Raw genomic sequence first — 124,371 nt, 5'->3', positions numbered from 1 at the left:
CATCCCAAGGGCATGTCAGGCGGTGATATAGCACTCCTCAATGTAAAACCAATCTGTTCTGCTGCCACCTCCATTTCTTTCTCTCAAGATTGAGAGCATCACATTTATCTTGGTCTTTCTCTTCCACCACAGTAAGAGCAACAGGACCAACGTCCAGATCCTTCATCTACATTCTTCGCAATGCCTTAGGGGAAAAACTGACATCCTGTAAAACTTACTGGACAGAACAATCCCACCATTCTTGTTTCCTGAGAGTTCTCTTCACCCTTTTTCCATCCATAAACTAGACCACACCTCTTCAGGTTTAATGAGGATAAAATCATGCTGCTGATCTTTTCCTTTGGGTTCATTCCATACAGGCAATCTGGATAGTTCATCCATATGTCCATTCACTTTTTCTGATTTGTAACAGATTTCAAAATCTAATTCAGTGAGTTGTGCCAGCCATGGATGTTCCATAACATGCAAATCTGCTGAGTCTAACTACTTGAGGGGATTGTGAGCTGTCTTCATAGTAAACTTTTTACACATCAGATACTCCTTGAATTTCTCCATAGCAGCCCACTTTAAAGCCAGGAATTCCAGCTTGAATGTGCTGTAATTATGGAATCACCTACTAGTGTATGCTTTCACTTGTTCCACTCCCTCCTGTACCTGCTCAGTATGGCTTCTAAGCCACAGAAACTAGCATCAGCAGTCAGTATAAATGGCAGCTTGAAATCTGGATATGCTGGAGTAGTCATCAGTCTCCTTTTCAACTCTTCAAACGCTCATTGGCACTCTGGTGTCCACTCAAAAGTCACTACCCTAGCCCCTCATTTGAGCTTCCCCACTAGCTAATTCAAAGGATAGAAGATCTTCACAAACCCAGGAACAAATCTTCAGTAGTAGCTTATAAAACCAAGCATTCTCTTGACTTCAGCTAGACTTTGTGGTCTGGGCCAATTTTCCAGTGCCCTGGTCTTCTCTGGATTAACAGCAGTTCCCTGAGCAGACATCACATGTCCTGGAAATTTTAACTTCAGAAATGAGCAATTGACATTTACTAGGTTTCAACTTTTAGTCCATGTTTTGCTAGCTTGACCAGAACCAAGTCTAATTACTCTAAGTGTTCATTATAATTCTGTGAGAACATGAGTATGTCATCTAAATGAATTAGGAGACTCTCAAACATCTAATCCCCTAATACTGTCTCCATCAACCTTGGGAAGGTGGCTGGAGCATTGCGTAACCCATAGGGCATGCAAATACACTCAAATAGTCCAAATGGGGTAGTCATGGCTGTTTTCCAATATCTTCAGGCCCCATAGCTACCTGGAAATATCCAGCCGTTAGATCAAGAGAGGAGAACAGTGTCTCAACCTGGTGCAGCTAGCAATTCTTCTATCCTTGGCAATGGATAGGCATCATTCTTTGTCACTATGTTAAATTTCCTGTAATCAGAGCAGAACCATATGGACTCATTTTATTTTCTGATGATCACCAGAGGAGAAGCCCAAGGACTGCAGTTTTCTCTGAGAATTCCTTGAGACACCAAATATTGCATGTGGTTCTTGAATTCCTTGTACACATGGGGAGAAACTCTTCTATTTCTCTGCTTTATGGGTTCTGTAGCTCCAGTGGGTATACAAAGCACCACTACTTCAGTATGCTCCAGATCACTATCGGATTTGGAAAACATATCTTTGTTTCTGGAGTAGCTCTCTCAGCTGCTGTTTCTGAACAGGATGCAACATTTCCCAGTCTACTTTCACAGAAACAATTTCCGGCTTCTACTCTTGTGGTAGTGAGTCTTTCTCTCTTTTCCTGAGCCTCCTGAACCCTCACTACACTATTTCTTGTTCAATCTCCAAGATTTCTGGAGGCGCTATCCTGAATGGTCATACTATCTCAGCCACTCAGGTCCAGGGTGATAACTAGGTCACCCGGACACTGATATTCAACATTCGGACTGGTGACACTCTTTCCTAACATTTGGCTACACATGAGCTATGACAACCCCTGCTGGTAAGCTTGTCATCATAGGTGGAGTGACTAAAACTTGGCATGAGGATATCCACTGTAGACAACAACGATCTTGGACCTGACACTCACTTGGAATTGTGACACTTTTATTCCCAGCTACTTGTACATATTCAATCCTGCCTGGCAGTTGAATCTTCTGACACTGAGCATTTACTTTTGCCCAGCTGCATGACACTCTCTCCTTGTGGTACAGTCCTCCTGAAAGCTGCAGTAGGGTCCAAAGAGTCTATATAAATCCTTCAGGATGTTCATGCCCAGGGTCATGGGAACTCCAGTCCCTCCATCTAAGCCTCAAATAATCATCCCAGACAATAAAAACACCCTTCTAAGGCAATACGTGCACTAAGCACTATTATCTGCCTCCAAATCTCCAATCACCAGAACATCTAATCCATTAGCTGTTGTCAACTTTACCCAGCCCAGCTGGTATCTCCCATGGCATGATGTCTTGCAAGGTTCTTATAAAAGTAACTTGCCATCACGGTGGTGACTTTAGGCTCCGTGTCAAGTAAACACCATGTCTTCAGCCTTCCAATCTCCACTTCCACAGTGAGGTTGGCTCCAAAAGCTTTGGTGCCTTCATTTCCTCTATCTGCAGACTGGCCATAGTTCTAACCATCTGTAAGCCCACTCTAGGTGAAGTAGTGGGGGTCTTGTCCCCTTTTTGAGAGTCTCTTCTGCCCTCCCTTGAGTTTTGAACTTCAACTCTGTCTCTCAAGAGAGTAAATTCTTCCTCGATCCTTTCAGTTACATGGACATTCTCTCCAGACGTGACCAGACTCATGGCGTCCATGGCAAACCAGTTTGCCCTGGCTAACTCTTAATGAAGATCTCCTGCAGTTTTCTGCCCCTCAGAATGCACTGTTGTCTCAGTGAAAGATTTGGTTGATGCACTACTCTAAACCATTCTTGTTGATCACCAACTCTTTGTACTGCTTCATTCAAACTCTCCAAGACAGTGGTGGTATTCTCCAGATCAGCAATGATTTTTCGGATAGCTCCTTCATTTTGTTTCCCTACAACTACTTTTATTTCCAACTCCTTCAAAAAAAAATTTCATTCTGTGACACTCTGTACCTCGAGGGAACACCCTGCATCCCCATGTTCATCCTTATAATATGATTGTGTGGTATCCAAAGCAAAGTTTGTCATGTCGAGTGTCTTTGGAAGGCTCATGATGCACGGAGCATTGTTATAGTAATGTTATAGGTTGTAATTTCATGTATAAAGTTATGAGGCTGAAAATATGTCCTCATGGCTTAAAACAAGCCCAGAAAAAACTCTCCAGGAGCAGAGGGGCAGTTCACACCTCATCAGGGCATGTATGGGACAAACCCAGCTCAGGCTCACAGGAACAAAGGACACTGGCCTAGGCGGCAACAAAGGATCTGTTGGACTCTAGAGTGAGTCACCCCCCTTCCTTTGGTCAGTTTGGGACTACGATGAGGTAATGCTCACCTGACTCTGAAGGGGTGGGGGGGCAAAGCCAAGAGGGAAGAAAGAACATGATAAAAGGGAGAGACGTTTGCCATGCTCTCTCTCTTCCACCTCCATTTACAGACACTACCACCAAGCAACTAAAGTGCTGATCAAAGGGGAGAGCCTGGCTGAAGGGCAACCAGCCAGCCTGTGGTGAGAAGCATCTAAGTGTGTAAGGGCACTGAAAGTGTTAAAATCAGCTTAGAATGTGTTTTGCTTTTATTTCATTTGACCAAATCTGACTTCTTGTGCTTTGACTTATAAGCACTTAAAATCTATCTTTTGTAGTTAATAAATTTGTTGTTTATTCTACCTGAAGCAGTGCATTTGGTTTGAAGCATTTCAGAGACTCCCCTTGGGATAACAAGCCTGGTATATCTCAATTTCTTTGTTAAATTGATGAACTCCTATAAGCTTGCAGCATCCAGCGAGCATAACTGGACACTGCAAGATGGAGGTTCCTAGGGTTGTGTCTGGGACCAGAAATATTGGCTAGTGTCATTTGGTTGCTCAGTCCAAGCAGTGGCTGGCCAAAAGTGCTCACTCATGTAACTGGGAGCAGCTTACATGCTAGAGGCTGTGTGTGAACAGTCCGGGAGTGGGAGTTCTCACAGCAGAGCAGGGTAAGGCTGGTTCCCAGAGTTGGGGATTGGAGTAACCTAGCAGATCACCGGTCCAGATAAGACTAGAGGAATGTCACACATCCTCCTGAGACCACTCAGTGCCTGCCCTCATCTGGTCAGAAAAAGATGATGTAGGCTGCTCCTTGAATTTCTGCTTCATTTCATGTCTTAACCCATCATCCCTTGTCCTATCACTAGCTACTCCTTCAGGATGGAATCTGGGTCTGTCACTTGGCTCTCCTCTTGATTTTGCATTTTGGAGAGTCTCTCCTGTAGATTGTAGGCAAAATTCCTAACTGTTTCACCCTCTTCTTGCTTCTCTCATAAAATTCTCGGAAGCAAATTTCAGAAGCGCCTTGTTGCCTTACACATTAATCAGCAGTTTGAAAATGTTCTCTGCACTGCTAACCAGCTAGACTTGTTTGTCAGGAGTCTTATTTGTAATCGTGTCTACAATTCCATATTGCAAGTTATCAATCACTCATGGTGAAATATTATTTTATGAATTACAACTGTTTCTCTGAGTTCACAGATTGCCCCAGGACTGCAGATAGCAGTTTTAATCCATCGTTGATGAAAGTCAGCCTATGGCCAGAAAGTCCTTTTAAGCATCAGTGGATGCACCAGATACTCTATCTTGCGCCCTGGCAATAGCCATGCTCATGTGATGGGCAGTGTGGCTCCTTTTGTCGTGCATCCCAAGGGAAGTGCAGATGGCAATGGAAGATCCTCCCTTTAGAGGGTAATAATCTGTTTAGTCAGAGAACTGATGAGTCACTGTATACCCTCAAGGATTCTAAAACCATGTTTAGATCCTTGAGGATTTACCCTCCAGCACACACAAAAATATACATTAGGCAACCAGCATATCATAGAAAAGGGCCTACTACTCCACCCTCTGCCCACCAGCAGCAATACAAACCAGGCTGTAAGTGACAGAAAGTGCAAAGAAGAAGATCTAATGCACTGCCTTCATTCTCCTCTAACAGAGCTCCTCAGTCAAAACAGCCACTGGCATTCAATTACATCAGACAGGTGCTGGAGAGTCTCAACAGGATATACTATCCAATTTCACTTTACTACTCCCTTCAAATCTACCCATCCCATCCCATCCCATCCCTCTTCAGGGACCCCATACACAAGAGGATTTTCATTCAAGAGGTGGAATAGCTTCTATAGCTGGGATTCATAGAACCAGCTATCCTTGGTGCATAGGGAGAGGCTTCTATTCAGGTACTTCCTCCTCTCCAGGAAAAGAGGAGGATGAAGACCTATTATAGACTTCAGGCTACTGAACTCCTACATTTTATGTCTGAGGTTCAGGATGGTCACCTGATCTACCATAATCCCATCACTGGATCAAGGTGGATCACTGCTAAGAGTTATCCTGAGGCTTTTGGGTTTTTGCATTGCCCTTTCCCCCTCACAACCAAAGGCATGCCAGCAGTGGATGGGAACCTGGGAGGCAGTGACCATGAGATGGTCGAGTTCAGGATCCTGACACAGGGAAGAAAGGAGAGCAGCAGAATATGGACCCTGGACTTCAGAAAGGCAGACTTTGACTCCCTCAGGGAACTGATGGGCAGGATCCCCTGGGAGAATAACATGAGGGGGAAAGGAGTCCAGGAGAGCTGTCTTTATTTTAAAGAATCCTTATTGAGGTCACAGGGACAAACCATCCCGATGTGTAGAAAGAATAGTAAATATGGCAGGCAACCAGCTTGGCTTAACAGTGAAATCCTTGCTGATCTTAAACACAAAAAAGAAGCTTACAAGAAGTGGAAGATTGGACAAATGACCAGGGAAGAGTATAAAAATATTGCTCGGGCATGCAGGAGTGAAATCAGGAAGGCCAAATCACACCTGGAGTTGCAGCTAGCAAGAGATGTTAAGAGTAACAAGAAGGGTTTCTTCAGGTATGTTAGCAACAAGAAGAAAGTCAAGGAAAGTGTGGGCCCCTTACTGAATGAGGGAGGCAACCTAGTGACAGAGGATGTAGAAAAAGCTAATGTACTCAATGCTTTTTTTGCCTCTGTCTTCACGAACAAAGTCAGCTCCCAGACTACTGCACTGGGCAGCACAGCATGGGGAGGAGGTGACCAGCCCTCTGTGGAGAAAGAAGTGGTTCGGGACTATTTAGAAAAGCTGGACGAGCACAAGTGCATGGGGCCGGATGCGCTGCATCTGAGCGTGCTAAAGGAGTTGACGGATGTGATTGCAGAGCCATTGGCCATTACCTTTGAAAACTCTTGGCAATTGGGGGAAGTCCCGGACAACTGGAAAAAGGCTAATGTAGTGCCATTCTTTAAAAAAGGGAAGGAGAAGGATCCTGGGAACTACAGGCCAGTCAGCCTCACCTCAGTCCCTGGAAAAATCATGGAGCAGGTCCTCAAGGAATCAATTCTGAAGCACTCAGAGGAGAGGAAAGTGATCAGGAACAGTCAGCATGGATTCACCAAGGGCAAGTCATGCCTGACTAATCTAATTGCCTTCTATGATGAGATAACTGGCTCTGTGGATGAGGGGAAAGCGGTGGACGTGTTGTTCCTTGACTTTAGCAAAGCTTTTAACATGGTCTCCCACAATATTCTTGCCAGCAAGTTAAAGAAGTATGGGCTGGATGAATGGACTATAAGGTGGATAGAAAGTTGGCTAGATTGTCGGGCTCAACGGGTAGTGATCAATGGCTCCATGTCTAGTTGGCAGCCGGTATCAAGTGGAGTGCCCCAAGGGTTGGTCCTGTGGCCGGTTTTGTTCAATATCTTCATAAATGATCTGGAGGATGGTGTGGATTGCACCCTCAGCAAGTTTGCAGATGACACTAAACTGGGAGGTGAGGTAGATATGCTGGAGGGTAGGGATAGGATACGGAGGGCCCTAGACAAATTGGAGGATTGGGCCAAAAGAAATCTGATGAGGTTCAACAAGGACAAGTGCAGAGTTCTGCACTTAAGACGGAAGAATCCCATGCACCGCTACAGACTAGGGACCGAATGGCCTGGCAGCAGTTCTGCAGAAAAGGACCTAGGGGTTACAGTGGACGAAAAGCTGGATGTGAGTTACCAGTGTGCCCTTGTTGCCAAGAAGGCCAATGGCATTTTGGGATGTATATGTAGGGGCATTGCCAGCAGATCGAGGGACGTGATCGTTCCCCTCTATTCGACACTGGTGAGGCCTCATCTGGAGTACTGTGTCCAATTTTGGGCCCCACACTAAAAGAAGGATGTGGAAAAATTGGAGAGAGTCCAGCGGAGGGCAACAAAAATCATTAGGGGTCTGGAATGATTCCTTGTTTACACCAGTTGAGTTCTTGCCTGCTGTCCCTGTTCTTGATCTCAAATTATTTTCATGCAGGCATTCACCCAGCATACAGGAGATCCACCTCCTAAAAAATCTTTATTATCCCTGGCTCCAGCCATGGTACCAGCACCAAATGACTTGAAGGCATTCCTGGAGCTTCTGGCTAGATTCAGATCCTGAATATTGAGACTTCTGTAATCCAAGAAGTATCTCAAATTTTTTGATATTAAGTTCCTCAGCTCCGTATTAATGAGGGAATATTTAGCCTTGCAAAGATGCCTTGGCAAACACATGACACCCTTTCGCCTACAACCAGGAGAGTCAAGAAGAGGTGTCAAGTGCCACACAGGGGACTTGAGCAATTCTCTGTTCACCCCAATCCAAGATCCTTGGTACTGTTTGCAGTGCAAGAGAAGTTAAAATCTGCAAAGAGTATCCCCAAAAATTCAACCTCTTGATAGAACAAGAATGTTGTTCTTCCTCAGTGCAACTTCACATTGCAAGCTGCCAAACCCTCTTTGTGAAGTACAATTTCCTTATGTGGGACAAGGTAACGGCAGGACTCTGGGCAGAAGCTCAAGCACATAGTAAAAGAAGGCTAGTTGATGTCCAAAATATCCTTGTAGGCTGCTATGAGTGCCTCTGACACAGCTGCCAGGTCATAGACGCAACTGTTACAATGCAGAGATCCTTGTGGCTTCAAGATCTGCCATTTCAGGGAATGGAGCAGTTCAGTAAGTAGATAAATGACACTTTATTCCCTCAAGGATCCTAGGGCCGCATTGTGTTCTCTGAGAATATGTACTTCAGTGCCCTATCACAAGCCCTATAGATATCAACCACAGCAGAGACCGAGGACGCTCACCTACTCTCAAACAACCTGACTAACTCTTTGGAAAAAGCATAGGTATGCCAAGAGGCACCTGCCATCCTCCTCACCTGCTTTGAGGTAACAGGTCTGATGGGAGTGTGAAGAGCCACAGGAGCCTTTCCAGAGCTAAATGTCTTCTTCAGAAGCCACCTTGTCCCTTTCCATCAGGCTTGTTCAACCATTACACCTGCAAATGTGTGTTACATATAATCATCCGTGACTACCCTATCCAATTCTCTAATCCTTATTCTCCAAATACTCGCCCCTTTCCCCAGACTTCAGGAGCCCTTCTCACAAGAGCCAACTGAAGTAAGTGGCCACTTTGCTTAGTCTAGGAGCCACAAAGGAGCACAGGGAAGAGGCTCTATTCCTGGTGTTTCCTTATCCTGAAGAAGAGAAGAAAGGTGGTCTCCATCCTATCCTAGACCCGAGAAGATTGAACAAATACATACTCTGTCTCACGTTCAGGATTGTATTGCTTGCCTCCATCATTCAGTCCCTTCAGGTTCAAGATTGATTCATGACTGTCAGCTTACAAGACTTATACTTCCACATAGCCATCCTCCTTCACCTCCATACCAACACTTGGTGCAGGAACAGTGATAGCGATAACCAGGCCCATTGTGTACCCCCTAGTATCATTATTTCTAAGAGTAGGTACATGGGAATTGCCAGCCCTGTTCAGACATCAGACCAGCAAGGCACCTAGTCCAGTCTCCTCTCTCTGACACTGGCCAGTATGAAATGTTGAAAGCCTCTACTGGATGATTATGAAATAACCTGCCTATAGGCAAAGCTTTTTCCATCAGTTAGTGGTTGGTTTGTGCACGGCAGAATGAGGGTTTGTATCCCTTTTTTATCTAATCTCTCGTAACTTTGGATGTTCACATTATTCATATAAAATCTAATTCTTGTTTTAACCCTATAGATTTCTTAGCCCTTGATATCTGGTGTCAGTGAGATCCATAAATTGATTATGCATTAAGAATTTGGGAAAAAAATCCTCAATTTAAAACTTGTTGCCTTTCAACTTAATTGAGTGTCCTCTTGTTCTTGTATTTTATGAGGAGCAGCAAGGAGCACCTGATTTACCTTTTATCATTCCTTTTTCTGTATACTACTATTATGTCCCTTGCTAGTCTATTTTCTAAATAGTCTCAATCTTTTCAGTCCCATTCCTTATGCATCCTAACATTTTATACATTCTCACCTGGAATACTGTGCTCAGTTCTGGTCACCCTGTCTTAAAAAAGATGTAATAGAAATAGAGCCGCTCAAAGATGGGTGATGAAGCCTGGAAAAACACATTATTCCAGGTAAGGATATAGTAGATAATGGCACTTCAATGTTAAAAATATTACGCTTTGTCACATTCCTTATGACAGGTTTCAGAGGTTTCAGGTTTTCTTCTGTTTTCTAAAGCTGTGTTTGCTTTTCTGACCTGCACATTGATTAGAGGTTGTCACTGAGGCTCTCCAGTGTGGTCCATGTCTTCTGCCTTATTACAGTTACTTTAAAATGCCAAAAGGTGTATGAGTTGTTCAAATTATTCCTTCCAATATATATTATGATGCATTTGTCAGCTTTGAATTTCAGCTGCCCATCATATTGCTCATTCACTTAGTTTTGTTAGGTTTCAGAGGAACAGCCGTGTTAGTCTGTATTCGCAAAAAGAAAAGGAGTACTTGTGGCACCTTAGAGACTAACCAATTTATTTGAGCATGAGCTTTCATGAGCTACAGCTCACTTCATCAGATGCATACCGTGGAAACTGCAGCAGACTTTATATATACACAGAGAATATGAAACAATACCTCCTCCCACCCCACTGTCCTGCTGGTAATAGCTTATCTAAAGTGATCAACAGGTGGGCCATTTCCAGCACAAATCCAGGTTTTCTCACCCTCCACCCCCCCACACAAATTCACTCTCCTGCTGGTGCTAGCCCATCCAAAGTGACAACTCTTTACATAATCAAGTCGGGCTATTTCCTGCATAAATCCAGGTTTTCTCACATCCCCCCCACCCCCATACACACACAAACTCACTCTCCTGCTGGTAATAGCTCATCTAAACTGACCACTCTCCAAGTTTAAATCCAAGTTAAACCAGAACATCTGGGGGTTCTGGTTTAACTTGGATTTAAACTTGGAGAGTGGTCAGTTTAGATGAGCTATTACCAGCAGACAAACTCACTCTCCTGCTGGTAATAGCTCATCTAAACTGACCACTCTCCAAGTTTAAATCCAAGTTAAACCAGAACATCTGGGGGTTCTGGTTTAACTTGGATTTAAACTTGGAGAGTGGTCAGTTTAGATGAGCTATTACCAGCAGGAGAGTGAGTTTGTGTGTGTATGGGGGTGGGGGGGATGTGAGAAAACCTGGATTTATGCAGGAAATAGCCCGACTTGATTATGTAAAGAGTTGTCACTTTGGATGGGCTAGCACCAGCAGGAGAGTGAATTTGTGAGGGGGGGTGGAGGGTGAGAAAACCTGGATTTGTGCTGGAAATGGCCCACCTGTTGATCACTTTAGATAAGCTATTACCAGCAGGACAGTGGGGTGGGAGGAGGTATTGTTTCATATTCCCTGTGTATATATAAAGTCTGCTGCAGTTTCCACGGTATGCATCTGATGAAGTGAGCTGTAGCTCACGAAAGCTCATGCTCAAATAAATTGGTTAGTCTCTAAGGTGCCACAAGTACTCCTTTTCTTTTAGTTTTGTTAGGCCCCTTTGAAGTGCCTCAGCTTTTCTGTTCTTTACTAACCTGAGTAATTTTTGTGTCATATGCAAATACTTTCATTTCACTACTCAACCCATCTTCTAGATTAATTAATACGTTAAATAACACTAGTTCTAGTTGCACCCAAGCAGAATACTGTTCCTGAAAAGAGCCCTAGCAACGTCAAGAGAGAGTCCTTTTTTAAGATCCAGTTGCAGGATAGGGGCCCAAATATGGAACCTTGTAGCACACCATTGTGAATCTTCAGTGATGGTCAAAATTGACCATTTAGCCCTACGGGTTTGTCTCTTTCCCAGTTTCCAGTCTGTGGCAGAACTTTATTTCTCACCCCAAAACTTAGTTTTCTTTATCCTTTTAAGAGGTACTTTGTCAAAGACTTTTTGAAAATCCAAATCAATTACACCAACCCATTCTCTTGTATTCACTATCTTGCTGATATGCACACACAATTCTAATACTTTAGTGAGTCATTATTTTTCTTTTCAGAAGCCATTCTGGTTTGTCTCTATCATATCATGTTCATCTAGGTATTTTGTAATACTGCTTTTGTTTGTTTAATCCAATTTGCTAGTGCTGAGGCGTAAGATATTATTTGTCTGTAATGTTCAGGATTACTCCAACTGCCTTTTTTTAAAAATAGGCACAACACTTGGCTATCCTGCAGTTCTGCAGAGTTTAGTGAAATGCGTATTTTTGGTAACAGTAATACTCAATTATTATGTTCCTTCATTACTTTTGGGTGTAACCATATGGGCCTGGTGACTTGTTACTACCCTGGACCCTCGCTAGAACGTGGGATTTGGGATCCATGCGCTGTACCGCGTTAACGCGGGGACTGCGTTAAAATGAATTCCAATTAAAGTAATTACATTTGGGATCCAGGACCGCAACCGGGTTATATGTGAATTCGTGCTATATAGACGTGCGTTCTGGCAAGGGTCTGGTGTATTTAATTTGTCATTCTAGTCCAGGACCTCTTCTTTTGACACCTCAGTCTTGTACTGCGCTCACTATATTATCTAGAAATAGTTGGCCTCCCTCCCAACATCCTCTGTGGTGCAGACTCATTAAAATAAAATGTTTACTATCTCTGCAAAGTCCTGCTCCTCAGCTTTTAACTTTAGCCCTGATATTCCAAAGGACCCATTGATTTTCTGGCGGCTGATGCTTTGAGACGGGGTGGGCAAACTTGTTGGTCCAAGGGCCACATCTGGGTGGGGAAAATGTATGCAGGGTTGGGGCAGGGGGTTGGGGTGCGGGAGGGAGTGCGGGGTGTGGGAGGGGGTGCGGTGTGCAAGAACAGGCTCAGGGCAAGGGATGGGGCAGAGGAGGGATGCGGGGTGTATGAGGGGGCTCAGGGAAGGGGGTTGGGGGTGCAGGAGAGGTATGGAATGCAGGAGGGGGCTTAGGGCAGGGGTGCAGGAGGGATGCGGACTGCAGGAGGGAGCTCAGGGCAGGGGTTGGGGTGCAGGAGGGGTACAGGGTTTGATGGGGGCTCAGGGCAGAGAGTTGGGTTGCAGCAGGGGGCTCGGGGCAGGAGGTTGGGTGCAGGAGGGTGGTTGGGGCAGGGAGTTGGGGTGCGAGGTGCAGGCAGGAGGCTTAGGGAAGGGAGTTGGGGGGGTGGGGTGGCAGTGGCATGCACCGGGGCCAGGGCTGGCTCCCTGCCTGCCTGCCTGCCCGCCCGCCCGCCCGCCCGCCCTGGCCCTACTCTGCGCCACTCAGGAAAGCGGCCGGAACCACGTCCCTTCGCAGCCCCTGGGGAATGGGGGTGGGGGCAGAGGGCTCCACGCGCTGCCCTTCCCACGCCTCCAGGTACCGCCCCCGAAGCTCCCATTGGCCGCGGTTCCCCGTTCCTGGCCAATTGGGGGGGTGGTGCCTGGAGGCAAGGGCAATGCACAGAGCCCTCTGCCCCCGCCCCAGGCTACAGGGACTTGGTGCCGGCCGCTTCTGAGAGCGGCGCAAGGCCTGCAGCACCATGAGGGGCAATCCCACGGGCTGGACCCAAAGCCCTGACAGGCCAGATCCGGCCTGCAGGCCTTAGTTTGCCCACCCTTGCTTTAAGAGGAAACGGGGGAATGCTGCCGTGTTACACAGACTCTCATATTCCACTGGGTGGCAGCAGAGCCTCTGTTCAATCGTTAATTCTCAGTTATTGTGACTTCGTTTCTGCTAGAAGAAGCAGTCCCAGAGTCATACCCCTGCATGAGAAGTATGAATCTGTAAATGCAATTTGTAATGCATTGAGAATTGTGTTGGAATTGCAAGTGATAACTTTTAATTATTTTTTTTTTGGTTGTTCTGTTTTGGTGGGGGAAAGGGTGTTCCTGGTCATGTTTGCAAGCCAAGGGGGCTCTGAAGCAAAATGTGCAATCAGAGTCAGTCTGAAAAGAGCCATCTTAAAGCAAGGTCGGATGAGTTGTGCCATGCTGCATTAGAGAGTTCCCAATTTTCTCTGTCTGTCTGGGGGTTCTTGTGTGGTGGTGGTCTGAATTCTACAAAATGGAAGTGTTACATTGCAACCTTCCAGCAAGAGTATTTGGGGTTTTTTTTATCTAATTTCTCTGTGTGTATTCTGGGAACATAACACAATCCATACATTGGGGGTTAGAGAATATCTAAGATTGCTTCTTTGGTTATATTACATTTACTCAGGCTTTATCAACTTGCTGAAGGGTATGGCTGTCCCTGTAGGACAAGGATATGAAACTCAAGGATTGTTTTCGTTGAAGCTTGTATTACTCATGTGTTTGCAAATCAGTCTCTCCTGGATATAGATTGTTCCAGTGCATGACAGAGCAACTAGACATAGTGGGGCGCCACTGTACAAAAAATGTTGTCATCATCATAATGGAGGTGTACCTGCTGATGACATTTTTGTAACAGGCTGTTAAAAGCTATTACCTCTGTTTTCTGTTTCCTCTTCCCATTCACCTATCAAAGAAATGTTTGCACTTAAATCTACATGTGGCATTAGAACTGGATTATGGTTTGCAGGCAGAGCTATTCTTCACTGCTGAGTCTTATATCCGAATACCTTGCTGATTTGTCTTCTGTGTTTTCTCTTGACAGTGCTTGCCTTTTATTTGCTAGCTAGGGTGCTAATTGTTCTTGCCTTCTTCTCAATCTGAGTCTACTCTACTGGTGGTTTTTATGGACAGTGGGTTGAGCCCCCCTTTAGGGAGGCGAGCCCCTTCCTCCCGCTCCCTCCTCCCCTGCGGCCAGAGCCCTGAGACCCCCTACCCCCTCCGTGGCCGAAGACACGAGACCCGCCCCCAGGCAGAGGAGCCCTGGGCCGGCCGAAGCCGCAAGCCATCCAACCCCCATCTGCCTGGAGGAGCCCCAGGTCAGCCGCGCTTCCTCTCCCCTCCCCAGACTCAAGCCACCCCAGGGAAAAGCGTCTCTTCCCCACGCTTTTGATATGTCCCATGCAGGTTTCGGGGCAGCTGAGGGGGCGGTATTTGCTAATCAGCTTCCTGGGTTGATCAGTAATCTTTCTGGGATCGAGGGAGATTACTGATGAACCCCGGGAAGGTGAATAGCACATACTGCCTTCTCAGATGCCCCAGAACCTGAATGGACAAAATAAATCAAAAACTCTAGCCCCCCAGCCCCGCAACAGGGGGTCTGGCGGTCGCAACAGTGCCTCCCCTGGCCTATTATACCCGCCATCCATATAAAGTAGGTGTCTAGGCTGAACAGCTCCATATATAGATTCTCTTTGTTACTTTCCTTGTGCTCACATTCTTCCATCTTCCTTCATTACAAAGATCTGACAGCTTCAAATAAAAATCTGAACTATAAAAACAAGCTACTTCTGTAGTTTGAAAACTGAGGAATAGGTTTAAAAAAAATCCCTAAATTCTGCTCATTGTCTAGGCCTTGTTTCCTTAATAGTTAGTTAATGTCTGTTTTCAGGCTGTTATTCAAGGGTTTGATCAAAGGTCAGCAAACTATGGCCCGCTGGCCACATCCGGGCCGCAGGACTGTCCTTCCCGGTCCTTGAGCTCCCAGCTGGGGAGGCTAGCCCCCGGCCCCTTCCCTGCTGTATCCCTCCCCCGCAGCAACACCGCCGTGCGGGCAGCACTCTGGGCAGTGGGGCTGCGCGCTCCTGCAGGGCAGCGCAGCAGCGTGTCTGGCTCCGGCCGGGCAGCGCGGCTGCCAGACATGCTGCTCTGAGCTGAATGGTAAGGGGGCCGGGGGGTTGGATAAGGGGCAGGGAGTCCCGAGGGTCAGTTACGGGACAGGGAACAGGGGGCGTTTGGATGGGATGGAGGTTCTGGGGGGCAGTCAAGGAGGGAAACGGGGGGGGGGTGGATAAGCGTGGGAGTCCTGGGGGGCTTGTCAGGAGGCGGGGGTGTAGATAGGGGGCGGGGCAGTCAGGGGACAGGGAGCAGGGGGGGTTCAATGGGGGTGGGGTTCCGGAGGAGTGGTTAGGGGCGGCGGGGTCCTGGGAGGCGGTAGTCAGGGGACAGGGAGCAGGGGGGGTTCGATAGGGGGTAGGGTCCTGGGGGGTGGTTAGGGGCAGGGTTCCGGGAGGGGGCGGTCAGGGGACAAGGAGAAGGGAGGGGGTTTGATGGGTCTATGGTTCTGAGGGGGGCAGTCAGGGGGCAGGAAGTGGGAGGGGTTGGATAGGGCACAGCCTTCCCTACCTGGTCCTCCATACAGTTTTGTAACCCCGATGTGGCCCTTGAGCCAAAAAGTTTACCCACCCTTGGTTTAGATTCACAATACATGTCCAAACCATTGTAGAAGTTCTTCTTATAGGGTGGAATGGGCAGTGTGACCAATGAGACATGTAAACAAAAATAAAAATTTGGAGTGAGATTTTTAGTCTAGTCTTAAGTGGACCTCTGCTTGTAGGGCCAAGCAACATCACTTTTATATATCTAAATGGAACCTGCAAATAACAGAGTGTAAATTAAGTTTGTATTTATTTGCATATGCAAATCATGGGTTTAAAACCAGAGATCAGTCTGAATACCTGGCTTTTTGTGAGTGCAAAAGCACTACTGATTAAACAAGACTAGCTATTTAGCGCACCTAACTGTGAAATATTAATCTGGTCAGAAACTAACTAAAGTCCTGCAGAAAGGACTCCAATACCCAGCAGAATTGCTAAAATACATGCGGTGTAGGGATGACAGGGAGAAAGAGAGGATGAGGTGAATGGAGTGAACAGGGGCAGTAGGGAGAACTCTCCAACAGTTTCCCCCCATCAAAGGGTGACTGGCCCTGTTAACATGGAGCAAGGTCCAGTGCACCTGTGACTAATTACCTGCTGCCCCTAGGGAGTTTCTTGTGTAGGTGGAAACTCTTTATCTTCTTCCCCCTTGCTGTCAGTTTTTCGTGCCAGTGCTGCTATCAGATGTGCCAGCCCTCTGCCTCCACAGGTATCCTCACTAGGGGGGCAGGTTTGCCACTGCAGTAACAGCCCCCTGACTCACTCCCTGAGTGCCTGTGTATGGTCATAGCCCTGGTCCAGCTACTTTGACCCCAGCAACCTGTTATCAAACACCAGCCATACTGGCTTCCAGCAGCCTTGATTACCATTTGCAGTGTGACCTCAGCACACTCCCAGTCCTAGATTTTCTTTCAAAAACCTGTGTTGTGCACTGCCCAGCCCTGTCCTGGGCAGTCCAGATATATTAGGTCCATTGCCCCTCTAAGGGGCTAAACCTACAACAGTCTGCTACCTTAAATGAAGTTACCCAAACAATTTACTATACAGGATTAATTTTAATTTAAGAATAAAACACGTTTATATAATTAGAAAGAGAGAGATTTTAAGTGACTACAGGTATAAGGCTTTAACATCAGAAGTGGTTACAAGACAAATAGAGAGAAAATACTGTCTAAACTTAACAAACTAGATATGGTACAAGGTAAAATTCTTATCACAGGTTTCCAGTAACTTTGCTGACCAAATTCTCAGGCCAGAGTCTGCTCCCAAAGTCCAAATGTTGTTTCTTGTGTCTTCTTTGGTGACAAAGACAGAGATGGATAGGGAGAGAGAACTTGAGGTGTTTTTGCCCCTCACTTTTATAGTTCAGTTACCCTTGGAAATGCATTTTCCTGAGAGTTACCCCCTCATTAAAGTTCATCCAAACAGTAAAGAAGCCAACAAGGTGTCTGGTGGTGGAAGAGGATGCATACTTTTTTTTTCCTCACCTCTGTTTGCTGAAATGCATTTTTTTTCCTTGTCTCCTGTCTTCCCTCTCTTGCTGTCTGAGGACCCTGTTTACAATGTATATGTAAACTGAGATAAATGCTTATTCCTTTGTTTAGCAGCTGCTTCAGCAGTCCTGCTTGAGCCTAATCGGGGCTTGGTGAGTTGGAACATGTGCCACCAACCTCAGTCAGGGGGAATTCATAACTTTACATATAATGTTGCTTTACTCATTTTGTCATGATATTATTGACCAGCAAGTTATTAATTTTCAATTTATACCTCACAAGGCATATTTTATATAAAGATTATTACAGTAGTGTATATAGTCTGAAATACAGGGGTGCATTTGGTCACACTGTCACATCACACAATGAAATGTGCAGGGCGGAAGGGGTTGCTAAACATTGTAATTTTGAATGCCATGACTGCCTATGAAATGGGGGGGTGGCGGGAGTGGCAAGAGCTCTGGATTTACAGTGTGGCTTGATGTAGATAAATGTATTGAGAAAATGTTTGCATGCCACTTCCCAGGTGTCCCTTATCATGTGTTTACCTTTATTATTTGACATACACATTCTAGGATGTGATGCAGGGATAGCAAAGAAATTTCGTAATAAAAACCTTTATTTTTGAACATCATATTATAAAAGCACAATAATCAACCATTGACAGGCAACCATCTGCCATTAGCACACCAAAACACCAGTAATAAACCAACACCAAAACCTTTTACTAAAGCAAAGTGCAGGAAAACCGCAAACAGTTAAACCAGTTCAAAACAACAAACCCCCTTCTGCTGTGTGTCCCTTGCCCCCCTTCCTGTTCTCTTTTTTCTTCCCTCCATGTTTAGCATGGATTTTGTGCTGCTGCAAGAGAGTGGAGCTCTTCATGGGGGTCTGCATGGGAATGGAAGTATGCAGGGGGGAGGGTGTCTGCATGCGGGTGGAAGACTGCACTGGGTAGATTTGCTCTGTCCACCTGCTGTTAAGTCCCAATTGCATTGGCCCCCCAACTATGGAATTATCTAGTGTTCCTGGTCTGCAGCACATGGAATTGTGGAGGGGACTTAGGCCATGGTGTGGGTGCATCAGGAGTCTGTATGCTGGTGGCCATAAGTCTAAATAGAGCCCAGCAGAAAGACCTGTTTGAGAGGCTATCTTCCTCAGCTGATATTCCTGCTCCAGAAATTGCAATGCAAGCATCTCCTCAGGCGCTGAAATTTCCTCTCACTCTCCAGCCTGTCTGCCTTTTCACTTGCCATGATGCCAACTCCCTCTGGTATTGTATCTGCTTGTTTGCCCTCTCCAGAATGTCCATCATAAGTTCATTACAGAAATGCTTGTGCTATCACAGTTTGGAATCCCAGGGACCTACTGGAGTATACCTGCGTTGCTGAGGTGGAAGAGCTCGAAGGGTCTAAAAGCAGACACCAAACAATGCATTATTGCTTTGGTTCTTCACAACAGGCTCAGTGCATCCCCAGGCAAACCTTGTGGAATTGCAATGCCAAAAAATTATACTTTGTAAAAGTGAGCTTCAGTATATTCTGAGAGCAACGCCTCATCTCCCAGAAACTCCATGGACAAAACCCAGTAATCACAGTCAAAAGATTGCACAGACAATGGTAAGTTACAATTTTTTAAAACAAATTGCAGAGCTCCTTGGCCTTTTTTGGGGAATGGGAAGGATAGGAGGCACAATGGCTTACTACATGAGCCTTTTCTATACTTTCAGGCTTTCCACATTTTTGAGGACATTAAAATCTTAGAGGTTCCAGAATGGCAAAGGGAGATTTTGTTGCAAACTGTGGGTGCCGAGCCATCTGGGTATGACACAGAGGTTCTCAAACATATAGTGACAGAGCAGCACGTCTACAAGTGGAGCAGGCTGGTGACCTACAGAGAAGGGCCTGGGAAATATGCTGTTCCCTAAAATTTTACTGTCCCTAAAATTCCTACTACCAACAGGGTCAGAATGGGTCTTGATGAGTTGAGTTGTAGCTGCATCCTTACTGCATTACTAACTCAACCTTCATACCATACACCCCGATGAGCCTACTAGCTGAAGTTTTAAAGCACTGCTTGAGCTCTGCTCATTGGCTGAGCCTTAGTCAGGGGGTGGGGCTATCAAGAAGGCCAGGGTTTTATAAAGCAGTGAGCAAGCGACCACAGACTGCTAACAGGGAGTTTCGAGAGGGAGTTTGGAAGGGGAGTGGGGCGAGGTACACTTGCCATTCTTTAAAACTTTTAAACTAAACTATAATCAAAACTGCTTGATTTAAACAAAAACCCTATCTTTAACCTAGGTAGCTGTAGGAGAAAATGCAGGCAGAAGCCCAGCAGCAGAGTCGGGGCTATCCTGTATATTGCACTCGGTGTAGCATGTATGAGTACCTGCCCCGTGGGGGGGTGGCATATGTGTGCATTTGGTGCAACGAGCTCCTGGCCCTCAGAGACCGTGTATGGGCTTTGGAGACCAGGGTGGCAGAACTGGAGAAGCTAAGGGAGGCAGAGAGGTATGTTGATGAGGCTTTCCAGGACACTGTAGATTTGTCCCACCTCTGGTCAGACAGCCCTTGCACTGTTAAGGAGGATGAAAAGCCCAGAGAAGGAGAGCAGTCAACGGGAACAGAGGGAAACCTTCCCATACTTGGGACCATCCTTCCAGATGATGTTGGGGTATCATCTCGCACTGAGGTTACCTCTCTGGGGGAGGGAACTCCAGTCATTAGGAAAAGACAGATGTTAGTAACGGGAGATTCAATCATTAGAAACATAGCTGGGTTTGTTATGACGGGGAGAACTTTATGGTGACTTGCCTGTCTGGTGTGAAGGTTGCGGTTCTTCTTCGAGTGATTGCTTATGTGTATTCCACAATAGGTGTGCATGCTCACCATGTGCACCGTTGCTGGAAGTTTTTCCCTAGCAGTACCCATAGCGGAGGAGCGCCCCCCGCAACCCCTGGAGTGGCACCTGCCTGGTGTAGTATAAGGGGAGCTGCGCAGTCCCCCCACCCTCAGTTCCTTCTTGCCGTCAGTGAAGGTGCATCGGAACTACTCTGCTCCAGCTTTGCCCAGAACATGCCCATCCCCAGAACTGTTTGTTCGTTCAGTGTTAGTACCTGTAGTTAGTTAGTTGTTTAGTTAGTCAGTGAGCCCGGGCCAGGGCATGCCCCACGCCCCAGGATTTAAGTCATGCAGCTCTTGTAGGCATTCTATGCCAAGAAGTGACCCACACACAGACTGCACTGCTTGGGAGAAACCCATATCAATGAAAGGTGCAAGATTTGCAAGTCATTTAAGCCTTGGACCAAAAGAGAAAGGGACATTAGGCTCTGGGCTATCCTGATGGATTTGGCACTGATCCCGACTCCGGCACGCCACTCCGAACTGGTACCCGGCACCACGGTGTCGGTACGTGGCAACCCTCTGGTGTCATTGACCAGTCAGCACCGCTCCCCATCCATGGGGCACGCCAAGAGGACCAGAAAGACTCCCTCTTCGCAGTGCACTGAGGGAAGTCTGGGACACCGTCTAGGCCCATGTCAGGCAGTCCTTGATTCCCACCAGGCCCCAGGCTTCCGAGTCACGTTGAGCGGAGTAGCCCAGCCCCTTTGGAACAGGCCTGTCCAGATGCCGTCCACGCCTGAAGCCCGCCAAGCGGCCTGGGATGTTATGTCCATGCCGGTGCCCGGAGCACCGCTGATGTCGGTCCCACACTCCAGAGGCAAGCTGTTGCTGGGATCTGTGCAGTCGTCACCGGCCCGGTACCGGCCTCAGTTGAGGGTACGTTCCCGACACTGTTCCCTGCCCAGTGACTGTTCGGGGCAGAGTCCACGTGGATTGCCCTCGATGCCGACCACACTGACTGGCTGGGTTCCGGCCGGCCAGGACTCTCGGCACCTCTTGTCCTCAAGGAGCAAATATTGATGGGACCACAGCAGGCGTCGCCAACGGTCCTCGTCTCGGAGGGGGTACTGCAGTCAGTCATGGCATGGTCGTCGACGCTGTTCCCGCTCGGACTACTGCTCCTAGTCTCTGCCAAGACATCGCAGCTCCGGGCGTTGATTGCCGGCATCTTGCGGTCACGGGTCCGCCCGTTGAGGCCGTTTGCGGAGCAGCTGTTACCGTCGGTACCGGTCCTCCATGTCAAGATCGCGGTCCCGGGGCCGATGTAGATCCTGGCACCACTGCTCCTCCCGGTCCAGAGACAGCAGCAGATCTTACGCCAGCCCGGCCTCCATTCGTAGCCGTCCTTTGATGGGCCAGGCCAGCCAACCCGAACAGCCGGCCCCGCTGGTGCCACAGCAGATGCAGCGGCACCGAGCGTTGTGGCCGGCCCAATGGTACCAGTGAGCACCGTGGCCTCCGGCGCAGCTCCCGGTGGGAGCCTGCTCGGTGGCCGGAGCTTCGGAAACACTGTCAGCCTCCCTCTCCAGACCCCCAAGAAAGGAGTCTATGGGACGTACGTCCTCGGCACCGTGCCCAGAGTCCGACCAGGTGGTGGACCCTCCGGTGCCCGCCGACACCCAGAGCACTGCACCGGCCTCCTCGCCTGCCCAGAGGAGATGATTGTGGCCCTGCCCCCTTCCGCCCCACAGGAGGACTTCAGGGCCCATCAAGAACTCTTAAAGAGGGTGGCAGCAAGCCTCCACCTCCAGGCAGAGGAGGTGGAGGAGCCCTCAGACTCCCTGTTTAATGTGCTGCCCCTGTTGGTATTGGGTAGGGAGGCCTTGCCCCTCCATGAAGGGGTGGCTGAGATTTCAAATGCCCTGTGGCAAACACTGGCCTCGTTGGCTCCCATCTCTAAGAAGGCAGAACACAAGTACTTTGTACCCACTAAGGGGCATGAGTACTCGTATACCCACCTGGCGCCCAACTCCCTGGTGGGCGAGTCGGTCAACTACAGGGAATGGCAGGGTCAGCTGGCCCCAACCCCAAAGAACAAAGACTCTCAGAGACTGGACTCTTTAGGAAGGAAAATTTATTCGTCTTTGAGCTTTCAGTTACGAGTGGCAAACTATCAGGCTCTCCTGGGTCGGTACGAATTCAATCTCTGGGGCTCCCTGCCCAAGTTTGAGGACTCCCTCCAGGAACGCAATAGAAAGGAATTCAAATCGCTAGTGGAGGAAGGGACAGCGGCTAGGGCATCCCTACAGGCAGCCTCGGTTGCTGCGCACAATCCATAGCTCCTGCAGTGTCCATGAGATGGGTGTCATGGCTCCTGCTCTGTGGGCTGTCCAGCTAGGCTCAGTCTTCCATGCAGGATCTCCCATTTGATGGGAAAGCTCTGTTTGGGGCAGAAACAGATACAAGGCTGCATGGCATGAAAGACTCCCGCACGGCCCTACAGACTCTGGGCCACTATGTCCTGGCTCCAGCAAAACCTAAGTTCAAGCTGCAGCAGACTCCCACCCAGGCTGCCCTCCCAAAGTATGAGGGCCGCCTATAAGAAGCAGCGGGACTATAAGAGATGCCCTCAGAGGCATTCTCTGCCTGTTCCCCAACCTGGGTCCTCCAAGGGCAAGCAGGTGGGGAAAAGGCACTTTTGACAGGGTGCTCAGGGGCACCCCGCCAGTCCTCCTCAGGGATCCACTCCCAATAAAGCTCCCCTTCTCCAACTGGTTGTGTGCTTTCCCCATGGAATGGTCGCAGCTAACCTTGGACCGATGGGTCCTCAACACCATCTCCCAGGGTTACACCCTCCAATTTACTTCCTCCCCGCCCAACCAGCCCCCACCTGCATCCCTCTTGGGGGACCCCTCGCATAAAGCTCTGCTCGAGCAGGAGGTGGGGTGGCTCCTAGGTCTAGGAGTGATAGAGGCAGTGCCCGAGGAGTTCATGGGCAAGGGGTATTACTCCCATTATTTCCTTATCCCGAAGGCCTAAGGGGGGCTCAGGCCCATCCTGGACCTGCGAGGTCTGAGCCACTACATAGTGAAACTCAAGTTCCGCATGGTTTCCCTGGCCTCCATCATTCCCTCCCTGGATCCCAGGGACTGGTACACTGCCCTCGATCTACAGGACGCGTACTTCCACATCCACATATTCGAGGGGCACAAGTGCTTCCTCTGTTTCGTGGTGCGACAGAATCCCTAGCAATTCACGGTCCTCCCGTTTGGTCTGTCCACTGCCCCCAGGGTGTTTACAAAATGCATGTCGGTGGTAGCAGCCTACCTCAGATGGCGGAGGGTCCAGATATTTCCCTATCTGGATAATTGGCTTGTAAAGGGCACCTCCTGGTCACAGGTGAGGGATCACATGGCGCTTCTCCTGTCCACGTGCACCGCCTTGGGGCTGTTGGTAAACAACACCAAGTCCACGTTAGTCCCGGTCCAATGCATAGAGTTTATTGGGACGCTCCTGGACGCAGCGTCGGCCAGAGCCTCTCTCCCGCCAGGCAGATGTGTATGGCCTTCCGCTCACACCTGTAGGGCAAGGTAGTCAGGGTCCTCACGGACAACACAGCCTGGATGTTCTATATCAACAGGCAAGGCAGGGCCCAATCCTCTGCCCTCTGCCATGAAGCCCTCAGGCTGTGGGACTTCTGTATAGCCCACGACATCTGCCTGAGGGCCTTCCACCTTCCAGGCGCCCGGAACGAGAGGGCGGATCACTTGAGCAGGGACTTTTCCTCGCTACATGAGTGGTCCCTCCACCCGGAAGTGGCCCACCGGCTCTTCCGAAGGTGGGGAACTCCCCAGGTGGACCTATTTGCGACTCGGCAGAACCGGCCTGGGGAGGGGCTGTATCACCGATGCCTTTATCCTGTCCTGGTCAGGCCAGCTTCTCTACGCGTTTCCCCCGTTCCCTCTAATCTGCAGGGTCCTGGAGAAGATAAAGATGGACAAGGCCCAGGTCCTCCTGATTGCCCAGGCGTGGCCCAGGCAGCACTGGTATGGGACCTCATGGGCCTCGCAGTAGCTCCGGCGTGGCCGTTGCCGCTCCGCCCAGACCTGCTCTCTCAGGACCAGGGCCGCCTCCTTCATCCCAACCTAGTGGCTCTTCACCTCACGGCGTAGCTGCTCAGTGGTTAGGTGGAGAGGAAAGGATGTGCTCAGAACAGGTTCAGCACGTCCTCCTTGAAAGTAGATGGCCCTCCACTCACCGCGCTTATCTGGCGAAGTGGTCCCGGTTTTCTAGGTGGGTGGTGGACCAGGGTGTCTCCCCTGTGGCCACCCCAATCCAGCTTATTCTTGATTACCTCCTCCACCTGAGGGCCCAGGGCCTGGTGCCCTCGTCAGTCATGGTGCACCTGGCAGCCATATTGGCCTTCCATCCGCTGGTGCAAGGGCACATGGTATTTTCCCATGCTATGACTGGCTGGTTCCTTAAGGGTTTGGACTGTCTTTTTCTGTATTCTAGACCCCTGGTCCCGCAGTGGGACCTAAATCTGGTGTTGGCTCATCTCACGGGGCCCCCATTTGAACCACTGGCCACGTGCTCCTGGTCTCGCCTCTCATGGAAGGTGGCCTTCCTGGTTGCAGTCACATCTGCTAGGCGAGTCTCAGAGCTCAGAGCCCTGACCTCTGAGCAGCTGTACATGGTCTTCTATAAGGACAAGTTCCAGCTCTGCCCACACCCCACGTTCCTCCCAAAAGTGGTCTCCGCTTACTACATGGGGCAGGACATTTTTCTACTGGTCCTCTGCCCCAAGCCTCACGCGTCCAGTGAGGAGTGCCATCTGCACACACTCGATGTGCGGCAGGCTCTGGCTTTCTATCTTGAGTGGACCAAGCCATTCAGAAAGTCCTCACAACTGTTCATTGCCTTGGCTGAGCGCGCGAGGGGCCAGCCGATTTCCACTCAGTGGCTTTCCAATTGGATCGCTTCATGCATCCGTCCCTGTTATGAGCTGGCGGGTGTACCCCTGCCACCCATTGTGAGGGCACACCCGACTCGGGCGCATGCCTCGTCGGCTGCCTTCGTGGCCCACGTCCCCATCCAGGACATTTGTAGGGCCGCCACGTGGTCTTCGGTTCACACGTTCACCGTGAACTATGCAGTCGTCCCCCAAACCAGGGATGACTCCGGGTTCGGCAGGGCTGTCCTCCGTCCTGGGAACTTGTGAACTCCTACCCACCTCCAACAGATATAGCTTGGAATCACCTATTGTGGAATACACATGAGCAATCACTCAAAGAAGAAAAGACAGTTACCTTTTCCGTAACTGGTGTTCTTCGAGATGTGTTGCTCATGTCTATTCCACACCCCGTCCTCCTTCCCCTCTGTCGGAGTTGTCCGGCAAGAAGGAACTGAGGGTGGGGGGAGCGTGCAGCTCCCCTTATACTGCATCAGGCAGGCGCCACTCCAGGAGCTGTGGGGGGCGCTCCCCCCCACGGGTACTACTAAGGGAAAAACTTCTAACATCTGTGCACGTGGCGAGCACGCACACCTATTGTGGAATAGACACGAGCAACACATCTCAAAGAACACCAGTTATGGAAAAGGTAACTGTCTTATCTCTTGAGGCATCTAGATAGACTTATGCGTAGTGCTGGGGAGGAGCCGGTGGTCTTGGTACATGTAGGTACTAATGACATAGGGAAGGACAGGAGAGACGTCCTTGAGGCAAAATTTAGGCTGCTAGGAAAAAAACTGAAACCCAGGACCTCTATGGTGGCATTCTCAGAAATGCTACCAGTTCCACGTGCAGGGCCAGGTGGGCAGGCAGCGCTTCAGAGTCTCAATGCGTGGATGAGACAATGGTGTAGGGAGGAGGGGTTTAGATTTATTAGGAACTGGGGAAACTTTTGGGATAGGGGGAGCCTATACAGGAAGGATGGGCTCCACCTAAACCAGAGTGGATCCAGATGGCTGGCATTTAACATTTAAAAAGGTTGCAGAGCAGTTTTTAAACTAAGAGATGGGGGAAAGCCGATTGCTGCAGAGCCACACGTGGATCGGACAGAGACTTCTCTTAGAGGAGAGTCTATTGATAGAGATTCTCTAGGGTTTAGTCAGGAGGAGGGGATGAAAGAGGACAAAGTATGGGCCAGATCAGACGAGAAACATTTACATAAAGAATCTGACACATCAGAAAAGGGCAGACAAATAAACAGTGACAAGATTTTGAAGTGCTTGTACACAAATGCTAGAAGTCTAAATAGTAAGATGGGTGAACTAGAGTGCCTCGTGTTAAAGGAGGATATTGATATAATAGGCATCACAGAAACCTGGTGGAGTGAGGACAATCAATGGGACAGAATCATTCAGGGGTACAAAATATATGAGAATGAGAGAACAGGTCATAGTGCCACTCCCCCCACACACGTGAAAGAAAATGTAGAATCAAATGAAATAAAAATCTTAAATAAATCAACATGTTCCATAGAATCTCTATGGATAGTAATTCCATGCTCTAATAAGAATATAACAGTAGGTATCTATTATTGACCACCTGACCAGGACAGTGATAGTGACGATGAAATGCTAAGGGAGATTAGAGAGGCTATCAAAATAAAAAACTCAATAATAGTGGGGGATTTCAGTTATCCCCATATTGATTGGGTACATGTCACCTCAGGATGAAATGCAGAGACAAAATTTCTCGATACTTTAAATGACTGCTTCTTGGAGCTGCTGGTACAGGAACCCACAAGGGGAGAGGTAACACTTGATCTAGTCAAGCAGTGACAGATAAAAAGGCATCTTTTAAAAAGTGGAAGTCAAATCCTAGTGAGGTAAATAGAAAGGAGCATAAACACTGCCAAATTAACTGTAGAAATGTAATAAGAAAAGCCAAAAAGGAGTTTGAAGAACAGCTAGCCAAAAACTCAAAAGGTAAAACAAAATATTTTTTAAGTACATCAGAAGCAGGAAGCCTGCTAAACAACCAGTGGGACCCCTGGATGATCAAGATACAAAAGGAGCATTTAAAGACAATAAAGTCATTGCAGAGAAACTAAATGAATTCTTTGCTTTAGTCTTCATGGCTGAGGATATTAGGGAGATCTCCAAACCTAAGTCATCTTTTGTAGGTGACAAATCTGAGGAATTGTCACAGATTGAAGTGCAACTAGAGGAGGTCTCGGAATTAATTGAGAAACTTAACAGTAACAAGTCACCAGGACTAGATGGCATTCACCCAAGAGTTCTGAAAGAACTCAAATGTGAAATTGCGGAACTATTAACTATGGTTTGTAACCTGTCCTTTACATTAGCTGCTGTACCTAATGTCTGGAAGATAGCTAATGTAACACCAATATTTAAGAAGGGCTCTAGAGGTGATCCTGTCAATTACAGATCAGTAAGTCTAATGTCAGTACCGGGCAAATTAGTTGAAACAATAGTAAAGAATAAAATTGTCAGACACATAGAAGAACATAAATTGTTGCGCAAAAGTCAACATGGTTTCTGCAAAGGGAGATCATGTCTTACTAATCTATTAGAGTACTTTGAGGGGGTCAACAAACATGTGGGGGATCCAGTGGATACAGCGTACTTAGATTTGCAGAAAGCCTTTGACAAGGTCCCTCACCAAAGGCTCTTATGTAAATTAAGTTGTCGTGGGAAAAGAGGAAAGATCCTTTCATGGATTGAGAACTGGTTAAAAGACAGGGAACAAAGGGTAGGAATAAATGGTTAATTTTCAGAATGGAGAGGGGTAACTAGTGGTGTTCCCAAAGGGCCAGTCCTAGGACCAATCCTATTCAACCTATTCATAAATGATCTGGAGAAAGGGGTAAACAGTGAGGTGGCAAAGTTTGCAGATGATGCTAAACTGCTCAAGATAGTTAAGACCAAAGCAGACTGTGAAGAACTTCAGAAAGATCTCACAAAACTAAGTGGTTGGGCAACAAAATGGCAAATGAAATTTAAAGTGGATAAATGTAAAGTAATGCACATTGGAAAAAATAACCCCAATTATATATACAATATGATGGGGGCTAATTTAGCTACAACTAATCAGGAGAAAGATCTTGGAGTCATCGTGGATAGTACTCTGAAGACGTCCACACAGTATGCAGCGGCAGTCAAAAAAGCAAACGGGATGTCAGGAATCATTAAAAAAGGGATAAAGAATAAGATGGAGAATATCTTATTGCCCTTATATAAATCTATGGTACTCCCACATCTTGAATACTGAGTACAGATGTGGTCCCCTCATCTCAAAAAAGATACACTGGCATTAGAAAAGGTTCAGAAAAGGGCCACTAAAATGATTAGGGGTTTGGAATGGGTCCCATCTGAGGAGAGATTAAAGATGCTAGGACTTTTCAGCTTGGAAAAGAGGATACTAAGGGGGGATATGATAGAGGTATATAAAATCATGAGTGGTGTGGAGAAAGTGAATAAGGAAAAGTTATTTACTTGTTCCCATAATATAAGCACTAGGGGACCAAATGAAATTAGTGGGTAGTAGGTTTAAAACAAATAAAAGGAAGTTCTTCTTCACTCAGTGCACAGTCAACCTGTGGAACTCCTTGCCTGAGGAGGTTGTGAAGGCTAGGACTAAAACAGGGTTTAAAAAAAAACTGTATAAATTCATGGAGGTTAAGTCCATTAATGGCTATTAGTCAGGATGGGTAAGGAATGGTGTCCCTCGCCTCTGTTTGTCAGAGGGTGGAGATGGATGGCAGGAGAGAGATCACTAGATCATTACCTGTTAGGTTCACTCCCTCTGGGGCACCTGGCATTAGCCACTGTTGGTAGACAGGATACTGGGCTGGATGGACCTTTGGTCTGACCCAGTATGGCCTTTCTTATGTTCTTATGAGCTTGAGATTTTTGTATGTAGACAGGAAATAGGTTGGTGCAACACTTGAGTTATACCTTTTACTAATACTGCAATGAAGGGAAGTCCTGATGATCAATAAAATGACTATTTTAGCTCATGATGTAGCCTTAACAGAGTCTTCTGTTTGAATCACATGCCTAGTCATGTGGCTGTAGAATCTTTTTGAGCAGTAGTTAGCAGTGGGGGGGAGGCATGTGTAATTCACTTGAGCCCAACTTTCCTTTGATCAAGGGTATAAATACCTGCCTTCACTAAGAGTCGCTCGGTTCTTTTCTACTAGCTGGAGTGGGTGCAGAACCCAGTACCAGTGCTAGGCATAAGCACACTAAGTAATTGCTTAGGACCCATAGCAGCTCAAGGGGGGCCCCGTATTTGCTTTATTAGTATGTGTTGTGTGTGTGTTGGGGGAGGCCAAAAATATTCCTGCTTAGGGTCACCAATGGGCTAGTACTGCCTCTGGCAGAACCTGTCCATTCTCTTTCTAGCATCAAGAAGACCTTTAAAATAGCTTTTATGTAGTTAGGTAAAGTTGAAAGAGTTTACAATCTAAATAGACAAGATAAAGTTTAGAGGGCAAAACAGACACAGGTGAAGTGACATGACTTGTCCAAGGTCAGAAAGCAGATCAGTGGCAGACCTTGGAATAGAACCCAGGCTACTTAGGGCACTGGTCTGGGCCTTCTTATGGGAGCATGTCGCTTCTTTGCAGCAGAGCTTTAATTAGTCTCAAAGACCTCCTGTTTGGCTATAGATTAGAACTAATGAGCTAGCTGGCTCTAATGTACCTGTTACAATAGGAGCTGGGGGCCAACCGCACACCAATGTCCAGTTGTTAGTTCTAAAACTTCCATGAATCATTCCATTGCACATACCAGCCTCTGGCAGTAGGACCTGTGTTATCCGGTCACTGCTGATTTGCTTGTGTGTACTCTTTTATACATACAGTGCAGCCTACCGCAAACTAATGTTGAAAAAAGCACTGTAGATGGTATGATGTAAGGAAGAACTCCTTGGATTGAGGGATTGGTCACTTTGACAATACAACTCTGTCTGCTGGATACCTAGGCAGATTGGGCATGTTTATGTAAATACTGTCTGGTCCTGAAGCCTTTTCCCCTCCCCAGCTCATCACTAGCTGGTAGGGGAGAGCACATTCAGTCCCTGCTTAAATAATAATGAACATGGATTCAGCAGAGGAAGTGGAGTAACTGTTCAAGGAATGTTTGCTTACAATGTCCAATCAGCTCTTGTAGATGTTCACATATTGGACTGTAAATGAATGAGAGCAGCATCCCTATCTGCTTAAAACCAAAGAAATGCTGTCCTTACATCTTTTAACTGATAGCTGAGATGTTAAAGCAGCAGTGGTTATGGATAAACATGCACCATTCTTCTTATTTAAAACTCCAGAAAGATAACTGAAGCAAGCTCTTTACCAAGCAAACTAAATACCTGAGATATTTATAGATTAAATTTTGAATCAGTTTTCCTGATAGGCAATGCAGGAGCAATGTAGTCCCTGTGGGAATGCAAGCAGCAAACCTGCTGTTGCTATGGAGCTTCTGTCATCACAGTGAAGAGATCCTGTGAGCTCTGCTCATGCTCAGAGTTTTCAGGGAAGGCAGTTACAACCTTAATTCAGACAGAAAATATTTACCGTAAAGTTGAGCAGTGGTGTAGGGGAAACACATCTACCAAGTCTATTCAAATTCTTTTCAGAGGGTAAACTAGCTCCAGAGCCAGAACTTGTAGAGAATTTCTGGCTCTCAGTGCAATAAGGGGACAAGCTGAGAGTGGGTAGAAAATGTTATTCATAGATTCCAAGACCAGAAGAGACCATTGCGATCATCTAGTCTGACCTCCTGTATAGCACAGAACTTCCCCAAACTTAATTCCTAGAGCAGATCTTTTAACAAAACATCCAGTCTTGATTTTAAAAAGGTCAGTGATGGAGAATCCACCACAACCCATGGTAGAAAGTTCCAGTGGTTAATTACTCCCACTATTGAAAAGGTATCCCTTATTTCCAGTCTAAATTTGTCTAGCTTAGCTTCCAGCCATTGGATTGTTATAGCTTTCCATGCTAGACTAAAGAGTCTAATATTATATATTTGTTCCCCATGTAGATACTTATATGTTGTAATCAAGTCATCCCTTAACCCTCTCTTTGTTAAGCTAAATAGATTGAACTTCTTGAACCTATCCATATAAAGCATGTTTTCTCATCCTTTAATCTTTCTCATGGCATTTTTCTGAACCCTCTCCAATTTATCAATGTCCTTGAACTGGGGACATCAGAGCTGGACATAGGATTCTAGCAGCGGTTGCACCAGTGCCAAATATAGAGGTAAAATAACTACTCAAGACTCCCCTGTTTATGCATCCCAGGATAGAGTTAGCGCTTTTGGCGACAGTGTCACACAAGGAGCTCATGTTCAGCTGATTACACCACAACCCCCAAAGTATTATTAATTAGCTGGAGGGGTGAAATAAGCCAAGGACTAATATGAGCAAACACCTGTTTGTATTATGTCAATGTCTGACTGACCAGTTGCAGCCTGCCACTATTGGAGGGGATTGCTAACGGCCAAGGAGCTGCTCAAAAGAAGCTGTAGAGCCGGAACTAATTCAAATTATAGCAGAGGTGAGAAGCTGTTCTATTGAAAGGTTGATTATTCCAAGTGCTCTAAACGCTGCATGCTTACTCAGATTGTCTTGAAATGTGCTATGTGGCATGCCTCATGGGAGTGTGAGGTAGGATTAGTGATCCATATTTGGGGTCTTTGAGCAAGGGGTTCCTGAGATATAGCCCCCTAGAAAAACAGTATTTCTTAAGGTTGACATATTCTACCACTTTGTTTTTGGAGTAACAGCCGTGTTAGTCTGTATTCGCAAAAAGAAAAGGAGTACTTGTGGCACCTTAGAGACTAACCAATTTATTTGAGCATGAGCTTTCGTGAGCTACAGCTCACTTCATCGGATGCATACTGTGGAAAGTGTAGAAGATCTTTTTATATACACACAAAGCGTGAAAAAATACCTCCTCCCACCCCACTCTCCTGCTGGTAATAGCTTATCTAAAGTGATCGCTCTCCTTACAATATGTATGATAATCGAGTTGGGCCATTTCCAGCACAAATCCAGGTTTTCTGACCCACCCCCCCTCCCACACAAACCCACTCTCCTGCTATTACCAGCAGGAGAGTGGGGTGGGAGGAGGTATTGTTTCATGGTCTCTGTGTATATAATGTCTTCTGCAGTTTCCACAGTATGCGTCCGATGAAATGAGCTGTAGCTCACAGAAGCTTATGCTCAAATAAATTGGTTAGTCTCTAAGGTGCCACAAGTACTCCTTTTCTTTCTCCTTACAATGTGTATGATGATCAAGGTGGGCCATTTCCAGCACAAATCCAGGGTTTAACATGAATGTCTGAGGGGGGGAGGGGTAGGAAAAAACAAGGGGAAATAGGTTACCTTGCATAATGACTTAGCCACTCCCAGTCTCTATTCAAGCCTAAGTTAATTGTATCCAATTTGCAAATGAAGTCCAATTCAACAGTTTCTCGCTGGAGTCTGGATTTGAAGTTTTTTTTGTTTTAATATTGCGACCTTTAGGTCTGAGATTGAGTGACCAGAGAGATTGAAATGTGTGTGTGTGGGGGGGGGGGGGTGAGAAAACCTGGATTTGTGCTGGAAATGGCCCAACTTGATTATCATACACATTGTAAGGAGAGTGATCACTTTAGATAAGCTATTACCAACAGGAGAGTGGGGTGGGAGGAGGTATTTTTTCATGCTTTGTGTGTATATAAAAAGATCTTCTACGCTTTCCACAGTATGCATCCAATGAAGTGAGCTGTAGCTCACGAAAGCTTATGCTCAAATAAATTGGTTAGTCTCTAAGGTGCCACAAGTACTCCTTCACTTTGTTTTTGTTTGTGAAGACCTAGGGTTCAAACTATGGCTCTGATTGTGTCCCAAATGATCTGTTGCACAACATCTGTTGCCTAGTTAGTGCATAGCACCCCAAGCCCTTTGGGGAACCAATATTGAAAACATTATTCAAAAAAAGAATTAAGGTCACTGGATGATAGTCACTTGCCAAACAGATTGCAATGCACAGGTGCAAAAAGACTAGCCAGCAGGTTTTTCTCCTGAGCTGGGTGGCTCAAGAGGCTACTCTGTGGCCATTGAATCTGAGGTGTTCCTAGTTCAAAACCTGCCACTTATAGAAATCTGAGAATTAACTATAGGTGTGTTGCTACAAAAAGCCTCTGTCAAGGTGATTGTTATTTTGGACAAATGTAGTCTGAGTACAGCAGATAATTCAGAAGTTGCTCAAACTATTTGAAAAGAAAATAAATTATATGTGAATGCTTTCTGGGAGGGGAGGGAGGAGTACAGAGGAGAGGGGTTTGGGGTTGCAGTGAGGGGAATTTTGGGGCAGGGTATAAATAGATGATAGAGGAGAGAGGTTTGGGGGCTTAGGTTAGATAAGGATGTGGAATAAGGAAGAGCGTGAGGAAGGGTGAATACTTGGAGGTGGAGGCATTAAGTTGGACGGGGGGGCTGTCAAACCCACATTCCTGTATATTTGCTGGAGGGCTGAGACCCTTTGCCTTATGTGAGCTGAAATCTGGGGGTCCTGCCCCTTTGGGGGAAGTGTGAGCACCTCTTCATGACCCTGTGAATATGCGTGCGTGTGTCAGGATCTGGGCTCTGATCCCCATCCCACTGGAGCTGGAAATAGGCACTGAGAATTATCTGCATGCATACCAGCTGCATTCACTCTGATAGGTATAGCTGTATTGAATGGTGAAGGGATTAATGGAGCAGCTTGGAAGGTCTGTTATTGTGATATGAGGAGAGCTGAGTGACCCCGAGCCCCTCTCCCCATGTGTGTGATCAAAGGAAAGTGATGCATGTGTACATAAAGATCCTGTATGCCTCATTTCAGTGATGCGTTCTGAAGGTTGTGTTACTAGTGGTGAACTGGGGAAGGGGGCGCTCTTCTTGCCATGGTGATTGTCAGAAGCAAGGTGGGATATGAGTGGTCTGTGGCCTTAATGATGGACAAGTGAAAGTTTACTGTTTAATGGCATCCTGTGCATAAGGATGAAGGGGGGTTGTAAAATTTAGCAGGTGGAATAGGCTACATGAGTGAGTGTAGGTGAGGTGTAGATCACATGCCCTGTTCCCTGAGGGTTCTGCACTACCTGCAAAGGCAGAATTTAAGTATGTTATGAGCATAGTGTGCATTGTTCAAGAAGGACAGAGTTAAGGTTGCATTGCTCTGCACCTTAAACTTCTAAAGATCAGGAAATACAGAGTTAAATTTGAAATACTAAAACTCGTATGTCCTTGTTTTCAGAAGTTTGGGGTTTGCTCAACTCAGCATTCTGGAAGGGCACAAGATACCACCAGGCAGCCTTAATTATGTGTTAAAGATTTTTTGTCAGTGAATAATGAGTAAAACTCCTGATCTGTGCTAAGCAATTATGAACAGACATGGAGGCAAAAGTTGTTGACTAAATTATTCAATATGAGCTATTCACTTAACTCCAATTTCAGACCCTTCACTCATTATTCCAACCTAAACGAGTCTTCCTCCTTTGAGGTTCACATCCTTCAGCTCCTTGTAGACTGACAGGATGGTGCTTAGCTAAACTGTGCATACTTAGCTCTCATCATCTCGCCTCATAAATCATTCTTTGTTCTTTGCAGTATTTCTTGTACAGAGGCATCCACCAACCAATGCAGCATTGTAGGTGTGGTCTCACCTGAGATTTCCAAAGAGAGGGACTGTCCACTCCCTATTGCATGATGTGAAGGTCTGCATATGCAACTCAAATTCAGTCACCTTTTTTGCTGCCATATCACATTGTAAACTCAGATCTAACTAATTGTTCACTGTTCCTAGCTGCCTTGCCATCACTGTCTTCTAGCATTCTCTCTCCCATTGAATATTATGGTTAGATAATTTTGCCAAGAACTATTAATGTAAACTGTATCTTACTTTTCTATTACTTGACCATATCTTCCTAAGTTCCCTACTGCCCTGATCCTGTGTCCCTGAAGCCAACAGGAGTTTAGTCATTGAGTTCAATGGGAGTAGGATCTGTACCTAGATCCTTCTTGGTTTGTGCCTGTATGCAACAGCATTTGCAACTCATCCCATTTTAGTATCAGCTGTGAATTTAAATCATAGCTCATTAATGAATATATAAAGAAAATCTGGACCTATCTTTGATCCCAGTTGTGTCTCACTATACAAGTCCCTCCTTACAACACTTTACTGTGTTTAATCAGCTGTCATTTATGGGCATTTTTCCACATGACAGTATCATATCCAAGCCATTTAATTAAAATCTTACAAAATTAAAACACTGTATAAAAGGTTTTTCTAAAATGAAATAGTAAATTACTGCATTCTCTTCATCCACAATTTTTAAATCCTTTTAAACTGAGGAATCTTAAAATACATAAAAAGAAAAGGAGTACTTGTGGCACCTTAGAGACTAACCAATTTATTTGAGCATGAGCTTTCGTGAGCTACAGCTCACTTCATCAGATGTTTACCGTGGAAACTGCAGCAGACTTTATATACACACAGAGAATATGAAACAATACCTCCTCCCACCCCACTGTCCTGCTGGTAATAGCTTATCTAAAGTGATCAGCAGATAAGCTATTACCAGCAGGACAGTGGGGTGGGAGGAGGTATTGTTTCATATTCTCTGTGTGTATATAAAGTCTGCTGCAGTTTCCACGGTAAACATCTGATGAAGTGAGCTGTAGCTCACGAAAGCTCATGCTCAAATAAATTGGTTAGTCTCTAAGGTGCCACAAGTACTCCTTTTCTTTTTGCGAATACAGACTAACACGGCTGTTCCTCTGAAACCTGTCATTAAAATACATAGCTACATGTAACAAGAAGGAAACAGTAGAATGATTTTAGAGTTATAACATACAGTCAGCAAACTCCCATGGGGCATTTCTCATATTATCCAGTTTTTAGTTTTAGACCTTCCAGAAATCATTCCATCTCATGCAGCAAGTTCAGCCTCCTTTGTCATTAAAATAAAATTAAAGCACTAACTTTAGCCAATGCCATCTTTTATGAGACAGTATTGCTGGCCCTCTCTTCATGTTCTGATTTTTAACTTGTACTTCAGGGCAGCACCTCGCTTCAAATGAAAGAGCCCCAATGCTCTTTGAATTCCAGTTATCTTAATTCACACACTTTTTTTTTCTTTTTTACAGAAATTATAAAATTGTAGGACTTGTTTGGGAAAATGTATTCTAACGTCCTAGGACTGTTGTTGGAACATAAGAACTGCCATACAGGGTCAGACCAACGAACCATCTAGCCCAGTATCCTGTCTCTGACAGTGGCCCATATCAGAGCTTCAGAGGATGTGAACAGAACAAGCCAGCTGGAGTAATCCACCCTGTCTTCCTCTCCCAGTTGCTGGCATCAGAAGTTTAGGGTCACCGTAAGCATAGGATTGCATCCCTCACCATCTTGGCTAATAGTCATTGATGGACCTATACTTCATGAACTTATCTAGTCCTTTTTTGAGCCCAGCTGTACGTTAGGCCATCACAACATCCTATGGCAATGAGTTCCACAGGTTAATTGTCATTTTGTATAGAAAAAGTACTTCCTCTTGTTTGTATTAAACCAGCTGCCTGTTAAGTTCTTTGGGTGGCCCCTGCTTTTTGTACTGTGGGAAAGGGTAAATAACACTTCTCCGTTCACTTTTACCACAACATTCATGATTTTATAGACCTCTATCGTATCCCACCATAGCTGTCTCTTTTCTCAGCTGAACAGCCCTAACCTGTTGTCTCTCTCCTTGTATGGAAGCTGTTCCATACCTTTGATCATCTTTGTTGCCCTTCTCTGAACCTTTTCTGGTTCCATGGTATCCTTTTTGAGAAAGGATGTCCAGAACTGGACAGAGTATTTAAGCTGGAGGCATACCAGGGATTTATATAGTGGCATGTTATTTTCAGTCTGATTTTTCTATCCCTTTCCTAACATTGTTAGCCTTTTTTGACTGCTGCTGCACATTAGCTTTGCTGGTGCATCCTGTAGCCTTGAGGAGCTTGATTTCTTTTCTTCCTTATTACTATTTATTCCATTATTTTTGCCAGGGACTCACAGATGGTAAGCACCAGGATGACTTATTTCAGTCCCATGGCACTGATGGGTCAGCACCTGTTTTCCTTTGGTATATGGAATTGAGGGGACAGCATCCATTTCCCAGCAGGTTTGAGGGGAAGATATTTAAGGAAATCTGGTATATCCTAATGTTTAAATAGTACTGATTTTGTCTGTTGTGCTGATTGGCTGACTCTGGTTCTCTAGACCCTGCCATGCTGTGGACTATTCTCTGTGTTGTTACTATTGTAATATAACTTCCAATCCTGTGTTGCCAATTACACAGCTCCTGCAACCAGTTCCAAGTACAGCATTTTCATGTTGGGCTTTACTGGTTCATGGCCCTTTGGCACTCTAGGAGCAAGGTTGAAATAACCAGGCTAATAAAAGCTCACTCTTTGTGCTTGGTAATTGCTCTCTCTAACAAATAGAACATACAGCCTAAAGTAAGTCTATAGATTAATTTTTCAGATCACAGAAAAGGAAATAATGAGATTCAGGACTTATATTTAACACTAGTTTTAAAATGTAGTATTTCCTCTTTCTAGTGAGCTGCTTTACATGTTGAGCTGTGAAAGTTCCATTCTTTCCCTTGTTATTGTACTCAAGATAATTATTTTTAGTTTAGTTTGAGAGGTTGGTTAAAGGAAGCCATTTGAGACAGGGAGGAGGACTGAGGTTTTATAGAAATTTCAAGCAGCTCTTCACTGAATCATCAAATCCCAAGAGCACAGAGGCATTCCATAAAAATGTCACACAGACCTTCTGGCATATTAATCAGGAAGCAGCAGCAAGCTCTCACTTTCAGTTAGTTTTCTTTAAAGTTTCTACCCTGCTGAGTGAGTAAAATCCTGTGCAGTATTGTTGTAGCCTTGTCTGTCCCAGGACATTAGAGAGACAAGGTGGGTGAGGTAATCTCTTTTATTGGACCAACTTCTGTTGGAGAGAGAGAGACAAGCTTTTGAGCCATACAGAGCTCTTCTTCAAGTCTGGGAAATGAATACAGGTCTCTGTGTAAGCTCAAAAGCTTGTCTCTCCCTCACCAACAGAAGTTGGTCCAATAAAAAAATATTACCTCACCCACCTTATCTGAGTGAAGTCCTATCATTCAGTAGTGGAAGAGGGTTTTTGTTTGTTTGTTTTTTAATCAGATTAAAATGAGAGTATAATCAAGATTTGGTCTGTTTCAACCCAGGACACACTTGTATTAATTAGATGAAGTGTGTGGACTAGGGTTGCCAGGCATCTGGTTTTCGACTGGAATGCCTAGTCAAAAAGAGACCCTGGTGGCTCTGGTCAGCACCACTGACTGGGCTGCTAAAAGTCCAGTTGGCTGCAGTTGGCTCCGTGTGGCCCCCGGAAGTGGCCGGCATGTCCCTCCGGCTCCTAGGCACAGGGGTTGCCAGGGTGGGCTCTGCGCGCTGCTCCCATCCCGAGCATTGGCTGCGCATTTCCCACTGGCTGCCCCAGTGCCTAAGAGCCAAAGGGACATGCCACCCACTTCTGGGAGCTGCCTGAGTTAAGTGCTGGTTGGATCCTGCACCCCTTCCACACCCCAAACCCCTGCTCCAGCCCTGAGCCCTCTCCCACACTCTGAACTCCTCGGCCATAGCCCAGAGCCCTCTCCTGCACCCCAAACTTCTCATCCCCGGTCCCACCCCAGAGGCCACACTCCCAGCCAGAGCCCTAACACCCCTCCTGCACCCCAACCCCCTGACCCAGCCTGGAACCCCCTCCTGCACCGTGAAGCCCGCATTTCTGGCCCCACCCTGGAGCCCCACACACCCTCCTACTCCCCAACCCCTGCCTCAGCCCAGAGCCCCCTTCTACACTCTGAGCCCCTTTGCCCCCACCTCCCAGCCCGGAGCCCCCTCCTACACTCTGAGCCCCTTATCCCTGGAGCCCTCACCCCCTCCTGCACCCCAACCCCCTGCTCCAGCCTGGAGCCCCTCCCATACTCCAAACCCCTCATCCCAGCCTGGAGCCCGCTCCTGCATCCCAAACTCCTTATCCCCGGCTCCAATCCAGAGCCCACAATCCCAGCCGGAGCCCACACCCCAACCCCCTTCCCCAGCCCAGTGAAAATGAGCGAGTGAGTGAGGGTGCAGGGGGGGGGGGGGGGGATGGAGTGATCAGGGGGCAGGGCCTCGGGAAAGGGGCGGGGCAAGTGTGTTCGGTTTTCTGCAGTCAGAAAGTTGGCAACCCTATGTGGATCCAAAGCACAAGCTGTGTTAACATAACCCAGTCAGTTAAACAAGGTTTGGGGTTGGTATATGGAGACCGTAGCTTGTATGTTTCCCATAGTATAAAGCCATTTAAAATTAATTTTAACCTTTTATTAAAGAAACAAAAAGAAGGAAACACAATTAAAACGTTTCAGATGTGAAGTATTAATTAAGGTTTTCATTTTAACAACATCCCTTGTTCCCTTTCCCTTTAGTTGGAGAGAATTTTTAGAAGGAGGAAAAAAAACCCTTGCTTGACAGTCTCTAAGATGGTATTAAAGATGGCAATAACTGTCCTTTTGTAGGGAAAGAGTAGTTAGTTGGGATGGGCTGAAGCTGTTGTTAAAGTCTGATCCCATTTCCTAAGAAGACAAAACAAGACAAACACATACAAAAGGGGAGAGAAAAGAATAGCAAAGATAGAAGATGCAGTTTCTATCTCTGGTGTTGATTTTCACTTGCGGCCTCATTGCTAGAAAAACACAATCACAACACATGGTCTTATTATCCACTCTGATACCTGGCAAACTTGTACCAGCTTTGGGATGTTTAGCCCCTTCCTTTTAGTTGACTTTTTCTGGTCACAGGCTTACAGCAGTGTGGCAATATATACAGTCTTGGCTGGATAAGCCAGACTTATAAGATAGAAGGAAAAAAGGAAAGGGATAGAAAAGAGAAGAAATAAGGTGGGGAAGGCTATAGGTTGGGATAGGGAGTGTGAGGGGGAACTAAGTCTTGCATCCTAGCTGGTATTCAGAATTTAGCTGGAGCTGATGGAGGTGGCAGTGTCATCTGGATCCCTCTCTCTGGCCTGGTCTGCTCAGGACATCTCTCAAGATTAGGATGAAGGAGGTCCAGAGTCCCAGAATATATTGGGGGTAGCAGTCATGATGGTGAAGCAGTTTTTCCCCCCAAGTGTCCTAGTTGTCAGTCCCCCCCCCCCCCATCTCATTCTTTAAGGACCCTAAAAGGGAGTAATGGGTATGTAGGCACCCTTTACTAGAGGGGCCTCTGAACTTTTCTGGGAGTGTTTCAAGGGAAAAGCCAGTGTGTTGCAATCTATCATTCTTGTCAACTGTTTGAAATGGGCCACCTTGTTTACATTGGCCTCATTAGCACAACAAAAGTGATTTCCACTCCTTCTTGTCAACTATTGAGAATAGCCCATTTCCACCTTAATTGAATTGACTTGTTAGCACTGACCCCCCCCCCACTTGGTAAGGCAACTCCCATCTTTTCATATGCTGTATATTTATACCTGCCTACTGTATGTTCCACTCCATGCATCTGATGAAGTGGGTTTTAGCCCACAAAAGCTTATGCCCAAATAAATTTGTTAGTCTCTAAGGTGCCACAAGGACTCCTCCTTGTTTTTACAGTAGTAATAGCAGCTGCAACCCATCCTCCCTGGGGAACAGGGGTGAAAGTAATATTAAATATTTACCTGTATATATTAAACATGTATTAAACTTACCTGTACTGTACCGTACCCATACCAGACGCCGCTACCTGGATCATAAATCGTATGGGGCCCTTTTAAATTTATGATCCAGGTGTGCCAATAAAAAATATTTTATCCAATCTAAGGACTCTGAATTTTTATTTTCCCAGCCTGCACCTGTCTCCCTGGTTGTGAAAGCAGTGAATAAATGTGGCAGACAGCACCATGCAAAATCCACATCTTATGATAAGACCAAAAACATCTTCCTGTTTGTCCATAAGATCTATTCATCTCCAACACTTCAGTTTAGAATCACAAATTACCAGGCTTTTATGGCAGAATATAACCACACAAATTGTTCTAAGTTTATTACCTTTATTGAGCACCTTCCTGAAGAACAATGCAAGCAATTCCAGTCCGTTATTAATAAGTGTCAGCTACCAGTTAGGTCTTCATTGGAGGCCTCTTTGGACACAACTGACACAGCAGCTTGTTCTATTGCCACAGCAGTGGTCTTGTATCAGACATGCTGGCTCTAGCTTTCTGGGTTCCCAAGAGAGATCCAAAATGCAATCAAGGACCTCCCCTTTGACAGATTAAAACTCTTTGCTGAATCCACTGGTGAATCCTTGCACACCCTGAAAGATTCAAGGGCCACCTTGAGATTCCTTGTGATTTATACACTTGCAAGCCGATGAATATTTTGCAGATCTCAAATGGCACAGAGATCCCATCCTATTCAATTTTCAGGACTGCAAAGACCAACTGAACTGCCTGGAAAATAGCCAGGATTTCAGCAAAAGAGACCACCTACTTCATCTGCCTCTACCACTCAGCCATCTTTGTCATTAAAACAACAATTCTGACAGACTGATTGAGGATCTGGAACAAGTCACATCACCAAGCTGAAACTACACCATTCTACTCTTCTACCCCTTTGGAAACCGTCTTTTCCATTTTCAGTCTGCATGGGAGCAGATTAATTCCAACAAATGGGTGTTGGAGGCTATAAAATCAGGTTACTCCATCCATTTCACCTCCCTCCCCCAACCCACCCCTCTTCCCTGTCCCATTGCAGGGACCCCTCTCACGAGCACTTGCTGAGACAGGCAGTTAACTCCCTTCTGTGCATAGAAGCCATAGAACCAGTTCCAGCTCAGCACAGGGGGGAGGGATTTTGCTCTTTGTGAAAACACAAATTCAGTCTTGTGAGTCCTGCAGCTATAATTTCATTGTTGGGATTGGTTTTGGTCCTTGACCTTCAGGAGATTTTTTTTCACATTGCGATTCATCCTTCTCACAAGAGATTCCTTCAGTTTATGATTGGTCAAGATCATTTCCAGTATCAAGTGCTTTCTTTTGGCCTTTCATCTTCCCTGAGGGTATTCTCAAAGATTGTGGCAATGTTTCCCACCTATCTTCAACAACTGGGAATAATAATTTTTCCATACATAAATAATTGGCTTCTCAAGGGCCAGACTTTCGAGCTTTTCTCTACCATAAAGTCAGCAATGTCCCTGTTCCGCATGCTAAATCTTCAGCTCAACATCAAAAAGTCCATTTTGACCCCAGTGCAAAGGACAGAATTTTTAGGGGCTTCCTCAGAAGCAATAACAGCCAGAGCTTACCATCCCACAGACAGTTCACAACCTAACAAACTTCATTGCAACAATACAAGTCAGCCCACAGACAGTAACAAGAAATTGTCTTCAGCTACTGGGGCCAATAGCAGCTTGTACCTTTTTGAAACAACATGCCTTGTTACCCCTTTGCTGTTTCCATGGGTGGCTCAAGACAGTTTAAAGATGAACAAACACAGCCTGAACAGGCTTGTGTAAGTCCCTCATCAAATATGAAACTCACACAGTTGATGGAAGACTCACAATGTCTGTGCAGATGTTCTATTCATCCAACTTTCCCTACCCACCATCATAATGATGGATGCATCTCTGGTGGGTTGGGGAGCACATTTAGGGACACACATTATTCAGTGCAAATCCAAGTCCAAGAATCATCTTCACATCAACCTCCTGGAGCTGAGGGCAGTCAGAAATGCCTGTACTCACTCTTTTCCATTAATCAGGGACAAATCCATCAACATTATGACCGATAGCCTATATGTTCTACATCAACCAACTTTTGGGGGCAAGATCCCCTTCTCTTTGTGCCAAAGTAATAAACTATGGTACTGGTGTATAGTCAATCACATCCTCAATGTAGCCGCTTGCTTTCCAGGCCTACAAAACACCATGGCCGACAATCTCAGCGGGCATTTCTCCCAGGATTACAAATGGAAGTTGGAGCCTCAATCTCTTTTTTTTGACCTGGGGATTTCCAGAAGTGGATCTCTTTGCTACTATCGCCAACGGGAAGTGCAAACAGTTTTGCTCAAGAGGGGAGTTGGGTCCTCACTCTCTGGCGATGCTCTCCTCATTCTGTGGACAAGGACCCTTCTTTGTGCATTTCCTCCAATGCCTTTGATATTGAAAGTGATAAACAAGATCAAGCAAGACAAAGCCAAGATCATATTGCTCCAGATTGGCCCAGACAAGCTGCTACCCTTCTGTGATTTGCCTTCCTCTTTTATCCGGTGATGAGTCTTCTGTCCATTCCCCATTTTCTACCTACAGATGCAGGTCAGACTCTCCATCCCAACCTGGGAATTCTTTGTCTCAAGGCTTGGTTACTTAAAGATTCATGGAGCTAGACTTCCTTCTGCAGATGTACAACAGGTTATAGAATCATAGAAATGTAAGGCTGGAAGAGACCTTGAGAAATCATCAAGTCCAGCCCTGTAGGTTGAGGCACGACCAAGTAAACCTCAACCATCTCTGACAGGTATATGTCTTACCTGTTCTTAAAAAACCTCCAATCATGATAGGGACCCACAACCTCCTTTGGATGTCTATTACAGAGTTAGAATTTCTTTGCTAATATCTAGCCTAAATTTCCCTTGCTGCAGATTAAACCTGTTACTTCTTGTCCTACCTTCAGTGAACATGGAGAATAATTGATCATCGTCCTGCTTATAACAGCCCTTCACATATTAGATGACTGTTATCAGGTTCCCGCTCAGTCTTCTTTTTTTCAAGACGAAAGATGCCCAGTTTATTTAATCTTTCCTCATAGGTCAGGTTTTCTAAACCTTTTATCATTTTTGTTGCTCTCTTTTGGCATCTTCCCAGTTTGTCCACATCTTTCCTAAATTGTGGTGCCCATAATTAAACACAATGTACTCCAGCTGGGCCCTCACAAGCACTGAGTAGAGTGGGACAGTTACCTCCTGTTCTTAAAAAAACAACCACTCCTGTTAATACATCCCAGAAGTATATTAGCCTCTTTGCAGCACAGACTCCTATTCTGTCTGTGATCCACACTAACCACCCAGATCCTTTTCAGCAGTATTACCACCTAGATAGTTGTTCCCCATTTTGTAGCTGTGCATTTGATTTATTGTTGTTGTTGTTATTATTATTATTAATGTATTATTTTATTAAATAATAGAAAGGGATCTATGCAAAATATTTATCTCCAGAAATAGAATCTCTTCCATCATTGGTATGACCATTGGCATCTTTTGTCCATTCATTCGTTCCTCTCTGCTGTTCTGGACTATATGTTAGAATTAATAGATAATTGTGATTTTTAAAAAAATTCTATCAGAGTTCATTTAGCAGCTGTAATGGCCTTTCATTCCTTAGTTGGGGATTTTCAGTGTTTTCTCATCCCCTGACAGTGAGATATCTTAAGGGTTTAGAAAATCTTTTTCCTTGTATTCAAGTGAAACCCCCATTCAAACCAATGGCTACCAGTTCCCTTCTTAACCTACCTATAGAAACAGCCATTCTGGTGGTTATAACCTCTGCCTGAAGATTCAGGGAAGCAGGGGCTTTAACGACAGATCCTCCTGTCACAGCGTTCTTCAAGGACAAAGTTTTCTTACATCCACTTCCTAAGTTTCTGCCTAAGGTGTCATCTGAATTTCATCTCAACCGGGTCATCCATCTTCCATTTTTCCCCACAAAATGACATAAGATCAGTGAGACTTCTGTTTTCAATAGCTTAGATGTCAGGAAGGTGTTAGCTTTCTATCTAGACAGATCAAGTCATTCCGAAGGTCTGCCAGACTGTCAGTTGCTGACAGGTCCAAGGGATCTGCAGTCTTCGCCCAGAGATTTCCAGATGGATTTCTGGGTATATTTATTTCTTTTTAGGAATCTGACGATTATATAACCCCCTCTTCTAGATTTAGCCCATTCCACAAGGTCTGTCTCTGTCTCTATCTCTATAGTATTACTTAAACATGTTCCCTTTGCTGAAATCTACGAGGCTGCTACTTGTACCTCAATACATACCTTTTTCAAACATGCTTATGGTCCATTCTTCTAGAACAATTTCACCCAGAATAATCTGGACACTTAATTTTCTCCATGTTTCACTTGGTCCAGAAATAACAAGAGTGACTAAATTTTTCAAGGACCCATTGATCAATGTCAGCTGATTGAACCAGTAGCACTGCTGTGAAAAATCATAGTATCAAAAAATCTGTAAATTTCCAGGCCCCTCACCTACCCCTGTGGCATCCTACATATGTACTGCTTCCTCCTACAATCTATCCACCTGTAATCCTCACACCTGTAAACATGCATGCAGATTCTTCCATATACTTACACAGCTGCAACATTCCCACACACTTACATCCCCACAGCACACACACACCTGTAGCTTTCTATCCATTCATACTCCTTCAGGTTCTCCCCATGCTGCACACCTTTAGCATCTCTCACTTTTATGCACAAGTGCGTGTATGCACCTGCAGCTTCTCCCTTTAGACTTACTGATTGCCCTGTACACACTCATACACACCTGCATATTCATCCCTCACCTTCCCCACCCTGATGAATCTGTAGCTGTCTTTGGTCTTCCCAGTGATTTTGTGTGTGTGTGTGTGTGTGTTATATAAATAGATATAGATAGTTGCTTAAGGTATGGCTACACTGGAAACTTCAAAGCGCTGCTGCGGGAACACTCCTGTGGCAGCGCTTTGAAGTGTGAGTGTGGTTGCATGCAAGCACTGGGAGAGAGCTCTCTCAGCACTCCTGGTAATCCACCTCCACGAGTGGATTAGCTCCCAGTGCTCAGAGCCTGTCTACACTAGCACTTTAAAGTGCTCAGACTTGCTGCGCTGGGGGGGGGATTTTTCACCCCCCTGAGCCAGCAAGTTAGAGCGCTATAAAATGTAAGTGTAGACAAGCCCTTAGGTGCTGTTTGAGCATTATAGGCACTCTTGATTTGTGGGTGGGGTTGTTTGATCTACTGGTTGTTAGGTTAGTATTTTTGAGCCTAGGAAGTGAAGATTGTGACACTGTGCCCCATATTTGTCATAGAGATATGCTTATGATATGAATATGGTATAACTAAGATGTATTTTATGCAAGATGGGTCTTGTGAGATATCATTGATTTGCTGAATATGATTATGCTATTTGTATGTGTTTATCATTTCTGTATCTCAAGTTAGGACTACTAACTATGTATCAATTACAAAAGTGTTTGTATCTGAGGAATGCCCACTAGACAGAATGCAGTCAGTCTGGATGGGCCGTTAGGGAGAACAATAGGACTTTGAAGATGCTAATCTCCCACCTTCCTGGGAAGCTACAAACAACCTGTGACTCATGGCTGCTTTGGCACTGCTGGATCATGTGATTACATCACCTGGTACTGGATTCCATGATAGAATACCAGTATTTTTCCGCTGAGAGGTCTGGGGGAGAACCACACTGGCAAACAAAGGGTTCCAGCCATATGTAAAACTTATTTAAAGCAGGGGAGTGATGTAGGGTATGTCTACACTACGAAATTAGATCGATTTTATAGAAGTCAATTTTTAGAATTTGATTTTATACAGTCGATTGCATATGTCCACACTAAGTGCATTAAGTTGGCAGAGTGCGTCCTCACTATTGTGGCTAGCATCGACTTACGGAGCGGTGCACTGTGGGTAGCTATCCCACAGTTCCCGCAGTCTCTGCTGTCCATTGGAAGTCTGGGTTAAGCTCCCGATGCCTAATGGGGCAAATCAATTGTTTCGGGTGGTTTTGGGTACCTGTCATCAGTCACCCCTCCCTCCGTGAAAGTGACTGCAGACAATCGTTTCGCGTCTTTTTTCCTGGGTTACGCGTGCAGATGCCATACCTCGGCAAGCATGGAGCCCACTCAGCTCACTGTCGCTGCTGCTGTTGTGGGCAAGTCTACTGTGGGGGTGCTGTGATCCAAGTAGCCAATGCAATCCTTGACATTCTGTTATCAAGGGTAGTGACTTTGGGAAATGTGCGGGCCTTTTTAGATTTTAGGTGCATCATATTTCTGTCCTTTGTCGCTGGTGAAGAAGTCTTGCAGCTGTACATTCCAGTCTGATTGGCGCTGTAACAACCCATAGCACTTCTGTGGTTGACACATGTAACAGCTCCAAGGCTCTTGCTCTTTTGCCTTGGCCAAGGTACCTTGCCTTACCAGGACCTCCAAGCATTCGACACAGAAGCACCTGCAGCAGCTGACATTGCTACACAGCAGCCGCTCCTGGGTGCCTTCACAGCAGATGGTGCAGTAGGACTGCTAGCCATCCTCGTTGGACATGTAGTTTGGCCAGGGGTTCTGGGAACGTCTTCCCTTCCCGGCTCCTAGCAACCTCCAGGGCATGGTGTATGGCTCCACTGCTTCCACTGCAACTCTGCTCTCCTGCCAGCTGGAGGCTTCTGCCTCAAGCTGCTCTCCCAGCTGGTAGCACTGTGCAGTTGCACCTACCCCAGCCTACCTCTTGCTCTCATGGCTCATGAAGCCTGGACAGTAGTAAGGAGCAGTTCAATTATAGGCTGAGCAAGTGGATAATGGTGGTAGAATGTGCCTTTGGACGTTTAAAAGCTCGCTGGTGCTGTTGGTCAGACCTTAGTGCAACCAACATTCCCATTGCTATTGCTGCTTGCTGTGTGCTCCATAATATCTGAGAGAGTAAGGGGGAGACGTTTATGGCGGGGTGGGAGGTTGAGGCAAATTGCCTGGCGTCCGATTTTGAGCAGCCAGATACCAGGGCAATTAGAAGAGCACAGCAAGGCATGCTGCGCATCAGAGAGGCTTTGAAAACCAGTTTCATGACTGGCCAGGCTTCGGTGTGACAGTTGTGTGTTTTTCCTTGATGCAAACCCACCCCCTTTGTTGATTTTAATTCCCTGTAAGCCAGCCACCCTCCCCCCTTCGAAATAAAGTAACTATTGTTTTGAAACCATGCATTCTTTCTTTATTGAAAAAAAAAGAGAATGGACGAAGTAGCCGGGTGGGGTCGGGGAGGAGGGAAGGACAAGGCCACATTGCTTATTGTAGCCGCACTAAAAATCAAACTGTTTGAATGACAGCCTTCTGTTGCTTGGGCCATCCTCTGGAGTGGAGTGACTGGGTGCCTGGAGCCTTCCCCCTCCTATCCCCCCACCCGCGTTCTTGGGCATCTGGGTGAGAAGGCTATGGAACATGGGGAAGAGAGTAGGCGGTTATACAGTGGATACAGTGGCGGGCTGTGCTGTTGTTGGCTTTCCTACAGCTCCAACAGACACTTCATCATGTCTGTTTGCTCCCCCATTAGCCTCAGCATCACGTCCTACCTCCGCTCTTCGAGCTCACTTAATTCTTTCCTGGCCTCAGTCACTGAATGCCTCCATGCATTAAGCTTTGTCCTATCAGTGCGGGAGGACTCCATGAGCTCAGAAAACATGTCATCACGAGTGCGTTTTTTTCACCTTCTAATCTGTGATAACCTCAGGGACGGAGATAATAGGGGGAGCGTAGAAACATTCTATTCTCTACGATTCTTGGGGGACTGCATGGTCACCTGTGCTGCTGAGTTTGCCACGCTGACCAAACAGGAAATTAAATTCAAAAGTTCCCAGGGCTTTTCCTGTGTGCCTGGCTAGTGCCATCGGAGTTTAAAGCGCTGTCCAGAGCAGTCAAAATGGAGTACTCTGGGATAGCTCCCGGAGGCCAATACCGTCGATTTTTTGTCAGCACTACCCCAAATTCGACCCAGCAAGGTCGATTTTAGTGCTACTCCTCTCGTCGGGGAGGAGTACAGAAGTCGATTTTAAAAGCCCTTTAGGTTGATGGAACTGGGTTGGTTGTGTGGACGCAGTCATTTTTAAATCGACCTAACGTGGCTAAATTCGACCTAACCCCATAGTGTAGACCAGGGCTCAATCAGGGTTCATTCATCACTGCATCCCTGCTCAGGATGACTGCTGGAAACATCTAAGAAACAAAGACAAAGGGGGTGGGGGGAGAGAAGAGCTGAGTCCAGGCTGGAAAAAGTGTCTGGTCTGGGAAAGAAATGCCTAAAACAACATTTAGGGTGAGAAATTAAATCTATCTTGTGTAGTTAATAAACTTGTTTTTGTTTTCTCTAAAATCAGTTTGTGGAATTCATAGCTGAGGGCAAAAAGCTGTGCATATCTTCCGCCACTTACACTGTACAGTTCTCTGTGCAGCACAAGACAATATAATTTTGGGTTTGCATCCCAAATGGGGTGTGCACTTGAGTGCTGGGCAATTCCTAGCTGAGTCTTCCCATGCAGTCCTGATTTCAGGGTCTGTGTCTTTCTGCAGCTGGGCGGGTCCCTACCTGTGTGTGTGCTGGAGGAAGCTTGTGGGCCTGGCTCAGCAGGACAGGGTGAGGGAGCCCAGGCTGGTGGAACAGGTGGGCTCAGTGGTACCCCAGTACATCAGGTGGCACCCTGGAGGGGGTGGGGGGGAACCCGTCACAATGATATGTTGGACTGGATTGTGCCATCATTTGGATGTAATTTTTGAACATTTAGGACTCTGTAGTACTGAGTAGTGTTTGCTGCTGTGGTTGAGGTGGCACAAGAAATTGAGTGCTGTCTTATGTTTGTTGATTAGCTGGGGTAATTGCCCCCAGTTCTTCTCAGCCGCTGTTATTACTGGGCTCTTGTGCACCTCATGCATTTTTTGTCCCCAGTATTGCAGACACAGGGTTTCCAGTGGGTTTCTTTTCTCCTTCTGGGCAAGACAGAAGGGATCTGATCCTCACCATGCTTTCACCTCAAACAATCCATTCTCTCTCTCAGCTGTGTAATGGTTCATCTGGTTGCAATGTTGTCCTTTCACCATTCACTTCAGGACTCCAAGAATCTTGTCGTCATAGGGTGAGAAAATGTAGCAAGAGTCACTCTCATATCTTTCCTCTGAGCTGGGAGCTACTCCTATTCTGGACTTAAATATGGTGTTCATCAAACTAAAGGAACACTGTTTGAGTCATTATCTGGTTGTTCTCTGTACAGTAACAACTGTAAAAAGAAAAAGAGTACTTGTGGCACCTTAGAGACTAACCAATTTATTTGAGCATGAGCTTTCGTGAGCTACAGCTCACTTCATCGGATGCATACCGTGGAAACTGCAGCAGACTTTATATATACACATAACAACTGTGTTCTTTATGGTTATCTCATCAGTTATCTGTGAGATACAGAGACTTACAGTGAACCTACACTGTATAGTTTTCCACTGGGGCTAAGGTGAACCTTTATCTTCAGCTGAAGTATTCTGCTAATAGGGTTTCTGACTTTCAAAATTAATCTTTTAACTTATCTGTATTTTCCCTAAACCTCATTTGCTGCCTGAGGAGATTGCATTGCCTAGATCTTAAGAGTTATTATCAGAACAGAACTAAGCTATTCTGAAAATTGCTCACACTATCTGTTGTATTAGGGGTCAGTCAGTCTCCTCTCATAGGTTTCAGAGGAACAGCCGTGTTAGTCTGTATTCGCAAAAAGAAAAGGAGTACGTGTGGCACCTTAGAGACTAACCAATTTATTTGAGCATGAGCTTTCGTGAGCTACAGCTCACTTCATCAGATGTTTACCGTGGAAACTGCAGCAGACTTTATATACACACAGAGAATATGAAACAATACCTCCTCCCACCCCACTGTCCTGCTGGTAATAGCTTATCTAAAGTGATCAACAGGTCCTGTTGATCAACAGGGTGGGAGGAGGTATTGTTTCATATTCTCTGTGTGTATATAAAGTCTGCTGCAGTTTCCACTGTAAACATCTGATGAAGTGAGCTGTAGCTCACGAAAGCTCATGCTCAAATAAATTGGTTAGTCTCTAAGGTGCCACACGTACTCCTTCTCCTCTCATAGACTGTCCAAGAAGGTCACATGCTGCATGCATGTGTTCTATGAGCTATCAGGGATCCCAGAACCATGTGGTATAAGTCATTGTTCCACTAGAGGTAAGGTGACCTCTGTTGCATCTCTCAGAATTGTTCCCATCATAGTGATATGCAAGCCTGCTACCTGAATTTCTGTCTAGACCTTCACACAGCATCATGACCTGGGTTTAACCTCTGGATTGTGTGATCAGTTTGTGATAGCACTCCTGCCATCTTTGTTGAAGTAAAACTCTTAGTCCTTCTCCTCTGAGTGTGGGTACCACCTGTCAATCACAGTAAGGATGAGCACAGGCAATTGTCTAAAAGAACCCAGTACTTTGGCGAGTAACTTTCTTTTACAAACCCCAGTTTTTCTGCCCATATGTACAGACCACCTAAGAGTACTGTTGATACTACCTGAGCCAAGGGAAGTCACACAGTCAAGAGAAAACCCCACTCTTGGTTTTGTATAGGAAACATTAAACTTTACTTCAAAAGTGTCATTGGCATTTAATGAAATCTAGTTCCTCAGGGTAATGGTGAGATCTTTTGAAGATGTCATCCTGGTGTTGTCATGGTTACAAAAGAACCAGTTGCTCAGTATGAAGTATCAGATGGTGAGGAAAATAAAGACAGAGAAATTGGTAGCCAAGCAAAGCGGAAAGAGAGAGAGAGAGACTGGAAAAGGGGGTAAATTGTAGGATAAGAAGGAAATAAAGAGATGGAGACATTTAAAAAGAAGGGAGCAGTGAGAGGGGGGTGAAAGGAGGAATGAGGAGACAGAAGAGTGAAAAGGTGACTGAGGTCACTGTGGAGAGGAGGGAAGGGCCCCAGCAGCAGAGCCAGTGGGGATACAAAGTGTCTGTTTTGTAATTAGTGACAATCCTTCCAAAGAGAAGTCTGGAAACAACCTGGGGAATGAATTGTCCTTTCTGCCTCCTCTCTCTCTGAAGATCTGAAGATCATTTCCTGGGGTGGGAATTGATTGCATGGAAGGAATTAGGCCTCCGTATCGTTTGTTTGCTTAGCTGTATGGAACTCTCTCTTCTCTTCCAATACAATAGTTTCAGTTCCTGATGTGAGTAGTTGAATTAATAGCAGAGCCCTATGTGAAAAGAGAGGGAGAGAGAAAAAGAGATGCACAAAGCACAGCTATCTGTGGGCCAACTACTGCCGGCCACACTCAGGCAAAATTCCTGTTGAAGTCAGTGGGTCTCTTGCCAAGATTGGGGCTCTGTTTTTTTTCTGAGGGAATGAGCTGGATTTCCATTTTTTTCTATTTAACTCTGTGGAAATAAATTAAACCTTTCGTTCGGTAGCAATTGTTCTTAAATTGCTATATAAAAGAGAGTGAAGTTGAGGTCACATCAGGCTGACTTTATTATATCATAGTGATTCTCTGATCAAGGATGGGGTGGGGACTCCAGTTAATTCCTGCATTGGGATAGGAGAATGGGTTTCCATGGATACAAAGCCAGAAGCATTATTGACAGGCCTCTGAAATATAAGCTTAGGCTGCTACAGCTACATTTCCTACGATCTTTTTGAATACACAAGGCTCTCCCTTTTCTGTATCTTCAAAAAGGATGGGATAGGAGAACATTTGAGAAACTAAGAAGGGAATAGGGAAACTTTGGACCCTTTTCCTGGAAAGTATTGCATGGGAAACGTGAGAGATTGAAGCAATTAACACAATCAGGGACAGAAATATATTAAAGTGACTCAGAAGTTACAGAGAAGATTTAAAGATGATTCTTCCCCTTCATGTCTTTTCCATATTTCCCATTGCATTTGGAGTGAGAAGAGCGACACCATGAAAAATGAAGAGGAGAGAAATAGAAGAAGATCCATCTTGTCATAACTTGTGCCTCCTTTTAGTTACTCGCAAGAGTGAGATGATGCTGCCAGAAAGGCAGATCCATGCATTGGACATTGACAAGAGAAGTAGCATAGGCTGAGTCACCTGAACTATGTTAAGTCAGTGGGTGGTATGCCATTCATCAGCTGAGTTGTTATCAACCCAGATGTATACAGAGATGTATGTATTAGCAGCAAATCAGCAAAGTCACTAAAAAGATAATATGATACCTGCCCGTTAACAACATAGTACAGAAAAATCAAATTAGATTCCTCCCTGAGAAATAAATCACCAACCACATTTACAGCTCTGACTCTCAATAAAAACATGTAAGATAACTAAAAAATGGAAGTTATTTGGCTGCTTAATAGATTTTAAAAAGCTTTTGACTCAGCCTGGTACCCAGAACTGAATCTTAAATTGCTACAGACTGGAAATGTGGAAAACCCCATGCCATCATTAAATCCATGCACCAGTCCATTAAAGGGAAAACATTCCAGAAAGAAAGGGAGTAGAACAGAGATGTAACATCAACCGGACCCTCTTCAACATTTATATAAGAGATCTGTTGGCTGTACTGTAACAATTTCCAAGCTCTGGGCTCCCATTAAACAATTCAGCAATAATTTCTTGCTGTAGGGTAATGCCCTAGTCATGTTATATAATTTATGCAATAAGACTGATATACCTGCTAGGAATCTTCTGCAATACATGAGCCCTACAGATCAACCTAGAGAAAATGAAAATCATTATATTTTTAGAAAAAGAATCAAGACAGAGTAAAATGGTATTACAGACACATAGAAATTGAACATTTCCTAAATTATAAAGACTTCAGACCCCTAGGAAATGCATCAAGGAGCTTCAGAGTGACTGAAAAAACTCTGTGCTCCTTTTATGCCAGAAAGAAATAATTAAATAGAAATAATGTTTAATAAAATTACTGCTTAAAAGTATTTGCAAGCATAACCCAAGCCATTCTGCTGTATGGAAATGAAGTCTGGGGCTTAACTTTAATAGCTGATTACAGCCTGGACTGAAAACCCAGTAGAATCCCAACGTCTGGAGTTTCACAAACATATCCTCCAGGCACAGGAACTTTAGCACCAACAGAAATAGCCCAGTTCCCCTGCTAATCAGCAGCCAGAAAACAGCATGCAACCTCTTGTGCCTTCTCAACCAAAACAGGAGATGCCCCCCACTCCCCGTGTGTACACACCCACCCAAAAAGAAAGCAAACAAGCACTAGGGTATGAAAAACTAAATCCAGAGTAAAGCATGATCCATTATCATATATCATCACTTCCTGGACTCAAAAACTGTAGCCTTCCTCACCAGTCGTTCAAATAACCCCACTCAGAACCAAAAGGTGCTCAAAATGTTAGGCCAGCACCTAAAACCTAAAAAAGTCAATGGAAAGAACAAATCAAAACCAGCAACAATTGCTACAAGTTCCCTTCCCAGAACAATCATACTAGCTGATATCTTACCAGAGTAAAATGCTCAAAACTTAGGCATATGCTTTTCAAATTCAGAGTCAGTGCTACAAACTGGAGGTGGAAATGGATAGTTACAGAACTGTCTAAACCTAGGGAGGAGCAATTGTGCTGCCATGGGATGGACTAAGCAGAGAGATGTGGGGGGACACTCTTCCTATTCTAATGTCTGAAGTAGGAGTAAGTCCAAGAAAGAGATTTCTTCAAGCTATCAGGAATCATGAAAGACTTTTAATCAACAAAGCAATGAGGAAAAAGAATAGTGCCTGCCCCTAAGAGATGGAAAAAGAACTGGCAGAGCCCGCATCATGCTATGGAGCCACATGCCACCAGATCAGAAATGGACTAGAATGACACATGGGATCAAGCTCTGAACACATCCTGGGCATTTTGTACCTACCTACCACTGATGGAGATCCGAAAATTCTGGGGCTGATGGTGCATTAAGCTCTAGCCCCTTTCCATCATTCCAGAGGCATAAAGGAGCCATGAAGTTGGTAGAAACAACTTCCAGGGAATCCCCCTGGTATAAGTGGGTTTACAATGTGGCACAGTGCTTTTGGAATTGTTCTCTGCCACCCTCCATAGATTTCCCCCCTCTCCCTCCAACAAACTCTATTCTTGTGTCAAGCACAGCTCAGCAGCATTGGCACCTGTGTTTCTCTTATTCTTTGGCAATATTTGTACAGCTTGTCATGGCAACAACATCTTATTGAATTGAACCATATACACTTACATGTGTGCATGTATATGTACACATTAGGGCCTACGGAGTGGGGGGTATGTGTGGGGAGAGTGGGCATACATAAAGGTGGGAGGGTAGGAGGGTAAGAGGGAGAGTGGAGTGGGCCTGAGGGAATATTGTCTTCACACACATGAAGGCAATGGGCATGTGTATAAAGGTGCACATAAGTGGTTGTATCTGCATGAAGGTGGGGGTGAGTTTACACAAGAGGGCAGTGTGCATATGCATTTGGATGGGAGTGTGCACAAGAGACTAGCATATGTTTCTAGGGTAACCAATTTATTTGAGCATAAGCTTTCGTGAGTGTGTAGCTCACGAAAGCTTATGCTCAGATAAATTGGTTAGTCTCTAAGGTGCCACAAGTACTCCTTTTCTTTTTGCGAATACAGACTAACACGGCTGTTACTCTGAAATATGTTTCTAGGGTTGAGCAATAGGATCATCCTTTTCGTACAAGGAATATTCAAAGACCAAGACCCATAAGTTAAAGGGAATCTAAAAAGTCATAATGATGCAATAAAGGCAGCTCTCTGACTATTTGCCGATTAGTGTCCAAAGGCTACTGTGTGTAGGCTGAATCTGTGAGAATGGGGAGACACCACTTAAATTCCTCCGTAGAAGGAGATAGAATTTTTCTTTAGTACTGTGAGTTGATTATTAGCCAATACTTTCCGGGCAGAAGCCAGGATCTCCTGAATTCCTATTAGAGTTCGGAGAATGTTTGAGACTGATAACTATAATAGTGCAGTTTTCAGGAGGGAGAACGTTACTTAAACCTTTTAAAAAGAAAAGGAGTACTTGTGGCACCTTAGAGACTAACAAATTTATTAGAGCATAAGCTTTCGTGAGCTACAGCTCACTTCATCGGATGCATACAGTGGAAAATATAGTGGGGAGATTTTATAAATCTATAAAATTTATAAAATCTCCCCACTATATTTTCCACTGTATGCATCCGATGAAGTGAGCTGTAGCTCACGAAAGCTCATGCTCTAATAAATTTGTTAGTCTCTAAGGTGCCACAAGTACTCCTTTTCTTTTTACAGATACAGACTAACACGGCTGCTACTCTGAAACCTATCATTAAACCTTTTAGTACGAGATGGATAAGATCCGGGTTCAAACTTTGAGACAAAGCATTGGAAAAATTGTAGCTCTCATCCATGTTGTAAACATCCTGGGGAGATACCAGTGGTTTGGGTTTATTCTGCTGGTGAACCATCTTGACAGAAAGAAGGTTATCCTGAATAACATCCCATAGATTAATGGAAGAAGCATTATAGTTTCCATGATTAACTTCCTGTTTTTAGTTGCCTATAACTTTCTGAAATCTTCCTTTACCAGGCTTGTTTGCCTCAATGAATGCATATCCTGTGCATGAGGGAGCATTCTAGTGCTCCCTAGTAAACAGAACCACAATTATGGAATTTTTTTATCTATTTTCTTTTTAAGTAAAATAGGAAATGTAATTTAAAACACTGCTTTGTGAGAACGTTGTTTGCAAAGTGAAGTACTCAAAACTCATGAAGTGACAAAGTTAAGTCCTCCCAAATGTGGCTTCAGTTCTGTCCCTTGAGCATTAAGATTCAACCTTTGATTGATCATGTCCTATTATTTCCAGAAGACACCTAACTCACTTAATGCACAGATGAAATGATGCACAGTGAAAGAGGAAATGTCCCCTCAGTAAGGGTAAAAATAATTTAATATTGTGAAAATAAGTATTTAGTTTAATAAAAATAAATCACATTTTATTTTTGGGTGACCGGTAGCAATTCTTCTCACCGGAGCTTCCCTCTTTTTGTTCTAATCCATTACTTAAAGATAAATGCTGCATGCCTGCCTCATGCAGCCTGTGATTCAGCAAAGCATTTAAGTATGTATTTAACTTTAAGCACATGAATTGACATACTGATCTCCCTTGCCTAGAGAATGACAAAATTGTACTGTAGAATTACTCACATGCATAAAATTAAGCATGTGCCTTGCTTCTTTGCAGCTCCTGCCTTGATCCAGCAGAAATAATAGTTTGTGATAATATATTTAGATTGGATCATAACAGTGCATGCACACATAATAATGCATACATATAAAATGTCAGAGTTAAGGTTGTACTTCCTGACGTTTCATCATGCAAACTTAATGTTCTTGTAACCCTTTTTATGAAAGACTAAATAAGGCATGTGATAGCAATGATTGTAGACAGACAATCCATTACATTTCTTGCCCCTATATTTTCCCATTCTCTAATCAAGTGTTTAGCCAATTTGAAATGTGGGGGAAAGCCTTATTTAAACAAGGGAAGTTATTTATTTTTGTGTTCTGTTACATGCAACAGACTAGAATATCACAGAGTCTGGGAAAGGAAAGAAACACTGCAATATAGAACACAACTGCTGAATATTGCCACATAGCTGAAATGGGATACAGCAGGGGTTCTCAAACTGGGGGTCGGGACCCCTCAGGGGGTCGCGAGGTTATTACATGGGGGGGTCACAAGCTGTCAGCCTCCACCCTAAACCCCATTTTGCCTCCAGCATTTATAATGGTGTTAAATGTATAAAGAAGTGTTTTTAATTTATAAGAGGGGTCGCACTCAGAGGCTTGCTATGTGAAAGAGGTCACCAGTACAAAAGTTTTAGAACCACTGGGATACAGGCACCAAGAAAAGAGAACTAAAAATTTGAGGCCAGTTTAGTGCCACCCCTAAGAGCACATCCAGCCACTCCTTGTTCCAGCCTTTTTCAAAGTTGCTAATGCTCAGATAGAGACAAAACCAGCTGGCAAAATAATTATATCTTCACTTTTGCTGATACCAGCTGAGCTTATACATAAGTAATGCCATGTTTTCTTGTTTGTCTAATCCCTTTGTGAAATATTCATGCCTATGTTTTCACACCAACCCTCTTTAAACACTTGGTCATAATAAATTTATGTTTTGATTACAGGCTTAACATCAGAGGCCACCAATTTTTCTGGTTCAAATTGCAAGCCTTAGCAAAAAGACTTGCTCTTTGCTGACACAAGATTGCCAGTCTTTTCAGATGGTACACTCATCTGCTACTTGCTTTTGGCCATTCCAGGTTTGTGTAGCACATGGAGTCTCCATAACTATTGTGAGAAAGAAATTCATTTCCAAAAAGTAACTCCTGCAATATGCCTTGAAGCTGCATTGCCCAAATATCACAGAGAGGCAGCGATGGGAGCATTCAGAGCAAGACGGAGTCCACCTCCAGGAGGGATAATTTGGAGTCCAAGTAAACTCTTGTTTAATTGGTTTAAGTGGACCTTTTACATTCCTAATCCAGTGCTGTTAAGACCATCATCCTTCTATCTAACTAAAAAGAAATATTGCAATCATGAGTACAAATTTTGCCCCAGCAGCTCCCATTTGTGCTTTTGGGGTCCCACAGGATCTCCAAGGGAGGATTGACCTGCATGGGGCAGATTGAAAAAGGCTCTAGAAGGGAGAGCATAGGACTAGCAATGAGCAGAGGGAATTGCAAGAGCACCACAGGAAGCTCCTGCTCTCTTGAGGTGGAGGGAAGATGGCTAACAGCAACTTTGAAGTTCTCATCCATCTGTCTATCTGTATCTGTTTCTAGAAATCAGACATTCCCATTTCCAATGGGAGCAGTCTGCAATGTTTAGAAAGGACTTTCTGGGTAGGTGGCAAAAGAAACATGGTATTGTCAGAGGGTACTTCATTGTTACATGAGGGGGAGGAGTGTACCTGAAAATGTACTTAAGGTCTCAGCCAAGTAGTGTTATACCCTGACCACAATGCCAATAACGAGGAGGAGTATGACAGGATCCCTGGGGTGCAATCTGGGACTGTGGAACCGCTGTGCCCCCTTAACTCTCCAGCTTGGGCTGTCTCTCACAATGCTTTGCTAGTGACAAGCAGCAAACCCCTCCAGGTGCTGTTATCACTCAGCATAACCACATGTGGAGCCCCACACCCAGCTAGATTGCATTTATGCTCCCAGAGCCACTCATGAATCACACAGAGCAAGGCAGCAGCCAAATCCCCTCAGCTCCCAGCCTTATACCTCAGGAATATACCATCTTGCATTGCTCAAGACGAGCAGTGCAAATGTATTAATTGGTTCACCACTTCGTCAATGGAAAGTGGATATACACCATCCTTTGCAAACCTGAGCAGATTCATCAGACACTTCAGGCAAACTCACTGGTAAAGATAAACAGTTAAATACATTTATTGACTACAAAAGAAAAATTTTAAGTGACTGTAAGTGATAGGCAAAAAGTCAGAGTTAGTTAACAAAAGAAAAGAAAATATAAGCGTGCAGTCTAAACTCTCAACTCTATTAGACTGGGCAACATCTAAATTAAGCCCTTTTCCTCACCCCACTGGATATTGCAGTCCTTGTTATACAGGTTTGTCCCTTAAACCTGGGCCAGTCTCCTCTGTTGGAGTCTGAGCGTCCTTGTTGCTTGTAGCATGGGTCGGGGGAGGAGAAAAGGCAAAGCATGTGGCCCCTGTGTTCTGTTTTATACCCTTAGCCCATGTGCTTGGAGAACATAAGTCCAGGCATGTCTGGTGCGCATTGCTGAGTCATCAGGCAAGGTTGAGCAATTCCCCTGGTGTGGCCTTTTGCAGGTGAGTCATTGAATTGTAGCTCCCTTGCTGGACAATGGCTGTTGATGGTTGTTTGACACCCGCCTGGGCGTTGATTACTTTCATTGCTGTTGTCTCTGGGGAGCTAATATCTGGTGATTCCCCAACTTACAGCATGTTTTACTGACAATTATACAACACAATTTCATAACTTTATATGCACTAATGATATACCCATTTAGATAGAACAGTGACTTTCATCAGATCATAACCTTTCCCCTGATACCTTAAATGGCAAGATCCTTATATGCATACCTTATATGCAAGATTACAATTATATATAAATGAGGAATATGGGGGTTACAGGGTGCTCCCCCAAGGTATAGAATGTCACAAGGGGCTAACTAGCCCTTCCCTTTGTTACAAGCATAGCTTGTTAAGGGACACTCCAAGCACATGACATTGTATGTAGTCTCCAAATTAATTCTTCTGGATAGTTCTAATGGTACCTCCCACAGCAGCCGGGAGGTGGAATTCCCAGCTCAGGTAGATTTGCATGTGCTAGCTCCGCTGGATTTAGCATGCTAAAAATAGCAGTTTGACTGAGGCAGCACAGGCAGCAGCTCAGACTAACTGCCTGACTATGTATCCCATGGTAAAATAGGATTATACATGGGTGGCTAGGCCGAGCAGCTGCCTGTGCTGCTATTTTTAGTGCCCTAGGTCAAGCAGAGCTAGTGCGTGTATGTCTACTGAAGCTGGGAATTATGTCTCCCAGCTGCTGTGTAGACATACCCTAAAAACAGACAGAAAACAATCACAATCCTACTGAATTCCAGCAGTTTAGACAATAGGCTTCATAAGGATATTGAAACAATTTAAATGAAAGCTACACCCATCTGTTTTGCAAATTCACTGGTCAAGAGCAATTGTAAGAGTCTATCATTATTGTGATAGCACCCAGAAGTCCCTTGAGGATCAGAGCCCCATTGTGCAGGGCACTGCATAAGAGTCTTTTTCAATTAGCTTAAGACAAGACCAAACAGTAACAATTAGTCAGAAGGAATGGGAGAGAGAGAATGTGGATAACAGTGATGTAGGTGATTCATAGGCAAGCTATATGCATAAGTACATGGGTTAAAGTCCATTACTATTTATTATTATTAGTTTATTATTGTTTAGTTATTTGCAGAAGCACCCATTATGTCCTAGATGTTTTCCAATAACTTAAGAAGGGTGACTTAACTGTTCTCAGTGATGGCAGATGACAGAACAAGGAGCAATGGTCTCAAGTTGCAGTTGGGGAGGTATAGGTTGGATATTACGAAAAACTATTTCACTAGGAGGGTGGTGAAGCACTGGAATGGGTTACCTAGGGAGGTGGTGGAATCTCCATCCTTAGAGGTTTTTAAGGCCCAGCTTGACAAAGCCCTGGCTGGAATGATATAGTTGGAGTTGGTCCTGCTTTGAGCAGAGGGTTGGGCTAGATGACCTCCTAAGGTCTCTTCCAACCCGAATCTTCTATGATTCTATGAAAGGTGCTCTCCTTTAAGCCTTTGTTCTTCTTCGAGATGTGTTGCTCATGTCCATTCCATTCTAGGTGTGTGCACGCTCACGTGCACAGTCTTCGGAGATTTTTGCCTTAGCGGTATCCGTAGGGTTGGCTGTGGCGCCCCCGTAAATTCCGCACTCACGCGTTGGTATATTAGGCACTGCCAGCCCTACACCCTCTCAGTTCCTTCTTACCTCCAGTGATGGTTGGACCATCTTGTCTTGCATTGCAAGAACGTTAGCGATTCTTACAGTCCATTGTTCTGTCTTCTTTGTTGTTAGGTACTGAGTTAGATCTTTAAGTTAAGTGTTAGAGTAGTAGTTTAGGAGTTAGAGTCCTGGCTGGAACTTTGCCTCAGAGTAGGGCATGACCTGTTTCCCAGGCTTTAAGCCATGTTCATTGTGCAGCCAGCCGATGCCAATTAGGGACCCCCATGAGAGCTGTTTAAAGTGTTTGGGGAGTCTCACAGAAAGGATAAGTGCAGGATGTGTAAAAACTTTTGCCCTCAAACTCAGAAAGAGCAGAATATCTGCTTGAGGGCCCTCCTTATGGAGGCTGCACTTCATCCTACCTCAGAGCCCTCTCAATCGAACTCCATGCCCAGCACCTCAGCATCAGCACAGAGTGCATCATCAGCACTGGAATCCACCTGGTATCGTTTCCCTTCCACAGCGCATAAGAAGTGGTCAAAGTCGATGGGCCCACCAGCACTGCAGAAGAAGGGGGCTTCAGGCAAAGGACCTCTGTCAGGCCCCATGCCCACACTAGGTGCTTGGGGGTACTGCGGTTGGACCCCTTAGCCCAGCCACGGACCCATCTCCAACTCCTGGAATCAGCATGGGGTCCCGGCCCCTAGTAGGGTCATCTGTGCCCAAAGTGGGTCTGGCAGCCAAAGAGCAGATAGGCCGACCAGCACCGCAGATGCCAAGCCAGACAATGGACAAGGACAAGGCTCTGACATCTATGGGCAAGTTGGTTATGGGACTGTCCCCTAAAATGGTGGAGCATCCCTGGACCACAGGTGTTGGTCCCTGTCACTGCGGCCTTGGACCCTGGCACCGCAGCCTCGGTCTCCAGTTTGAAGACACAGGTCCCTGATACCAAGGTCTCTGCTTGCAAGGCACAGGACACCCGAGTCACGATGCCAAACCCCGTACCCATGGTACCGTCAGGCCTCCCACCAGAGTTGGCCATGGTGAAGATCACCATCACCTGGGTGGTCTCCCAAGGTGTGGGATTGTTATCTGTCATGACACTGGTCTCCGGCTCCCCGGTACCTCTTTGGAACCTGAAAGGGGGTTCTGAGGATGGATCTAAACTGTTCTCAGTAGTACCAGATGACAGAACAAGAAGTAATGGTCTCAAGTTGCAGTGGGGGAGGTTTAGGTTGGATATTAGGAAAAACTTTTTCACTAGGAGGGTGGTGAAGCACTGAAATGCGTTACCTAGGGAGGTGGTGGAATCTCATTTCTTTGAGGTTTTTAAGGTCAGGCTTGACAAAGCCCTGGCTGGGATGATGTAGTTGGGGATTGGTCCTGCTTTGAGCAGGGGGTTGGACTAGATGACCTCCTGAGGTCCCTTCCAACCCTGATATTCTATGATTCTTCAGGCAGGCATTGGTCCTTGCCCTCTCCTTACCGGTTGCTAATGAGGATCAGAGGCATCTATGGTTTTGCCTTCCTCTCCGGAAGTGCAGTGGTTCGAGCCTGAAGGGGAATTCAGTCCTTCGCCTATAAAAGGCGAATTACCACCGGTCCGCAAGACTGGTGCAGTTCCAGCGGCAGCAGCGTGGAGGCAGGGGCAATTGCCTGCTCAGTGGCAGTACTGGAACCTGTGGGGATGTACCTGTTATGCCGGTCCCATACTCCCACCATTCCTCCCAGGCAGCATCGGACAAGCTGCCCCCGGCATAGCCGGAACCCAAGTTGGAGCCTGGTGTCCAATCCAAGGCAGGGGCAACACAGCAGGCCCTGACACCCAAGAGGCTGTTCCCAGACGAGCAAGAGGAAGCCGCTCCCTCCCCCTGCTGTGCAGTCATCTTCGTCATCTCCTGATGAAGCACTGGTGAGCCCCTCACAAACAGCCGCCCCCCTGACAACTTCAGGGAGCACCAGGCCATGCTCAAGAGGGTGGCTGCCAACTTGAACTTGTAGGTCGAGGAGCTAGCAGAGGAGTCCGACAACCTCTTTAATATCATACCCTCCTCCACCCCAGCCGGGGTCGGCGTTGCCCTTCCACCAGGGGTCCTCAAAATTGCCAAGTCTGTGTGGCAGACCCCCTGTTCCCTTCTGCCTACCTCCAAGAAGACAGAAAAGAAGTACTATGTCCCCACAAAGAGATTTGAGTACCTGTACCTGCATCTTCCAGCAGGGTCCCTGGTCATGTCCGCCATCAACTAAAAGGACAGGTAGGGCCAGGTGAGTGGCACACCGAAAAATAAAGATGCCAAGAGACTGGACTTGTTTGGCTGGAAAATTTATTCGACAACCAGCCTGAAATTTCGGGTGTCTAACCTTCAGGCCCTTCTAGGCAGCTACAGCTTCAACCTGTGGGACTCCATCAGCAAGTTCAAGGAGGGCCTTCCACAGGACCAAGCCCAGGAGTTTGCTGCCTTGGTGGAAGAGGGCAAAGCAGTGGGAGAGAGGCACCCTCCGAATGGCCTGGGACACTACGGACTTGGTGTCCAGGATAATCGTCTCTGCGGTGGTCATGAGGCACAGCTCCTGGTCACAGTCCTCTGGGCTGTCCCAGGAGATGCAGACTACCCTTCAGGACATCCCATTTGAGGGAGTAGGGCTCTTTTCGGACCTGACCAATGCACGGCTCCATGGCCTTAAAGGCTCCTATGCCACTCGTTCCTTGGGCCTACGCACTCCTCAGCAGGTTAGAAAGCTGTTTCATCCCCCTCTGCTTCCATTGAGGTCCTGGGGTGTCCCCCGGTCCAGTTCCTACAGGAAGAAGGACAGAGACAAAGGATTTAAATAGTGTCACCCTTTGTCTTTTCGTTCCTCTGCCCAACCTGGTTCTTCCAGAAGCCAAGGAAGCCAGAAGCAGGTGTTTTGAGGATGCACCTGAGGACGGTGCCTCAGTCACTTCCCAGGATCCATCCCCCTGCTCTGTCCTCAACTGCCTGCACCCCTTCCGGTCGGCCTGGTTGTGGCTGACCTCGGACCGTTGGTGCTTGTCATAATATCTTCAGGCTACACCCTGCAGTTCGTGGCTGACCCTCCCTCCCATCCCCCTTCAGGGACCTTTCTCACAAGCAACTCCTCATTCAAGAGGTTGAGAACCTCCTACACCTGGGGGCAGTAGAGGTCCCTCCCCACTTGAAGGAGACAGGGTTCTACTCCCGCTATTTCCTAATCCCAAAAGCAGGCCTGAGACCCATTCTGGACCTGTGCCCCTCAAGAATTTTAAAGTTTTGCATGGTCTCTCTGGTCTCCCTTATTCCCACCCTGGATCTGGGAGACTAGTACACCACTCTCAACTTGAATGATTCATATTTCCATATTTCCATTTTCCCAGGGCACAGGTATTTCCTCTGTTTTGTGTTGAGCCACCGCCATTTTCAATTCACAGCACTGCCCTTCGGTCTCTTGTCAGCCCCGAGAGCATTCACAAAGTGCATAGCACCAGTGGTCGCTTACCTCAGGCATCAAGGAGTGCAAATTTATCTATACCTCGACGACTGGCTGATGTAGGGCAGCGGCATTTCAATATGGTTTGCTCTACCTGTCGCAACCTGGGGCCATTAATAAATGAGAAAAAATCAACCTTAATTCCAGTACAATGCATAGAGTTCATTGGATCAGTCCTTGACTCTACTCAGGCCAGAGCCTTCCCTCTCACCACTGCTCAGATGTGCCTGCGGTTGTTGGCCCACGTGGTGGCCTGCACTTACTTGGTCCAACACACTTGGCTCCACCTCAGGCCTCTGCAGGCTTGACTGGCATCTGTCTACGTCCCCAACAGACACAGTGTGGACCATGTGGTCAGGGGTCCCGGACCACATACTGTCATCACTAACATGGTGGCAGAATCCTGCATTGGTGTTGGAGGGGTATTTCCTTCACAGCTCCATCCCCATCAGTAACCCTCGTCTCTGATACCTCAGACCTGGGGTGGGGAGCCAACCTGGGCAATCTCAGCATGCAAAGTCGTTGGTCGAGTCACGATCGTTCCCTACACGTCAACATCAGGGAGCTCAGAGCTATTTGCCTGGCCTGTCAAGCCTTCCTACCTCACATACAAAGCAAGGTGGTCCAGGTCCTGATGGCCAAGACAGAGCCAGGTCGTCTGCTCTTTGCCGAGAAACCCTCAGGCTCTGAAACTTGTGTGTATAACACGGCATCCTCTCATAGCCGCACACCACCCCGGGGCCAGGAAAACTTTGTCAGATCACCTCAGCAGAACCTTCTCATCTCGCCGCGAGTGGTCCCTGCATCCAGAAGTGGTCACCTTCATCTTCCAGAAGTGGGGAACTCCCCAGATGGACTTGTTCGCATCCAGGCAGAACAGGAAATGCCACATTTTCTGCTCGACTCGAGGGATCAACAGAGCCTCCCTATCGAACGTTTTGCTGCTCCCATGGTCGGGAGCTCTATTGTAGGCCTTCCCTGCAGTGCCGCTAATTCAGAGTCCTCATGAAAATCAAGTAGGACAGGGCGAAGGTGATCCTCATAGTGTTGGCTTGGCCGCGCCAGTGCTGGTTTGGCATGCTGCCGGACCTCTCGGTGGCTGCTCTGTTACAGCTGCCACTAAGGCCAGACCTGATGTCTCAAAACCACGGGAGTCTTCTGCATCCAAACCTAGTGGTGCTGCACCTGACGGCTTGGCTGTGCATGGTTAAATGCAGAGGAACAGGAGTACTTGGCCACTGTCCAGCAGGTCCTGCAGGGCAGCAGAAAGCCCTCCACCAGAATGACCTACCTGGCCAAATGGAAGCGGTTCACTTTTTGGACCTTGGATAAAGGTATTTGGCCCCAGTGGGCCTTGCTGCAGTTGATCCTGGACTACCTTTTGCATTTCAAGCTCCAAGGCTTGTCCCTTTATCTATCAAGGTCCACTTGGCAGCTACTTTGGCCTTCAATCTGCAGCTCGCGGGTAGGTCAGTTTTTGCCCAGAATATAACTTGCCAGCTTACTCAAGGGCCTTGAGCACTCCTATCCACATGTCAAGGACCTCATTCCGCCAGGGGACTTGAATCTTGTGCTGTCACAGCTCTCTGGACCCATCTTCAAGCCTCTGGCTTCCTGCTGTCTGCTTCTCCTGTCCTGGAAGGTCGCGTTCCTAGTTGCGATAACATCTGCCTGCAGGATCTCTGAGATTATGGCGCTAACCTCAGAACCACCCTATACAGTCTTTTACAAAGACAAGATCCAGCCGCAGCCACACCCGACTTTCCTGCCTAAGGTGATCTTGCAATGTCATATGGGTGAGGACATTTACTCACCCATCTTTTTTCCAAAGCCACATAAGACGGAGGAGGAGCGTTGGCTGCATTCCCTAGATGTCAGGAGGGCACTAACCTTCTGCATTGAAAGGACCAAGCCATTCTGCAAATCTACACAGCCGTTGGTCATGGTGGCTGACAGGATGAAAGGTCACCTAGTGTCTGCTCAAAGAATTTCTTCTTGGATCACTGCCTGAATTCGCTGCTGCTATGATCAGGCAAAGGTGTCACCTCCAGCGATTGTAACTGCCCATTCAACCAGGGTGCAAGCCTTTTCGGCAGCTTTTCTGGCCCAAGTGCCTATCCAGGACAATTGTAGGGTGGTCACCTGGTTGTCCATCCATATGTTCATGTCCCACTACGCACTTCCCCAGCAGGCCTGGGATGATGCTGGCTTCAGTAGGGCAGTACTACAAGCCACTAAACTGTGAACTCCAAGCCCACCTCCAAGGATGCTGCTTGTGAGTCACCTAGAATGGAATTGCCATGAGCAAGCACTCGAAGAAGAAAAAACTGTTACCTACCTCTTCATAACTGTTCTTCGGGATGTGTTGCTCGTGTCCATTCCATTACCCGCCTTCCTACCCCTCTGTCGGAGTTGCTGGAAGAAGGAACTCAGAGGGCATAGGGCCGGCAGCGTCTAATATACCAACACTTGAATGCGGCACTCAAGGGGGCGCCACAGCCGACATGAACACAACATGAAGGGGAAAGGCGTCCAGGAGAGCTGGCTGTATTTCAAGGAATCCCTGTTGAGGTTACAGGGACAAACCATCCCGATGAGTCGAAAGAATAGTAAATATGGCAGGCGACCATTAACGGTGAAATCCTAGCGGATCTTAAACATAAAAAAGAAGCTTACAAGAAGTGGAAGGTTGCACATATGACCAGGGAAGAGTATAAAAATATTGCTCGGGCACGTAGGAATGAAATCAGGAGGGCCAAATCGCACCTGGAGCTGCAGCTAGCAAGAGATGTCAAGAGTAACAAGAAGGGTTTCTTCAGGTATGTTGGCAACAAGAAGAAAGCCAAGGAAAGTGTGGGCCCCTTACTGAATGAGGGAGGCAACCTAGTGACAGAGGATGTGGAAAAAGTTAATGTACTCAATGCTTTTTTTGCCTCTGTCTTCATTAACAAGGTCAGCTCCCAGACTGCTGCGCTGGGCATCACAGCATGGGGAGTAGATGGCCAGCCCTCTGTGGAGAAAGAGGTGGTTAGGGACTATTTAGAAAAGCTGGACGTGCACAAGTCCATGGGGCCGGACGAGTTGCATCCAAGAGTGCTAAAGGAATTGGCGGCTGTGATTGCAGAGCCATTGGCCATTATCTTTGAAAACTCGTGGCGAACGGGGGAAGTCCCAGATGACTGGAAAAAGGCTAATGTAGTGCCATTCTTTAAAAAAGGGAAGAAGAAGGATCCTGGGAACTACAGGCCAGTCAGCCTCACCTCAGTCCCCAGAAAAATCATGGAGCAGGTCCTCAAAGAATCAATCCTGAAGCACTTGCATGAGAGGAAAGTGATCAGGAACAGTCAGCATGGATTCACCAAGGGAAAGTCATGCCTGACTAATCTAATCGCCTTCTATGATGAGATTACTGGTTCTGTGGATGAAGGGAAAGCAGTGGATGTATTGTTTCTTGACTTTAGCAAAGCTTTTGACATGGTCTCCCACAGTATTCTTGTCAGCAAGGTAAAGAAGTATGGGCTGGATGAATGCACTATAAGGTGGGTAGAAAGTTGGCTAGATTGTCGGGCTCAATGGGTAGTGATCAATGGCTCCATGTCTAGTTGGCAGCCGGTGTCAAGTGGAGTGCCCCAGGGGTCGGTCCTGGGGCCGGTTTTGTTCAATATCTTCATAAATGATCTGGAGGATGGTGTGGTTTGCACTCTCAGCAAATTTGCGGATGATACTAAACTGGGAGGAGTGGTAGATACGCTGGAGGGCAGGGATAGGATACAGAGGGACCTAGACAAATTGGAGGATTGGGCCAAAAGAAATCTGATGAGGTTCAATAAGGATAAGTGCAGGGTCCTGCACTTAGGACGGAAGAACCCAATGCACCGCTACAGACTAGGGACCGAATGGCTAGGCAGCAGTTCTGCGGAAAAGGACCTAGGGGTGACAGTGGACGAGAAGCTGGATATGAGTCAGCAGTGTGCCCTTGTTGTCAAGAAGGCCAATGGCATTTTGGGATGTATAAGTAGGGGCATAGCGAGCAGATCGAGGGATGTGATCGTTCCCCTCTATTCGACATTGGTGAGGCCTCATCTGGAGTACTGTGTCCAGTTTTGGGCCCCACACTACAAGAAGGATGTGGATAAATTGGAGAGAGTCCAGCGAAGGGCAACAAAAATGATCAGGGGTCTGGAACACATGACTTATGAGGAGAGGCTGAGGGAACTGGGATTGTTTAGTCTGCAGAAGAGAAGAATGAGGGGGGATTTGATAGCTGCTTTCAACTACCTGAGAGGTGATTCCAGAGAGGATGGTTCTAGACTATTCTCAGTGGTAGAAGAGGACAGGACAAGGAGTAATGGTCTCAAGTTGCAGTGGGGGAGGTTTAGGTTGGATATTAGGAAAAACTTTTTCACTAGGAGGGTGGTGAAACACTGGAATGCGTTACCTAGGGAGGTGGTAGAATCTCCTTCCTTAGAAGTTTTTAAGGTCAGGCTTGACAAAGCCCTGGCTGGGATGATTTAATTGGGGATTGGTCCTGCTTTGAGCAGGGGGTTGGGCTAGATGACCTCCTGAGGTCCCTTCCAACCCTGATATTCTATGATTCTATGGATACCGCTAAAGCAAAAATCTCAGACGACTGTGGATGTGGGCGCGCACACACCTGGAATGGAATTGACAGGAGCAACACATCTCAAAGAACAACAGTTATGAAAAGGTAGGTAACCTTTTTTTTTTTCCCAGACATTTATAATTTGAAAAAAATGAATTCTTTGTGCTTGAAGTATGGATGTTGCCATATCAACTGTAACAAGACCAATTAATTAAGGTGGGTTATTATCAGCAGGAGAAAAAAAACCTTTTGCAGTGATAATCAGGATGGCCCATTTCAAACAGTTGACAAGAAGGTGTGAGTAAAGTAGGGGGAAAAAATTAGCATGGGGAAATAGTTTTTACTTTGTGTAATGACCCATCCACTCCTAGTCTCTATTCAAGCCTAATTTAGTGGTGTCCAGTTTGCAAATTAATTCCAATTCTGCAGTTTCTCATTGGAGTCTGTTTCTGAAGTTTTTTTGTTGGAGAATTGCGACTTTTAGGTCTGAAATTGAGTGAAAGGGAGGTTGAAGTGTTCTCTGACTGGTTTTTGAATGTTATAATTCTTGATGTTTGATTTGTGTCCATTTATTCTTTTGCACAGAGGCCAGTCCTCGCTTGCAGACAGCCCCCCCACCTGAAGCAAATACTCACCAGCAACCACACAACAAAAACAGTAACCCAGGAACCTATCCTTGCAACAAAGCCCGTTGCCAACTGTTTCCACATGTCTGTTCAGGGGACACCATCATAGGGCCTAATCACATCAGCCACACTATCAGAGGCTTGTTCACCTGCACATCTACCAATGTGATATATGCCATCATGTGCCAACAATGCCCCTCTGTCATGTACATTGGCCAAACCAGACAATCTGTACACAAAAGAGATTACGTTACAGTTGGTATGGAAACACCCATTTTTTCATGTTGTCTGTTTATATATATCTTCCTACTGTATTTTCCACTGCATTCATCCGATGAAGTGGGTTTTAGCCCATGGAAGCTTATGCCCAAATAATTTGTTAGTCTCTAAGGTGCCACAAGTACTCCTTTTTTTTTTATTGAGTTGAGTGTTAGTCCTCACTTTGCTCAGACAGTCTTGCCAATTATTACATTTTATTATTATTATCCTCTAACAAGAGAAAGGAGGAGATTCTGGAAATAGAAGGTTTCTTGGCAGGTGGGGTGGGCTGAAGTCAGAAAAAAATTAGTAGGGAAGTAGAGAAAGTAAAGTATATGAAAGATTAGTCCTTTATACAGACTAATCTGGGTCATATGATAAAATGCTCTCATTTGAACAACATGCATTTTAATACAGTCAAATGCAAGGTCATACAGCTAGGAACAAAGATGGGAGGCCTGTATCCTAGAATGCAATGACATAGAAAAGGACTTGGGGATAATGGTACATACTGAGCTCTCAGCATGATTGTAAGGGGACTGTTGGCCTCTTAGTAAAACTCAGTGAGCGATTTTTGGTTGGCAGTACCAAAAGAAAGGGGAAGGGTGATGGGAAATCAGTATCTTGAGACTACCGGTTCCCAGGAGCAATGGGGAGAGGCTCCAGGTCAGCCTGACTGACAGGGTGCGGACAGGCTAATGAGGGAGTCAGGAGGCCAGAGGAGTCCCATCCTCTGTTTGAGCTGGAATTGCCTGGAACAGAGCGGGCCGAGCTAAGGAGAGAGCAGGGGCCCCTGCTGAGCTGGGGAGCTAAGCCGTGGCAGCCAGAGAGAACCAGAGAAGCAGCCAAAGGAGCAGGTCAGTGCTGGGAGCAGAGCCACAGAAACATCCCAGAGAGCAGACCTGTGCTGGGAGGAGAGCTGCAGTAACCAGAGCCAGAGGGGCCAGAGAAGCAGCCCAGGGAGTTGAGCTGGAGGCAGAGCAGCATCAGTACTGAGGCACAGTGGAGTTGGAGTTCGAGCTGGGCCTTGAGCAGTCCGGAGCCGGGTTCGGTGAGCAGCTGGGGAGAGTGATGGGGGATCCTGGGCTGCGGGCCCAGCACAGGAAGATACCCCCAGCCAAGAGGCCTTACAGGCCAGACTTGAGGGGGGGGTCGTAACCCCGACAGGGGGACTGAAGCTGGGAAGAAGGGTCCTGCCACCTAGAGCCTGAAGGTGTATGATCACTGCCAGAGCAAATGTCCGTCCTTTAGCATCCCTGCAGCACAGACAGGGCCTGAGAATGAGGCCTGGGGCATGCAAAGAACAGACTGAACTTCCCTTACATTCCAGAGACTGCTGTTTGTGATGTCCTCGTACGATGGGGGGGGAGTGTGTGTGTGTGTGTGTGTGTGTGTGTGTGTGAGACGTGTTCCTTTAACCTTTCCCATTTTTTCCTTTTTTTTTTAAAAAAATTGATTGCTGTTCAATAATTTGTATTTGCTTTGAACTGTAGGTAATGATCAGTGGGTCAGGGAAGTGTCCAGTATGAAGAGAGCACGCCGGAGTGGGGACACCCTAGCCCAGGAGTTGGCAACCTTTGAGAAGTGGCATGCCAAGTCTTCATTAATTTAATGTTTTGCATGCCAGTAATAAATTTTACCTTTACAGGGTCCCCCAACGGAACCCCAGACTGGCAGCGGGCTGAGTGGGGCTGGCGGCCAGGACTCTGGCTGGCAGGGGCCGGGCGGCTGGGACCCCAGACCAGCAGCAAGGTGAGCGGGACCAGGGGCTGGTATCCCAGGCCAGCAGCAGGCTGAGCGGGGCCGATGGCAGGAACCCCGGCTGGCAAGGGGCCGGCGGCCAGAATCCCAGACCGTCAGCAGCCTGAGTGGGGTGGTGGACAGAACCCCAGACCGGCCGCAGCTCAGCCCACCGCTGGTCTGGGGATCCAGCCGCCAGCTCCTACCAGCCGGGATCCCAGCTGCTGACCCTGCTCAGCCCACTGCCAGCCTGGGGTTCCGTTCACTCAGGCCAGCAGCAGGCTGAGCAGGGCCAGCAGCCGAGACCCTGGCTGACAAGGGGCTGGCGGCCTGAACTCCAGACCGTCAGAGGCCTGAGCGGGGCTGGCGGACAGAACTCCAGACTGGCAGACTGCCGCTGGTCTGGGGTTCTGTCTGCTGGTTCCTGCCAGCTGGGGTCCCGGCTGCCGGCCCCACTTAGCCTGCTGCCAGCCGGGGCTTCCGTTCACCCAGGCCAGCAGTGGGATGAGTGGGGCTGGTGGCCGAGACCCCAGCTGGCAAGGGGCCAGCGGCTGGAACCTCAGACCGGCAGCGGGCTGAGCTGGCCCCACGCAGCCCGCTGCCGGCCTGGGGTTCCGTTCACCCAGGCAGGCAGCGGGCTGAGTGGGGCTGGCGGCTGGGACCCCGGCTGGCACCAGCGTGCCTGTAAAAATCGGCTTGCGTGCCGCCTTTGGCACGAGTGTCGCAGGTTGCCGACCCCTGCCCTAAGTGACCATGACAAAGTTGAGGGTTGAGCCCCCCAGGAATCTTGGGCCCAGCCTTCTTGGGGTTACGAGGACTCTGCCACACAGGAGCGTGGAAGGGGAGCCCTGAAGGTCAGGTAGGCCTCTGGATAAAGGAAGTGGGAGTGAGGATTCAGATCCGTTCGCTAGCCCATTCCCCCGGGGTAGTGTATAAACCAGGAAAGTTCCCTTCAGTAGCGGGACCATTCTCCCTCTTACACAATGCTGTGGCTAAGAGGGCTAACAGAACCTTTGGATGTATAATTAGGAGAATATCAAGTAGGACTAGGAAGGTGGTATTATTTCTGTACACAGCGGTAGTGAGACCATTACTGGAATACTGTGTCCAGTTCTGGTGTCCACACTTAGAAAAGGATGTTGAAAAATTAGAAAGGGTTCAGAAAAGCGCTACAAAGATGATTGGAGATCTGGAAAATATGCCTTATAGCAAGAAACTCGTCTTTTTAGTATATTCTAAAAAGGTTAAGTGGTGACTTTATCATGGTCTACAGCAGGGGTTCTCAAGCTGGGGGTCGGGACCCCTCAGGGGTCGCGAGGTTATTACATGGGGGGTCACAAGCTGTTGGCCGCCACCCCAAACCCTGCTTTGCCTCCAGGATTTATAATGGTATTAAATATATTAAAAAGTGTTTTTAATTTATAAGGGGGGGTTGCACTCAGAGGCTTGCTATGTGAAAGGGGTCACCAGTTTAAAGGTTTGAGAACCACTGGTCTACAGGTACCTCCAGGGGGAAGAGATTTCTGAGAGTAAATGGCTTTTTAGCAAAAAAAAAAAAAAAAAAAAAAACCACGAGATCCAATGATTGGAAACTGAAGCTAGACAAGACCACGTCATACTAGACATAAGGTGCAAAGTTTCAACAGTGAGTTATTAACCATTGGAACAACTTACCTAATGGTGAAGTCTCAATCACCTGAAGTCTTTAAATCGAAAAGAATGGATATCATTCTAACAGATATGCTGTTGTTCAAATAGAAGTTAAGGGCTTGATGCAGAAATTACTGAGTTAGGTTGTCTGCCCTGTGTCATGCAAAAAGTCAGACTACATGCTGATAATGGTCTTGTGATAGGGAGTCAATCCTGTCCTAACACCAACAAGATTAAAAGGGCCTGAGAATCCTGACACCTCACTGATTGCAGCTCGGGAGTGAATGGCCAGGTGAAAGGGCTAGACTTAGAAGAGGAGAAAAATGGTTAATTTAGAAGAGGAGACTTGGGGAAGAGGATGTAGTGAGTGCCCTCTCTCTGGGAAGGGACTTGATAAAAAACTAAAAAAGCTGGAAGAACTGAGAAACACACAGCCTGCTCCTGAGGCAAGCCTTTAGTCTCACTGTCTCACATGACCTTCTCATAAGCAAACTAGGAAAATATAGCTTAGATGAACCTGATGTGGGTGCACAACTGGCTGGGAAACCGTACTCAGAGAGTAGTTATCAATGGTTCACAATCAAGCTGGAAAGGCATAATGAGTGGGGTCCCACTGGGATCTGTTCTGGGTCCAGTATCTTCATAAATTTTGTGGATAATGGCATAGAGAGTACACTTGTAAACTTTGAGGACGACCCCCCTGCTGGGAGGGGTTACAAGCGCTTTGGAGGACAGGATTAAAAGTCAAATGATCTGGACAAACTGGAGAAATGGTCTGAAATAGAAAGGATGAAATTCAAGGATGATTCAAGATTCTGCAGACTCATAAACCTGGAGATGCCACCCAGCTTGCTGGTGAGCACCAGCCCTTCACTGTTAGAAATGAGACCAGATGACGATCCTGAGGCCTGCCTGGTCACCCTTGAGTTGCCACTGTTGCTCTGTCAGAGAAGGAGTTCCTGAGCCATCTGCTTAGACAACCAGATGCCATCTAAACTGTCTATATCATGATAAATTTTGAAAACTGCATCCAGTTCATTCCAGTATTTCAGAGAATGTTCTAGTTATCAGTGGGCAGAACCCTGTTAAATTTGGTGAAAATTGGAAAACCAGAAAAGTCTGATTTCCACTAAAAATGGTCCCTGAAAGCACGACCTGCTGCTGGAGGCACAGGAAGCTCTCTGATGCAATCCGATGCTGCCTATGTAGATCACAGAGAGGCTGCTAGAGTATTGCACACTTCCTTGTATTATATAGGCCAAACTGTGAACCCAGCCAGGCCACTTACCCTACTTTGGCCCCCTAAGCTGGTCCTTCCCAGCCCTGTTTGGGCCTCTGTTTGTGGACCCCTAAACCATTTCAAATGGACATGCAGAGTCCTTTGGAAATCTTACACATTGTCTACAGACCCCCCCAGGGATCTGCGGACCACAGGTTGAAAACCACTGGTCTATGGTGTTTCACACCATTTTCTCCCTCGTGTATTTATACGATTGACATATACTGAAATCTCTGGAAGGAAACAGCTATGGTAACAGGGTTTGTAATAACATGTGAGTGGAAAGAATCTGAAAAGGCAAATAAGAAAATTGAGTCTGGCTGAATAATCAAGACACAGGATGAAAATGTTTTTGGCCAAGTAACTTAGAAAACTAACAGCAAAGCCTCTTTTTATGGTCATAAGTTGTGTTGCTTTCATTTTGTCTCTTGATGACATGTTGAACCTTTAGTCTCTCTGACTTATGGAAAGTGTTACAGAAACATTTCCTGTGTCACACTGACTGAGATGCAATGAGAAACCACAGTGCTTATTTCTGGTAGTGACGCAGCAATATGGAAACAAATTTGTTGTGGAAGGTTTTGGTTTTTTTTTTAGAACAAACTAGTTACATAACTCTTAATGCAAAGATTTACAGACATATCTAGAAAGTTTTGCCCTTTGTATGGGCATTCAGTTTTATTCTCCATTTTTTCTTATCAGATAAAGATTTTTAGTGTCAGTGCTGCATGGGGGCAGGAGAGGGAGAAAGGAACGGATGCTCGTAACTGTCATTTCAGATGTAATCGCAGGGAAAGTATAAAATCATTCAGGGCTCTTAGGAGAACAGAAAGACTTTGGATTTGTTCTAAAATGCATGAGCACAGTCACAGACACGTAATGACTCAGGACCAAAGTCAGCACTGGTGTCAGTGGGTGCAGCTTTCCTGTAAGTCAAATGGAAGTTGCACCTGCTTAAACCAGAGCTGAGTTTAGCTCTCAGTTTAATTGGTATTTATTGCCTGCAGTGGTATCATGTGACTAGACCACCCAAGAGGAACAAAAGGAACAAATCATGGTAGAGGAGTTTGTAGCAGAAGTAGAGTGGATACTTTGCCTCCAGCTTGTAACTTGCTGTGCTTTTGAGTCTACTGAAGATTCTTTACATTATGAGATGGTGTCAGCAAGAGGAGCAAAGGTGTTTCATTTTTAACTGGGCTTCAGAATGGAAGCAACACCCAAGACCAGCATCTCATATTTGAGTGCTTCCCATCCTTTCCATGCTCCTGTTAGTTGCACAAGCATTTCTGAAGGTGACCCTCAGTTTCTGAATGGACTATTCAGTGTCATGTGGGTACCCTGCCTGAAGTCTTGTTCCTATGGAACTCTATATGCAGGGACGGTGGTGCAAAAAGACAATGCAGCCTCAAGCTTATTGCCCTAAATCTCAGAAGTTCGTGGGAGGAGACTCGTTCCTCATCCCTTTTGGAGGGGGGATCCCCCTTTAAAGTGTCCCTGGGGCAGCTGCTGACTGCAGAAACCCTGTCCATGGTTACATTAGAGTCATGCTGCCAGGAAGCTGTGGTGGGACAGGCTACTAGGGACACAGAGCCAATGTAAAGACACAATATACCTGGCCTCCCTCGATCCCCAGGTTTGGGGGTGGGACGTATGGCCTGTTCAGTGCAGAGCTAGCATTCCTCTCCATTAAAGTCTCCCTACAAATCAATCACCTCTGTCCCGAACCAATTTTAAATTTAACAACAGTGTTGCAAGTCGTGAGATTAGTATCCAGGCTTGTTCAGTGATGCTGTCAACAAATCCCAGGACATAGACATCACTCAGCCTTGGTTGGGCTCTTTCCTATTCCTTTGATTTAACGGACGTGCTGCCAAGGTTCTTTTTTCCCTTATATTTTACTCAGGGCATCTTTATGGTGCTTCTCTTTTACCCATGGACATTTTTTTATTTGCTACATCTTGCACCAGCTCCCATTAGCAGGTGAGATTCTGTGGCCTATGTTATGCAGAAGGTCAGGCTAGATCATAAGGGACACCTCAGATTTTAGAAATCGGTGAATCTCTCTTGCTGGGTTACTGGTATTTGCAGTAGCTAAGCTTGCTGTACCAGTTGCACCACTCATTTCAGTGTTAGCTCAGAAATTACCTGTAATTTTTCTGAAAAAGTACCTTGTTTACAATCCCAGCTACTAGATGATCTCACGTTTTCTTTCATGTTGATACCAATTTCACATTGCTCTGCTTGTTCATTTAGGGCCCTTGTACAGGCTTTGAAACTTTCTCTGGGCCTCAGCTCCCTTTGGCAAAGCCACACCTCATCATATATTACAGTCTTTTTGAAATGGTTTGTTCATCTGACTTTTTAGAACTATGTCATAGTTATTATCTCCTTCTAGTCAATCCAGTCTATGGGTTTAATCAAACTGAGCCTTGGGGAAGGTTGAACTTTAGCATTTTCTTTTCCTCTTATCTTCTGATACCATGTAATGTGATAATGGTTACAAAAATCACAGAAAGAGCTGCTTTTTTTCTATCAATGAACAAGGAACTTTATTAGAGTAAGGAAAACAGTATCATCCTAAAGCAGCATATCTCTCTCTGCTTCACATAGAGCTTCTGTCCAGGAACTTCACCAGCCCCTTTTGTCAGGCTTTCTGCTACAGACAAGGGTGGCACTAAGGGAGACTTGTGGGGGCTATAGCCACCCCAAAATTTGCCTTAGCCCCACCCCCACGTCCCGTAGCCACCCTGTAGCAGCTGCTGGTCTCCAGCCACCCAGCTCTGAAGGTAGAGTGGAGAAAGCAGCAGTTGCTTGCTGGTTGGGCACCCAGCTCCAGCAGCAGTGGAGAAGTAATCCCAGGTGGGGGGACGGGGTGCCTGAGAGCAGCCCCCAGGGCATGCCACCCAGTCCTGATGAAGGATCCAAGGCTCCCCTACAGTGGCCCAGACTGACCTGCTGGTCCCCCGCCTGTGGTCGCTGCTTCCCAAGGGTTTTGCCAGTCCTGGAGCCAGGTCCCCGTGCCCAATCAGCTCTTACCAGCTGCGAGCAGACAGCGCACTGCGCTGCCCAACTCCAGCCTCTGATGTATCAAAGGGGTAGAGCCACAGAGGGGGCAGGGCCTTATGGTGGGGGGTACAGCCCCTCAATTTTCTGTCTGGTCCACCTCATCTCCCCCACCAGGAAGAGGCTGGTGCCCTCAGCTACAGATTTAAAGAAACAGTCCACTTTTTCACACAGGCAGTACCAGTGGTTTCTGTCCCAAAAAAGCTTGTGAATATGTGAAACTATAGACGTTCTTGTTAACTGCTGGAAATGGCCCACCTTGATTATCACTACAAAGGGTTTTCCTCCCCCCCGCACTGGTAATAGCTCATCTTAAGTGAACTTATGCTCAAATAAATTGGTTAGTTTCTAAGGTGCCACAAGTACTCCTTTTCTTTTTGCGAATACAGACTAACATGGCTGTTACTCTGAAACCTCTCCTTATAGTGTGCATGATAAACACCCATTTTTTCATGTTCTGTGTGTATATAAATCTCCTCACTGTATTTTCCACTGAATGCGTCCGATGAAGTGAGCTGTAGCTCACGAAAGCTTATGCTTAAATAAATTGGTTAGTCTCTAAGGTGCCACAAGTCCTCCTTTTCTTTTTATGTTAACATAAACAGTGAAAAGGGAGAGGGATGTTCATTCCTTATAGAGACGATATCTCCAAAAATTGGCACAGGCACCTTCTTTCTCATTACTTGATGAAGCAACCCTTTCAATATTTATTACCTCCTTTGACTATTATCTCTTTTTACCGTTTACCTTTTAACATTGGCAAGTCTCCTGAAATATTTTGCACACAATTACTCAGGTTCTGTGGGAACAGCAGAGGGTAGCCTTTACCAGCATGAATTAGAATATTACCCATGGTTCAGTGAAAGAGATATAAAATGTTAAATCCACAGGATTAAAACTGAACAAAGGAAAGGAAGTGACAGAGGAGACAAAAGACCTGTGTGTACTGGTTGATCACAGGATGACTATGAGCTGTCAATGTGATGCGGCCATGAAAAAGGCTAATGCAATCCTAGGATACATCAGGCAAGGTATTTCCAGTAGAGACAGGGAAGTGTTAGTACCGTTATACAAGGCACTTTTGAGACTTCATCTAGAATACTGTGTGCAATTCTGGTCTCCCATGTTTAAGAAAGATGAATGCAAAATGGAACAGGTACAGAGAAGGGCTATTAGGATGATCAGAGGAATGGAAAACCTACCTCACGAGAGGAGACTTAAGGAGCTTGGCTTGTTTAGCATAATCAAATGACGGCTGAGGGGAGATATGATTGCTCTTTATAAGTACATCAGAGAGATAAACACCAGGGAGGGAGAGGAGGTAAATTAAGGGCCAGTGTTTCCCCAGAACAAATGAATATAAACTGTCCATCAATAAGTTTAGGCTTGAAATTAGTTGAAGGATTCTAGCCATAAGAGGACTGAAGTTCTGGAACCGACTTCCAGGAGGAGTAGGGGAGGCATAAAACCTAACTTGTTTCAAAACTGAGCTTGATAAGTTTATGAAGGGGATGGTATGATGAGGTTGCCTACAATGGCATATGGCTTACTCACAACTGCTATTAGCAAATATCTCCAACAGCTGAAGATGGGACACTAGATGAGGTGGACTCTGAGTTACTGTAGCTAATGCTTTCCCAGGTGTCTGACTGGTGGGACTCAACCTATTTGGGGTAAGGAAGGAATTTTTCCCCAGGGCAGATTGGCAGAGACCCTGGGTTTTTTTTCACCTTCCTCTGCAGCATGGGGCATGGATAACCTACTGGTTTGAACTAGTGTAAATGGTGGCTTCTCTGTAACCTGAAGTCCTTAAATCAAGATTTGAGGTTTTAGTAATTCAGCCAGAGGTTATAGATCTATTACATGAGTGGATGGTGAGGTTCTGTGGCCTGTTATGTGCAGGAGGTCAGACTAGATGGCCATGATGGTCCCTTCTGGCCTTAAAGTCTGTGAGTCTATGAGCAACACTAGATAAATTATCTAGGTCAGAGATGAGATTCTACCAGAACAGACAAGGAGGAGTCCTTGTGGCACCTTAGAGACTAACAAATGTATCTGGGCATAGGCTTTCGTGGGCTAAAACCCACCTTGACTTTAGCAAAGCTTTTGATACTGTCTCCCACAGTATTCTTGCCAGCAAGTTGAAGTATGGGCTGGATGAATGGACTATAAGGTGGACAGAGAGCTGGCTAGATCGTTGGGCTCAATGGGTAGTGATCAATGGCTCCATGTCTAGTTGGCAGCCAGTATCAAGCGGAGTGCCCCAAGGGTCAGTCCTGGGGCTGCTTTTATTCAATATCTTCATTAATGATCTAGAGGATGGTGTGGACTGCACCCTCAGCAAGTCTGCAGATGACACTAAACTGGGAGGAGTGCTGGATATGCTGGAGGGTAGGGATAGGCTACAGAGGGACCTAGACAAATTAGAGGATTGGGCCAAAAGAAATTTGATGAGGTTCAACAAGGACAAGTGCAGAGTCCTGCACTTAGAACGGAAGAATCCAATGCACCGCTACAGACTAGGGACCGAATGGCTCGGCAGCAGTTCTGCAGAAAAGGACCTAGGGGTTACAGCGGATGAGAAGCTGGATATGAGTCAACAGTGTGCCCTTGTTGCCAAGAAGGCTAACGGCATTTTGGGCTGTATCAGTAGGGGCATTGCCAACAGATCGAGGGACATGATCGTTCCCTTCTATTCGACGTTGGTGAGGCCTCATCTGGAGTACTGTGTCCAGTTTTGAGTCCCACACTACAAGAAGGATGTGGAAAAATTGGAAAGCATCCAGCGGAGGGCAACAAAAATGATTAGGGGACTGGAACACATGACTTATGAGGAGAGGCTGAGGGAACTGGGATTGATTAGTCTGCAGAAGAGAAGAATAAGGGGGGATTTGATAGCTCCTTTCAACTACCTGAAAGGGGGTTACAAAGAGGATGGATCTTGATCTTTCTCAGTGGACCAGATGACAGAACAAGGAATAATGGTCTCAAGTTGCAGTGGGGGAGGTTTAGGTTGGATATTAGGAAAAACTTTTTCAGTAGGAGAGTGGTGAAGCACTGAAATGTGTTACTTAGGGAGGTGGTGGTATCTCCTTTCTTTGAACAGGAGTACTTGTGGCACCTTAGAGACTAACAAATTTATTAGAGCATAAGCTTTCGTGGGCTACAGCCCACTTCATTGGATGCATAGAATGGAACATATAGTAAGAAGAAATATATATCCATACAGATAAGTTGGACGTTGCCATACAAACTGTGAGAGGCTAATTAGTTAAGATGAGCTATTATCAGCAGGAGAAAAAAACTTTTGTAGTGATAATCGCCCATATCACTACAAAAGTTTTTTTTCTCTTGCTGATAATAGCTCATCTTAACTAATTAGCCTCTCACAGGTTTCAGAGTAACAGCCGTGTTAGTCTGTATTCGCAAAAAGAAAAGGAGTACTTGTGGCACCTTAGAGACTAACCAATTTATTTGAGCATAAGCTTTCGTGAGCTACAGCTCACTTCATCGGATGCATACTGTGGAAAGTGTAGAAGATCTTTTTATATACACACAAAGCATGAAAAAATACCTCCTCCCACCCCACTCTCCTGCTGGTAATAGCTTATCTAAAGTGATCCTTACAATGTGTATGATAATCAAGTTGGGCCATTTCCAGCACAAATCCAGGTTTTCTCACGCCTCCGCCCCCACACACACACAAACCCACTCTCCTGCTGGTTATAGCTTATCTAAAGTGACCACTCTCCTTACAATGTGTATGATAATCAAGGTGGGCCATTTCCAGCACAAATCCAGGGTTTAACACGAATGTCTGGGGGGGGGGGGGGGGTAGGAAAAAACAAGGGGAAATAGGTTACCTTGCATAATGACTTAGCCACTCCCAGTCTCTATTCAAGCCTAAGTTAATTGTATCCAATTTGCAAATGAATTCCAATTCAAAGGTTTCTCGCTGGAGTCTGGATTTGAAGTTTTTTTGTTGTAAGATAGCAACTTTCATGTCTGTAATCGCGTGACCAGAGAGATTGAAGTGTTCTCCGACTGGTTTATGAATGTTTTAATTCTTGACATCTGATTTGTGTCCATTTATTCTTTTACGTAGAGACTGTCCAGTTTGACCAATGTACATGGCAGAGGGGCATTGCTGGCACATGATGGCATATATCACGTTGGTGGATGTGCAGGTGAACGAGCCTCTGATAATGTGGCTGATGTTATTAGGCCCTGTGATGGTATCCCCTGAATAGATATGTAGGCACAGTTGGCAATGGGCTTTGTTGCAAGGATAGGTTCCTGGGTTAGTGGTTCTGTTGTGTGGTATGTGGTTGCTGGTGAGTATTTGCTTCAGGTTGGGGGGCTGTCTGTAGGCAAGAACTGGCCTGTCTCCCAAGATTTGTGAGAGTGTTGGGTCATCCTCCAGGATAGGTTGTAGATCCTTAATAATGCGTTGGAGGGGTTTTAGTTGGGATCTGAAGGTGACGGCTAGTGGCGTTCTGTTATTTCCTTTGTTAGGCCTGTCCTGTAGTAGGTGACTTCTGGGAACTCTTCTGGCTCTATCAATCTGTTTCTTCACTTCTGCAGGTGGGTATTGTAGTTGTAAGAATGCTTGATAGAGATCTTGTAGGTGTTTGTCTCTGTCTGAGGGGTTGGAGCAAATGCGGTTGTATCGCAGAGCTTGGCTGTAGACGATGGATCGTGTGGTGTGGTCAGGGTGAAAGCTGGAGGCATGTAGGTAGGAATAGCGGTGAGTAGGTTTCCGGTATAGGGTGGTGTTTATGTGACCATCGTTTATTAGCACTGTAGTGTCCAGGAAGTGGATCTCTTGTGTGGACTGGACCAGGCTGAGGTTGATGGTGGGATGGAAATTGTTGAAATCATGGTGGAATTCCTCAAGGGCTTTTTTTCCATGGGTCCAGATGATGAAGATGTCATCAATATAGCGCAAGTAGAGTAGGGGCGTTAGGGGACGAGAGCTGAGGAAGCGTTGTTCTAAGTCAGCCATAAAAATGTTGGCATACAGTGGGGCCATGCGGGTACCCATAGCAGTGCCGCTGATCTGAAGGTATACATTGTCCCCAAATGTAAAATAGTTATGGGTAAGGACAAAGTCACAAAGTTCAGCCACCAGGTTAGCCATGACATTATCGGGGATAGTGTTCTTGATGGCTTGTAGTCCGTCTTTGTGTGGAATGTTGGTGTAGAGGGCTTCTACATCCATAGTGGCCAGGATGGTATTATCAGGAAGATCACCGATGGATTGTAGTTTCCTCAGGAAGTCAGTGGTGTCTCGAAGGTAGCTGGGAGTGCTGGTAGCGTAGGGCCTGAGGAGGGAGTCTACATAGCCAGACAATCCTGCTGTCAGCGTGCCAATGCCTGAGATGATGGGGCGCCCAGGGTTTCCAGGTTTATGGATCTTGGGTAGTAGACAGAATATCCCAGGTCGGAGTTCCAGGGGTGTGTCTGTGCGGATTTGATCTTGTGCTTTTTCAGGGAGTTTCTTGAGCAAATGCTGTAGTTTCTTTTGGTAACTCTCAGTGGGATCATAGGGTAATGGCTTGTATAAAGTGGTGTTGGAGAGCTGCCGAGCAGCCTCTTGTTCATATTCCGACCTATTCATGATGACAACAGCACCTCCTTTGTCAGCCTTTTTGATTATGATGTCAGAGTTGTTTCTGAGGCTGTGGATGGCATTGTGTTCCGCACGGCTGAGGTTATGGGGCAAGTGATGTACTGGAAATGGCCCAACTTGATTATCATACACATTGTAAGGAGAGTGATCACTTTAGATAAGCTATTACCAGCAGGAGAGTGGGGTGGGAGGAGGTATTTTTTCATGCTTTGTGTGTATATAAAAAGATCTTCTACACTTTCCACAGTATGCATCTGATGAAGTGAGCTGTAGCTCATGAAAGCTTATGCTCAAATAAATTGGTTAGCCTCTCACAGTCTGTATGGCAACTTCCAACTTATCTGTATGTATATATATTTCTTCTTACTATATGTTCCATTCTATGCATCCGATGTGGGCTGTAGTCCACAAAAGCTTATGCGCTAATAAATTTGTTAGTCTCTAAGGTGCCACAAGGACTCCTGTTCTTTTTGCTGATACAGACTAACACGGCTGCTACTCTGAATCCTTTCTTTGAGGTTTTTAAGGTCAGGCTTGACAAAGCTGTGGCTGGGATGATTTAGTTGGGGATTGGTCCTGCTTTGAGCAGGGGGTCAGACTAGATGACCTCCTGAGGTTCCTTCCAACCCTGATATTCTATGATTCCATGATTCATCAGATGCATGGAGTGTAAAATGCAGTAGAGAGGTATAAATACACAGCATATACCTCTCTACTGTATTTTCCACTCCATGCATCTGATGAAGAGGGTTTTAGCCCACGAAAGCTTATGTCCAAGTAAACGTGTTAGTCTCTAAGGTGCCACAAGGACTCCTGGTTGTTTTTGCTGATACAGACTAACACGGCTACCCCTCTGAAACCTACCAGGATAGAAACACTCTAAGAGACAGGAAAGTGTTTGAATACTTTGGGAAGCATTTATCAGCTCTGTCTGCAATGCCACAACCCTGACAGGAGCTTTTACAGTCTGTAATGTCATGCTTTCCAAATTAATGATTTTTCTGGATTTTTTGTATCTGTGCCTGAGAGTATATAGAACTGCAGTCAGCCTTGTTATACTCCTTCTTAACATATATGAAGTTACAGTTCTGCTTATATATTGTATGTATTTGGTAACAAACCACAAATAAATATGCAAACTTTCTGCTTCTAGCACATCTATGTTCTGCTTAGCTATAGCAGACCACTCCCTAGCCCTTATTTAAGCACAGGGAAGAGTTCCCTCTTGTGGCTGGATAATATTACTACAAATTATATAATTATGCTTCCTTTCTTTTGGGTTGTAATTTAGATTCCATGGAATTAATGGACATGTGGTGGACATCATCTGGATTGTGTGGTATAGAAGTTTTATCAGTATGAGTATGGTATGGTAAGTAAGTAGTGAAGCTGAAAGTGAGTTATGTAGGTCATTCCAAAAGAGTGCCAATGAGGCCTTTATCACAACTCATCTTACAGGAAAACTATTTAAAATTTAATTTATTCTATTCATTTTAAAAAACATTTATTAAGGCTACTTTTGTATCTCCTTCCTTCTCTCTCAGCCCCTCCGCCCCACCTCCATAGCTGTAAAGCCAGATGCCTTGGTGACCATGGCCCAGATAGATCCTTTGAAGATCTGGAGGTCCATGAGTACAACTGTGCAGGACTGAAAAGGAGAGGAAAATATTATTAATATATTTTAACATGTTCAAAATGACCTACAAAAGGTTTTCTTTGTATAAAAATGTCATAACTTAAGAGTCAGATATCTTGGTACCGCCTGGGGACAGAAACAAATCCCATATATCCCACTGAGAAGCTGGAATCTCCCCCCTCCCCCTTTCCAATAGTATAAAGCTTCCATTTCTAACATTGCAGACGTGTAATAAATTACACCATAAACCTGTTGGTGATTCTTTTGTAATGGCAGCTACTTAAACTTGTTTAGATCTTTGGAAAGTTAAAAATAGTTTCTGGAGAAAATGGAATTGGGGAGAGAAAACAGGTGTGGCAATCAGAGGTGCATGATAAATAAAAGCTAAGGCATGTGAATTGAAACAATTAACAGGTGGGCTATAAACTGAATTATTTGGGGGTATACCTGATAACCAGATTAAAGTAAGGTTTTTGCAAGAAATGGATTTGACTTTGTCAAAAAACAGTAGGTGTTCCAAACTTGTGAAAACTCTGCTTCCCACATAAAAGTATTAGCAAGCAAGAAAAGAAGTGCATCTAATTAAAAATGCATACCATGGCATTTAGACAGAGAATACAAAGTTTAACCAAACAGCATATATTAGATTTGAGTGAAATAAAAGCGGAGGCAATCACAAAAGGAAGCAAAGGTGTCCAGCACTAGCAATACAAGCAACTATTTTGCAAAAGCATGCTGTTTTCAGCACAAATTGCAAAGAAATTCAAAAGCAAATTACATTCATGAACAAAGGACAAAGCTCTGATAATGGAGAAACTGTTGTCTTTTTTTTTTTTTTTTTGCACGGGGGGTGTCTTAATATGTTTACAAAGCAGGGTAATACATCAAATTAGGTTGTGACTTAAATTATCTAAAAGTAAATTTCAAAAACAGTACTAGCGGCAAAGAGTGCTATGGCACCTTATAGACTAACAGACATATTGGAGCATAAGCTTTCTTGGGTGAATACCCACTTCGTCGGATGCCACCATGCAACAGTACTGAAACTGTCTGCAAGAAAATCATTGCCAGCATATGCAAAAAGGTAAATGACCCTCAATATTAAAATACAGAAATAAGTTTATTTAATTAAGTAGGTGCAAAATGAGCCTCTGTAGCAATGCAACAGTAATAGGTCTGTATAGGGACAGATCACTGATTGGGGCTTAACATTTTTTTCCCCGACTTTAATGCTGTGTAGGACTTCTAGAGAAAATGTCCTTACTGTGCTTTAAAAATGTTAAAATGGAATGTTAAAACCACTGGTTACAACCTGTTCAGGAAGGAAAGAATGGGTAAAAGAGATGTAGGAAGGTGGCACTTTACATTAAAGGTTTCAGAGTAGCAGCCGTGTTAGTCTGTATTCGCAAAGAGAAAAGGAGTACTAGTGGCACCCTTAGAGACTAACCAATTTATTTGAGCATAAGCTTTCGTGAGCTACAGCTCACTTCATCGGATGCATTCAGTGGAAAATACAGTGACATTACCTGCTTTAGAGTTGTTGCTAACTCAGAACTGCAAATGGATCAGTGTTCTAACTAAAAAAGCCCTGGTTGTGGGAGGGGGTGTCCTAGCAGAATTTAGGGTATGTCTATACTGCAGCTGGGAGCGAGCCTCAGTTAGCTGTCAGCCTCAGCTAGCTGGGCTTGAGTTAGCCTGCTAAAAATAGCAGCGAGGATGTTGCACCTTGGACTCTCAAACCTAAGGACTGGGCTGGAGAGCCCAAGCTCCAGCCCAAGCCACAGTGTCCACACTGTTCTTGTTAGTGTGCTAGCTCAAGTCCCACTTGCATGAGTTTGTTGACCAGGCTGCGAGACTCGCTCCCAGCTGCAGGGTAGACATAGCCTTACAGGCCACCAAATCAAACTAGAAAACAGGAGGAGCACCTGTATTTGCTGTATTGAAAGAGAAATGGTGGTGTAATGTGGGACTTCAATTTGGGAGACATGGTCTTGTGCAGCCAGTAGTAAAATATTATTAGAGTTTCTAAAATATTATAGATTATTTTCTAACACAAAAGGTATTGCACACAACACTAAGTAATGCTATTTTGGACTTCTTTATTATGGATAAAGATGAACTGACCTGTTGTGACCTGCACTGGATGTGCCATGTTTGTCTTTCTTCCACAGGACAGAAGCGACTTTGTCTGTACAAAGTGCAAGCTGGTCTCCATATTGGAAGAGAAGATTGAAGGTCTGGAGCAACAGATAACAACCCTGCGTTGCATACGAGAAACTGAGGATTTTCTGGACAAAACTCAGGATAGGCTTCTAGGGGCACAAAGCTCTACAGATATAGAGCAGGTTGCACAGAGGAGCCAAGAGGCCAGTGAAGAAGCTTGGCAACATGTGACCTCCAGAAGAGGTAAGCGGAATGTCCGGGTTCCAGTAACACAGACACAGGTAACTAACCGCTTTCATGTTCTCTCCACAGGTATCGTTGCGGAGAGTGGACCAGATGATATGTCTGGGGCGAGAAAGCAGAAGGAGACTCCGCTGGTTGGAAGGCATGAGATGCTATGTCCTGAGGTTGGGAGTTCCATGACCACCACTCCCAAGAGGAGAAGGCGGGTGGTGGTGGTCGGGGACTCTCTCCTCCGGGGGACTGAGTCATCTATCTGCCGCCCTGACCGGGAAAACCGAGAAGTCTGCTGCTTGCCAGGGGCTAAGATTCGCGATGTGACGGAGAGACTGCCGAGACTCATCAAGCCCTCGGATCGCTACCCCTTCCTGCTTCTCCACGTGGGCACCAATGATACTGCCAAGAATGACCTTGAGCGGATCACTGCGGACTATGTGGCTCTAGGAAGAAGGATAAAGGAGCTGGAGGCGCAAGTGGTGTTCTCGTCCATCCTCCCCGTGGAAGGAAAAGGCCTAGGTAGGGACTGTCGAATCGTGGAAGTCAACGAATGGCTACGCAGGTGGTGTCGGAGAGAAGGCTTTGGATTCTTTGACCATGGGATGGTGTTCCATGAAGGAGGAGTGCTGGGCAGAGATGGGCTCCATCTTACGAAGAGAGGGAAGAGCATCTTTGCCAGCAGGCTGGCTAACCTAGTGAGGAGGGCTTTAAACTAGGTTCACCGGGGGAAGGAGACCAAAGCCCTGAGGTAAGTGGGAAAGCGGGATACCGGGAGGAAGCACAGGCAGGAATGCCTCATACTGGGAATGAGGGGCGATCAACAGGTTATCTCAAGTGCTTATATACAAATGCACAAAGCCTTGGAAACAAGCAGGGGGAACTGGAGGTCCTGGTGATGTCAAGGAACTATGACGTGATCGGAATAACAGAGACTTGGTGGGATAACTCACATGACTGGAGTACTATCATGAATGGTTATAAACTGTTCAGGAAGGACAGGCAGGGCAGAAAAGGTGGGGGAGTAGCACTGTATGTAAGGGAGCAGTATGACTGCTCAGAGCTCCGGTACGAAACTGCAGAAAAACCTGAGTGTCTCTGGATTAAGTTTAGAAGTGTGTGCAACAAGAGTGATGTAGTGGTGGGAGTCTGCTATAGACCACCGGACCAGGGGGATGAGGTAGATGAGGCTTTCTTCCGGCAGCTCACGGAAGCTACTAGATCGCATGCCCTGATTCTCATGGGTGACTTTAATTTTCCTGATATCTGCTGGGAGAGCAATACAGCGGTGCATAGACAATCCAGGAAGTTTTTGGAAAGCGTAGGGGACAATTTCCTGGCGCAAGTGCTAGAGGAGCCAACTAGGGGGGGCGCTTTTCTTGACCTGCTGCTCACAAACCGGGTAGAATTAGTGGGGGAAGCAAAAGTGGATGGGAATCTGGGAGGCAGTGACCATGAGTTGGTTGAGTTCAGGATCCTGACGCAGGGAAGAAAGGTAAGCAGCAGGATACGAACCCTGGACTTCAGGAAAGCAGACTTCGACTCCCTCAGGGAACGGATGGCCAGGATCCCCTGAGGGACTAACTTGAAGGGGAAAGGAGTCCAGGAGAGCTGGCTGTATTTCAAGGAATCCCTGTTGAGGTTACAGGGACATACCATCCCGATGAGTCGAAAGAATAGTAAATATGGCAGGCGACCAGCTTGGCTTAATGGTGAAATCCTAGCGGATCTTAAACATAAAAAAGAGGCTTACAAGAAGTGGAAGGTTGGACATATGACCAGGGAAGAGTATAAAAATATTGCTCGGGCATGTAGGAATGATATCAGGAGGGCCGAATCGCACCTAGAGCTGCAGCTAGCCAGAGATGTCAAGAGTAACAAGAAAGGTTTCTTGAGGTATGTTGACAACAAGAAGAAAGCCAAGGAAAGTGTGGGCCCCTTACTGAATGAGGGAGGCAACCTAGTGACAGAGGATGTGGAAAAAGCTAATGTACTCAATGCTTTTTTTGCCTCTGTTTTCATTAACAAGGTCAGCTCCCAGACTGCTGCGCTGGGCATCGCAAAATGGGGAAGAGATGGCCAGCCCTCTGTGGAGATAGAGGTGGTTAGGGACTATTTAGAAAAGCTGGACGTGCACAAGTCCATGGGGCCGGACGAGTTGCATCCGAGAGTGCTGAAGGAATTGGCGGCTGTGATTGCAGAGCCATTGGCCATTATCTTTGAAAACTCGTGGCGAACGGGGGAAGTCCCAGATGACTGGAAAAAGGCTAATGTAGTGCCAATCTTTAAAAAAGGGAAGAAGGAGGATCCTGGGAACTACAGGCCAGTCAGCCTCACCTCAGTCCCTGGAAAAATCATGGAGCAGGTCCTCAAAGAATCAATCCTGAAGCACTTGCATGAGAGGAAAGTGATCAGGAACAGCCAGCATGGATTCACCAAGGGAAGGTCATGCCTGACTAATCTAATCGCCTTTTATGATGAGATTACTGGTTCTGTGGATGAAGGGAAAGCAGTGGATGTATTGTTTCTTGACTTTAGCAAAGCTTTTGACACGGTCTCCCACAGTATTCTTGTCAGCAAGTTAAGGAAGTATGGGCTGGAAGAATGCACTATAAGGTGGGTAGAAAGCTGGCTAGATTGTCGGGCTCAACGGGTAGTGATCAATGGCTCCATGTCTAGTTGGCAGCCGGTATCAAGTGGAGTGCCCCAAGGGTCGGTCCTGGGGCCGGTTTTGTTCAATATCTTCATAAATGATCTGGAGGATGGTGTGGATTGCACTCTCAGCAAATTTGCGGATGATACTAAACTGGGAGGAGTGGCAGATACGCTGGAAGGGAGGGATAGGATACAGAAGGACCTAGACAAATTGGAGGATTGGGCCAAAAGAAATCTGATGAGGTTCAATAAGGATAAGTGCAGGGTCCTGCACTTAGGACGGAAGAACCCAATGCACAGCTACAGACTAGGGACCGAATGGCTAGGCAGCAGTTCTGCGGAAAAGGACCTAGGGGTGACAGTGGACGAGAAGCTGGATATGAGTCAGCAGTGTGCCCTTGTTGCCAAGAAGGCCAATGACATTTTGGGATGTATAAGTAGGGGCATAGCGAGCAGATCGAGGGACGTGATCGTTCCCCTCTATTCGACATTGGTGAGGCCTCATCTGGAGTACTGTGTCCAGTTTTGGGCCCCACACTTCAAGAAGGATGTGGATAAATTGGAGAGAGTCCAGCGAAGGGCAACAAAAATGATTAGGGGTCTGGAACACATGAGTTATGAGGAGAGGCTGAGGGAGCTGGGATTGTTTAGCCTGCAGAAGAGAAGAATGAGGGGGGATTTGATAGCTGCTTTCAACTACCTGAAAGGGGGTTCCAAAGAGGATGGCTCTAGACTGTTCTCAATGGTAGCAGATGACAGAACGAGGAGTAATGGTCTCAAGTTGCAGTGGGGGAGGTTTAGATTGGATATTAGGAAAAACTTTTTCACTAAGAGGGTGGTGAAACACTGGAATGCGTTACCTAGGGAGGTGGTAGAATCTCCTTCCTTAGAGGTTTTTAAGGTCAGGCTTGACAAAGCCCTGGCTGGGATGATTTAACTGGGAATTGGTCCTGCTTCGAGCAGGGGGTTGGACTAGATGACCTTCTGGGGTCCCTTCCAACCCTTATATTCTATGATTCTATGATTCTATGATCACTGGACTGGAAGTTGGTGGTTGCCTAGGCACCAATGATCATTATGTGATTACATTTAGTTTGGGCAAACAGAGAATATGTCCTGATTCCATCCATTATGGGCAAAGAGAGGACAGTCCCAAACAGTAATATGTATATTTAGGGCTTCAAAAGGACTAATTTTCCAAAGATGAGGAAAATTATGAGGAAAATATATTGGGCGGAAAAATTTAGACAGAAAAATATGAATGATAACTGAGCGTTGTTTAAGAAGAGTTTAGTAGATGACCAAAAAGCCATAATTCTACAATTGTGAAAGAGGATAACTTTGTTTAAAAGACCATACTGGATGTGAGGTCAGGAAGGAACTTTCCCCAAGTCAGATTGGCAGATATCTTGAGGATTTTTCACCTTCCTCTGCAGAATAGGTCACAGTTCATTTGCTAGAATCATCTTGGTATATCTCACTTAATCAATTCATTGACATTGCAGGGGCCTCTGGGATTAGTGCATCTCAGTCCCTTGTGTTCACTTCTCTGGTGCGTCACCTGAGGACGGTAGTACTTTGGTCTGATTTTGGTTGTTGGGCTTGGTGTGCAGGTGCTGGGTGGTGTTTAGTGGCCTTGTGATATACTGGAGGTCAGACAAGATGATCTGATGGTCACTTCTGTCTTTAAACTCTCTAACTCTCTGACTCTTTATCTACACTGCCACTTTACAGTGCTGCAACTTTCTCGCTCAGGGGTGTGAAAAAAAAATCCCTGAGCGCTGCAAGTTTCAGTGCTGTAACGGGGCAATGTAGAGAGTGCACCAGCTCTGGGAGCCATGCTCCCAGCACTGGTAGCTACTCCCCTCGTGGGGGTGGGTTTTTTTACAGCACTGGGAGAGCTCTCTCCCAGTGCTGGTGCCGCGACTACACAGCTACATTGAAGCGCTGCCGCAGCAGTGCTTTAACATTGCTAATGAAGACATACCCTAAGAGGATAAATGAAGGCCACAATTAGAAATAAAAGACTAATATATAACAAATGGAAAAGGGGGGGGGTATAGATAGCAATCAGTATAAATTAGAAGTTAAGAAAGAGATTTGAAGAGGGAAAATTCCAAGGCTGATGCACCTAAGCACAATAAGGATTTTTTTAAATGGTGAAATAGATCCATGACTCACCTCTGTGGTGAAAAACAGTGAAGAGGAACGCTGCCCACTACTAATGGCAATTATCAGTATCTATTTCAGAGGTTTAGTTATTAAAAATGAGGATTGCTGAATAATAAGGCAATAGTTGAAAACAAATTCCAGAAAGTTTTGTGAAATCTACATAGTAACAAGAGCACTTAATTCATTTAAATCACCACTTTAGACTCATCAGCAAGAATGAATTTCATTATCCTGCCTAGATCTTAGTATGAATTTGTGTGTTCAGTTTTTTAAAAACTACACTGCTTTCATCTCACTTCAGACTGGAAAATCTGTGGCCTTGTCTACATACAAAATTGCACTGGATTACATAAGAACTTAAGAATGCTCACACTGGGTTAAACCAAAGGTTCATCTAGCCCAGTATCCTGTCTTCTGACAGTGGAGATATGAGGTGCTTCAGAGGGAATGAACAGAACAGGTAATCATAAAGTGATCCATTCCCTGTCGCCCATTCCTAGCTTCTGTCAAACGCAGGCTAGGGACACCATCTCTGCCCATCTTGGCTAATTGCCATTCATGGATCTATCCTCCATGACTTTATCTCATTCTTTTTTGAACCCTGTTATAGTCTTGGCCTTCACAACATCCTCTGGCAAAGAGTTCCACAGGTTGACTGTGCATTGTGTGAAGAAATACTTCCTTTTATTTGCTTTAAACCTGCTGCCTATTAATTTCATTTGGTGACCCCTAGTTCTTGTGTTATGAGAAGGAGTATATAACACTTCCTTATTTACTTTTTCCACACCACTCATGATTTTATAGACCGTTACCATATTCCCCCTTAGTCTCTTTTCCAAGCTGAAAAGTCCCACTCTTATTAATCTCTCCTCATATGGCAACAGTTCCATACCTCTAATCATTTTTGTTGCCCTTTTCTGAACCTTTTCCAATTCCACTATATATTTTTTTAGACGGGGCAACCACATCTGTATGAAGTATTCAAGATGTGGGCATGGCTTGGATTTATATAGAGGCATCATGATCTTTTCTGTCGTCTTATCTGTCCCTTTCTTAATGATTCCTAATATTCTGTTCGCTTTTTTGACTACCACTGCACGTTGAGCGGATGTTTTCAGAGAGCTATCCACAATGACTCCAAGATATTTTTCTTGAGTGGTAACAGCTCATTTAGACCCCATCATTTTATATGTATAGTTGGGATTATGTTTTCCAATGTGCATTACTTTGCATTTATTAACATTGAATTTCATCTGCCATTTTGTTGCCCAGTCACCCAGTTTTGTGAGATCCCTTTGTAACTCTTCACAGTCTGCTTTGCACTTAACTATCTTGACTGGTTTTCTATTATCTGCAAATTTTGCCACCTCACTGTTTATTTCATTTTCCAGATCATCTATGAATATGTTGAATAGGACTGGTCCCAGTACAGACTCTTGGAGGACACTACTATTTACCTTTCTCCATTCTGAAAACTGACCATTTATTCCTACCCTTTGTTTCCTATCTTTTAAACAGTTACCAATCCATGAGAGGACCTTCTATCTTATCCCATGACTACTTACTTTGCTTAAGAGCCTTTGGTGAGGGACCTTGTCAAAGGCTTTCTGAAAATCTAAGTACACTATATCCACTGGATCGCTCTTGTCCGCATGCTTGTTGACCCTCCCCTCCCCCAAAGAATTCTAGTAGATTGGTGAGGCATGATTTCCCTTTACAAAAGCCATGTTGACTCTTCCCCAGCAAATCATGTTCATCTCTGTGTCTCACAATTCTGTTCTTTATTAGTTTCAACCAGTTTGCCCAATTCTGAAGTCAGGCTTACTGGCCTGTAATTGCCAGGATCACCTCTGGAGCCTTTTTAAAAAATTGGTGTCATATTAGCTATCCTCCAGTCATTTGGTACAGAAGATGATTTAAATTATAGGTTACAAACCACAGTTAGTAATTCTGCAATTTCACATTTGAGTTCCTTCAGTTTTTAAAGGGCAGACATTGATTTAACTTAATTCAATAAAGAATCAGTTTAAGCTAACTCAGCATACACTAGATTTAAAGTGATTTTAACAGTGTCAACAGAGGCTTTTGCACCCACCAAAAATTGGTTTACAAACTGGTTTTGGTTAAATCAGTGTAACTCCATGTTTAAATGAGGCCTAGGATCAATTTTAAATGGTGCAAAAGATCAAAATTAATGAGCACAGGGACTGTCTACTGCCAAGGCATTATAAAATGTTGATCTTCTAATGATTAAAAAAGAAAAATTGTCCCAATCTAGCCTAGCATTTGTGGAATCATCATTTTTAATTCAACTAGATTCTTTCCATATGGACCTCCCTGCAGGGACTCCCTCTGTGTCATCTCTGAAACAGAGCTATTAGGAATGAGAGTGTTAGCTGGGGCTGATTATTGGTGTTTACACTGCTGTACATTTTATTTCTGCCTTTGCATAGTGCTCTAATCAAGCTATTTTCGAGCAGGATTGTCTAGCTGATAGTCTGCTAAATAAATAATGGATAAAGGGTTTTGCCGTTCTTTTTAAAACATTAAAGCAAAGGGAAAGTAGCCTGCAGCAAAAGGGAGCTTCGAAAGCCCGCAGGGACGTGGCCATGGGAGCAACCTCCTGAAATGATATTAGGAAACTTAGATCTTCTGAGCCAGCGTGGTGGGAAAGTGCTCAGACCTGCCGCCGAGCATCTCATCCAGGTGGACGAATTAACACAAGCTTCATATTTCTGCACAGTTGCCAACTGCTTGGAAATGTATTGAGATCTGGAAAACCCCGGGAAGAAAGATTGCCCCCCACCCTGGGAACTGGTGAACCTGGTGCTTGTCACTCTAAGTACTGAAGATGTTTATGACTCTTCGCCTTCACTGTAATCCTGGGCTCCCTGGCTCAGGGCCCATAAGTAATGGAACTGAGGGGGGCACACCCGCGCGCAGAGACCTGCTGTGAGGCAGTGTCTGGGGGGGTCTGGGGGGTTCTGCGGTGGGTTCCCCTGCTCCACCCGCAGGGCAGAGCCCCCAGAGGGTTGCTCCCTGTTAGGCTGGTATTCTGCAGTATTCGTGCAGCTCCAGCCGAGGAGCTCTCTATTCACGGGGCTATCTATCCTGCTCTCAGAGGACTGCGGGGGAAGCACTTGCAGAGGCGGCTGCGCAAGCTCAGTGCAATCTCACTGCGTCTCAGGCTCCCACTCGGCAAGAAGCCCAGAAAACCCCTAACAGCGAACCTCGGAGTAAATGGAGTGTCTACCTGGAGTCTTGGGGGTGATGTGCACGGAATCCCTGGGCTGAAGGGCGCGAACTCTTCTCCCTCCGCCTCGGTACCTGGCGCTAGAGCCAGATGCGGCGCTTAGTCACAGTTGGCCCGGCCCTAGGCACTAGGCGGCAGCACCGAGCCACTTATTTATAATTCCCCGAGATTCCCAATATTTTGCATCATCAGGAAATTCCCTTTCACTAGAAGCTGCAGCCTCTGCAGTGCGTGCACTGAGGGCGCTGTGCAGTCCTGAGCCAGCAGCATTTCTTCTGGCAACGCACGGGTCACTCTGGGGCTCTACAGCAGAGTTGGGACCAGCATGCTGAGGCACTGGGCAATGCTTTCAGCCTCAATCGACTGGATAAAGTGCAGCCGAGGGCTCTGAAGACGGGAAGGACAGGAAATCCCCCTTGTACAGTAGGACATTCCCCATGACGTGCAACCAGAGCCCTACAAGAATGCTCAGAGGAGGGAAAGGAGTGTTGGTGTCCTACTCTCGCAAAATGCAGGGGTTTAGGGGACAGGGCTGGGCGCCATTGGTCTAACAGGGTAGAGTGCCCCCTGCTCTTCTTTGTGTAGGGGACACACCTCCAAACCCTGCCCCAGGAGTGCTGGGGCCCTCCAAGGAGCCTCTCTTTTCCCGGCACAGCCAGGTGGAGTAGAATGCTCATTGCAAAGCCCAGGAATCCCAGAAATTCCCCTTTCCTGGGCCAAGCTGATCCCACTAGGGGCAGACTGCCAGCACCAGGGGAACCTCCTCTGCACTGGGGTTGTTAAAATACGCAGCGCAGGCTGATCAGTCAGACCCCCGCCGCACCTGTCGTGAATGCGAGACGCAGAATGGCAGCAAAGGGTGCGATTCTTACAAAGGAGCAGGAAAACAAGCAGAAAATGTGCTAATCACAAACTGAAATGGGAGTGGGGGGGTCGTTGTCTATCGGAGCTCTGTTTTGTGCAGTCTTCCCGGTAACACAGCAGGCCCTAGTCCCTGCTTTGAACAGTGGGCTTCACTAATGGTTAATACTAGGTTATCTTCCAGCATAGGCGGTGAAACTAGAAGTGCTGCTGTACCCCTTTGCTTGAAGTGGTTTCCATCATATACAGGATTCACAGTTTGGTTCAATGGCTCTCAGCACCCACACTATACACATTGTTCCAACTCCTGTGTGTTCCGGTCCCCCAGGTTCAGGAAATCCTCTTCCCAGGGCGCTCCACAGCCATTCCTGGAGCAGATCAAGTGCCCAAACAAGCCCTGCTCTTCCCCTGCCTAAGCCTTCCACGCCCAGCCCGAGAACAGGCAGCTCTGCAGGGCTGAAAGAAACGCTGGAGCTGCTCTTCCTTTCGCCACTTCGCTCCCCGCCGCCCCCCCCGTCGGGTTCGCCTCTCTCCACCCCCTCCCAGAGCCGGAATCGCCATATTAGGAGCAGGAAGGCTCCCGCCGGAACCGGGACTTATAAGGCTGTTTCCTTATATGGACTCTGCGGCCGGGGGCTTCCGGCGGCCTGGGTTGAGGCGGCGACTGGGACCCGAGGAGGACAGCGGCGGGGGGGCTCGTGCGCTGCCCCCCAGAGAAACCCAGCGATAGGGTGAGAGGGGTATAGGACCCTAGGGCGGGCGCGGGGCTCTTGTTCCTATCTGGGCTGGGCCCCCACCACCCGGCTTCCCCAGTGCCAGCTACTGACGCCAGGCTGGGTCTTCCAGCCTGGCTCCATATAAGGGTTTCCTGTCCGCCATATATGGCCATGTACGTCATGGCCGGGGCGGCCCGCAGCCGATGGGGACTCGATATATAGGGGCGGCTCTAGGGCGGGCGAAGAGCTGATAGCTTCCAGCGGGCAGAGCCGGGGGAGCCCCGGGCTGAGCGCTTCTACCGGGCAGAGCCAGGGGGAGCCCCAGGCCGCTGGGGAGGGGAGCCAGCATATCTCGAGCCCAGCAGCAGCACGCGACTGGCGCTTCTGGCCGGCCGCCTGGCCCCTGGTGCGCAGCATCCCTGTGTCCCCAGGCAAAGCCCACTCCCCGCATGGCCGTGGCCAAGGCGGAGATGCAGCTCCTGCCCCCGCTGCAGATCTCTGACCCCTTCAGCTCCTTTCCACACTCGCCCCCCACCATGGACAGTAACTACCCCAAGCTGGAGGAGATGATGCTACTCAGCGGCGGGGGCCCCCAGTTCCTCACCTCCAGTGGGGCCCCTGAAAACAGCGGTTTCAACCCTCCCGGAGAGCAGCACTTCGAGCATCTCGCTGCAGGTAAGCGACGGTCTCTGTCCGCAGGGGGTTGGGAGTGGGAGCCTGTGGTGGGGACACTCGTTGCGAAATGTCCCCCTCCGCCGCCCGAGTCCTCGGTTCTCGGGCGCTGTAGGGGAGCTCTACGAGGGCAGGTGCAGTTTGCTCGGGATTCCGCCGGTGCTAATGATGCATCAGCCTCGCTGGCTGCGCTAGGGGGATTCTCTCTACCTGCGCCAGCTCCTCTTAGCGATGCGCTTTCTGCTGCTGGAGCGCTGCCAGTAGCGCGCTGCAATATGTAACGCTCAATTTTTAATTAGCCCGGGGGGCGGGGGTAGCCCCGTTGGGGCCGGGCAGGGCTAGCCCGGGGGGAGGGGAGAGGGCTGGGTGTAATAGCGCTGGGGCTGGGCAGGGCTAGCGGGGCGGAGGGTAGCAGCCCTGGGACTGCAGCATCTCTTGGAAGTAACGGCTACTCTTCTCTTTTCAGACACGTTTCCCGAGATCTCTTTGAATAATGAGAAACCCTTGGCAGAAACTAGCTACCCCAATCAGACAAGCAGGCTGCCGCCTATAACCTACACGGGCCGCTTCTCTCTGGAACCAGCCCCCAACAGCAGCAACACTCTCTGGCCAGAGCCTCTGTTCAGCCTTGTTAGTGGGCTGGTGGGCATGGCTAACCTACCTACCACTTCTACACCTTCTTCATCACCAACCTCCTCATCCTCACAGACCCCGCCCCTGAGCTGCTCTGTACAGGCCAGCGACAACAGCCCGATCTATTCAGCAGCACCAACATTTCCCAATTCTAGCTCTGAGATTTTCCCTGAGCAGCAAACCCAGTCCTTCTCAAACGCTCCCAGTACCTCGCTCCAGTACCCTCCCCCAGCTTATCCGGCTGCTAAAACCAACTTCCAGGTGCCAATGATCCCAGACTACTTATTCCCCCAGCAACAGGGGGAATCTCTCAGCCTGGTCCCAGCTGATCAGAAACCATTTCCAATGCTAGAAACCAGACCCCAGCAGCCGTCTCTCACACCTCTCTCCACTATCAAAGCTTTTGCTACCCAGACTGGCTCCCAAGATCCGAAGACGCTAAACACTACGTATCAGTCCCAGCTAATCAAGCCAAGCAGGATGAGAAAATACCCCAACCGACCTAGCAAGACCCCTCCTCATGAGAGACCCTACGCGTGCCCAGTGGAGTCCTGTGACAGGAGGTTTTCCAGATCTGATGAGCTGACCCGGCACATTCGGATTCACACAGGACAAAAACCTTTTCAGTGCCGTATTTGTATGAGGAATTTCAGCAGAAGCGATCACTTGACCACTCATATCCGAACCCACACTGGGGAGAAGCCATTTGCCTGTGATATTTGTGGTAGAAAGTTTGCCAGAAGCGATGAGAGGAAGAGACACACTAAAATTCACCTGAGACAGAAGGATAAGAAAGCAGAAAAGTCAACTCCAGCCTCTACTGCATCTCAGATTTCCACCTACTCCTCCCCCCCAATGACAACTTCCTACCCATCTCCAGCCGCCACCACTTACCCTTCTTCAGTGCCTACATCTTATTCCTCCCCAGTGTCTTCTTCCTATCCATCTCCAGCACACACCACCTTCCCTTCCCCCTCAGTAGCAACTACATATCCTTCTGTTACTGCCACCTTTCAGGCCCAAGTATCTACCACTTTCCCCTCTCCAGGGATTACCAATTCTTTCAGTTCACAAGGGACTTCAGCACTTTCAGAAATGTCATCAACTTTTTCTCCAAGGACAATTGAAATTTGTTGAGACTGTAAAGACGGAAATATAAAAATAGCTGATTGGTACTATCAGACTGAATGGAGTCTGTCCGTTACTAAAGAACATCATACGTAGCAAGGCCATCCTAAGTTTTCTTTAAACTTCAACTGCCTGAAACAACTGCCATTTAAGTTCTCCACTTCTATCAAAAGACTTAATTTGCATGGACAATGGATATAATTTCAATATAATTTTCCCCCATAAACATTTTACTGAGAGAGGAACTTTTATTAAATACATAGACAATGTAAAATGTACATGTGTCATGGTATGGTTTTGCTTTCCTTTGGGTACTATTGATGATGTGAAAATTCTTTGCGTATTCATATTGTATTATTTGGAGTTAGCAGGCCCATATTTTGTAAATGGTAATTCTATTTTAGTGACTATGCTGTAATGAGTTTTAAACTTATTTGAGAACAGCACTTACTATGTATTCAAGCATGTAAGAGTGATGTTTTGTAAATATCACCTGATGAGACACTCATATGGCAAAAGTTTGTTTTTAAAGTTACATGTCTTGGTGCCTTTTTGTGAAGCCTTGCTGACGTCATGCATTTGTGTGAATGGATGCTTTGCATCTAGCCTTAAGGTGAAAGGGATTTTATTAAAAGAATGTAAGGGAGACTGGTGGGGGGGGGATTGAGAAGGAGCTAGAAGACAGAATGTAAGCAAAAAAACCTCTCAAAGTCTATTTTTGTTACTGAAATGTAAATTTATAAATATATATTCAGGAGTTGGAATGTTGTAGTTTACCTACTAAGTAGGCAGCAATTTTGTATGTTATGAACATGCAGTTCATTATTTTGTGGTTTCTTTTTACTTTGTAATTGTATTTGTTTAAACAAAAAGTGACTGTTTAGCTTATAAACACATTGAATGCGCTTTACTGCCAATGGGATACTTGGTGTACAATACCCTTCAGAAAAAGTAAATAAAATATCAAAACAGTGCATTTTTTCTTTAAGGCTTGTGTGTGTGGGAAACATGCTTTTACCCATATCCTTGACTCCTTCCCCTCAGTTAAAGATCTGTTTTTTCCTCAATAGATTTGTTGTAACTTCCATGGAACTGAGCTAGGTGTCTCTGCAGTGAGAAGGTGAGATGTCTCAAGAGCTGTAGCAACCTCATTTAATTAATTGGGAGTAACTGGTGTTACATCTTTAACTATTTAAGAGAGGATACAGAGCATGTATCATAAGTTACGTGTACTACCCACCATTTGTCAAATATCTACATAAGCCTTGAGCCTGGCTGCTCACTTGGATGGAAGGGTCAATTGGTTAATTCTGTTTAGCCAGAGGGTAATATAGAAGAGAATCTTAGTTACTGCTTGACTTCAGGTAAAAAAAAAAAAGTGAAAAAACAAGCATATTGCTTGGATTTATAGCTAGTAGTGAATGGGGAGGGGCACAGAATATGAGTGAGGAGAGGGAAATCATTCCAAAGGAGCTGGGCAGATTAGAAATATGGGAAGGTAATAAAATTATATATAGTGTGGAAAATACATTTTGAATATATGTGGGGGGTGGGAATAATTTTAAATCAGAGTCAACTGATGGAAGCCTACTGCTAGTAGCAGCAATTTAGCTAGGTGTTTGTACCAGTAAATATAACAGAGCATTCCATTCTGGTCACCCCAGTGCAGAAAAAAAGACAATGTGGAGAGAGACTTCAGTGAAGAGCAATGAGGTATTCATATGATAGTGACTGGTGCCATAGAAATTAATATAACTAGAGAACTGGTGTGATTGAGTACTCCTGCCACTAGTTATTAATCATTGTGACTGCTGTACGAAAAGATCTCAGAGTAGGGCTCCTAGAACTAGGCTCAGTGATTTTTTTTTAAATGTATAGAACTATGCCTTGCAAGAACTCAAGACAGATAGAAAAAGAGTTCAAATAAGTACCCAGATCTTCAGCTGATGTAAATAGGTGTAGCTCAATGCTGCTTTACCCAAGCTGAAGCTATGTGTGATCATTAGTAGATTGCCCCAGCACACCAATGTTATACCAGTCACCAACCTTCTCAAGAAAAGTGAGGTGCTAAAGAAGGTTGTTTGTAAATACCACAGACTAAGACTCAATTGAGAGCATAGCCCCATGTAGAATGTATTGGAGATGAGTCATCCATTCTGGACGTGAACTCTACACCTTCTCACCAAGTGTAAATGAAAACAAGTACAGCTTCAAACTCAGCTCCATTCACTCTTTGAGGGAATCTTGTTTGAGCTACTTCCTCAGCTCTTGCTCTGGAGGACTTAAAACTCCTCAGCATTTGTCTAGCATTCTAGACCATTGTGACAAAGTGTAAATCTACTTTTTTGCCTGTTTCCAAGGTAACATTGTTACACTGACCATAGATCCTCTTTCATTTTCAGAATTAATCCGTTTCTTAATGACACCAGATCAGGTGATGCTTTGCCCCTTCAAATACCAATCATCTATAATTTGCCACTATGGAGCTGTAATCTAGGGTATCATTAGTTTTAAGATTTAGAACCATCTGTAGCTTCAGAGCTCACCTCAGTAAAATCCTATATTTTTTGGTCAGAGTGTTTGTCTCTGTCCCAGCATCTAGGGGTGGGGGTTCATTCTAGCTGTCTTGGTCACAAATCTCTCTTCCTGGGAAGACAGGGAGGTTTTAGAGGATTGTTTACCAAAACAGCCAATCTGTAAAATCCACTGACTGACTACTCCTTTACAGGAAATGAGTTGTCCTTTCTGGGATTCTCTGACAGACAAACTTAGGCCTGTGAGGCAGCTGAAGTTTGGTCTGCTGTACTGATGGCTAAAGATCAAAGAATGAATTTCTTCCCATGGTGAATTTACTTTTTAGACCCAGAGCCAAGGCTACCCACAGATGATCACAGAAGCATTTCCCTTCAATGAGTCACTGTGGGAGCACTCCTGGTGTTGGCAGTGCATGAACTGGGGGGAAAATGCTATTTACCTCCACTTTCCTCCTCAATTTTCACAACCATTAACCATAAGTGGTGGCCTAGGAAACCACTTATAGCCCCTAGTCTAATCAATGGTGTGAGACATGGATGTATCTCTTATACCTCCCAATATGAACACAGGTGATGGGCATTACACTTGTTTTACCCAAAGTACTTCTTCTGTCTGAAGGTGTAAAGCTAAAAGGTCTGGAAAGCATTTTGTCATTCAGTATATGAAGAGAGATTTCATGTCTATGATATACCTTGCTTGTACATTGTCTGCGGTTTGCTTTCTGGATCAGCTAGGTTAATATTTTTGAATCTTCTCCCATCCTAATTCTAGATGAGGAAAATCCTGCTCTTGCAACCATGTTGGAACAGTATGAACCCAATCAGTGGCTCAAAAAGATTGTTTCCAGTGGAATTCTCAGGTTATCTGAAGATGCCAAGCTACAAACTGCCATCTGTTTAAAAATAAAATCTTTATTTCGAGCACATGCAAAGCCAGACGTGAGCCCCGAGGAATGAGATGGGAACAGAAGGAAGGTGCTAAAAGTCAGCATAGGCCTGCAGTAGGGCTGGGACGCTCTAGACACCCACAAAGAGCTGGTCGGCTGCATTACACGCAGCTGTTCATCACTGAAAGCCAAACTTCAGATCTGGCCATCTAATGACAGGAAAAACCTTGCGTCATCCCCATCCCAACAACTTTCGCTGTCCGGGAGGGGGAGGGGGATCCAGCCCTGACGTGCCCGAGCTCCATGGCGCGGACACGCGGGGGCAACCCCGGGCTCCGGCCGCGGCCTGCCCCCATCCCCCGCGCTGAGGAAGGAAGGTGCCGCTTCACAGCGCACATCCGGCCCGGGCGGGCTCTGGCTGAAGTGCGCGTTAGGCCGGAGCTCGCGGCGGGGCGGAGTCGTTCTGCGGCTCGGGCCCTGCTCAGCGCCCCGTGGCCGGCGGAGGAGCCCGCCGTTTCCTTCGCCAACCCGGGGCCGCTGCTCTGTGCGCCAGCCCCGCCAGGGGCAGTAATCACGTCATCTGGCCCGCGGCCCGGCCAAGGCTGAACAGAAGCGGCACCCTTCGCTCCTGCAGGAACTGCACTGCCATATATGGCCCTTCCTCCGCTCCTAATATGGCGCTTCCTAGGCCCATACAAGGCGTTTCCTTCCCGGCGGCGCCGGCAGCCAGGCTCGGCCCCCCGAACCCCGAGCGGCGCCCAGACGGCCCCGCCTCAGAGCACAGCAGGAGGAGGTAGGTTGAGCAGCGCGCGGCGGCCGCGGAGCCCTCGCAGACCCTGCAGTAGAGGCAGCTGCTTCCGGTGGGGACCGGGCCTGTCAGGGGGGCTCCGAGTCTGTCCCTCGCAGCCTTCGAGGCAGCGGTTTGGGTCTCTGCGGAGTCTGTAGCTTCAGCGGTGGCCGCTCGCTGTCTCTCTGCAAAGGCCACTCCACACGCAGGCAAAGGATGGACGAGCTGGCTTTGGGCCTGTCAGTACTAACTGCCCAGTGTCTGAAAGCAGGATCCTTGTACGTTTCTTACTGCAGGATAGGCTGTTCTGCCCTCGAGCTCAGCCCCCTGCTTTAATGGGGGAAGCTAATATTATGCAGAAGGAGAAAGTTGTGGATTTGCCATGTGTGTTAGCCAAATTCACAGAGTGAGTAAGAGGCTGGTCAAAGTTTGTATATTTTTTCAGCCCAGAAAGGACAATTGTGATAATCTAGTCTGATTTAAAAGGGATAATCAATGTTTTTATCACCATATTTTTAGCTGTGCAATGAAACTAGAGAGAAGTCAGGAGGAACCATTTTTTCTTCTAATGTAAGCGTTTTAAAATATTTGCAGTGTAACCCACTTCACCACCACTGTCTACTTGAATTTGAGTGTGGTTTTAGGTGGGTGTGGGTTGTTCTGTGAATAATAGTTCGGGGCCCCAACAGCTGTGGCAGTTAATAACTGGGTCTGTGGGGTTGCCCAGGCTGATAATATAGTTTGGCTTTTGTTAATTTAATTTTATTATGTAAATAGTTGTTTTCCGAAATAAAAGTGTTTGTGGCTTTACATTCATATGGACTCTTGAGTGGAGAGGAAATAACTGTAAAGGTGTGACCAGGAGGTTTTAAGTGGCAGCTTGAGCCAACTATTTTATTTCATTTAAATAGAAGTCCTAGATCAGGGGTTCTCGGGACAAGCTTCTTGGTGGCCTCAGAATGTGGCCACCAACTCTTGCTGGTGGCCGCTCTCACACTTTTCCCTAAAATACTTGATTAGCTTTAGGAAAAGCAAATAAATATGCACATACACACATCAAAATTATTGTAATTTATTTATTGCTAGCTAGTAAGTCAGCTGTGAAAAGTGATATTAACAAACATACAAGCATCGCTTTTCACAGCAGACTTACTCAGCCCTGACAAGCCTTGGGGACAAATTAAGCCCTGGATGGAGGGTTGGGGGAGGCAGTGGGGGCCAGGGAAGATGGGGGTGAGGGGCTGGAGCTTGAAGCCCTGCAGGCAGAGCCTGATGCCCTGCAGCCAGAGGACAGGGTCCAGGAATGGAGCCTGAAGCCCCGTGGCCAGGGCCTGGTGCCCCCCACACTCCCATCCTAGGGCTGAAGCCCAAAGCCTAAGTCCCACCACCCCTGGGAAGGTGAGGAACTCACTGGCTGCCTGCTCCTCCAGCGTTGTGCCCCAGGTGTCCCCAGAAGGGGTCAGGGCCCAACCCCTGCAGCTGGCCCCAGCATCCAGGAGCAACAGAGTGGGGGAGGGGGCTCTACTTTGCCCTCCCCCCCTCCATCACAGTCCAGGAGGCTGTGGCCGCAAGAAAAGCCCCTGGTAGCCACATTTCAGAAACGCTGTCCTAGAGGTTATCTGAAGCTGGCCGTAACTCCTGCTAAAGACACCTGGAAGAAGGGTTACATTTTGTAAAGGGCTTGGAGGTCTTTGGATGGAAGGTGATCTATAAATAAAATGTTTTGTCATCATTTATTGTTATTAATAAAATGACTGAACACAATCTAACCCTTCATTCTAGCTGTGAGTCACTAAAATGAAGGACAAATATTCTGAACATGTACATTTAATTAATTCTTTAACTTCAGAATGCATTGCTTAAAGCGTGTTGCTCAGAATCTTTGCAAGGGATGAGTATTACATAGGTTTTAGGTCTTCTTGAATTGTAAACTCTTCAGAGTGGGCCATCTGTGCCTAACTGCTGACCGGTAATAGACTCATGAACAAAGGAGACATAATGGATAGTGAAATGGTAGGGGCTCTGATACTATTGCGAGGATGTGATATAAAACCCTAGACAGATTGATCACTACTTAACTTTCTTCAATAATGACCATTCTTAATTCTTGGATCTGTCAGTGGTGGAGTGGGCTTATAAAAATTGTACAGTAAGCAGTGTAACAAACTGAAAAAGACATTGGGATGAACAAACTATTGGAGTCATACTGAATTGCACTTGATAGAACAGTGACTAGTTGCTGGAAAGTGGGTGCTCTTACACTGAATAAGTTTGATCTTGATTGCTTTCAGTTTAAGACCATTTTTGGACAGTGTTAGTCTGAACAGCTGAGGATACATGAGAATGCATGGAAGTGAAGTTTATGTGCTTCAAGAAATTAATGTTCAGCAGGTATTATCATGTACCCAGTTAGGTATTATTTTCAGTCTTCCCACAATGGAATCAGAACCGTTTTTAAACACAGTTGTTGCTAAAAAAAAAAAAATCTAGTGGTTTTCTACTCTTGCTAGAGAATGGATTTTCTTTTGTCTGAGAACTAAATTAGAGCTATGTTTAAAAAAAATTATGTTATGGGCAACCTGATATAAAGGTAGGGATAATTTACAGCAGGTTTCTGATCTCACTGGTCAATTTATTTACTAATAGTTTGGAGGAGCGAAAAGAAAATCAGGGACGTTTGCTAAGGACACTTGTTTAGGTAAATACAAACTATAGAAGATTGTAAGAAGCTCCAGGTGCATTTAAATGAGCTGGGAATTGGACACCATGATGGAAGACTAAATTAAATTTTGATAAGTGTATTACAATGGGGGAAGTAGTTTAAATTTCTCATATACCTGATCGATTCTTAACTTGTAGGATTCTCTCAGGGGAAAAAAATCCAGATTTTGCATAATCTCCTGTAACTGCAATGGACTTAATTATATCCAAAGCTGTTTGAGGTAATGAAATGTATCTTTTCTGTTTAAAATCTTGTTAAAGAACTAAGTAAAATTATGAAGCTGTGTATTTATTAGCACAAATAAAATAAACCAAATAAATAAGCTAAATACACAGAAGGTAATTGTTCTCTTGGCACTAATGTGGCTTCAGCTGGAGTACTGTGTCCAGTTCTGGGCGCCACACTTTAGGAAAGATGTGGACAGAGGAGAGCAACAAAAATTATAGATTGATGAGGAAAAGTTTAAAAAGAAAACTGGGCATATTTAGTTTTGAAAAAAGAAGACTGAGGAGGGAACCTGATAACACTTCTTCTTCGAGTGCTTGCTCATGTCGATTCCAAGTTAGGTGTGCGCGCACCCATGTGCACAGTGACCGGAGATTTTTCCCTTGGTCGTACCCATCAGGCTGGCCCTAGTGCCCCCTGGAGCCTCATGCTCAGCTTGCCGCGGGCCCTGTGCCCTCTCGGTTCCTTCTTACAGCCCATGACGGTTGCTGGAACGTCTCTTGCGATTGCAAGCTCCCCAGTGTTTTTTTTTTCTGACTTTCCTTGGGCATTCTTGTTATAAATAGTTGAGAGTGAGTTAGGTAGGTAGGTGTCCCATTTGGGACGTTGTCCCAGGGATGGGGCATGCCCAAGTTCCTGGGTTTCAAACTATGTGCTGCCTACTATAAGTCCAGGCCAGTGAGTGATCCACATACAAGCTGCTTGAAGTGCCTCGGGGAAGCTCACATCAAGGACAAGAAGAGAATCTGCAAGTGCTTCAGGCAACGCACTCTTAAGGACAGGGACACTCGTTTGAAGGGCCTGTTAATGGAAGCAGCACTTAGACTGGCCTCAGAGCCGTGCTGATCCGATTTGGCTCCGAGTATGTTAGCCTTGGTGCAGAACGCTCCCTGGCACTGGGCCCTTCCCAGCGCTGCTCCCATACCCCATGCTGAGAAAGAGGCATAAGAAACAACATGCCGACGGGGTGGTCCCTGGGGCTGCAGAGGGGTAGGCAGAAGATGGTTGATGAGGTGAGCCCTGTGCTGGGCCACTCATCCTCCCCAGAGCGGTGGTTGGCGAGAGTAAATTGAGGTAAATTGAGTTTGAGACCCTGACTTAGAGTGTGGTCAGCGTACTTAAAGGGGCAATGCACATCATTCACACTCATGCTCACGGTGTGTGTCTCTGTCTGTCTGCCATGCTGTCTCCTCTCCCTCCATTCGTGCTGCCTTGTAGAGTATGAGGCTACATTAACAACAGTGTGTTAACCCTTGAGGTCTCAGCCAAGTTCTAGTTAATCATTTAGCAGTAAGGCATTCCCTGGGAAATATCCCACCCTCTGGCTCCACCACCTCAACCAAGCTTCACAATCATCATTGTTGTGTACAGTATTAAATAGTTTGTTTAAAACTTATACTGTGTGTTGTCTGGTGACAAAAATTTCCATGAAACCTAATCCCCCCTATTTACATTAATTCTTATGGGGAAATTGGATTTGCTTAACATCGTTTAGCTTAAAGTCGCATTTTTCAAAAACATAAATACAGTAACTCCTCGCTTAATATTGTATCTACATTGTGTTAACAATGCTGCACACTAGAATGCTTTCAGGCAACCTGAAAAAAGAAACCCAGAACTTTGTAAAAACACTCTAATTTTTGGTAACACTGGGAAGTTGGAAACCCAAGACCTAAGAAGGGCATTAGGCACACTGCCTTCTCATTAGTCAGTGACTAACCCTCTGGCAGTAATCTAAGGGGGGAGGTGTAACACTACACCCTATATTCTTCATAGAAATATTGTTATATGATTATAGCATAACAATAATATGTTTTGTGCAAGATAAGGCATGTGAGATATCATTGGAAAGGTTATAATTTGCTGAATATGATCCTATTTGTGTGTATGTATAATTTTTGTATCTAAAGTTAGGAATATTGACTGTACATCTGTACTACAAAAGTGTTTGCACCTGGGGAATGCCCACCAGACAGAATGCAATCAGTCTGGCTGGCTACCTGGGGACCAGTCAATGAATCATTAGGGGAGAACAATAGGTCTTTGAAGATGCTAATCTCCCACCTTCCTGAGAAGCTTTCTTGGGATGCTGCAAACACCTTCTGACTCATGGCTGCTTTGCCACTGCAGGATCATGTGATTGTCACCTGATACTGGACTCCATGATAGAATGCCAGTATTTTTCCACAGGTGGGTGGAAACCACACTGGAAAACAAAGGATTCCCGCCATATGTAAAGCCTATTTAAGGCAGTGGAGGGACATAATCAGTATTTATTCTTCACTGGATCCCCACCCAGGATGACTGCAGGAAACATCTAAGAATCACAGACGAGAGGGGAGGGGAAGAAGGACTGAGCCCAGGCTGGGAAGGTATCTGGCCTGTGGAAAAGAATACCTGGAGTTTTAAGCTGCAAGCAAGAGCAGCTTGCCTTCAAGAAACCCTGCAATCTGCCTAAAACAACATTTAGGGTCAGAAACTACTACTTGTAACCAGTTTTTCAGTATCGTAAGCTTATATTGTGTTTTTGTTTTATTTGATGGGTAATCTGCTTTGATCTGTTTTCTATCACTTATAATCACGTAAAACCTATCTTTTGTAGTTAATAAACTTGTTTTTTTCTCTAAAACAAGCCCAGTTTGTGGAATTCATAACTGAGGGGCAAAAAGCTGTGCATATCTCCCTACAAATTGAGGGAGGGATTTCATGCACTAGCACTGTACAGTTCTCTGTGCAGTGCAAGACAATACAATTTTGGGTTTACACTCCAGAGGCGGTGTGCACTTGAGTGCTGGGTAATTCCTGAGCTGAAGCCTTCCCATGCAGTGCTCATTTCAGTGTCTGTGTCTTTCTGTAGCTGGGTGTGTCACTACTTGTCACGCTGCCTCATGGCCTTAATGCCTGGATGCCAAGAGAACTATAACAGAAACTGCCCTCTAGCTAGTCAGTGACTAATCCTCTTGCAGTAAACTAAGAGGGGAGGTGTGACCGTCTGTACCTTGGGGGAACACCCAGCACTCCCGTGTTATCTTTGTAAAATGATTGTGTGGTATCCAGTGCAAAGTTTGTCATGTCAGGTGTCTTCAGAAGGCTCATGATGCACTGAGCATTGTTGTTACAGTGATGTGATAGTAATTGTTGTTATAGTGATGGGATGTTATAGGTTATAATTTCATGTATATAGTTATGATGCTGAAAATGTATGTTCATGGCTTAAATCAAGCCCAGGAAAAAAACTCTCCAAGAGCAGAGAGGCAGTTCACACGTCATCAGGGCATGCATGGGACAAACCCAGCCCAGCCTCACAGGAACAAAGGACGCTGGCCTAGGCAGAAACAAAAGGATCTGTTGAACTCTCGAGTGAGTCACCCCCCTTCCTTTGGTCAGTTTGGGGTTACGATGAAGTAATGCTCACCTCGCTCTGACGGGGGGCGGGCAAAGCCAAGAGGGAAGAAAGAAGGGAGATAAAAGGGGGAGACGTTTGCCATGCTCTTTCTCTCTCTCCCGCCTTCATCTACAGACACCACCCACCACCAAATGACTGAAGCGCTGATCAAAGGGGAGAGCCTGGCTGAAGGGCAACCAGCCAGCCTGTGGTGAGAAGCATCTAAGTTTGTAAGGATACTGAAAGAGTTAAGATCAGCTTAGAATGCATTTTGCCTTTATTTCATTTTACCAAATCTAACTTATTATGCTTTGAGTTATAATCACTTAAATATCTTTGTAGTTAATAAATCTGTTTGTTTGTTCTACCTGAAGCAGTGCATTTGGTTTGAAGCATGTCAGAGACTCCCCTTGGGATAACAAGCCTGGTACATATCAATTTATTTGTTAAATTGATGAACTTATATAAGCTTGCAGTGTCCAGCGGGCATCACTGGACGCTGCAAGATGGAGGTTCCTAGGGTTGTGTCTGGGACCGGAGATATTGGCTAGTGTCATTCGGTTGCACAATCCAAGGAGCAGCTTACATGCCAGAGGCTGTGTGTGAACAGCCCAGGAGTGGGGGTTCTCACAGCAGTGCAGGGTTAGGCTGGCTCCCAGGGTCCAGGATTGGAGTGACCTAGCAGATCACCAGTCCAGATAACACCAGAGGGGAATGTCACACTTATATTTAATTGGGAGCCAATGTGGGGCCTAAAATAGGTCTTTGAATTAAAAACTGGGGCTAAAAATTGTGTAACTGTATAAAATATTTTTCTTTTAAGACAAGGTTAAACATTTTTTAACTGGGAAGATGACTGAAGCTGGTCAGGCCCAACAATTAAAACAGAGCATGTGTCTTCTCTGGAGGAAGGCTGGTTCGTAGAAGAGTGACCTGCCTGTAAACCAAGATACTCAGTACTCGCCTGGCTCCTCTTATACATTGCTGGGTTTGAGTCACTGGTCATTATTTTCTTCTTCTCTGTACTTGATCTTGGTTTCCTTCAGAGAACATGGGCATCCTAGCAAGGAATGGTTGTCTCTGGGCATAAAGAGAAGGGAGAGGGCTGATAGTCTCCTGTGAGCCATGACTATTTTGGATGCTGTTTTTCACAGTACAGGAGCATTCAGCTGTCCCTTCATTGTAGCTATGACTGTATGGTGGTGTGTCATTGGGTGGACTGTCAGATCCCTTTAAAGAGGTGAGAGCGTGAGTCTGTGCCGTTGCAGTCTCTGGAAATATCTCTCCTTTTGTGGTTTGTTTCCTGCCATAGGAGGATCTGAGACCTGAGAGATGAAGACCAGACAAGCCCACCCTGTTTGGTGTAGGTGGCTCCAGGCAACAGTGGTCCAGCTGATAGCAGAACAGTTGCAGGTATCTCTGAGAGAAGTGTTCACTTAGAGCCTTTGCATTTAGCCCTTCTAACTGGAGACAAGTTCCTCCTGTGCTATACGGGACTGGGTTACCAAGAAAATGTTCTTGACTACCTACATCTTCAGGGGGCAGGGGAATATAGATGCTTGCAGGATGGGGAAGTTAATACCCAGGGCAGGTTGTAATATGTCTTATCGAGAACAAGCTTGGACCAGATGGGTGACGAGAGCAGGGGTTCTCAAACTTTTTGTATTGGCAATCCGTTCCATACAAGAAGTGTCTGAGAGCAACCCCCTTATTAATACAAAACAGATTTTTTATATTTAACACTATTTTAAATGCTAAATTTATAATCATAATGTTGAAAATCAATCTACCTTTTCTCTCCACTTTTAACACTAAAACACATTTTATCACATTATTATAAGCAGAAAAAATATTTTTTAAATTAATACTGTTTAATACTGGGGGGTGCACAAAGCAACTTTGTCATTATCATTTTTCACAGCAAACTTAATGCCCTATTGCCACCATTACTTCTGTGGTGCTGCTGACCTCGGTTCTTCCTCAAGAGCTGGGTGGCTCTGAAAGTAGGGACACTGCCAGCAGCTGTGCAGCGGTAAGGGTGGTAATGGGGGGCTAAGTCTGCTGTGAAAAGTGATATTTACTGTGTTTGTTAATATCACTTTTCACAGCAGACTTACTAGTGCAGACTTCACAGCAGACTGACTAGCTAGCTGGGTGGCTGTGAAAAGTTATATTAAGAAGCACATTTTACAGTCTTCCAGCTCTGAAGGCAGTGCCATGGCCAGCAGCAGCACAGAAGTAAGGGTGGCAATGGGGAGCTAGAATGTATGCTGTGAAATGATATTAATAAACATACAAGTATTACTTTTTGTAGCAGAAGTCTGCCATGAACCCTGCACTAGTAACTCTGCTGTGAAAAGTGATATTAACAAAAATACAAATCTCACTTTTCACAGCACTAGTGAAGACTTCACAGCAGACTTGCTAGGTAGCTGGGAGTCTGTGAATTGTGGTATTAAGAAACATACAAATATCACTTTTTACAACAGACTTAATGCCCCTGTGATAGTGTTCACCCCAGAAAGTACTGGGAGGGGTTAAGGTGGCCAGGTTGGCCAGTTAACTCCACAGGTGGCACCTGGAGGAGGATCCAGGGAGAAGGGATTAATTTGAAGCAGGCTCACCTAGTCAGAAACGGGAGGGGCCAGTGTAAAGCCCAGGAGTTGAAAGGAGAGGGAAGCTGCTGGAGGAAGGCAGGGAAGTAGGTTGCAGTCACCTCCCTGGGTGGAGGGAGTTGCGAGGGTGACAAACCCAGAGAGGGGGAAACCAGATAAGTAGGAAGAAGCCCAGGGAGACAGCAGCAAGGGGTAGGACTGTGCAGAGACCTTGGCTGCTTGTTACAGTGTTCCTGGGCTGGAACCCAGTGTTGAGGGCAGGCTTGGGTTCCCCTACCGGCTACTGGGAAGTGGTAAGGGCATTGGAGATGCCATCCAGTCAACGGGTCTGGAAGAACTTTGAATTCCCTGGAAGGGGAAGACCTTGGTGACCTGGCCGGAGGGCCAAGCCATGAAGAGGAGACTGCAGTTCCTGGAGCGAGAGAGGGGCTGCCTATTAGAGGGAGAGACAGAATGACCTCATTCCTCTCATGGTTGGGAGGGTTGATCACAAGAGCTAATCCCCACAGTTATCAGGAGGAGGCGCCAGACTGGTGGTGGTTAGTGCACCCTGGGAGAGCCCCACTTCCACCCTTCTCCCCTGCTGCTGGCAGCAGCACTGCATTCAGAGCTGGGCAGCTCTGAAAGCACAGCTACTGCCAGGAGCACCACAGAAGTCAGGGTGGCAATGAGATGCTGGTAGGTCTGCTGTGAAATGTGATATTGGCAAAGGTTCTTCGTGAACCTCCACTGAAACAGATGCGTCCCCTGTTTGCACACCACTGGTGTAGCCACCTGAGCCCCCTCACCCGCACAAGGATGGTGCTGCTCCTGACTTCCCATAATAACCATGACCTCCTGAGTGGTTATGACATCCAGTTTGAGAATCCCTCTTTTGGAATGTGACACCAATCGTTGTCTGCTCAGTGATTTATTAGTAGGTTTTTTTAGTTCGTTTGTGTCAATAGCCCAATGTAGATGGGGTGGGATCATGTTAGCTACAGGTGCTAAAGTGTTGGGCTTTGACCAGCCAAGTGACCCATCATTGTTGACTCTGTCTCTGTTAATCTAGTAGGTGTGCTGTAGTGCAGATGGGAGTGAGAGGGCAGACCTTCACACTCCAGCACAGGTTTTGGGTGGTGATGGCTCTTTCTTGGGTTATTTGCTGTGTTTGCAGAGGACTTGTCCAAGTCAGTGGAGCAGCCCAGCCAGATGTGGAGCTGGAAGAGGAGGACCTGAGCAGCCTGGACAACCCACTTGGCAGGGGACTGAGGATCCCAAGAGTCCTGCCTGGCGGTGACAGTGGTGGGGGAGGAGCAGGTGTCAGTTTTTCTTCAGGTGCAGGTGTCAGTTTCCTTTCCTTTATGTCTCTATCAAGTGTTTGAGTAACCAGAACCCTATCTGAGAACAGAGAGATGCTTCTTGTTTGCATGCAATGGGTCCTGGGGAGGGTGGAGCCCTGCCTTTGGCTGGGAGCATCGCCTTGCTCCCCAAGACTGAATTTGACCTGCAACTAGGGACACTCTGGTATTCCCAGTCTGCCCTTCCACATCACTGGGTGTGAGTCACTGGACACAATGTTGTTTACCTTGGCTATACTCAATTTTCTCTTCCTTCAGCGCAGTGGCTCTGAACCTTTCCAGACTACTGTACCCCTTTCAGCAGTCTGATTTGTCTTGGGTACTCCGAAGTTTCACCTCTCATAAAAATTATTCGCTTACAAAAACGGACACAAAAATGCAGATGTGTCACAGCACACTATTACTGAATAATTGCTTGCTTTTTCCATATTTTTTATTTTAATTTTATGAAACCTGTCATATTTTTTATTTTTACCATATTCTAAATCAATTGGAATATAAATATTGTACTTACATTTCAGTGTATAGAGCATGGAAGACCCCTGAAAGACCTTGCGTATGTACCTCCAAGGGCACGTGTATACCTATTTGAGAACCACTGCTTCAGAGGACCTGAGTATCCTGGTCAGGCATGGGATTTGTGGGCTGGGATGGGGATAGGGAGAGACCTGGTGGGACTGTCGTCGCTTACCAGTGCTGATCACTTCAAGCACTGGCTAAGCTGGAGGAGAATTAGGGGACGGGGGTTCCAGGAAACAGAAGCCAGGTGACCTGACTCTGTGTGTCCTCCACATACAAATGCTGGCCTAGGCTATAAGTGTTCTTGCTTTCTATACTCAGTTCCTAATGGCACTGGGTAGATGAGAGAATGGCCAACCTGGGACAGAGACCAGGAGAAGGAACAACCACCCTGAGCCCATTCAGCAGAATGGAAACCAGACTCTGATCTGTGTGTAGGCGCAAATGGAAATTTGCTTAATCTAAGTACTGAGAGGGCTGCAAATGTTGTCTGTGGAGAGACATTTGTTATATTAGCATAGGCTGAGTCCACGAGAAAAAAGTCCATGAATCTGACTGGGACATGTGAAGGTTGGGGGAGCTCTTGCTTCCCTCTCAGCGAGTTGTCAGGGCTCAGGGAAGGGAAAGTAATAGTTTTCCTGAAATATGATTAACTTCCAGGAGGGCAAATTGTCTGTAACCAGAGATGTTCAGTCCTCAGCTCTCTTCCTTCCATGTCACTGGGTCTGAGTAACTGGTCACTGCACGCTGTTCCTTGTTTGTACTGACTCTAGCTCCTTCGGAAGATGTGAGCATTCTGGTGAGGTACAAACCTCTCTGGGATAAAGGCAAGGTGAAGGGACAATAGTCTGCTGTGCAGCATGAGTACTTTGGGTCCAGGAGCAGCCAGGTGTCTCTTTATTTAGCTATTACTGTCTTGGGTGAGTGGAGGGGTGTATGTAGGAAAAATCCCTTGGAATAGCAAGTACCTGCGCTAAATACCATTGCAGTATCTGCCCACTTTCTTCTTGGGTTGTGTTTTCTGCAAGGGAAAACTGGTGGAGGATAAGTTCAGTTCTGTCTTGTGATGGGGCAAGTGAGACCAGCCTGGCCTCAAGATAGATGCCAGGCAATACCGTCTGAGAGGAAAGTTGCTGTTGCTGTCACTAAGTAAGTGTCTGGTAAGGCTATGGTGACAGCCCTGGTGATTACAGAGAGTGGTGCTGCCTTTTAGCTGGGACTTAGTTTCTCATAAAAGGTTCCCAACTAGCCCTGAGTGCAGGGGGAGAATTTCTCCATCCTGGGACTGCTGATCTTCAATGGCAGGGAGGAGTGTGTCCTCCCAAATAGAGAGCTGGAACCAGGAAGGTGACTACAAGTGCTGATTTTCCTGCCTTCCTTTTGTTTCTCTCTTCTGTGTTGGCCAACATACTGTCTCCCTGCCTGTCCTGCTTCTGTCTCCCTTCATAGACTTGTACACCTGCCCATGTCCTGTGATTCATACATATAAGGGTGTCAAGGCTAATTCCCCACTCTGGCACTTCGAGTGCAGCAGGTGGGGGTCTGCAGGGATTCTAAAACTTAATACTGGTCACTCTAGGCTTGTATTAAACTCCCAAGGTTACAGCTTCTCTCTGACCTTGGATGGGTAGACGCTGTCACCACCCAAGTGCAGAACCCCTTTGAGAAACCAGGAAGGCGCAGTTGGGAATTCCTTCCTGTGGGGTACCCTCAAGCCCCCCCCCCCCGCCCCAGGGAAGAGCAAGGGGAAAAAAAAGAGAAAGAAATAAATAAATCAGCTGTTGCCACCAGCTAATTAAACCACATGTGCACAAACCTCTTAAAGCACAAAAATCCAATTTTGTTCTTAAAAAAGGTAAATTTTATTAATAAAAAGAAAGAACTTAGGTGTTTGCTAGATTAAAAAAAAACTACAAGGATTAAGCATTAAGAATAGATTTCTTGAGGTCCATCTTAAAGGTTAAAAGCAAAACAAGAGCACCGGGGTTAGCATAGAGGAATCCACAAGCCATAAAGAAATAAAAGAGAGAAACTTAATTGCGTCTTCCTAGACATATCCTGATCTACTTACATATCTGAGGTTTTTAAATAAATAGTCTCAAGGTATGATACCAATGATTTTTTTCATATCTGGCCCAAGCTCTTACAGCATAGCTCTGTCCTGTCCTCTCCCTGGAGAACAACAACAGACAAAAGGGGAGTCTTGTTTCAATTTTAAAAAGTTCTAGCTTTCCCATTGGCTCTTTTGGCCAGGTGCCCACTCACTTCCTTTCACCTATGCATAGCAGTGAGACTTTTTAACCCCTTTACAGGTATAGCAATTAGAGAACTGCTACTAAGAGGGATTTTATAGCTACTGGCTGGCTGGGTGTCCACAAAAGGGAGCTATCTCCCCCCGCCCTTTCATTTATCACAAGGAGTCTATAGCTGTCTGTGCAGGGGGGTGGATAGGGGTCATGTGGGGAGAAGGTGAGAGAAGGAGTTGAAGCTGCTGCTGCCTCTGTGTATCTAGTGTAGCTCCCCACCAGGCCCTGATGCCTCTTGGGAGTTGTAGTCTTCTTTGTCCTTTTTCTAGATTATGGGGTCCTGTGTACTGCTTGGTACAGCTGGACATCCGCTCAGTGATTGATCAGTGAGGTTTTTTGGATAATTTTTGGAAACTTATTCCCCAGACTCATCCTGTCCCATCCCATCCCATCCTTGTTGCAGCAGCAGCCTGGTCCCCAGTAGGAAAAGTTAGCTTAATGAGTACTTAGCTTTAAGTGACTTATGTGTAGTGGCTAGTTGCTGTGAATGGTCCTGTGCCTGCAAACACTCAAAGGATATGCATCTAATGTTGTGCACGTGCATAAGTGTCTGCAGGATCAGGGCCAATCCCTCTATGAACTCAGTCGTGTAAGGACAGACCTTTGCTCCAGGGTTAAACTTTGTTTTCAAGCACTTTTTAAAAACTCCAGATTATAAAATCTGTAGCATAACCATGTTTTCCAGTAAAATTTCGTTACTTAGTATGTGATACTGTTACAGCACCAAGAACAGTAGCCTTGAAAGTGTGAGCAGTGACATTCACAGCCCCAGCGGGGATCATTATGTGTTAGTTTAGTCAGGCTATGTTAACTGATCTGGAGGGCTTTTCATGCTGAGATTGATAGGAAGGAGGTTTCAGAGGAACAGCCGTGTTAGTCTGTATTCGCAAAAAGAAAAGGAGTACTTGTGGCACCTTAGAGACTAACCAATTTATTTGAGCATGAGCTTTCGTGAGCCACAGCTCACTTCATCAGATGTGTACCGTGGAAACTGCAGCAGACTTTATATACACACAGAGAATATGAAACAATACCTCCTCCCACCCCACTGTCCTGCTGGTAATAGCTTATCTAAAGTGATCAACAGGTGGGCCATTTCCAGCACAAATCCAGGTTTTCTCACCCTCCACCCCCCCACACAAATTCACTCTCCTGCTGGTGCTAGCCCATCCAAAGTGACAACTCTTTACATAATCAAGTCGGGCTATTTCCTGCATAGATCCAGGTTTTCTCACTTCCCCCCCACCCCCATACACACACAAACTCACTCTCCTGCTGGTAATAGCTCATCTAAACTGACCACTCTCCAAGTTTAAATCCAAGTTAAACCAGAATATCTGGGGGGGGGGGTAGGAAAAAACAAGAGGAAACAGGCTACCTTGCATAATGACTTAGCCACTCCCAGTCTCTATTTAAGCCTAAATTAATAGTATCCAATTTGCATAATCCTCAGAATTTTACATCTGGGGAAACAAACATTCTTATCACACTTACAGGCTTTCTCCAAGGAGTAAGAATGTAGTTATCTTTGTGTTTAAAAAACCAAAAAAACAGTTTACAGTGGTGGACTACAGTTTGGCAACTCTAATTCAAACACATGCCTTTTTTGAACAGTGACACGTAGATAAGAATGGCCATGCAGGTCAGATCATGGTCCATCTACCGCCGTATCATGTCTTCCAACAATGGACATGCCAGATGCTTCAGAGGGCATGAACAAGGGAATGAATTACCTAGTGATCCATCCCCTATTGTCCAGTCCCAGCTTCTGGCAGTCAGAGGTGTAGGAACACCCAAAGCATGGGGTTGCGTCCTTGACCATCTTAGCTAATAGCCATTGATGAGCCTATCCTCCATGAATTTAGCTAATTCTTAGTTATATTTTTTGCTTTCACAGCATCCCCTGGCAACAAGTTCCACAGATCGCCTGTGCATTGTGTGAAGAAGTATTCATTTAAGGGGTTCTGCTGACACTTTGGAGGAAAGAGCTAAAATCAAGGGATCTTGATAAATCAGAGAACTGGATTATAGACAACAAAATGAAATTCAAAGACAAAGATAAGGTGCTACACTTAGGGGAAAAAAACAATCAAATGCACAGATAGGGAATGAGGGATAACCGGCTTGGCAGCAGCACTGCTGCAAAGGATCTGAGAGTTGTGGTGGATCACAACCACAACATGAATCAGCAATGCGATGCTATTGCAAAAAAGCAAATGCAATTTTAGGTTGCATTAATAGAGGCATAGCATACAAGTCATGGGAGATGATAGTAACACTCTACTCAGCGCTGGTTAGGCTGGAGTACTGTGTCCAATTTTGGTCACCAATGAATAGAAAGGATGTAGAGAAACGGGAAAGGATCCAGAGGTGAGTGACAAAGATGATCAGAGGGATGGAGTGCAAACCATATGAGCAAAGGCTGAAGGAACTGGGTATGTGTAATTTGGAAAAGAGATTAAGGAGGGACATAGCAGTCTTCAAATACTTGAAAGGCTGCCATAAAAAAGATGGAGAAAAGTTGTTCTCTCTTGCCATAGAGGGCAGGACAAGGGGCAATGGATTCAAACTACAGCATAGCAGATTTAGATTAAATCTCAGAAAAAACTTCCTAACTGTAAGAACAGTGGAACCTACTCCATAGGGAGGTCATGGAAGCACCTTCACTGGAGGTTTCCAAAAGGAGGCTGGATAGCCATCTGTTATGGATGGTTTAGGTACAAAAAATCCTGCATCTTGGCAGGGAGTTGAACTAAATGATCTTTGCGGTCCCTTCTAATCCTGTGGTTCCAAGATGTACTTTCTTTTAAACCTCCTGACTATTTATAAAAAGAAAAGGAGTACTTGTGGCACCTTAGAGACTAACCAATTTATTTGAGCATGAGCTTTCGTGAGCTACAGCTCACTTCATCGGATGCATACTGTGGAAACTGTGATGATCTGTGTGTGTATATAATATCTGCTGCAGTTTCCATGGTATGCATCCGATGAAGTGAGCTGTAGCTCACGAAAGCTCATGCTCAAATAAATTGGTTAGTCTCTAAGGTGCCACAAGTACTCCTTTTCTTTTTGTGAATACAGACTAACACGGCTGTTACTCTGAAACCTGACTATTTATGTCATTGGGTGACCCCTGGTTCTTGTGTTATGTAAAGAGGTAAAGAACAGTTGCTTCCAAGGGAATTAATAGACTGGAAGTTTAAAGCAAACATAAGGAAGTACTCTACATAGCTAATTCATGTGTTAACTGTGGGAAGGATAGGTCCATCAATAGCTCTTAGCCAAGATGGTCAGGGACCCAACCTCATGCTTTGGGGTGTCCCTAAACCTTCAATTGCCAGCAGAATCTGCCACTGTCCTATACATTGACACTGGACTAGTTGGACCATTAGTCTGACCCAGAATGGGTGTGCCTATCCTCTAATTCCCCTAGAATCTGCAGCCTAGATTTAGGTGTCTGCATCCTTCCTCCCTGTACAGCCAAACCCCACCTGCCCCCACCCAGCCTCCAGCTGGAGCTGCAGCCCAGGGCCCAGCTGAGCCTGGCAGCCAGCCACCCAAACACATGGAGACCCTGGTGACTCAGGAGTGGGAAATGTGCCCCCATCTTCTCTGTAGTCACTATGGTGTAACAGTGCCATGGTGGGTTTCAGAGTAGCAGCCGTGTTAGTCTGTATTCACAAAAAGAAAAGGAGTACTTGTGGCACCTTAGAGACTAATAAATTTATTTGAGCATAAGCTTTCATGAGCTACAGCTCACTTCCTCGGATGCATTCAGTGCCATGGTGCTATCTCCAGGGTACAAAACTGGCTCAGCGTGGGAGATGAGGCTGCGATAGGGATGTAGCATCACAAATTGTAACATCCCAATTTCCTACCACTAGCAGACAACTAGGGTGTTTTTTCTGGGGGTGGGGCCTGCCCTGTCACCACTTGCTACACACACAATTTTCCAGTCCTGGGTCTATGGGGGTGGGAGTTTTGACAGATGGGTTGGACTTTGTCAGTATTTCAACTTGGGCGAAATCTCTATTTCAAATGGGGACACTCATAAAATGAGATTTTTCTAATTTAATACATTTTTTGTAAATTAGCAAAATCTTGTTTTACTTGTGTGTAAATTTTAAAAAGAGATTTCACAGGAGCAATTGCTGTCTGCCCCTCCCCTCATTCAGAGGTAGCCATTTCTGCCAACCAGCAATTCAGGCACCAGTGAAGTCACATGACCATGATAATGATTTGTTTTTTAATAATGTATTAAATATGGTAAATGAGTCACAATAAAACCCTAGGAAGTGTAATAAGAGTAAGATATGAAGGTTTATTGAAAAGTAAAGAATTAAAAGTTATGAAACTCCATTTCCTGGAGATAATGAGAAAGGGTGGCCAGTTCAGGCAATTGGCATAGCAGAGCAGACCAATTTGTGAACATCTGTGTAGCTGTGTCACATGTATGTGAACATCTGAATGAAGACAGAGTATTTAAGGAGTGGGGTGTATAGTGGGCGTTTGGAAGCTCACTACATCATTTCAGAGAGGGAAGAGCAGCCTTGTCTAGACCTTCCTCCCCCACCCCCACCCCTTCCTTTTGCCCCTGTTACTTCACATGGTGAGCTCACTCCAGCACCCTCAACAGCAAAGTAACAGATTCTGCTGGGGAGCATTTTCTAGCATTACAACTCATCAGTCACTCTTTGGCTTCCATCAGACCTGAGCTACCCCAACACACTCCCTGTCCTGAACTTTACCCGAAAAACATGCTGTGCCCTGTCCAGCCCACTCAGGGACAGGCCAGATAGATTAGGTCTGTTGTACCTCTAGGAGGTCAATACACAAAAATTTGTCCCTTTTAATGGAATTATCCACATAGTTCACAACATTGGATTAGTTTTGATTCAAGGAAAAAAAAACAAGTTTATTTAACTACAAAGGGAGATTTTAACTGAGTAAAAGAGGCATACAAGTAAGAAATGGTTACAAGAAAAATAAAGATAAAGTGTTTTCTAAACTTAACAAACTAGGCTAGTGAAGTCCCTTTCCACAGGTTTCAGTAATATTGCTGCCCAAACTCTCAGGTCTTCCACACTGATTCTCCACTTGTAAGTTAACTCCCTTCTCTTCATGTGACAAAATATATTTATGCCTCTATCTGTAATTTTCACTCCATGCATCTGAAGAAGTGGTTTTTTTTTACCCATAGAAGCATATGCCCAAATAAATCTGTTAGTCTTTAAGGTGCCAGGGGACTCCTCATTGTTTTTTGCACAGAGGGTATTTCCTTTGGAGCAGCAGTGACACCCAGTGGCCAGTCAGGGTAATGCACAGAGGGTGTCTCCCATGAAGGAGCAGTGACACATGATGGCCAGTTGTGGGTAATGCACATTGTGTGTCTCCCTTGGCGCAGCACTTTCTGAGAGTTACCAAAAGAAACTACAGCATTTGCTCAAGAAACTCCCTGAAAAAGCACAAGATCAAATCCGCACAGACACACCCCTGGAACCCCGACCTGGGATATTCTATCTGCTACCCAAGATCCATAAACCTGGAAACCCTGGGCGCCCCATCATCTCAGGCATTGGCACCCTGACAGCAGGATTGTCTGGCTATGTAGACTCCCTCCTCAGGCCCTATTCTGCCAGCACTCCCAGCTACTTTTGAGACACCACTGACTTCCTGAGGAAACTACAATCCATCGGTGATCTTCCTGATAATACCATCCTGGCCACTATGGATGTAGAAGCCCTCTACACCAACATTCCACACAAAGATGGACTACAAGCCATCAAGAACACTATCCCCGATAATGTCACGGCTAACCTGGTGGCTGAACTTTGTGACTTTGTCCTTACCCATAACTATTTTACATTTGGGGACAATGTATACCTTCAGATCAGCGGCACCGCTATGGGTACCCGCATGGCCCCACCGTATGCCAACATTTTTATGGCTGACTTAGGGGACGAGAGCTGAGGAAGCATTGTTCTAACGCCCCTACTCTACTTGCGCTATATTGATGACATCTTCATCATCTGGACCCATGGAAAAAAAGCCCTTGAGGAATTCCACCATGATTTCAACAATTTCCATCCCACCATCATCCTCAGCCTGGTCCAGTCCACACAAGAGATCCACTTTCTGGACGCTACAGTGCTAATAAACGATGGTCACATAAACACCACCCTATACCGGAAACCTACTGACCGCTATTCCTACCTACATGCCTCCAGCTTTCACCCTGACCACACCACACGATCCATCGTCTACAGCCAAGCTCTGCGATACAACCGCATTTGCTCCAACCCCTCAGACAGAGACAAACACCTACAAGATCTCTATCAAGCATTCTTACAACTACAATACCCACCTGCAGAAGTGAAGAAACAGATTGATAGAGCCAGAAGAGTTCCCAGAAGTCACCTACTACAGGACAGGCCTAACAAAGAAAATAACAGAACGCCACTAGCCGTCACCTTCAGCCCCCAACTGAAACCCCTCCAACGCATTATTAAGGATCTACAACCTATCCTGAAGAATGACCCAACACTCTCACAGATCTTGGGAGACAGGCCAGTCCTTGCCTGCAGACAGCCCCCCAACCTGAAGCAAATACTCACCAGCAACCACATACCACACAACAGAACCACTAACCCAGGAACCTATCCTTGCAACAAAGCCCGTTGCCAACTCTGCCCACATATCTATTCAGGGGACACCATCACAGGGCCTAATAACATCAGCCACATTATCAGAGGCTCGTTCACCTGCACATCCACCAACGTGATATATGCCATCATGTGCCAGCAATGCCCCTCTGCCATGTACATTGGTCAAACTGGACAGTCTCTACGTAAAAGAATAAATGGACACAAATCAGATGTCAAGAATTAAAACATTCATAAACCAGTCGGAGAACACTTCAATCTCTCTGGTCACGCGATTACAGACATGAAAGTTGCTATCTTACAACAAAAAAACTTCAAATCCAGAAAGAGAAACTGTTGAATTGGATACAATTAACTTAGGCTTGAATAGAGACTGGGAGTGGCTAAGTCATTATGCAAGGTAACCTATTTCCCCTTGTTTTTTCCTACCCCCCCCCCCCCCCGGACGTTCTTGTTAAACCCTGGATTTGTGCTGGAAATGGCCCACCTTGATTATCATACACATTGTAAGGAGAGTGATCACTTTAGATAAGCTATTCCCAGCA

At 45.9% G+C, this 124,371-nt stretch overlaps 2 protein-coding genes and 2 long non-coding RNA genes across 5 annotated transcripts; 3 read left to right on the top strand and 1 right to left on the bottom strand.

The window, feature by feature from the left end:
* Nucleotides 1-59,294: 59,294 nt before the first annotated feature.
* On the bottom strand, nucleotides 59,295-67,484 carry LOC142072924 (uncharacterized). Its single transcript, XR_012669527.1, has 2 exons — nucleotides 67,209-67,484; nucleotides 59,295-64,180 (listed from the first exon to the last, which is right to left on the bottom strand). It is a non-coding gene; the product is annotated as an uncharacterized LOC142072924 (long non-coding RNA).
* A 17,526-nt stretch (nucleotides 67,485-85,010) lies between these two features.
* LOC125641464 (uncharacterized) lies at nucleotides 85,011-88,758 on the top strand. Its single transcript, XM_048861462.2, has 2 exons — nucleotides 85,011-85,093; nucleotides 87,529-88,758. The coding sequence occupies exons 1-2, from the start codon at nucleotides 85,091-85,093 to the stop codon at nucleotides 88,471-88,473; spliced, it is 948 nt and encodes a 315-aa protein (XP_048717419.2). The 5' UTR covers nucleotides 85,011-85,090; the 3' UTR covers nucleotides 88,474-88,758.
* An 8,878-nt stretch (nucleotides 88,759-97,636) lies between these two features.
* On the top strand, nucleotides 97,637-100,818 carry EGR1 (early growth response 1). The gene is made up of 2 exons (XM_048861461.2): nucleotides 97,637-98,086; nucleotides 98,550-100,818. The coding sequence occupies exons 1-2, from the start codon at nucleotides 97,861-97,863 to the stop codon at nucleotides 99,851-99,853; spliced, it is 1,530 nt and encodes a 509-aa protein (XP_048717418.1). The 5' UTR covers nucleotides 97,637-97,860; the 3' UTR covers nucleotides 99,854-100,818.
* A 2,565-nt stretch (nucleotides 100,819-103,383) lies between these two features.
* Nucleotides 103,384-118,014, top strand: LOC125641647 (uncharacterized). Of its 2 annotated transcripts, XR_007358106.2 has the most exons (4): nucleotides 103,384-104,058; nucleotides 110,520-110,595; nucleotides 111,697-111,797; nucleotides 114,156-118,014. It is a non-coding gene; the product is annotated as an uncharacterized LOC125641647 (long non-coding RNA). The 2 variants fall into 2 exon arrangements; XR_007358107.2 differs by lacking the exon at nucleotides 110,520-110,595.
* Nucleotides 118,015-124,371: the final 6,357 nt, after the last annotated feature.

Source organism: Caretta caretta, chromosome 8 (genome assembly GCF_965140235.1).
Source record: "Caretta caretta isolate rCarCar2 chromosome 8, rCarCar1.hap1, whole genome shotgun sequence".
Taxonomy (NCBI): Eukaryota; Metazoa; Chordata; order Testudines; family Cheloniidae; genus Caretta; species Caretta caretta.
This window is presented reverse-complemented; position numbering and strand designations above follow the sequence as displayed.

What these genes read in the sequence shown, in the direction of transcription:
- EGR1 (XM_048861461.2), top strand. Translation starts at nt 97,861, where the DNA reads ATGGCCGTGGCCAAGGCGGAGATGCAGCTCCTGCCCCCGCTGCAGATC. An exon ending in CTTCGAGCATCTCGCTGCAG is followed by an intron (nt 98,087 to 98,549) that starts GTAAGCGACGGT and finishes TTCTCTTTTCAG; the next exon opens with ACACGTTTCCCGAGATCTCT.